At 44.6% G+C, this 144,179-nt stretch overlaps 2 protein-coding genes across 3 annotated transcripts; both read right to left on the bottom strand.

The window, feature by feature from the left end:
* Positions 1 to 27,393: 27,393 nt before the first annotated feature.
* Positions 27,394 to 28,291, bottom strand: LOC125632878 (taste receptor type 2 member 40-like). The gene is given in 3 exon segments (XM_048841794.2): positions 27,394 to 27,609; positions 27,837 to 28,054; positions 28,057 to 28,291. Coding segments are annotated over 3 exon segments (669 nt in total).
* A 42,528-nt stretch (positions 28,292 to 70,819) lies between these two features.
* Positions 70,820 to 138,987, bottom strand: LOC125632826 (scavenger receptor cysteine-rich domain-containing protein SCART1-like). 2 transcript variants are annotated; one of them, XM_048841662.2, is made up of 17 exons: positions 138,875 to 138,987; positions 110,227 to 110,532; positions 106,277 to 106,597; positions 98,601 to 98,915; positions 98,054 to 98,368; positions 94,982 to 95,299; positions 89,931 to 90,245; positions 89,137 to 89,451; positions 85,848 to 85,910; positions 85,447 to 85,761; positions 85,065 to 85,100; positions 84,560 to 84,697; positions 83,607 to 83,687; positions 80,455 to 80,538; positions 78,339 to 78,428; positions 77,093 to 77,245; positions 70,820 to 72,970 (listed from the first exon to the last, which is right to left on the bottom strand). In XM_048841662.2, exons 1-17 carry the CDS (start codon positions 138,942 to 138,944, stop codon positions 72,846 to 72,848), a joined length of 3,360 nt encoding a protein of 1,119 aa, XP_048697619.2. In that variant the 5' UTR covers positions 138,945 to 138,987; the 3' UTR covers positions 70,820 to 72,845. The 2 variants fall into 2 exon arrangements, with proteins under 2 accessions (XP_048697619.2, XP_074976198.1); XM_075120097.1 differs by lacking the exon at positions 84,560 to 84,697.
* Between the last annotated feature and the right edge of the window lie 5,192 nt (positions 138,988 to 144,179).

The raw sequence follows: 144,179 nt of genomic DNA, 5'->3' as shown, positions 1-144,179 counted from the left end.
AGTGTGGGGCCCAAAACTGGACACAGTACTCCAGATGAGGCCTCACCGATGTCGAATAGAGGGGAACGATCACGTCCCTCGATCTGCTCGCTATGCCCCTACTTATAGATCCCAAAATGCCATTGGCCTTCTTGGCAACAAGGGCACACTGCTGACTCATATCCAGCTTCTCATCCACTGTCACCCCTAGGTCCTTTTCCGCAGAACTGCTGCCTAGCCATTCGGTCCCTAGTCTGTAGCAGTGCATTGGGTTCTTCCGTCCTAAGTGCAGGACCCTGCACTTATCCTTATTGAACCTCATCAGATTTCTTTTGGCCCAATCCTCCAATTTGTCTAGGTCCTTCTGTATCCTATCCCTCCCCTCCAGCGTATCTACCACTCCTCCCAGTTTAGTATCATCCGCAAATTTGCTGAGAGTGCAATCCACACCATCCTCCAGATCATTTATGAAGATATTGAACAAAACCGGCCCCAGGACCGACCCCTGGGGCACTCCACTTGATACCGGCTGCCAACTAGACATGGAGCCATTGATCACTACCCGTTGAGCACAACAATCTAGCCAGCTTTCTACCCACCTTATAGTGCATTCATCCAGCCCATACTTCCTTAACTTGCTGACAAGAATACTGTGGGAGACCGTGTCAAAAGCTTTGCTAAAGTCAAGAAACAATACATCCACTGCTTTCCCTTCATCCACAGAACCAGTAATCTCATCGTAAAAGGCGATTAGATTAGTCAGGCATGACCTTCCCTTGGTGAATCCATGCTGGCTGTTCCTGATCACCTTCCTCTCATGCAAGTGCTTCAGGATTGATTCTTTGAGGACCTGCTCCATGATTTTTCCAGGGACTGAGGTGAGGCTGAGTGGCCTGTAGTTCCCAGGATCCTCCTTCTTCCCTTTTTTAAAGATTGGCACTACATTAGCCTTTTTCCAGTCATCCGGGACTTCCCCGGTTCACCACGAGTTTTCAAAGATAATGGCCAATGGCTCTGCAATCACAGCCGCCAATTCCTTCAGCACTCTCGGATGCAACTCGTCCGGCCCCATGGACTTGTGCACATCCAGCTTTTCTAAATAGTCCCTAACCACCTCTATCTCCACAGAGGGCTGGCCATCTCTTCCCCATTTTGTGATGCCCAGCGCAGCAGTCTGGGAGCTGACCTTGTTAGTGAAGACAGAGGCAAAAAAAGCATTGAGTACATTAGCTTTTTCCACATCCTCTGTCACTAGGTTGCCTCCCTCATTCAGTAAGGGGCCCACACGTTCCTTGGCTTTCTTCTTGTTGCCAACATACCCGAAGAAACTCTTCTTGTTACTCTTGACATCTCTCGCTAGCTGCAGCTCCAGGTGAGATTTGGCCCTCCTGATTTCATTCCTACATGCCCGAGCAATATTTTTATACTCTTCCCTGGTCATATGTCCAGCCTTACACTTCTTGTAAGCTTCTTTTTTATGTTTAAGATCCGCTAGGATTTCACCATTAAGCCAAGCTGGTCGCCTGCCATATTTACTATTCTTTCGACTCATCGGGATGGTTTGTCCCTGTAACCTCAACAGGGATTCCTTGAAATACAGCCAGCTCTCCTGGACTCCTTTCCCCTTCAAGTTAGTCCCCCAGGGGATCCTGGCCATCTGTTCCCTGAGGGAGTCGAAGTCTGCTTTCCTGAAGTCCAGGGTCCGTATCCTGCTGCTTACCTTTCTTCCCTGCGTCAGGATCCTGAACTCAACCAACTCATGGTCACTGCCTCCCAGATTCCCATCCACTTTTGCTTCCCCCACTAATTCTACCCGGTTTGTGAGCAGCAGGTCAAGAAAAGCGCCCCCCCTAGTTGGCTCCTCTAGCACTTGCGCCAGGAAATTGTCCCCTACGCTTTCCAAAAACTTCCTGGATTGTCTATGCACCGCTGTATTGCTCTCCCAGCAGATATCAGGAAAATTAAAGTCACCCATGAGAATCAGGGCATGCGATCTAGTAGCTTCCGTGAGCTGCCGGAAGAAAGCCTCATCTACCTCATCCCCCTGATCCGGTGGTCTATAGCAGACTCCCACCACTACATCACTCTTGTTGCACACACTTCTAAACTTAATCCAGAGACACTCAGGTTTTTCTACAGTTTCGTACCGGAGCTCTGAGCAGTCATACTGCTCCCTTACATACAGTGCTACTCCCCCACCTTTTCTGCCCTGACTGTCCTTCCTGAACAGTTTATATCCATCCATGACAGTACTCCAGTCATGTGAGTTATCCCACCAAGTCTCTGTTATTCCAATCACGTCATAGTTCTTTGACATCACCAGGACCTCCAGTTCTCCCTGCTTGTTTCCAAGGCTTTGTGCATTCGTATATAAGCACTTGAGATAACCTGTTGATCGCCCCTCATTCCCAGTATGAGGCAGGAGCCCTCCCCTCACAGACATTCCTGCCTGTGCTTCCTCCCGGTATCCCGCTTTCCCACTTACCTCAGGGCTTTGGTCTCCTTCCCCCGGTGAACCTAGTTTAAAGCCCTCCTCACTAGGTTAGCCAGCCTGCTGGCAAAGATGCTCTTCCCTCTCTTCGTAAGATGGAGCCCGTCTCTGCCCAGCACTCCTCCTTCATGGAACACCATCCCATGGTCAAAGAATCCAAAGCCTTCTCTCCGATACCACCTGCATAGCCATTCGTTGACTTCCACGATTCGACGGTCCCTACCCAGGCCTTTTCCTTCCACGGGGAGGATGGACGAGAACACCACTTGTGCCTCCAACTCCTTTATCCTTCTTCCCAGAGCCACGTAGTCCGCAGTGATCCGCTCAAGGTCATTCTTGGCAGTATCATTGGTGCCCACGTGGAGAAGCAGGAAGGGGTAGCGATCCGAGGGCTTGATGAGTCTCGGCAGTCTCTCTGTCACATCGCGAATCTTAGCCCCCGGCAAGCAGCAGACTTCTCGGTTTTCCCGGTCAGGGCGGCAGATAGATGACTCAGTCCCCCGGAGGAGAGAGTCCCCGACCACCACCACCCGCCTTCTCCTCTTGGGAGTGGTGGTCGTGGAACTCCCAACCTCAGGACATCGCATCTCATGCCTTCCAACCAGCGGAGTCTCCTTCTGCTTTCTCGCCCCAGATATATCATCTGGTCCACTCTCCGCAACGGTACCTGTGGAGAGAACATGAAAGCGGTTAGTTACCTGTGTCTGTGTTACTGGAACCCGGACATTCCGCTTACCTCTTCTGGAGGTCACATGTTGCCAAGCTTCTTCACTGGCCTCTTGGCTCCTCTGTGCAACCTGCTCTATATCTTTAGAACTTTGTGCCCCTAGAAGCCTATCCTGAGTTTTGTCTAGAAAATCCTCAGTTTCTCGTATGCAACGCAGGGTCGTTATCTGTTGCTCCAGACCTTCAATCTTCTCTTCCAATATGGAGACCAGCTTGCACTTTGTACAAAGTCGCTTCTGTCCTGTGGAAGAAAGACAAACATGGCACAACCAGTGCAGGTCACAATAGCTGAACCCCCCGCTTCCATATCACCTTCCTACTATGAGCTTCCTCAGAGAAGTTTGCAAGACGTAAGCCTCACTGGGCTCACTCCAGGAGAACTCCCAGGCAAACTCCTGCTGTGAGCTGCTCTGCTGTCCCCTGCTGCTCAGCTGGTTCGCGAAGCTCTGGCTATTTTTAAACAGCCAGGCTTCCCTGACGCAAACAAACAGACACCCTAATGCCCGCCCCCTGCAGGCTAGCAGCCAATCAGACACTCACTCAGGCTCTCACACTGCCCTCCCAGCAAACACACGCTCGGATAGTTCCTCAGCAAGCAAACAAACACACACTCAGAGTTTACTTCAGCACCACCCTCCCCAGTACAGCATCTATGGTGATGTCTTCAAGAAGAAGAATGCTGGCACTCTACCACCATTGAGATTGAGCTGCAACCTGGGGCTAGGATGCTGTTTGGCTGTATCTGTGTGATATTGGAACTGAGCTGGCTGCCCTGCATTCCTATCTCCAGGAGAATTTGGCCAAGGGTTTTATATATCTGTCTACCTCTGCTGCCAGGGCCCCAATTCTATTTGTTAAAAAGAAAGATGGAAACCTGCACCTATGCATGTGTCGTAAACATACAGCTAAGGGTATCATAAAATCCCTCCTTACTTGTAAAGGGTTAAGAAGCTCAGGTAACCTGGTTGGCACCTAACCAAAAGGACCAATAAGGGGAGAAGATACTTTCAAATCTGTGGGGGAAGGTTTTTGCTTTGTTCTCTTTGTTGGTTCTCTCTGGGTCAGCGAGGAATCAGGACAGGAAAAATACATCTCCCAAAGCCCTACTTGAACTAAGCATCTAGATTACAAAAATTGTAAGTAAAGCAAGGAAATGCATTATTTTATCTTTTGTTTTAGCTTGTGAATTTTCCCTGTGCTAGAGGGAGGTTTATCCCTGGTTTTTGTAACTTTTAAGTTTTGCCTAGAGGGAAATCCTCTGTGTTTTGAATCTGATTGTCCTGTAAAATTACCTTCCATCCTGATTCTACAGAGGGGCTTCTTTTACTTTTTTTCTTTATAATAAAGTTCTGTTTTAAGAATCTGATTGGGTTTTTAGTGTCCTACAAACCAAAGGGTCTGGTTTGTGCTCACCTTGTTTATTTTTCAAGCCTCCCCAGGAAAGGGGGTGTAGGCTTGGGGGGATATTTTGTGGGAATAGGAACTCCAAGTGGTCCTTTCCCTGATTCTTTGTCTAAATCACTTGGTGGTGGTCAGTCAAAGGACAAGAACGGATCTGTGCCTTGGGGAAGTTTTAACCTAAGCTGGTAGAAATAAGCTTAGGGTTTTTTTCATGCGGGTCCCCACATCTGTACCCTAGAGTTCAGAGTGGGGAGGGAACCCTGACAGCATGGATTACCAGGCCCCCAATCAGGTTACCATCAGGAATCAATACCCTCTTCCACTCATTCCAGAACTATTGTATGATCAACTCAGGTATTCATAAAAATTGACCTGCAACCTGGTTCAGGTTTTTTGAACCCACTATGAATGCCATTTGGTCTCACAAATGCAACATTCCAGAACTTCATGAAGAAGATCTTCCTTGACATCCTACACCAGTACATTATAGTCTATCTAGATGACATCCTCATCTTTTCTGAGGATCCTGAGCAACACCCCCAGCATGTCCGGTCAGTCGGCCCTGGAATGGCTCCACCAACATAGTTTGTATCAAATCTGGGAAAGTGAGCTTTGACTAGGGCTTCATGGAGTTCCTGAGTTACATCCTGTCCACCAGTGGGCTCTGAATGGACCCCAAGAAGGTGGATGTAGTATGGAGCTGTGCGCCCCCACAAAAAACATCAAGAAGCTCAACGCTTCCTAGGGTTCACTAACTTTTATAGATGCTTCATCTCCAGATTTTCATACCAAAATTCCCTATTGATAGTGCTTCTCCACAAGAACCACCTTCACCTGGTCTCCAGAGGCCTAACAAGCATTCGTCTGGCTCAAGATGACCTTTACCATTGCCCCAATCCTGGTCCATCCCAAACTGGCATGACCCTTTGTTGTCGAGACCAATGCCTCCAATGTGCCAATTGGGCCCATATTCTCTCAAAGACATGGTCCCTAGCATATCATCTCCACCATTGTGCCTACTATTCACGGTGTTGTCAGTTGACTTGCATGTTTGTGTTCTTTCCATGTGCTGTCCAGCTCTGTACTGATAGCTGGTTTAGCAGACCTTGAGAGTACTATGACATTGCACCCCATAATGCTTTATAGAAATATGCTTATGAATGTAAATATGACATAACTGGAATATATTTTATGCTACCTAAGCCATGTAACATATCTCTGCAAAGGTTATGATCTACTGAATATATTCAGCCTATTTGTATGCATGTATCATTTTTGTATTCGAAGTTATGAATATTGGCTGTGTTTTTGTTTGATTTCAAGTAGCCTTAATAAGGTATTTGGTCAGCTTCTTTAGAAAGAAATTGGCAAGTTAAGTGCCCAATCAAGAAACACTTAATGGGCAATGGATCTTGGAAGACTCCAATCCACATGAGAAGTCTACCTGAGGACATTCAAGGTAGCATGTGAAAAATGGCTGCCACCTGTAAAATTCTGAGTCATACATGGACATGTTACTTGCCCATGTGACTCCAAAACTCTATCTTGTAGCTGGGATTCTAAACAGGGGGAGGGAGGGAGACCACCCACAAGACAGAGTCTATTTAAGCCCGTGGGAGACCCCTCCATTTTGTCTTCAGCTGGCTCAAGAGGTAGCCTCTCCACCCCCAAGGTTACCTGAGAGAAACTGGAACAAAGGACAGTAACTACGGGGGGTATGAGTGATTGCTAGACCCAGACTAGAAGGAGGCTAGTCTGTAAAAGAAACTTACTGGAACAACTCTGAAGGTGAGATAACATCTGTAATCACTTTCTTACTGTATTAGGCATAGACTTGCGTGTTTTATTTTATTTTGTTTGGTAATTTACTTTGTTCTGTCTGTTACTACTTGGAACCACTTAAATCCTACTTTCTGTATTTAATAAAATCACTTTTTACTTATTAATTAACCCAGAGTATGTATTAATACTGGGGGGGGGGAACAGCTGTGCATATCTCTCTATCAGTGTTATAGAGGGTGAACAATTTATGAGTTTACCCTGTATATGCTTTATACAGGGTAAAATTGATTTATTTGGGGTTTGGACCCCATTGGGAGCTGGGCATCTGAGTGTTAGAGGCAGGAACAGTTCTTAAGCTGTTTTCAGTTAAGCCTGCAGCTGTTGGGGGATGTGGTTCAGACCTGGGTCTGGGTTTGTAACAGGCTAGCGTGTCTGGCACAAACTGGCAAGGTTCCAGAGTCCCAATCTAGCAGGGAAAATGGGTTAGAAGTAGTCTCAGCACATCAGTTGGCAGTTCCCAAGGGGTTTTTTTTGATCCAACCTGTCACAAGTACTACCTAGTGTTAAGTGCTGAAGGCCATTGCCTCAGTGACACTGTTCAGGCTACTCAGTGCTTCTGTTCTTGGATCTTCAATGTTGTTAGGAGATAGTGCAGCATGTTCGTTTGGCAGACTTTGATGTTACTTATAAAGGAAGACCAAAGGCACGGTTTGATGGCAAAGGTGCTTGGCCAAGTTTATTGTCAATGAAGCATGATACTAGCTCCCTGGATTGATGTCTACAGTTACACTAACACATGTATGCTTGTTACAATGGACTTAGGTTAGTCAGCAGTGGGACTAGACTGGACAAAGGGTTAAGGCTGAGACAAACAACTGGAACACACAACGTACACACTACCTTGCGTATTTTATGACATCTATTTGCTACCTTCCCTTTTTCCTAATATCTTGAACAAAACATCCCTATTCATTGTTTTCTCAAACCATCTTATCTTGTACTAGATTGGAATGTATTTGTAGTGGCTGGAATATATTTATGTAAATATCTAGTGCCTACTATACTAGCAACAACTTTACCAAGTTCATGTACTGGACAGTGAATTTGTAAGCATCTGCTTTAATACATGGCCTGAATTTGGTTCACAGCCTCTGGTTCAGGCCTCAGACCTTGTACCAGGCCCAGTGCTCCAGGCTGTCTGTCTGTTTCTCCACTACATCCCCCTACTTTTTGTCTTTTTATGGGGAGGATGTTTACCCATAATCCTGGAAAAGCATAATGTACGAACTGAAAATGACTCAGTGGGCTATACACTGTTTTATGGCCATTTTGCTTTATCGATCCATACATTCATGCTCCATATGTCCAATGGTCTGTACATTCCCTTATACAACCTATGTACAATTTTTTTCAATTAACTGATTTTAGTCCTCTATTGTGGGCCTGGAAATGTTAGGTTTGGGACTTTGATTGAGGGGTTTCATTTTAAAACCAGTTAAAAAAACTGAAATTGGCACTATTAAAATATATTTCACACTTTTATGTGCATGAGGAGTAAAACAGAAATTTGGAATAATTACATTACAAATCAGATCTTCATATATAAATTTACTGCACAGTACTGTCCAGCCAGGTTCTAGGTTGCTCTTACTGCTGGTTGTTACCATCTGGCAGGCTTCTCAGAGCGGGAGACAGGAGTGGCTAACTTCTTTGTTCCATTGGATTGGCCTGAATTATTGTGGCCACTGGAGTTGCAATGTTGACAATATTCCTGGTATAACAAGATGAGTGCTGTGCTCTTTATGTTTGCAATCATTTGTGATACACCAGTAGTTAATGTAGAGCCAATTGTTTTTTGTAGATGCTGTTTTTTAGAATGGATAATAACCAATTTATTAAATACTGCTGTCAGAATTCAATATTGGTAGTTTGACACTAACCAAAATTGTTTTGATTAGCTAGAATGCAGCATTAACTGACCCCAAATTATGACTGATACTAACAAAATGTAGGGAGGATGGATGCAGGGCAAAGAAAGTACAGCTTCAAAGTTATACAGAAACCTTCTCCCTTTATATACATTACACATCTTATTGCCTTTTCTGTACATCCACACACTGATCATGATTTGACTTGCTCTTTACCTCATTTCTACATTCGTTGTCCCTTGTTATCTAGTTTACTGTAAATAGTTCTGTTTTCCCTCTTATCTTAGTTGGCTCAGACATTGCCTTCTTGGCCTACTGACCTATTTAACTTATCTTACTTAACATCCACACTGCTTTCAACTTAATAATTTATTTCCTTCTCTACTCCTATCTTCCAAAAAGGAGGCCGCTCTCCATGTGTTAATTACTCATTTCAGGCCTTAGCTACATTCCCCTGCTTTTTTGTATATTAGTGTTTGGTTTTCTAAAACTTTTCTTGCTTTATATTTTTGGGGTTGTCAGGGTTCCTTCCCCACTCTGAACTCTAGGGTACAGATGTGGGGACCTGCATGAAAACCCGCTATGCTTATTTTTACCAGCTTAGGTTAAAACTTCCCCAAGATACGAACTATTTTACCTTTTGCCCTTGTACTTTATTGCTGCCACCACCAAGTGTTTAACAGATATATAACTGGGAAAGAGCCCGCTTGGAAACGTCTTTCCCCCCAAAATCCTCCCCCAAACCCTACCCTGGGGAAGGCTTGATAAAAATCCTCACCAATTTGCATAGGTGAACACAGACCCAAACCCTTGGATCTCAAGAACAATGAAAAAAACAATCAGGTTCTTAAAAGAAGAATTTTAATAGAAGAAAAAATAAAAAGAATCACCTCTGTAAAATCAGGATGGTAAATACCTTACAGGGTAATCAGATTCAAAACATAGAGAATCCCTCTAGGCAAAACTTTAGGTTACAAAAAGACACAAAAACAGGAATCTACATTCCATTCAGCACAGCTTATTTTTTAGCCATTTAAACAAAACAGAATCTAACGCATATCTAGCTAGATTACTTACTAAGTTCTAAGACTCCATTCCTGTTCTGTCCCCGGCAAAAGCAGCACACAGACAGAGAGAGCCTCTGTTTCTCTCCCCCTCCAGCTTTGAAAGTATCTTATCTCCTCATTGGTCATTTTGGTCAGGTGCCAGCGAGGTTATCCTAGCTTCTTAACCCTTTACAGGTGAAAGGGTTTTTCCTCTGGCCAGGAGGGATTTTAAAGGTGTTTACCCTTCCCTTTATATTTATGACCGTGGCTTTCACCCGCATCTCCATCCAGCCATACCCATCAACTCCACCAACCTTGATACTACTGACTGGGTGCAGCAGATCCATGAGTTCTAAGAAGAACTCAAGGCACATCTGGACAAAGCCAAGGAAGACAATGATTGGTATGCTGACCACCAGTACCAGGAAGGCCCGGCATTCACTGTTGGGCAAAAAATGTAGCTCTCAGCCCAAAACATCTTGCACCAACTGGTCAGGTTGTAAACTGGATTGCTGATACTGTGGGCCATATTTCACAAACCAGATAATCAACACAGTGACCACGAAGCTTCAGGTTTCAGAGTAGCAGCTGTGTAAGTCTGTATCTGCAAAAAGAACGGAGTACTTATGGCACCTTAGAGACTAACAAATTTATTAGAGCATAAGCTTTATGAAGCTTCAGTTACTCAGATCCCTCAAAATGCACCCATATTTCATGTATCCTTGCTAAAATCCTACATTGACAACCCCTTTGCTCATCAGGCTAAACCACCATATAGAATCATAGACTTTACAGTCAGAAGGGACCATCATGATCATCTAGTCCACCCTCCTGCACATTGCAGGCCACAGAACCTCACTCACCCACTCCTGTAATAGACCCCTACCCTAGCGGAGTTACTGAAGTCTTCAAATCATGGTTTAAAGACTTCTAGTTACAGAGAATCCACCATTTACACTAGATTAAACCTGCAAGTGACCCGAGCCCTATGTTGCAGAGGAAGGCGAAACCCCTCCAAGGTCTCTGACAATCTTACCCCAGGATAAAATTCCTTCCTGACCCCAAATATGGTGATCAGTTAGACCCTGAACATGTGGGCAAGACCCACTGGGAAGACACCTGGGAAAGAATTCTCTGTAGTAACTCAGCACCCTCCCCATCTAGTGTCCCATCACCAGCCATCGGAGATATTTGCTGCTGGCAGTCCATTGCAGGCAGTCTCAGCATACCATCCCCTCCATAAACTTATCAAACTCAGTCCTGAATCCAGTTTCCCACCCCCACACTTCTCCCCTCGAAAGGCTGTTCCAGAACTTCACTCTTCTGATGGTTAGAAACCTTTGCCTAATATCAAGCCTAACCTTGTTGATGATTAGTTTATATTCATTTTTTCTTATGTCCACATTGGCGTTTAACTTAAATAACTCCTCTCCCTCCCTGGTATTTATCCCTCTAATGTATTTATAGACAGCAATCATCTCTCCCCTTGGCCTTCTTTTGATTAGGCTAAACAAGCCAAGCTCTTTGAGTCTCCTCTCATAAGATAAGTTTTCTATTCCTTGGATCATCCTAATAGCTCTGCTCTGCACCTATTCCAGTTTGAATTCTGGGAGAGCAGAATTGTACACAGTATTCCAGATGAGGTCTCACCAGTGCCTTGTATGATGATACTAACACTTCCTTCTCTCTGCAGGAAATAGCTCACTATATGCATCATAGGACTGCATTAGCCTTTTTCGTGGCTGCATCACATTGGCAGCTCACAGTCACCTTGTGATCAACCAATACGCTCAGGTCTTTCTCCTCCTCTTTCACTTCCAACTGATACATCCCCAGCTCATAGCATATCCTCTGGTGCATATCCGAGGACATTATGGGCACAGGTCCATAAGATACTGGACTTGAGAATCAGACACAGCACCCTTGTAGGCTGGGGAGGCTATTGACCAGAAGAGCAACCTAATGTCATGGTAGCCTTCCATATAGCCAGTCCAGACAAACTCAGGCTGGCAGGGGACAGGTACTATAAGGCCTAGCAGGTCTAGAGCCCTTGGCCTGTAGAGCTACCAGGCAGCAGACAGCTCCATGCTGCCAACCAGTGGCTGCTGTAACCAGTTTGTGCTCAACTACCCACAACCCACAGTGGACACAGACCATGGGAGACCCATCTCAAGTAATCTGATAGGCAGCAGCCTTATGGCTCCTGATTGGCTCCCCACCCTATATAAATCTAAGGGGTGTTCCAGGAAGCGTCTAGGGAATAGTGTGGATCTCCTGCAGCTGCCATGATCACTCCTGCTCTTGAACTCCTGTCTCTGACCTTGGCTTGGTTTGGACTTTTCCTCCTGACTCAGACCCTAAAACCTGACTTGGACTCTGACCCTTGGTCTTGACCCTGGCCTGGAACCTAACTATGGACTCCTCTCCTACTCCCAGCCTCAGGTTTGATCCTGCTCTGACCCTTGGCCCCGACTGCCCTTGTCAGGACCCTGACAGTGATGCAGAGAGGTGCTGTGACTGCAAAAGGGCTTGCAGCAAAAGCACACTGGAGGGGTGTGATTTGTAAAGTGCTCTAATGTGTTGCACTCTAATTGCCCTACATTGACCCTGTTGGTGGCTCTAAAAAGTACGTAGATTGTGTTAACATAGAGGATTTCATCAATGCAAATAAGGTACCTGTTAGAGGGCTTATTCCTTCATCCTCCCACTTCCCTGGTCCTTCTCACTTGAACAGAGAGCAACGATACCCGAAGTCCAAAGGTGCAAACAATTCAATGTTTATTGGGGTGAACTTCCAGAAAGCTTAAATCCAAGTTCCTTTTCCCTTATTTTCGAATCCCAACTTACTTCCTGTTTGCCTCTAATTTATATAGTAATATTTTCAGCTATACCTTAACCAATCATTTTACTGAAATCTGACTAACCAATCCTAACATATTGTAACATGATTAGCTAACCAGTTATATCCCACCACCTTAATTAGTTTACACCCAGAAAAATTAATTATACAGCAGACAGAAACAATCACAGAACCAGACAGAGACCATGCAAATAAACAATAGCAAACTGGGATCTATAATGACAAAACAATACAGAAGTGAGGATTTCATGACTACATCTATAAAGACATAAGGGTTTCCCAACTACGTCTATTGATAAGTGAGTTCTTACCAAACAGAAAACTATCAAACTAAATTTCCTTTTACATCTTCTAGGCTATTCCCTTTATCTGGAGGCGATAGATCAGATCAGCTTTCTAACAGCCCCAGATTGCTTTATTTCTGTAAGCAGAGTCAGGATGAGCTCCACCCTGACATCTGGTAGTAAGGTGTGGCAAGTTGTGGAAAAGAAGTTCAGGGGCTGATCTCATTTGCATAGGCACACCCACCCCACCTAGAATGAGGCCATAGCTGCCCAAATGGTCACTTTGGCTGCTGTGGGATCCCCAGTGTCTCTGTTATTGGGGCAGGAAGAATAAATTGTTATTACCCTGATTATGGGAACTGTGCTTGGAACTGTACTGGGCCTTTTGTTAGGATGGAGGGACTCGCCATCAACTAAGTAGCACTCGCTAGGCAAGGGACATGGGTTCCAAAACTCTGTGAATTGAGAGAGGTTGGGGACACGTATTTATACTTAGTGGCATGGGCCCCTTGGTGAGGGCCTTATATGCTAATTGCACTTCCTCCTCTCTCCACTGTGGAATATCAGAGCTAATGTTGATTCCATTAGGAGTCTAGTTACAGGCTGCTGAGCTGAATTCACTTTGGGCTAATGGTGCACCAGTGCTAGGGCTCCCCTACTACAAGCTGAAATCTAAAAACTGACTAAGAGCTGAAATCACTGAGTGTTGTGTTAAGTAGTGGGGGAGCCTGAAGATATATTGTGGAGCAGTTTGTGGGACAGCTGGAACGGCTTGTGGACCGGCTGGTGGAGCAGTTCATGGGACGGCAGGAGCTGTTTGGGGGAGGCTGAGCAGAGCAGTTCATGGGACGGCAGGAGCTGCTTGTGGGACGCGGAGCCAAGCCGAGCAGAGCAGTTTGTGGACCGGCTGGTGGAGTAGTTCATGGGACGGTGGGAGCTGCTTGTGGGATGCAGAGCAGTTTGTGGACTGGCTGCTGGAGTGGTGGGGCAGTCAGCTTCACATCATGTAAGGTGCCCCTTACCTCTTCCCCTTTCCCCCCCCCATCTCCACCCAGGTTGGGAGGTAAAACTCTGCAGATAAACTTTCGAACTCTGGGGCTGCCCTGACCAGGGACAGAGACTTTTGGGCCATTGGACTTTTGGGACTTTGGGTGATTTCGGGTTGCGGGACTCAAGAACCCAAGGGAAAGGACACGCCGCAATTTGTTTGGGGTGGGTTTTTGCTCACGGGTTGCTCACAGGTTGTATTATGAATCCTGTTGGTGGTGTTTCCCCAACATAATGCCACATTGTTTCTCTCTGTTATTAAAAGGCTTTTTTGCTACACTCAGACTCCGTGCTTGCGAGAGGGAAAGTATTGACTCTTGGAGGCGCCTGCGGGGGTGGTATATATTTGTCCCAGGTCACTGGGTGGGGGCTCGAGCCGGTTTTGCATTGTGTTATTGGAATGGAACCCCTAGATACTGAACCCGGCCCTTGTTGCTGCCAACTCTGATGGGTAGAAGGGTTACATTTCAATATGACTGGTTTGAAATGTGTGAGGACGTGACCGTACGCTTTCCAGCTTATGGCTGCTCCCACTGCTTAGCCAAAAGCCTTAGCTTAAGAACAGGGCCTCATACTGTCACAGAGAAGACAGTGATTTTGATTCTTTCTTTTATACCTCTATAACTAGCTAAATGATAAACATATATCTAAATTCTTAAAGTATAGGCCTTTACAGACAGGCCTGAATATCTATTTCCTAACAATACCTTTCAGAGCATGCCAGCAGGGTCTGCACGGGTCACTTAGTGTGCACTGTCTTAGAGTGCTCTACAAAACACACCCCTCTGGTATGCCTTGCTGTGCTGTGTAGACAAGCCCTAAATTGCAATGGACACTTTTTTAATTAAAAAAAAAAGGAGTTGAAAGCTAGACTGCTCAATCCATATTTAGGCTCCTACTGATTTTCAGTTTTGGCAGGATAGGCCCTTACTTGTACCAATGAAGTTGGTTTCCTCTGTGTTTGTACAGTACCCAGTCCAAAAAGGTCCTTGGGTCCTACTGAAGTACAAAGAATAAATAATAATTCCATAACTTGCATTCATTCATCATCAAATGCTTCTGTGGCCTGTGAGATCTGGGATGTACTTTGTTCCCACAGAAGATTGTGTTTTATAGGGGTAAATCACATGTAATGGATAGGCTTAGCTTTAAGCCCTGAGTAACTAAAACATAACACGGGTACTGCTAACTTTAGTAACATTTTTGTCTCCATCGCTCCCTAACAGGTAAATCTTCAGATCCAGAGGAGAGATAATGCCAAACATTTTGTGTATTACAGGTGTATTCTGGTGTGAAATCCTGACTCCACTGAAGTCAATGGCAAAACTCCCATTGACTTCAGTGGAGCTAGGATTTCCTAATGTACAGATGTTTTTGTGTTATTGATAGAATCATAGAATCATAGAATATCAGGGTTGGAAGGGACCCCTGAAGGTCATCTAGTCCAACCCCCTGCTCGAAGCAGGACCAATTCCCAGTTAAATCATCCCAGCCAGGGCTTTGTCAAGCCTGACCTTAAAAACCTCTAAGGAAGGAGATTCTACCACCTCCCTAGGTAACGCATTCCAGTGTTTCACCACCCTCTTAGTGAAAAAGTTTTTCCTAATATCCAATCTAAACCTCCCCCACTGCAACTTGAGACCATTACTCCTCGTTCTGTCATCTGCTACCATTGAGAACAGTCTAGAGCCATCCTCTTTGGAACCCCCTTTCAGGTAGTTGAAAGCAGCTATCAAATCCCCCCTCATTCTTCTCTTCTGCAGGCTAAATAATCCCAGCTCCCTCAGCCTCTCCTCATAAGTCATGTGTTCTAGACCCCTAATCATTTTTGTTGCCCTTCGCTGGACCCTCTCCAATTTATCCACATCCTTCTTGTAGTGTGGGGCCCAAAACTGGACACAGTACTCCAGATGAGGCCTCACCAATGTCAAATAGAGGGGAACGATCACGTCCCTCGATCTGCTCGCTATGCCCCTACTTATACATCCCAAAATGCCATTGGCCTTTTTGGCAACAAGGGCACACTGCTGACTCATATCCAGCTTCTCATCCACTGTCAGCCCTAGGTCCTTTTCCGCAGAACTGCTGCCTAGCCATTCGGTCCCTAGTCTGTAGCGGTGCATTGGATTCTTCCATCCTAAGTGCAGGACCCTGCACTTATCCTTATTGAACCTCATCAGATTTCTTTTGGCCCAATCCTCCAATTTGTCTAGGTCCTTCTGTATCCTATCCCTCCCCTCCAGCGTATCTACCACTCCTCCCAGTTTAGTATCATCCGCAAATTTGCTGAGAGTGCAATCCACACCATCCTCCAGATCATTTATGAAGATATTGAACAAAACCGGCCCCAGGACCGACCCTTGGGGCACTCCACTTGACACCGGCTGCCAACTAGACATGGAGCCATTGATCACTACCCGTTGAGCCCGACAATCTAGCCAGCTTTCTACCCACCTTATAGTGCATTCATCCAGCCCATACTTCCTTAACTTGCTGACAAGAATACTGTGGGAGACCGTGTCAAAAGCTTTGCTAAAGTCAAGAAACAATACATCCACTGCTTTCCCTTCATCCACAGAACCAGTAATCTCATCATAAAAGGCGATTAGATTAGTCAGGCATGACCTTCCCTTGCTGAATCCATGCTGGCTGTTCCTGATCACTTTCCTCTCATGCAAGTGCTTCAGGATTGATTCTTTGAGGACCTGCTCCATGATTTTTCCAGGGACTGAGGTGAGGCTGAGTGGCCTGTAGTTCCCAGGATCCTCCTTCTTCCCTTTTTTAAAGATTGGCACTACATTAGCCTTTTTCCAGTCATCCGGGACTTCCCCGGTTCGCCACGAGTTTTCAAAGATAATGGCCAATGGCTCTGCAATCACAGCTGCCAATTCCTTCAGCACTCCAGGATGCAACGCATCCGGCCCCATGGACTTGTGCACGTCCAGCTTTTCTAAATAGTCCCTAACCACCTCTATCTCCACAGATAGTCTCTATTACTGCCCCAGAAGCATTACATGAAAAGGTGAAAGACCCTAAAGATAAGAGAAAGCAAGTAGAGATAAAGCAGTACAGATTACCCACTAATTTTATAATACAAGTTACAGAAGTTACTTTTTTGCCATTTTATCCTATTTGGTTAATCTTTCCTTTAATAGTTCTGTTGTTAATCTAATACAGGCAGTTGGTCTTTCCATTTCTCTGAATTATTTTATTCTAGTAAACCAGGATTTTTTTTAAGGTTTTTTCCCACCAACTAGAATGATGATTTCATTTCTTGACTGCAGGATCTCTTTATGTAACATCAGCAAATCACAGGACACTTCCCTAACACTGCAGTAGTAGGAATTTAAATAAAATATCTCTGTCTTTGTATATTTTATATGGTCACCTATTAGCAAGGTACCTGATTGTGTTTTATTTTTGCAGAAGACAAAAATCTCTGGTTTTGACCCTACTGGCAGGAACACTCTTAGGCCATCTCTGCACTACCGGAGTAAGTCAACTTAAATTATGCTTCTCCAGCTACGTGAATAAAGTAGCTGGAGTCGACGTAGCTTAGGTCGACTTATTTCAGTGTCTACACTGCACTGCGTCGAAGGGAGACACTCTCCTGTCGACTTACCTTACTCTTCTTGTTCTGGTGGAGTACCAGAGTCCACCGGAGAGTGCTTTGCAGTCGATTTAGCAGGGTTTCACTAGACCTGCTAAATCGACCCGGCCACATTGATTGCAGCAGCGTCGATCCCCGGTACGTGTAGACCTGGTCTGAGAAGGTTAATTCAGGAAAACTATACCAAAGGGGAAATAACTTCTGCATCAGTCTACTAACATCAAAACAGAAATCTTTTGATGTGGGTAATTTTTTTTTTAAATGTCAGCAGTATTTCTTGGTCCTTAGGCTGTTTTTTTTTAATTCCTGCAGAAACCCACTCCAAACTGTGTCATATACCTAATCTATCAATCATGTTTCTATGGCACCAACCATCACAGTATCTAGGCATCATATCTATTGTGTATAGAGGTTAACCCTTTCTAACATCAACACTTCCACTATGCTGATGACCCTCCTGGAAGCTGACTCAGCTGACAACTATGGATACAGGAGTTGGATACAGGATACAGCATCCATGAGACTCAGCTGATGAGATATAGGTGAAGGGCCCCTTTCTCCCACTATCAAACACATAATAGGCTTCATCGTATGCGAACCTGAGCTCTGAGGTAGTCTCTGAACTTACTGAGAGCGTGTGCTGTTTGTGGTGTTTCATTGGACAGACAAGCACCTTCTTTCTGCTAACAAGGGTAGTGACTCTGGGAAATGTGCAGGTCATAGTGGATGGCTTTGCTGCAATGGGGTTCCCTAACTGTGGTGGGCCAATAGACAGAACTCATATCCCTATCTTGGCACCGGACCACCTTGCCAAACAGTGCATAAACTGCGAGGGACACTTCTCAAAGGTGCTGCAAGCACTGTTGGATCACAAGGGATGTTTCACAGACATTAACCTGGGATGGTCAGGAAAGATGCATGATGTTTGCATCTTTAAGAACTCCGAGCTGTTCGAACAGCTGCAAGAAGGGACTTTCTTCCCACATGAGAAAATTACTGCTGGGGATGTTGAAATGCCATCTGAACCCATGGAAAAGAAGACCTTGAGGAATTCCACCATGATTTCAACAATTTCCATCCCACCATCAACCTCAGCCTGGACCAGTCCACACAAGAGATCCACTTCCTGGACACTACAGTACTAATAAGTGATGGTCACATAAACACCACCCTATACCAGAAACCTAAAGATTGCTATACTTACCTACATGCCTCCAGCTTTCATCCAGACCACACCACACGATGCATTGTCTACAGCCAAGCTCTAAGATACAACCCATTTGCTCCAACCCCTCAGACAGAGACAAACACCTACAAGATCTCTATCAAGCATTCTTACAACTACATTACCCACCTGCTGAAGTGAAGAAACAGATTGACAGAACCCAGTACCCAGAAGGCACCTACTACAGGACAGGCCCAACAAAGAAAGTAACAGAATGCCACTAGCGGTCACCTTCAGCCCTCAACTAAAACCCTCTCCAGCACATCATCAAGGATCTACAACCTATCCTAAAGGACGATCCCTCACTCTCACAGATCTTGGGAGACAGGCCAGTCCTTGCTTAAGACAGCCCCCCAATCTGAAGCAAATACTCATCAGTAAGCACACACCACACAACAAAAACACTAAACCAGTAACCTATTCTTGTAACAAAACCCACTGCCAACTCTGTCCACATATCTATCCAGGGGACACCATCATAGGACCTAATCACATCGGCCACACTATCAGAGGCTCATTCACCTGCACATCTACCAATGTGATATATGCCATCATGTGCCAGCAATGCCCCTCTGCCATGTACATTGGCGAAACCAGACAGTCCCTAAGAATAAATGGACACAAATCAGATGTCAAGAATTATAACATTCAAAAACCAGTCAGAGAACACTTCAATCTCCCTGGTCACTCGATTACAGACCTAAAAGTCACAATATTACAACAACAAAAACTTCAAAAACAGACTCCAATGAGAGACTGCTGAATTGGAATTAATTTGCGAACTGGACAACATTAAATGGGCTTGAATAAAGACTGGGAGTGGATGGGTCATTACACAAAGTAAAACTATTTCCTCATGCTTATTTCTCCCCCCTCCCCCCCGCTACTGTTACTCACACCTTCTTGTTAAGTGTTGGAAATGGGCCATCCTGATTATCACTAGAAAAGGTTTTTTTCTCCTGCTGATAATAGCCCAAATAATTGATCACTCTTGTTATAGTGTGCATGGCAACACCCATTTTTTCATGTTCTCTGTGTATATATATCTTCCTACTGTATTTTCCACTGCATGCATCCGATGAAGTGAGTTTTAGCCCATGAAAGCTTATGCTCAAATAAATTTGTTAGTCTCTAAGGTGCCACAGGTACTCCTTGTTCGAAATGCCAATAGTTATCCTTGGGGACCCAGCCTAGTCCTTGCTCCCATGGCTCATGAAGCCATACACAGGCAGCCTGGACAGTAGTAAGGAGCAGTTCAACTATAGGCTGAGCAAGTGCAGAATGGTGGTAGAATGTGCCTTTGGACGTTTAAAAGCTCGCTGGCACTGTTTGCTGAGTAGGTTAGATCTCAGCGCAACCAATATTCCCATTGTTATTGCTGCTTGCTGTGTGTTCCATAATATCTGTGAGAGTAAGGGGGAGACATTTATGGTGGGGTGGGAGGTTGAGGCAAATCGCCTGGCAGCTGATTTTGAGCAGCCAGACACCAGGGCAATTAGAAGAGCACAGCTAGGCACACTGCGCATCAGAGAAGCTTTGAAAAACAGTTTCATGACTGGCCAGGCTACGGTGTGACAGTTATGTGTGTTTCTTCTTGATGCAAAACCATCCCCTTTGTTGAATTTACTTCCCTGTAAGCCAATCCCTCTCCCCCCTTCAACCACAGCTGGCAAAGGAAATAAAGTCCCTATTGTTTTGAATCCATGCATTCTTTATTTTAAGAAAAGGGAGACCACTGACAAGGTAGCCTGGGTGGGGTGAGGGAGGAGGTAAGGACAAGGCCATTGCTTATTGTAACCACACTACAAATCAAAGCTGTTTGAATGACAGCCTTCTAATGCTTGGGCCCTCCTCTGGAGTGGAGTGGCTGGGTGCCTGGAGCCTCTCCCTCCCCCTGAGTTCTTGGGTGAGGAGGATATGTAACTTGGTGAGGAAGGCAGGCAGTTATACAATGGATGCAGTGGCGGTCTGTGCTCTTGTTGCCTTTCCTGCAGCTCCACCAGACATCTGATCATGTCCGTTTGCTCCCCCATTAGCCTCAGCATAGTCTCCTGCGTGTTCTGATCATGCTCACTGTATGCTTTCCTGGCCTCTGCCACCGAATGCCTCCATGCATTCAGCTGTGCCCTATCAGTGCAGGAGCCCTGCATGAGCTTGGAAAACATGTCATTGCAAGTGCGTTTTTTTCACCTCCTAATCTGCGATAACCTCAGGGACGGAGTTGATACTGGAAGCATAGAAACATTTGCACCTGCAGGGGGGATAAAAAGGGAGAGTAAAATTTAAGAATATATATTTCTGAGAACAAAAGGAAAACTCTTTCACAGTGAATCAAGCAATTCACAGCAGACAGCACATGTGCTTTAGGTACAAGGTCGCATTTTGCCTTTTATATTGAGCACCTGCCGGTATAGTGACACTTCACACACGGCTGGGCAACAGAATTTGGTTTCCAGGCAGCCATGGTAAGCCAAAGGGTACGCGGGGTTGGCTTCTTCTGCCTTCATAACATGTGGGAATGGTTTCAAACTGCAGTGCCCTCCTTTCCCATAGCAAGCAATGCTGGTTAGGTTTGCTGTTTAAAAGGAGGGACTGCGGTTTTGGGTTGGATGTACAGCACACCCCTCCTTGCACCGCGTGGCTATTCTCTCTCTTTTAGCCAAGCGCAAACAGCCCAGCATGAATGGGGTCCTTTTACTGTTCCCTTACAAAAATTCCCCCATTTCAACCAGGTGACCATGAATGATATCACTCTCCTGCGGCTAACACAGAAAGATATAGACCGAATGTTGCTTGAATGCAACCAAAACCCAGGACCATTCGCTGCCATGCTTTGTGCTGCAATGATTCCACACTACTTGCTACTGGCTTGGTGTGGTAAAGTGTCCTACCATGGAGGATGAAATAAGGCAGCCCTCCCCAGAAACCTTCTGCAAAGGCTTTCAGAGTACCTCCAGGAGAGCTTCATGGAGATGTCCCTGGAGGATTCCAGCTCCATCCCCAGTCACGTTAACAGACTTTTCCAGTAGCTGTACTGGCCACAAATGCATCCCAATTCTTCAGGGCAAATCAAACATTAAACACAATTGCTTTTAACCCCTGTAGTGTAGTTACAAATGTGCACTCACCAGAACTGCCTTCTCCGCCTTTGGGGCCGGGAACCCGCCTTGGGAGGGTATTGGCTCCAGGGTGATGAAAAGGTCCTGGCTGCCAGGGAGAATGGATTCTCTGCTTGCCAGCTGCACAGTCTCCTCCTCCTCTTCCTATTCCAAAATCCTCCTCCATGTTGCGTGAGACTCCCCCCTTGCAGGTGTCCAGACAGTGGTGGGGTACTGGTAGGGTCCCCCCCTAGAATGGCATGCAGCTGATCATAGAAGCGGCATGTATCAGGCTCCCAGAGCAACCGTTTGTCTCCTTTGTCTTGTAGTAGGCTTGCCTGAGCTCCTTAACTTTCATGCGGCACTGCTGTGTGTCCCTGGTGTAGCCTCTCTCCACCATGCCCTGTGCGATTTTGGCATATATATTAACATTTCTTCTTTTTGATCGGAGTTCTGCCTGCACAGATTCTTCTCCCCATATAGCAATTAGATCTAACAGGTCTCCCATTCGCTCCATGCTGGAGCTCGTTTGCGATTCTGGGACTGCACGGTCACCTGTGGTGCTAAGCTCACCACGCTGACCGAAAAGGAAATGAAATTCAAAAGTTCCTGGGGCTTTTCCTGTGTATCTGGTTAGTGCATCAGAGTTGAAAGTGCTGTCCAGAGTGGTCACATCTGAGCACTCTGGGATAGCTCCTGGAGGCCAATATCGTCGAATTGCACAATGCTGCGTCTGCACTACCCCAAATTCGACCCAAGAAGGTCAATTTTAGTGCTACTCCCCTCATCGGGGAGGAGTACAGCAGTCAATTTTAAGAGCCCTTTAGGTCGACAAAACGGATTGGTTGTGTAGCTGCATTGCTTATAAAATTGACCTAATGCGGCTAAATGCAATCTAACTTGTAGTGTAGACCAGGGCTCAGTTTAATTTACCATTCTCAGAAGGAAATACAACATGTAGATCTGCCAAAGTATAAATTCCTTGTTTGCCAATGACTGTTGACAAGGATAACTTAACCATGGGTATGGCCCCAAGACTTTTATGTTCATTATATTTTATGATATTAGAACTAAAAATAAGTAGTTATTTAAAGCTAACAAGAAAAGGAAACTCTATATATACAGATAGTAAACTGTGGTGGACTGCTAGGTCTACAATAGTTAAGTTCTAGACCAACTTTTTGCTTCCAATTTGACTCTAAGTACTCTAAAATAAGCATGGTTATTTAGATTACCTTGGAATTTGGTTCACTGTTTAGGGTTAGTGAGAAAAATCGGGAGTCATTTAACCAATAGGTGCCTGCAACACAGCCCCCTAAAAAAACCTGCATTTCATGAAGTTCAGACTATTGTGAGCACACCTTCTGAAATTCTAATGGAATAATGGGACCGGAAAGGAAGTTGAGCTGGAAATTATGGCAGGGGGCTATGTGGTGCAGAGAGTTATGGGGGAAGGTGGAAAGAGTGAGCCATGCAACAGTTTTCTGCCACATTGTACAGTTCTTATAATCCCCATATAATAAGACTGTCAAGTTCTTAGGATATGGGCCATATCTGAGATTTCTCTCACTGGCCCTGTTAGCAACTACACATTCCACACATTTCAAAGCAGGACCAATATCCCCATTCCACTATAATAAAGTCTACAGGTGTGGGATGTAGCACTTAGAAATAAAAGCTGCCACTGGCCTGCTGTGTGACTTTGTCCAAGTCACTTTGCCTCAGATTCCCCATTTATTCAAGGGGAATAATGCTGTTTTCCTCCTTGATATCTACTGATGAAAAGCAGTATTTAAGAGCTAGGTATTATTCTCATTACCTGGCCACAGGAGTATCTCAGCTGCAAACTTACATGATAACTACAACTGTGCCTCTAACTCCTACCTATAACTTTGTTCTTTCTGTTAAAAAACCTAGAACATTCACTGACAAAAACTTCATTAATACAGAGTTAAGTTTGCCAGGTAGTAGCTCATGCCCTTCCAGATCATCAAGTTCAGCTAAACTAACACTTCTGAAAAACAGGAAATATAAAGTTAGTGTCCATGCAACCTTAACTCTGCCCTTTTTGAGCAATACTCCAATATACCTGTTAGGATATAGATATTCAGGCCTGCCTGTAAAGGCCTATACTTCAAGAATTTAGGTATAGGTTTATCATTTAGCTAATAATAGAGGGAAACAAGAAAGAATCTGTGTAAGGGCCTTCTCTCACTGTGACAGTCTGAGGCCCTGTTCTTAGGCCAATGCCTTTGGCTAAGCAGCAGAGGCAGCCATACGCTGGGAAGCGAACGGTCACTTCCTCACATTCCAAACTAGTCAATATGGGGCTGTTAGGAAGGTGATCCAATCTATCACCTCCAGAGAAAGGGAAGAGCCTAGAAGATGTAAAGGAAATTTAGTTTGATAGTTTTCTGTCTGGTAAGAACTCACTTATCAATAGACACAGCTGGAAAACCCTTATGTCTTTATAGATGTAGTTGTGAAATCCTCACTTCTGTATTGTTTTGTCATTATAGTTCCCACTTTGCTATTGTTTATTTGCATGGTCTCTGTCTGGTTCTGTGATTGTTTCTGTCTGCTGTATAATTAATTTTCCTGGGTGTAAACTAATTAAGGTGGTGGGATATAATTGGTTAGCTAATCATGTTACAGTATGTTAGGATTGGTTAGGTAAATTTCAGTAGAATGATTGGTTAAGGTATAGCTAAGAATATTACTATATAAATTAGGAGCAAACAGGAAGTAAATTGGGATTCGAAAATAAGGAAAAAGGAACTTGGATTTAAGCTTGCGGGATGTTCACTCCAATAAACATCGAATTGTTTGCACCTTCGGACTTCGGGTATTGTTGCTTTCTGTTCATGTGAGAAGGACCAGGGAAGTAGGAGAGTGAAGGAATAAGCTCTCTAACAACACCCATAATACCCTTGCTCACATTCTGCCCTTTCACTGTACTGAACCTACACCTATCCTACACTCAAGCACTTAGAACACCAGAGCTGCTAATTTTTACAACCACTTCAACCTCTTTTACTATCACTTCATCCTTATGCACAATATGCTGTCTCATCTCTGACCTAATTGCTGACAATTCCCATGGTAAGAACACCACTGTGCTCTGCTAGTGACACAATTTACACAACACCGTGCAGAAATGAGATATCATTTTTTCTTTCATCACACATGGGTCTCCAAACAAATACAAAAGCCAAAAGCAAAACCAAGCTCTTTGTCTCTGAGTTCTGGCATATGATTGGTTCTGGTAGTATTGCTAGCCCATTCTGTCTCCACCCTGGACTCCAGGCAATCTGGGAAATGGAATCCTGAGCCTTTGCCAACATGGCTGCTATAGACCCTAGGCAAGTGGTATTGTGGAGTTTTAGGGGTTGCATGTCTTACACAGTGAAGCAGAAACTAGCAGAGCAGTAAGTTTGATGGCAAAAGAGAGGCTTCTCATCTCATCTGTAACCTACAGAAACCCTGGAACAGAAAAGCCTATTTCTTTAACAGAGTAAGCATTGGCCCAGACATGGATTTTTCTGCCAAATTCTTTTCAAAAACTGTCCTGCTTCCCTGCCACTCACCAACTCTGGAGCTCTTGCTCATGGTTATATAAAAGGATTGCTCCGCACATTAAAGATCAGATAATTAACACAAATATTGGAGAGAAATGGAAATCATACCTATGAGTGCAAATAATATACCCTAATGCTGTCCTGAAGGAGAAACATAACAGGAAATTTCAGATTTTTATTTCTAACCTCAGGTATTTATAGTGTTTATTCTGTAAAGGTGTAGTTGCTTGGAATTTTTTTTTATTGGGGAACAGGATGGAGAAGAAAATAAATACAAAAGAATATGGAATCCAGGTGTGATCCTAATTTTTTCTGCTACAAGGTGGATAGTATCTCTTGAGGGTTTTGCAATAGGTTTAGCACATCACTTTTTTCAGACAGCACTTGGTATGATGTAGAATCCCTGCTGATACCTGTTTCAATTTGGTATTAAATAAAATCAAGATGATGGGCACAAACTGAAGGATATGCAGCCTTTATTATGTAAGTGATATATGGCCATAGCTACAGAACTGGAAATGTAAAGAATAAAAAAAGAGAACAGAGTTTTAATGGCATTTACATGAGCTTCTGTGCTGTGGTCTCTGAAGCTGGGTGGCTGCACTGTGTTGCATATGTTTGGTGGGTCTCCATAGTTAGGTGATTAACAGAATGGATGACATGAGAAATGTCATGGAGGGAAGAAAAAAATCACATGACATGCAGAAGGATGGAGCACAGTTCATGTCAGCCACAGTGCTATTGCTTGGAAGATTCTCTCCTGAAAAGCTGTGATGAGAGCTGAGATTACCCCAATCTAATGGGACAGAGACAAGCAAGGAGACCAGCAGTGACCCCAGGAAATCCCAGAGTTGTGGAGGCCATTCAGAGGAAGAGGAGTTGGGTGAATTTGGTGATATTCATGCAGTAGAAAATACTGGCCCTTGTGGTGAACCAGAACCTGGCAGTGTTTGCCACAAGCTCTTTAACAATTAAGGCACATGACCCCATTCAAATGCCTCTGGAGAGAAAGGGAAAAGAAATATTACTGACTATTGCTAAGTAAATCTAGACATGCATAGAGAGGTCAGGATCATGTCAGAAGAAGATAATTTTCTGCTATTGGTCTTGTCAGTATAATTAACACATGTAAAGTCCATCATCCCAGCTGAATCATACTAATGACTAGAGAAATTACTTTGGACCAGAGTAAACATCTTTACATTCCCAAATACCAAAGTGTGCTGTGAATTTTGATTACACATTTCATCAGAAATGTTCCAACAAGCTCTAGTAGGAACCTAACCAAAAGTGACCTGATTTTCAGAACTTCTGAGCACCTATAGATTTTAATGACATTAATGGGAGCTGATGGTGCTCAGCAGCTCTGAAAATCAGGTCACATTTATTCCTAAATATAAATTCAGGTGAAGAACTCTATCCCACCAAGTTTGACAGCTTTGTTATGTATAAACATAAAGGACCAGTGATATATCTTTTGACAGGTGTGTTTTTGTTGTTTCTCCTCCTCAGACACCAGCCTTTGGGAGGTCCTCAGGTTCATGGTGGATTCTGTCAACATTTGTCTCCTTTTCTCTACAGAATGTCAGAATATGAACAGCTCCTCATGTCCTAAGACAACAGTTCTGCCAATCTTCATCCAGCCTAGGAGCTCTGGGACTCTTGTTCATGATTATACCCAAGATTTGTTCCACCCGGATGCTTTCACAAAAATTTAAAGAAAATGGAAATTCCTTCTCTCTGATTTTACTGACACCTGTAGGGATATACTAAAGAAGAAAGACATTCACCAGGAAGTTTGAGGTTTCATTTCACAATGTAGATGAGTATATCTGTATATAGTGATAAAAGTAGTAATTATGTAAATCCTTTTCATCCAAAGATCAAAAAGTGCTATAAAAAGAATGGTAAGTGTTATTTTCCCCATGTTAAACTTGGTGGACAGAGGAAAAGAGAGGTAATGTGATTTGCTCAATAGCAAAATAACAGCAGAGTTGAGACTGGGACTCCTGAAAACACAGTCAAATGTCAGTCCATTAGGTGCCAGAGGGTACCAGCAGTAAAAGGTACATTAAAAAAACCTATCGAGGATGAAGATGAGAAGAAATATAGAGAAATGTGGAATCCAGGTTTGAGTCCAGTTCTCCCTCTGAGACGAGTACTAGTGTCACTCTAGTGTCTTGTGACAGTGCTTAATAAGTTTGTTGACTCCAGTGCTGCTTGACATGATGCAGAATCTTCACCGATGCCTGCTTCAGTTTAGGATTAATTAGTATCAGGATAATGGAGTGCCCTGAAGGATACAAAGGAACCACAATGGAACCTACTCCAGGTGCTGTCAGTCAGACAGGTAGGAAACAGACAGAGTGTCAGCTACAAAACTGCACACATAAAGCATGAGGCAAGAGAACAGAATTTTAATGGCATTTACGTGAGCCTCTGTACTAGGGTCCTGGAAGCTGGCTGCATTATGTTGCATGTGCCTAGTGTGCCTCCACGGAGAGATGATTAACAGGATGGATGATGCCAAAAATATGATAAAAGGGAAGAAACCCTTTACAGTGACCAGAAAGGTGAAGTATAGATATGAGACCTCTAAGTTAACATCTGATACAGTGAAAAGAAAAGGAGTACTTGTGGCACCTTAGTCTCTAAGGTGCCACAAGTACTCCTTTTCTTTTTGCGAATACAGACTAACACGGCTGTTCCTCTGAAATCTGATACAGTGGTGTTTTCTGAAAGCTTCCTTGTTGAGTTACAAAGCTAAAAATCGTAATTAGCCCACATTGAAGGGATGCAGGTGAGCAAGGCGAGCAGCAGTGACCCCAGGAGCAGCTGTGGAACCATTCCAGAGATCCTCTGCTTCATTTGAAGGAAAAGGCGTTGGGTAAAACTAGCGATCTTCAAGCAGTAGAAAACACTGAGGCGGCTGACAAACCAACCAGTGGTAATGCCTGCAAACATCTGTATGATTCTGAATGTAATAAATAAATTATCCAATGTTCTGGCTCTGTACGGAAGAACGAATAAGAGTGACTCACTACAGCTGCCCCCTGCATGATATTTCTGGACATGCCCAGGCAGCTCAAGATCATGTCACATGAGGATAGTTTTCTACTTTTCATCCAATCCATGCCTTTAATGACTACAATGAATCCATTTCCCACTAGTCCTATGCTGATCTCAATAACTGCAATGATTACAGCAATGATAGGAACTCGCGTAAGCGTAAACATGTTTCTTCTCACAATCCCCACTACCTGCTCTGACTGTGGGGTTCCAGGAGGAATTTCCCAAAGGAGACAGTCTTACTGTAGCAGTGATTTATTTTTAACTGGGTATTTATATATGACAAGCACTTTGCTTCTGCTTTTAATCTAGTATCAGGAAGACAAGGAAAAAATGTCATTGATGTTTTCAGGTGTTGATCAGGTTTTCTCTGGAGTTCTTCCTAGGGATGCAAATCCCAGTAGAATTTCATTATTCAGCCTATATGCCACTTATGCGTGCATTATATTTGCATATTCACTTCCACAGTGCTGTGTACTAATTATGAGCTGCATTATACCTGTTCTGTCCAGTTTTTATATAGTGTGTTATAATCACATTTAGAAAGAGTGAGCCCTATGTAGCTAGAAAAAGCAGGGGATACAGAGGTAGGACAAATCTGTGTCTAGATATATGCAATATTGTGAGAGAAGGATAATGCTTGGGATAATCTATGAAGTTGGGGGTATCAGGGATGGAAGTGGAAGGAGTAGAGAGATGGCACGACTCCTAGTCCTTGCATCTGGGGAAAAGAAAGAAATATAGGTCCATGTAGGAGACTAAAAGAGATGGGGAAGACAGGAGAAACAGGTGGTGTTTCCAAGGGAAAAGAGATGTACAGGATGGGAAGGAAACAAACTTTGTGGAAAGCTGAAATGGAGAAACCACAAAGCAGAACCGGAATGTCGAAGTGACTTTGCAGGTGGACATGGCCATGAGATACGTAAATTGGCTGAGGGGATAAACCAGGTAAGTTGGAGAGATTGGTGATTGCCCATCATGTAATTTCATAGGGCACAAGGGATACAGGCAATCGGTCGCTGGCATTCAAATGTGTACAGGACGTATGTGAGGACTCTGGTTGAAAAATCAGACTCCAACAATGTGAATGTCCTAATTTTGCTCTTTATCCAATTTTCATCAACAAGGGAAAGGGTTAAGAAAGCTGGTGTTTGGATCTGTGGGCACAATATTGCGCAGCCAGTTCCCCATGACTTGATGGTGAGGCAGTTCTGAGGCTATGTCTACACTAGAACTTTTGTCTGTAAAACTTTTCTCAGTCATGGGTGTGAAAAAACACACCCCTGACCAACAAATGTTTCACCAGCAAAAGTATGGACAGAGCTATGTCGGCAGGAGTGGGGGGGCAAGGTTTCAAGGTTGAAGGAGATCAAAGAAAACAGAGACGGGAATGGAAGGAGTTTCTACAGGTCCGTATAAACCCTCCCCATAACTCAAATAATCAGACAGCAATATGTCCCAAAGGGCGAGGGTCAAGGTCCTACAGGTAGAGAATGTATGTCCTTTGGGTTACAAGAGAAACACCCCATGTGCTTATGGGGAGATTGCAGGGATTAGCAAAGCACAGTCATTGGGGACTGTTTTACATGTTATGTTGTTGTGATGTTGTCTGATTAAAATATAACCATGCAAATCATTATTGCTACCACTGTTATATAATTGCAACAAATCTTATACAAAATATAACTCATGGCCAGAAATGGTTAAACAGCTTGCAGGCTGAATGACCCAAAGCCCACCTTTAAAGTCATGTTAGAAAGATACGTGAATGGTAATGAGGGCCATTCATGTAAGTAGGCTAGAACTTTGAAATGCAAACCTATATTGTTAGAAGTTAGAAGTAATTCTAATTGTATCTTAAATGCTACCGGTGTAAACAGACAATTCCTGTCTGTCACTATAGCTCTCATTCAGAGATCAAAAGGGAATATTAACATTTAGATGAATCTTGGGTGAAATAATGTCATTGTCTATATGTCTCTTTGAAGTTTGTGATAGATAAATTGCCCTAGGTTCATTTGTGTAATTAATTACTGGTGGTGTTTAGAAAGCAAAAGGTTACATCAAAAGCCTATTGTTTACCCAGGACTGCATGGTCAAGTGGATGCTAGAACACTGTATAAAAAAAAAAAAAACGAGGAGTCCTTGTGGTACCTTAGAGACTAACAAATTTATTTGGGCATAAGCTTTCGTGAGCTAAAACCCACTTCATTAGATGCATGGAGTGAAAAATACAGTAGGCAGGTATATATAGTACAGCACATGAAAAGATAGGAGTTGCCTTTCCAAGTGCGGGGTCAGTGCTAACGGGGCCAATTCAATCACCCCTTCTTGTCAACTGTTGGGAATAGACCACTTCCACCTTGACTGAATTGGCCCCATTAGCAGTGACACCCCCCCCCCCAACTTGGTAAGGCAACTCCCATCTTTTCATGTGCTATAATATATATACTTGCCTACTGTATTTTTCACTCCATGCATCTGATGAAGTGGGTTTTAGCCCACGAAAGCTTATGCCCAAATAAATTTGTGCGTCTCTAAGGTGCCACAAGAACTCCTCATTGTTTTTGTTGATACAGACTAACCTGGCAACCCCTCTGAAAACTGTATAAAAAGACCCTTAGGTCCTGATTCTGTTATCTCAGATCTGCTTAAGCTTCATCGGGGGAAGTTTGGGTCACAAGATTGAGGTCCCAGTAATGTTGGTACTCCCTGAAGGTAATATTGGACATTAGAATATAATCTATGAACTATTTCTGAAAGAACTTTTTGCAAACACAAAGCTCACCATCTCTGCTATGAATCTGAACCTTAAGAATTGAACTCATGTCTGTATGTATATTGATCTTTTTAACCATACTCTCTCTTCTTTTTTTAATACATTTTAGTTTAGTTAATAAGAATTGACTGTAACCATGTATTTGGGGTAAGACATGGAATATTCATTAACCTGGGGGGTAATGTGTCTGATCCTTTGGGATTGGTAGAACCTTTTCTTTTATATGATGAAATAAGATTTTCAGAAATCTTCATCATATTTGACTTGGGTACCTGGATGGAGGCCTGAGGCTGGGTTACTTTAAGGGAACTGTGTTGTTTGAACTTCTGAGTAACCAATAAGGTATAAAGAAGCTGTTTATGGTGGCTTGGTGAATTTAAGTACCAAATTATCCACCAGCTTTGGGGTTTGTCTGCGCCATTCTTTGCAGTTCACCCTAACTGAGTGACCTCATCTGGCCTCCACTGGGACCTCGGTCACAGTTGGTATTTCATTTGTGGATTTAGAGTCAGGGGAATGCAGAAGAGGAGAGGAAACTGGGGAGACGGGAGAATTAGTTCAAGAAGCTGTCAGCCACCTAGGACTTACAGCAGGGGCTCCCGCTGTCAGCCATCTGGGGCTCACAGTGGGGGCTGTTACTGTCAAAATTGTGGTAGAAGCCTAATATTGTGGAATCTGCAATTTCCTCAGAACCGCAAATTAGGTGAGGCCTTAACTAGAACAGATTTAATGTTAATCTCTAAATCCTTAATGAAACAGACAAGATCTGCAGAAATTGGCATTACACAGTCAGATTATGCATGAGCGGAAGAAATATTTGATAGCTGGGTTGGGTCCCACAGTTCACTTTATTGGAAAATGAATTGCTTGCTTCTCCAGGACAAAGACTGTGTTGCAGCAGTTAAAAAAAGGGCATTGTTCAATGCTTCCAATTCAATGATATGGACAATATAAAAAGAGGCTGTGATAAATGAAGGGGGTGGGGGGGGAGAGAAATAGCTCCCTTTTATGGACCCAGCCAGACAGCCAGCTATAAAATCCCTGTTAGTAGCTGTTCTCTACTTGCTTTCCCTGTAAAGAGTTAAAAAGTCTCACTGCAGGCATAAGTAAAAGGAAGTGAGTGGTCACCTGGCCAAAAAAAGCCAATGGGAAGGCTAGAACTTTTTAAAATTGAAACAAGACTCCACTTTTGTCTGTCTGTGTTGCTCTCCTGGAGAGAAGGGACAGAGCAGCTATGCTGTAGGAGCTTATCATCAGAATCATCAGATCGTACCTAGAAACTACTCCTTTGAAACCCAAGATATGTAAATATATCAGGAAAGGTCTAGGAAGACGCGGTTAAGTTTCTCTCTTTTATTTCTTTATGGCTTGTGGACTCCTCTGTACTAACCCCAAATGCTTTTGATTTGCTTGTAACCTTTAAGCTGGACCTCAAGAAAGTAATTCTTGATGCTTAATCCTTGCAAGTGTTTTTTTTTTTTAATCTAGCAATAGCTTGAATTTGCAGATGTATTTTCTTTCTTTTTGTTTTTAATAAAATTTACCTTTTAAGAACAGGATTAAATTTTTGTGCCCTAAGAGGTTTGTGCACATGTTGTTTAATTAGCTGGTGGCAACAGCTGACTTCCTTTGTTTTCTTTTTCAGATCTTCCCTGGAGGGTGGGGGTGCGTGAAAGGGCTTGAGGGTACCCCACAGGAAGGAATTCCCAAGTGCACCTTCCTGGGTTCTCAAAGGGGTTTTGCACTTGGATGGTGGCAGCATCTATCCATCCAAAGTCAGAGAAAAGCTGTAACCTTGGGAGTTTAATACAAGCCTGGAAATGCTAGTATTATTTTTAGAATCCTTGCGGGCCTCTACCTTCTGCACTCAAAGTGCCAGAGCAGGGAATCAGCCTTAACAGAGGCTGCCTCTAGGAGGCAGGTAAAGCAGTATTTGGGGGTCAGTTGATAAGCAGATCCTCTCACACCCTAATGAAATATGTGCTACTTTTGCTGCTTATTTTAAAAATCTTATACCTCAGATACTCCAAGCTATGAAATTATTTGTATTTATTTGCAAACAGTTCTATCTGCGTAGTTCCCCACTGCTGGAAAATGCCTCTGGCCACATCCAGGTGAAGAGACTACTAGGGATGACTGGAGAAAGACTTGCCTAGGCAATCTGCTAGCTCATTCTGCACCCCTGGAAGATAAGAGGTCTCAGTTCCAGATGGTGCCAAAGACCCGTGCCAAGGTGGAGAGGCCCACAGAGATGTAAGCATTGTGCATTTCCCCTTTGATGATACTGAAGGGCAAGCCATCGGCGTACATGAGGCTGGCATGGTACTGAGTGCTGCAGTGATCCTCCCAGTTCTCCCATGTCCACCAGCACTGATAGCAATGATTCTTGTACTACCAGCAAATCCAGCACCAACAAGATCAGGAGGTCCCTGGCAGCCACAAATGCCTCCAAAGTGGTCCCTACCGAGATAGCGTCAGTACAGTGCAGTGCTGCAGATAAGGAATAAGCACCTTCTGGCTCCAGACTCGATGGAACCTGCCTAGATGCCGGAGCTAATGGTGCTGTTTTCTGCGGGGCTGAAGCAGAGGAGTGCTTGGGCTTAGACTGATTTTACTCTTATCCCCATGTCTAGCAGACTTCAGTATCGGGGATCTCCCCCTTTTGACAGTTTGCCTGTTATGCTTCTTCTTAGATAATGGGGATGGTGAGCTGTATCAGGACTCAGGTACGGTAGGAGGCACACTCTTTATCAATATCAAGGCCAGTTGATGCCAATTCTGACTGTTCTGGCTCAGATGGAGGTCTCAAGGCCACCTCCATGAGTTGAAACTTTAGCCTAGCTTCATTATCTTTCTCATGCTATGCTTAAAGTCCCAGCAAACTTGGCAATGCACTCCAATATGAGCTTCCCCAAGGTACTTCAAGAAATTTGACGGCAAATTACTCATGAGCATAACCATATTGCAGGAAATGCAAGGCCTGAAGTCGGGTGACCGAGATATTCCTTGGCACCTGAAGTCAACCAAAACCCTGAGATGGTTGAAACACTAACTGTTTACAATATAAGAACAACGAGGAATCCAGTGGCACCTTAAAGACTAACAGCTTTATTTGGGCATAAGCTTTCATGGGTAAAATATCCCATTTTTTCAGATGCATGGAGTGAAAATTACAGATATAAGCATAAATATACTGGCACATGAAGAGAAGGGAGTTACCTTACAAGTGGAGAACCAGTGCTGAAAAGGCCAATTCCGTCAGGGTGGATGTGGTCCACTCCCAATAATTGATGAGGAGGTGTCAATACCAAGAGAGGAAAAATTGCTTTTGTTGCAAGCCAACCACGCCCAGTCCCTATTCAAGCCCAAATTAATGGTGTTAAGTTTGCAAATGAATTGTAGTTCTGCAGTTTCTCTTTGAAGTCTCAGAGGAACAGCCGTGTTAGTCTGTATTCGCAAAAAGAAAAGGAGTACTTGTGGCACCTTAGAGACTAACCAATTTATTTGAGCATGAAGTTTTTTTGTTGAAGGATGGCTATTTTTAAATCTGTTATTGAATGTCCAGGGAGATTGAAGTGTTCTCTTACTGGCTTTTGTATGTTACCATTCCTGATGTGTGTCCATTTATTCTTTTATGTACAGACTGTCCAGTTTGGCCAATGTACATGGCAGAGGGGCATTGCTGGCACAGGTTGGCATATATCACATTAGTAGATGTGCAGGTGAATGAGCCCCTAATGATGTAGCTGATCTGGTTGGGTCCTATGATGGTGTCACTAGAGTAGACATGGGGACAGAGTAGGCAACGGGATTTGTTACAGGAATTGGTTCCTGGGTTAGTGTTTCTGTGATGTGGTGTGTTGCTGCTGTTAAGTATTTGCTTCAGGCTGGGGGTCTGCCTCCCAAGGTCTGTGAGAGTAAGGGATCGTTTTCCAGGATAGGTTGTAGATCATTGACGATGTGCTGGAGAGGTTTTAGCTGGGGGCTGTATGTGATGGCAAGTGGTGTTCTGTTATTTTCCTTATTGGGCCTGTCCTGTAGTAGGTGACTTCTGGGTACCCGTCTTATTCTGTCAATCTGTTTCCTCACTTCCGCAGGTGGGTAGTGTAGTTTTAAGAATACTTGATAAAGATCTTGTAGGTGTTTGTCTCTGTCTAAGGGATTGGAACAAATGCAGTTGTATCTTAGGGCTTTGGCTGTAGACAATGGATTGTGTGAAGTGTTGTGGATGGAAACTGGAGGCATGTAGTTAAGTATAGCGGTCAGTAGGTTTCTGGTATAGGGAGGTGTTCATGTAACCATCACTTATTTGTACTGTAGTGTCCAGGAAGTGGATCTCTTGTGAGGACAGGTCCAGCCTGAGGTTGATGGTGGGGTGCAAATTGTTGAAATCCAGGTGGAATTCTTCAAGGGCCTCCTTCCCGTGAGTCCATATGATGAAGCTGCCATCAATGTAGATCAAGTAGAGGAGGGGTGCTAGGGGACGAGAGCTGAGGAAGCGTTGTTCTAAGTCAGACATAAAAATGTTGGCATTGTCAAGGTTCCTTCCCCACTCTGAACTCTAGGGTACAGATGTGGGGACCTGAATGAAAGACCCCCTAAACTTATTCTTACCAGCTTAGTTTAAAAACTTCCCCAAGGTACAAACTTTGCCTTGTCCTTGAACCCTATGCTGCCACCACCAAGCGTGTTAAACAAAGAACAGGGAAAGAGCCCACTTGGAGACATCTTCCCCCCAAAATATCCCCCCAAGCCCTACACCCCCTTTCCTGGGGAAGGCTTGATAAAAATCCTCACCAATTTGCATAGGTGAACACAGACCCAAACCCTTGGATCTTAAGAACGATGACAAAGCAATCAGGATCTTAACAGAAGAATTTTAATTAAAGTAAAAGAATCACCTCTGTAAAATCAGGATGGTAAATACCTTACAAGGTAATCAGATTCAAAACATAGAGAATCCCTCTAGGCAAAACCTTAAGTTACAAAAAGACACAAAAACAGGAATACATTCCATTCAGCACAGCTTATTTACCAGCCATTTAAAACAAAAGGAAATCTAACGCATTTCTAGCTAGCTTACTTACTAACTTAACAAAAGTTCTGAAGATCATTCCTGACCTGGTCCCGGCAAAAGCATCACACAGACAGACCGACCCTTTGTCCCCCCACCCCCTCCCGCTCCAGCTTTGAAAGTATCTTGTCTCCTCATTGGTCATTTTGGTCAGGTGCCAGCGAGGTTATCTTAGCTTCTTAACCCATTACAGGTGAAGGGGTTTTGCCTCTGGCCAGGAGGGATTTTATAGTTCTGTATACAGAAAGCTGGTTACCCTTCCCTTTATATTTATGACAGGAATACTGTAGGGCCATGCGGGTATTCATAGCAGTGCCGCTGACTTGAAGGTATAAGTTGTCCCCAAATCTGAAATGGTTGTGGGTGAGGACAAAGTCACAAAGTTCAGCCACCAGGTGTGACATAGCCTTATCAGGGATACTGTTCCTGACAGCTTGTAGTCCATCCTCGTGTGGATTATTGGTGTAAAGAGCTTCTCCATCCATGGTGGCCAGGATGGTGTTTTCAGGAAGATCACCAATGCATTGTAGTTTCCTCAGGAAGTCGGTGGTGTCTCAAAGATAGCTGGGAGTGCTGGTAGCGTAAAGTCTGAGGAGAGAGTCCAAATAGCCCGATAATCCTGCTGTAATAGTGGTAATGCCTGAGATGATGGGGTGTCCATGATTTCCAAATTTATGGATCTTGGATAGCAGATAGAATACCTCGGGGCTTAGGGGTGAGTGTGTAGATTTGTTCCCGTGCTACAGCAGGGAGTTTCTTGAGCAGATGGTGTAGTTTCTTTTGGTACTCCTCAGTGGGATCGGAGGATAGTTGTCTGGCAGCCTCCTGATCATAATCCGACATGTTCCTGATGACTACAACATCTCCTTTGTCAGCCACTGTAATTATAATGTCAGAATTGTTTGAGGCTGTGGGTGGCATTGCATTCTGTACAGCTGAGGTAATGGGGCAAGTGATGCTGTTTGTTCCTAATTTCAGCCTGTGCACGTCTGTGGAAGCACACTATGTAGAAGTCCAGTCTCTCATTTCAATCGTTAGAAGGAGTCCACACAGAATTCCACATGTGCCAGTATATTCATGCCTGTATCTGTAATTTTTACTCCATGAATCTGAAGAAGTGGGTTTTTTTAATCCATGAAAGCTTATGCCCAAAAAAATCTGTTAGTCTTTAAGGTGCCACCGGACTCCTCGTTGTTTTTGTGGATACAGACTAACACGGCTATCCCTCCGATACTTGGTACAATATAAGAGAACACAGTCTGCTGAGAGAACTTGCAAATGCAAGAAGAGCAGTTCCAGTGATTGTCACAGGAGGTAAGAAGGAGCTGAGGGGCCTCAAGGTCAGCTGGGCACTTTATACCAACTCCAGTAGTGCATGGAAGCAAAGGGCACTTAAGCCACCCTGATTGGTACTACTGAGAGAAAATATTTCCAGTGACTGTGTGCAGGGTGTGCACACACCAAGAGTGGAAAGCACATGTGCAACCACTCAAAGAAGAAACCCCTGTTACCTTGCAATATAACGGGCTCTCTAGACTCTCAGTCTGCTCTTGATCTAGTTTTTGTTCCTGCCCCAGACTTGCCCAAGCCCTATTCCAGCCTGGTCCTGGCCCTACTCTGACTTTGCTCCAGTCCTGCTAGTGACCTACTCTAGCCCTGCCTCCACCTCCTAATCTCCCTACTGTTCCCTATACAATGTAGGGCTCGTTCTCTCCTCCCCCTCTGGGTGCAATGGGCCTCTACAGGTTAACAGGACCTTTTCCAAATGAAAGCCTTTTATCACACAGTGAATGTCCTTAAACATGTATGTGTATTTATTAGCAATTAACAATTAATTAGCAGAATACACATGCCAAGAGTCTAATGCACAACACTCCCAATGAAACAGATGCACATCTCCTGATGGCCAGTCAGGGTCATGTTGTCTGGGGCTCCAGTTTCTGCACCGTCTGATCATGCAGGGGTTAAAAAATTCTAGAAGCTTTGGTCTTGAGCTGTATCCCAGAGTTAAGTTCCAACAAGGTTGGTTTCTGAACACCATATATAGTTAAAATGAGAGTTCTTCTTATCAATACCTTGAGCAATTATTTTAGTCAAAGTGTGACAAGACACTAAATCTAAACAACCATAACCCCTAATGGGTTAAAACAATTTTTCTAGCATCAGCAAAACCTCATAATTTCTACTTATCAGCAAAAGCAACTTTTTACAAAAACTCACACAGGCACCCAGTAATAAACTTGCAGAAAGTCATGGTTATCTTGTCCATATTCCCTTCCATTCCCATGAATCTGTGATTTTACTGTATCTATCCCTGTTAGTAATGCTGCGCATGCAGCTGCTACTTCTCTATCTGTCTAAGCAAAGGCCAAATTCTCCTGACTCTACAGTTTTTGTTTCCAACTTTTGGTGGCTGAGCATATAAAATGGCTGCAGGTTATGCTAAATCAATACAAAAGATGGCTATGAGTCATGTCAAGCCAGGCCTCTCATTACACTAGAACCCTTGAACTCTCAGCACTCGGCTTTGACCTTTGGCTTGTATCTAGACTGAGATCTAGCAGTTAACCAGTTTTTAACCCATTTAATATGGTCTCTATTGATTTATACAGTGCTAATTTTTCATCAGAATGTCTTGTGGGACTCAAATTCCTTACAGAAGTCCTAATTATATTATGTCAAAACAGTTACTATTATGAACCAAACTTATAGTCTCATCAAAAATGATATCAAGTTTATTTGACAAGACTTATTTTCCATAACACTGTTGATTGACATTATTTATGCTACCATCCTTTAATTTTAGGAAATGCATTCTATATCAGCCTTTCCATGATTTTGCCTGTGATGAATGTCAGACTAACCAAACTATAGTTTCCCATGTCATCCAATTTACTCTTTTTAAATACTGACAAAACATCTGGGGTTTTTTCTAGTTCTTTCGAAATCCCCAGTGTTACAAGATTCACCAAAAGAAATCAAATTTTAATATTCTTGGATGCAAGTTATCCAGTCTTGCCGATTTAAAAATGTTTATCTTTAATAGCTGTGATTTAATATCCTTCCTAGTTAGTGAGGGAATAGAAGTATTTCCGTATCACATGAAATAAAGATGGAATATAATAAACCTTAATTAAGTAAACTGCTCCACTGACTACCTGTATATCACCTTGTAATAGGGTCAACACCCACCTCTCACAAGCACCCCCTCTGGTTGGGTGTGTCTGCAGTCTTTAAACTTGTCCACCCCTGGCATGGCACCATATCTACAGGGCTTCCTCCCTGGAGACACAATCTTCCTACATCCCTCCCCAGGCTCAGCCCCTACTCAGTCCCACAGCCAGCCAGGAGCTCCTTCATTGTTTCCCCAGTCCTTGCTAGCAAACTCTCTTTGGCTCAGTCCTAGCAGCCAGCCAGGAGCCTTTAGCTCCCCCCAGTCCCTGCCCCCTCTTAGCTGTCCATTGTGTGCAGTTCCCTCAGCCAGGAAGGCAGTCCTTTCTTCCTCAACTCCATGCAGCAACTAACTGCTGCGTTGTTGTGCAGCCCCTTTTATATAGCCCTCCTGGCCACTGATTGGCCGTTCCAGCAGCCCCTTTGATTGGTTACTTCCTTGCAACCTCTCTAAGCTGCTTGGAAAACCTCTCCACTGCTCCTTTCCCGGGATGGGTGTGGAAGAAACCAGAGGGCTTTTGGACCTAGTCCACCTCATCAGACACCTGTCTTATGGTTCTTTGTATATTGATTGCTTAACTAAAGAAAAGGACTCAAGTATTAGATTTTATTTTATAGACTTTAATTAGCTATCCTTAACAAAGGTAATCAATAGTACAGGATATAAAATGGAAAAATAGCATTGGATTATGATTGGACTAACCTAAACTGGAAAAATATTGGTCAACAAAGTAACCATCCAAGTCTTAAGAATCATGAAACACAACCATAACAGAAAATAATACTCCTATTCAACAATTATCCTGGGAAGCTGACTTTGTAATTTTCACTGAGTGCCGCAGAACAGGATCTCATGTGTGCCAATCAGTTATAAATTCCAATGTTTCAGAAAAAAGATTCAGGAAATGTTTTTTTTTTTTTGACAAATAGATGCCTTACTAGGCATATTAATAAAGAACTCTGAATAATAATTCATTTAAACTACAATACAGAACCATATTTCCCACACCCCTCAGAAGCAGTGCAAAGGATTGGGGGAGTCAGGGGTAACGGAGGGAAGTAAATTGCTTGGAAGGAGCCTGGGTGTGAACTTGGAGGGATGTTGGGTATGGGTGGGAAAAGTATGGAACAGGTTTTTTTTTGGCAGGTGAGGGTGGGGAGGGATTGTTATAGAGCTTCCTCCATGCAGCCCCTGGTTGACCCCAGCCTCTCCCATTCAGTCAGTCACATCTGCCCCTTCCCCTGTGTCTCTGTGCCTTCACCCAGCCACTCCCCTGTCCCTACGTAACTCTGCACCCCTCCCCCATCACCATGTGTCTCTGTGCCCTCACTCAGCCACTCCCCCGTTCCTATGTAGCTCTGCCCCACCTCCCCCTGTCCCTATGTGTCTCTGCATCTCCCTCCCCTCCGTGGCCCTGTGCCTCCACTCCTATTCAGCCCTGCCCCAGCCTGTCCTCCCCCACTCGCCCTTATGAGCCCCTGCCCGACCCCTCCCAGCACCCCACAGGCTCTGTGTCCTGACCTGGCCTGACTGGCGCAGCTAAGGCAGTTCTCTCCCCCCTTGCTGACAGGGAGCTGCAACTTTGCTCTATCGCCACGGTGCCCTCTGGTGGGTCAAAGGCAGAACTGCAGCAACATTTTGGCAGAAGCTTTTTTCTGAGCAATAAATTAGAAGTCTGCAGGGCTCATTAAATATGCACACGCGCAGCGGCACAGAATGTCTAGCAGAAAGCTGTATTAACTTGTAGTGTATTTCCCTTTTACACATAATTTTGTTTCATCAAAATATACAGTGTAGTTGCAGCCATGCTGGTCCCGGTATATTAGAGAGAGACAAAGTGGGTGAGGTAATATCTGTGATTGGACCAACTTCTGTTGGTGAAAAAGAGAAACGTTTGAGCCACATAGAACTTGTCTTTCCCAGATCTGAAGAGCAGCTCTGTGTGGCTTGAAAACCTATCTCTTTCACTAAAAGAAGTTGGTCCAATCAAAGATATTATCTCAACCACCTTGTCTGTCATCAAAATAGTTTATTCAGCCTAGTACCCTATATTTACCCCCTAACTACTGTATTTGTAAAACATCATGTAGTATCTTAATATTTAGCACTTATCTTGCAGGTCATTCAAAGTAGATTAGAACATGAGAACAAGGGAAGTTACTTTTCAGCTACACCAACAGTGTGGTGAACAGGCTTCCTGACTTCCTGTGCTGAGTTGCAATACATAGTCTTGTGAAAAGCTAAAGAAACTGCCACTGGACTTCGAGTGTCTGCTCTCTCAGGCCTTTGTCTCTTCTCTTCTGAAAAGTCTTGACACCTGGAAAAATCTTAATTAATTTATAAGATATGAATACATCATCCTATTTCTTCCCAAATACAGAACAGAAATATTTATTGAAGATTTTTGCCTTTTTTGTATCATAAATGATAATTTTGCTGTCCTTATCTAATATTGGACCCAGACAAAAGTTAGGATTTAATTTGTTCCTGATAATTTTTAAAAAATTCCTTCTTTATTATCCATAACCCTATTTGCCATAGTTTTTTTTTTATTGACACCTTTAATTTCCCTTATCAACTGTCTACATTTCCTAGCTGTCAATTTGTATTCATTGCTATCAGCTACTCTATTTTTCATTAGTTACATATACTTATATGATCTTCCCTTGATTAAAAGGAGAAAGGAAAATCTCTGTGTGTGTGTGTGTGTGTATTGCTATTTTCATTTCACCTCTTAATCAAGGGAACATCAAATGAGTTACCCCAAAGAGTCACAGAATTCAAGACTAGACCATTGTGATAATCTAGTCTGACCTCCGGTATAACACAGGCCATAGAACGTCCCCAAAATAATTCCTAGAACAGATCTTTTAGAAAAACATCCAATCCTGATTTTTAAAATTGTCAGTGATGGAGAATCCACAACAACCCTTGGTAAATTGTTCCAATGGTTAACTACCCTCACTGGTAAAAGTGTATGCTTTATTTCCAGTCTGAATTAGTCTAGCTTCAATTTCCAGCCATTGGATCTTTGGATCACATTGTACCTTTCTCTGCTACACGGAAGAGACCATTATTAAACATTTATTCCCCATGTAGATACTTACAGACTGTAATTAATTCATCCCTCATTTTTCTGTTTGTTAAGCTAAATAGATGAGCTCTTTGAGTCTGTCATTAGAAGGCATTTTTAATACCTTAATCATTCTTTATGGCTCTTCTCTGAAACTTCTCAATAGCCTTCTTGAACTGTGGGCAACAGAACTGGACATATTTCAGCAGCAGCCATACCAGTGCCAATATGAAGGTAAAATAACCTCTCCTACTAGAGATTCCCTATTTCTGCATCCCAAGATTGCATTAGCTTTTTTGGCCACAGCATTACATTGAGAACTCATGTTCAGCTGATTATCTACACTTACCTCCAAATGTTTTTTCAGAATCACTGCTTCCCAGGATAGAGTCCCCTATCCTGTAAGACCAGCCTATATTCTTTGTCTCTAATTATTAACACTTAATGCTCTGTGTTTATGAACATAAGAACAGCCATTCTGGGTCAGACCAAAGGTCCATCTAGCCCAGTATCCTGTATTCCTCTTCCAACCGTGGTCAATGCCAGGTGCCCCAGAGGGAATGAACAGAATAGGTACAGATTGATCCCCTGTCACTCATTCCCAGCTTCTGGCAAACAGAGGCTAGGGACACCATCCCTCCCCATCCTGGCTAATTGCCATTGATAGACCTTACCTTCATGAACTTATCTAGTTCTTTTTTGAACCCTGGTATAGTCTTGGCCTCTGGCAAGGAGTTCCACAGGTTGACTGTGCATTGTGTGAAAAAATACTTCCTTTTGTTTGTTTTAAACCTGCTGCCTATTAATTTCATTTGGTGACCCCTAGTTCTTGTGTTATAAGAATGAGTAAATAAGACTTCCTTCTTTACTTTCTCCACACCTGCCATGATTTTATATATCTCTATCATATCCCCCCTTAGTCATCTCTTTTCCAAACTGAAAAGTCCCACTCTTATTAATCTCTCCTCATACGGAAGCCATTCCATACCCCTAATAATTTTTGTTGCACTTTTTTGAGCCCTTTCCAATTCCAATATATCTTTTTTGAGATGGGGCGTCCACATCTGCACACAGAATCCAAGATGCGGGCATGGCATGGATTTATATAGAGGCAATATGACATTTCTGTCTTATTATCTATCCCTTTCTTAATGATTCCGAACATTCTGTTTGCTTTTTTGACTGCCGCTGTACATTGAGTGGATGTTTTCAGAGAACTATCCACAATGACTCCAAGATCTCTTTTATGAGTGGTAACAGCTAATTTAGACCCCATCATTTGATATGTATAGTTGGGATTACGTTTTGACAATGTGCAACAATTCTACAACAATGAATTTCATCTGCCATTTTGTTGCCCAGTCACCCAGTTTTGTACAAAAATCTTGCTCAGGTTACAATTTAGTTGCAGGATAAAGTAGTGTCTTCACCTACTTAGATGATTTCTTTTTTTCCCATAAACATGGGTGGAACATCTGGAAGAAGTGGAAAGGATTCTAAAGCTTTTCAAGGAGTCAGGGTTTAAACTTGCAGGAAACAAATGAAAGCTTGTGGTGAGTTGCCTCACCTTCCTGGGACATGTGGCCAGTGATGATGGGTTGACTTTGATTGAAACAGAAACTGAACATTACAAAAGACTGAAAGATTCCCTACAAACCTGAAAGAGGTACAGCAGTTTGTAGGCCTTTCAGGATTCTATGGTAGATTTGTACAAAATTTTGCTGAGTTGGCAGCATCCTTATACCAGCTAACTAAGAGCAACTTTGTCTGGATGAAGGAATACAAAAAAGCATTTGAATCACTGATGGATGGACTTTAAACCGTGTTGTGCTTGCATTTACAGATCCATCTAGTCCATTTGTGGCAACCTGTGGTGCCTCAAAACTGTTGTCAGATTTTCATTTGAACAAATTGATGATCTTGGTAGATGCAGACCAGTGGCTTTTGGAGGTTGCAAATTAAATGCAGGAAACCAAATATTCAGCTACAGAACTGGAGTGTCTGCCTATTGTGGAAGCCCTCAATGTCAGGCAAGTGGGAACTGGGTGGTCTAGCTTCCTTGTTAGAGTGAGTATTAGGCCTAGTGGTCGAAGTTGACATCAGGAACCAAAGGTCGGAAATCAGGGTCTACGATCAGATCTGGAGGCAGTAGTTAGAAGCCAGAGCTGATAATCAATCTGGAGGCAGGAACCAGAGACCAGAGCTGAGGGTCAGAGCTAGAATCACCTGGAGCAAGCAGAATAACAGGCAAGAAGGGGTCCCAGGTAGGGGCAGAACAGAGGCAAGGCAAGGGATAGCAGGAATAAGGCAACACAGAAGTAGTCACAGTGGTGGGCATGAGCACTGAACAACCAGTGAGCTGCTGCTGGTCTGCTTCCAGCCAATCAGGTGGTGTAGCCAATCAGGCAGCCTTCTGCAGGCCAGCTGTGCTCATTAGTTTTCCAGGAGTCTAGCTCTGCTATAGGCCCTGATTCTGGACATTTCCCCTTGAAGGGCCAAAATCCATTTGCTGTGGATGTAAGATCTTAACTGCAGTTTCTGCTAAGAACTTTTCATATAGGCCCGGAGTCCACAGCTTGGCCTGGGTTATGGGGGCTGGCTAACAGAGAACAATATGTGGCTAAGAGAAAGCTGGGGTAAACAGATAACTTTGTGTGTTTCAAGTCAGTGAGCTTAATCAGCATAACCTCGAATGTTTTGGGCATCCTTATAGAGAGTTATAGACACATGAAGTGCTGAGAAACGCCTTATGGTTACTCCCTAATGCAGGGAGGAGATAGTGATACAATACCCCTCAGATCCCAGAGAGAGTTCAGGGAGAGGCCTAATATGATTAACATGAGTTATGATACCCTCCCCTCACAGATGTATGCTAATCCTAGCCCACAGAAATGCAAGGGTAAACTTACAAACAATTGTTATTGTTAAGAACTAATTACTGCTCTTTTGCTTTAAATCTCCAGGAGTGTACCTGTTGGTCAACTGGGAGAGCTGCTACCTCATTCCCCGGGACCCCAAAATTAGGATTTAAACTATATACTTTAATAGACATAGTTTGGGGGTAATTACCTGTGTGTCAGCAATATGTTAATTTGGACCATGGGCGGAGCCATTATGTAATCATTGTCTTATTGTGCTTATCTTGTCTTGCTGCTAGAACCTCTCCAGGGGCTTGGGAAAACCAATCCCCATTGCTTCTCTCCATCCAAAGAGCACTCTATATAATCTATTGTAATAAATTGTTCTGCAGTGTCTCTGAACCTAATAAGCAAAGTGACACTCTGCCAGTGCTGTGCATAATAAACTCCTGTGCTTGACTCTACATGGTGTGGATTACTGTTCCTTCACCCCTCCTCCAAGGATGCTGTTCAGCAGTCTCAGGGCCTGATTTCTTTGGGTAAGCTGTGCAAGAGATCAAGGTTATGGACATGTTCTGGAGATTCCCATGAACAGTCATCTGGGCCATTCCCGTCCCAGTCATTGGATAGTGTAGTTTTCCCCAGAACCTGTGAGAGACTAGAATCTGTCAAACCATATATTCTTCATGGCACTGAAGGGTTATAGGCAGGGGAGGCGGAATAGTATGAAGTCGGAGGGAATTCTTGACTAATGGTTTTAGAAGAGAGATGGTTTTAGAAGAGCATCTTTGCAAACAAGCTGGCTAACCCAGTGAGGAGGGCTTTAAACTAGGCTCACTGGGGGAAAGACACCAAAGCCCTGAGGTAAGTGGGGAAGTGGGATACTGTAAGGAAGCACAAGCAGGAGAGCGCAAGAGGGGAGGACTCCTACCTCATACTGAGAAAGGAGGATGATCAGTAAGTTATCTTAAGTGCCTATACACAAATGCAAGAAGCCTGAGAAACAAGCAGGGAGAACTGGAAGTCCTGGCACAGTCAAGAAATTATGATGTGATTGGAATAACAGAGACTTGGTGGGATAACTCACATGACTGGAGTACTGTCATGAATGGATATTAACTGTTCAGGAAGGACAAGCAGGGCAGAAAAGGTGGGGGAGTTGCACCGTATGTAAGAGAGCAGAGCTCCAGTATGAAACTGCAGAAAAACCTGAGTCTCTGGATTAAGTTTAGAAGTGTGAGCAACAAGGTGATATCATGGTGGGAGTCTGCTATAGACCACCGGACCAGGGGGATGAGGTGGATGAGGCTTTCTTTAGGCAATGAAAAGAAGTTACTAGATCACAGGCCCTGGTTCTCATGGGGGACTTCAATCACCCTGATATCTGCTGGGAGAGCAATACAGCAGTGCACAGACAATCCAGGATGTTTTTGGAAAGTGTAAGGGACAATTTCCTCCTTCAACTAGGAGCAGAGCTCTTCTTGACCTGCTGCTCACAAACAGGGAAGAATTAGTAGGGGAAGCAAAAGTGGGTGGGAACCTGAGAGGCCGTGACCATGAGATGGTTGAGTTCACGATCCTGACACAATGAAGAAAGGAGAGCAGCAGAATACGGACCCTGGACTTCAGAAAGGCAGACTTTGACTCCCTCAGGGAACTGATGGGCAGGATCCACTAAGAGAATAACATGAGGGGGAAAGGAGTCCAGGGGAGCTGGCTGTATTTTAAAGAATCCTTATTGAGCCCTTGCAGGGACAAACCATCCTGACGTGTAGAAAGAATAGTAAACATGGCAGGCGACCAGTTTGGTTTAACAGTGAAATCCTTGCTGATCTTAAACACAGAAACAAAGCTTACAAGAAGTGGAAGACTGGACAAACGACCAGGGAGGAGTACAAAAATATTGCTCAGGCATGCAGGAGTGAAATCAGGAAGGCCAAATCACACTTGGAGTTGCAGCTAGCAAGGGGAACTAGAAGGGTTTCTTCAGATGTTAGCAACAAGAAGAAAGTCAAGGAAAGTGTGGGCCCCTTACTGAATGAGGGAGGCAACCTAGTGACAGAGGATGTGGAAAAAGCTAATGTACTCAAGGCTTTTTTTGCCTCTGTCTTCACGAACAAATCAGCTCCCAGACTACTGCACTGGGCAGCACAGAATGGGGAGGTGGTGACCAGCCCTCTGCGGCGAAAGAAGTGGTTCGGGACTATTTAGAAAAGCTGGATGAGCACAAGTCCATGGGGCTGTATGCACTGCATCCGAGGGTGCTAAAGGAGTTGGTGGATGTGATTGCAGAGCCATTGGTCATTATCTTTGAAAACTCATGGCAATCGGGGGAGGTCTCGGACGACTGGAAAAAGGCTAATGTAGTGCCCATCTTGAAAAAAGGGAAGAAGGAGGATCCGGGGAACTACAGGCTAGTAAGCCTCATCTCAGTCCCTGGAAAAATCATGGAGCAGGTCCTCAAGGAATCAATTGTGAAGCACTTAGAGGAGAGGAAGGTGATCGGGAACAGTCATTATGGATTCATCAAGGGCAAGTCATGCCTGACTAACCTAATTGCCTTCTATGCCGAGATAATTGGCTCTGTGGATGAGGGGAAAGCAGTGGATGTGTTATTCCTTAACTTTAGCAAAGCTTTTGATACTGTCTCCCACAGTATTCTTGCCAACAAGTTAAAGAAGTATGGGCTGGATGAATGGACTATAAGGTGGATAGAAAGCTGGCTAGATTGTCAGGCTCAACAGGTAGCGATCAATGGCTCTATGTCTAGTTGGCAGCCGGTATCAAGTGGAGTGCCCCAAGGGTTGGTCCTGGGGCCGGTTTTGTTCAATATCTTCATTAATGATCTGGAGGATGGTATGAATTGCACTCTCAGCAAGTTTGCAGATGACACTAAACTGGGAGGAGTGGTAGATACACTTGAGGGTAGGGATAGGATACAGAGGGATTTAGACAAATTAGAGGATTGGGCCAAAATAAATCTGATGAAGTTCAACAAGGACAGGTGCATAGTCCTGCACTTAGGATGGAAGAATCCCATGCACTGTGTGACAAAGCTCTGTCGTTGCCTCCGTGGGTCCCGCATTTCCTGGCGGATTTTGCTAGCCTCAGAGGCTCACTGTGACCCTCCACGTAACACTTCTCTCTCTAGAGACAAGAGTCACAGTCTACTGAGCCATTTTCATCATAAACCAGTGAGGAAGGTGAGGAGAAGTTACCCTTCCTATCCACAGTCTCTGTTGTCTCCCAGTCTCAGTGATTAATCAGGGGGCAAAGGGGTGGGGGGGAGCCCGGGCCCACCCTCTACTCCGGGCTCAAGCCCAGGGACCCTGATAGTATCAGCTATGGTAGCTGACCTTTTAGAAACATGACATGTACAATTCCCTGGGCTACTTCCCCCACAGCAGCCCTCACTTCCTCAGGCTCCACTTCACCCTTACCTCAGGGCCTCCTTCCTTGTGCCTGATATGGTGTGTACTACTCAGTCTCTCCAACAGTGCAACTTCCTCCCACAGCTCCTGACATGCACACCCACCGACTAACTGGGAGGCTTTTAACTAGTTTCAGCCAGCCCCTGATTGGCTTCAGGTGTCCCAATCAACCTAGCATTCTCCCTGCCTTCTGAAAAGTTCTTAATTGGCCCGAGGTGTCTTAATTGACCTGGAGCAGCTGCCATTTCACTTATCCTGGTACCAGGGATTTGTTTGGCCTGGAGCTAATATATCTATCTCCCACTACTTTTCTATAGCCATCTGGCCTTGCCCCGTCACATATCCCCCCCCGCCCCCCCTCCCCGCTCAACACCATAGAGTTGGGCAACTTGGGACACCAGGCACTATGCTCGTGACAGACCATCAGCGTTGCCATGGTGGCATCAAGCCCTGTGCCGTATGCGGAACTGGAATGGTTGGAGGGATAAGAACCACCTGGTGACTCTCGCATTCTTTTCGTTACTCCACTGCATCCACTGGAGGGGTGCATGGTCCTTCACAAGATTAAATCGCCGGCCTAAGAGGTAATAACGCAGTATCTCCATAGCCCATTTGACAGCAAGGCATTCTCTCTCGACTACTGCGTATTTCTGTTCTCTTGGGAGAAGCTTCCTGCTTAGGTAGAGGATTGGGTGTGCCTCTTCTCCCACCATTTGCGACAGAACTGTCCCCAACCCCACCTCGGAAGCATCTGTTTGTAAAATAAATTCCCTGTTAAAGTCCGGGGCTATGAGTACGGGGTCATTACAGAGGGCCGTCTGAAGGTCTGTGAATGCCCCCTCTGCTGCGTCGGTCCACTTTACCATGTCTGGACCTTGGGCCTTCACCAGGTCCGTTAGGGGACTTGCCCTAGTGGCGAAGTGGGGAATAAAACGTCGGTAGTAGCCTACCACACCTAGGAACTCACAGACCTGCTTCTTTCAGATCGGCTGGGGCCAGTTTTGAATTGCCTCTAGCTTATTCGTTTGGGGCTTCACTATGCCCCTTCCCACAATATATCCCAGGTACCTAGCCTCTGCTAGCCCTATGGTGCATTTAGCGGGATTAGCAGTGAGGCCAGTACTGCCTCAACTTTCTCCAGGTGGGTTCCCCAGTCTGGCGTATGGATGATGACATCGTCTAGGTATGCAGCTGCATAACTAGTATGAGGGCGCAGCAGCTTATCCATGAGGCGCTGGAATGTGGCTGGGGACCCATGTAGCCCAAAAGGGAGGACGGTGTACTGGAATAGCCCGTCCGGGGTGGAGAATGCTGTCTTTTCTTTAGCTTCTTAGGTCAGAGGAATCTGCCAGTACCCTTTTGTCAGATCCAGTGTAGTCAAGAATCAGGCACTACCCAGTCGGTCAACCAGTTCGTCGATGCGTGGTACGGGGTATGCATCAAACTGGGATATTTCATTCAGTCAGCGAAAGTCATTACAGAATCTCATGGTACCGTCAGGTTTAGGCACTAGAACAATGGGACGGGACCACTGACTGTAAGATTCTTCAATAACCCCTCATTCTAACATTTTCTTTACTTCGGCCTTGATTTCTTCTCTTTTGGCTTCTGGGATTCGGTAGGGTCTCAATGTTACCTTGGCTCCAGGGATCGTGTGGATATGGTGATAGGTCTCAGTCATCCGCCCTGGTTTTGTAGAGAACACATCTCGGTTGCGATTAATCATGTCGGCTGCCTTGATCTTTTGGATCGGCGTCAAGTCAGATGATATCCTCACTTGCTCGTGTAAGTTATCCTCCTGGGGAAGGGTCTCCTGCATGACTAAGCATGCCTCTCGATCGTACCAAGGTTTTAGAAGATTGATGTAGTAAATTTGCTCTGATTTCCAGCGGCATGGCTGCCGCACCTTATAGTTCACCTCTCCCACGGCTTCGATTACTTTGTAGGGTCCCTGCCACTGGGCCAACAGTTTACTTTCTGCTGTGGGCACCAGTACCATCACCCGATCCCCTGGTTGGAACCGTCAAAGCTTCACTTGGTGGTTATAATGGGTTTGTTGGGTCTCCTGTGCTCTCTCCAAGTGTTCCCGTACAATGGGCATAACTCGGACTATCTGATCTCTCATCTGCAGTACATGCTCAACTATGTTCCTTCTGGGATTTGGCTCCTCTTCCCAGGCTTCTCTGGCTATATCCAATATGCCCTGAGGGTGGCGCCCATATAGTAGTTCGAATGGAGAGAAACCCGTGGAGGCTTGCGGAACCTCCCGGATGGCGAACATGAGGTAAGGCAATAGGGTATCCCAATCTTTCCCATCCCGGCTCATCACTTTCCTGATCATGGCCTTGAGGGTCCTATTGAACCTTTCCACAAGGCCATATGTCTGCGGGTGGTATACAAAGGTCCGTAGGGCTTGTACATGGAGCAATGAACAGAGATCTTTCATCAACTTGGACACGAAAGGTGTCCCTTGATCAGTCAATATCTCCTTGGGTAGCCCAACCCGGGCAAAGATCTGTACTAGTTCCTTAGCTATTGTCTTGGAAGCTATGTTGCGGAGGGGAACAGCTTCCGGGTACTGGGTTGCATAGTCCAGTACAACAAGCACATGTTGGTGGCCCCAAGCTGTCTTCTTTAGGGGCTGTACCAGATCCATGGCTATCCGTTCGAAAGGAACCTCTATTATTGAAAGAGGTATCAAAGGAGCCCGCAAGTGTGGGCGAGGGTTATGTAACTGACACTCCGGACAAGAGGTGCAGTATCGCCGGACATCTTCATGTACTCCTGGCCAGAAGAACCTCTGCAGGATCCATGCCTGGGTTTTCTCTGTCCCTAGGTGTCCTTCAAACAGGTGACTGTGGGCGAGACTCAATACGGCTTTTTGATGTTTTCGTGGCACCAGAAGTTGTTGTATCTCTTGCTCCTGCACTTGTACCGCGTGGTACAGGAGATCTTTCTTCACTATAAAGTAAGGTCCGGGACCCTGGACCTTCCCATCCACGGATATCCCATCGATCTCGGCCACCTCTTTCCTGGCGTTATCATATCTGGGGTCCTCCGCCTGGTCCAGCCCAAAAGTCTCTCTTCCAGGACTAACCTGCCCAAGCTCCCAGGGGCCGGCTTCTGCTTCTTCCAACAGCTCGCCGCCATCATGGCTGGGGGCAGCCTCTGGCTCACCTTCTGTGGTGGAAGTTTCTCTGTTGGCCGCTCGCGTCCATCTGCCTACTAGGGAGGTCTTCTGGCCCTGGGTCAGGATCCGGGTTCCCAAGGCCTCCGCGGCCCTGCTCTCTTTTTTTGTCTACAGCAGGAAACCAATCAATTATTGATGAGCCAGGCAACCCAAGATTGTGCCCTCTTGAGAGAGGTGGTGGACCAGCTGAAGATCCTCACCACCCAGGCCCGGGGGTCCGACGGGACGCCAACCCTTAGGGCCACTGGTTATCTGCCAAAGATGACATCAGGAGATGACGTAGAGGCATATCTCCTCTCATTCGAAAGGACTGCTCAGCTTGAGGCGTGGCCCCAGGAGCAGTGGGCCATCATTCTCGCCCCTTTCTTGTCTGGAGAGGCCCAGAAGGCCTACTTTGACTTGCCTGCCACATATGCCACTGACTATACCCGTCTGAAGGCAGAGATCCTAGCACGATCGGGGTAACAGTAGCGGTAAGGGCCCAGAGGTTCCATGAGTGGAAATACCAGGAGAACAAACCCCCGAGGTCCCAGCTATTCGACCTCATACACCTCATGCGGAAGTGGTTACAGCCCGAGGTGTGCAGGCCGGAGGAGATTTTGGAGACCCTGGTCATAGACCATTACATGTGGGGACTGCCGCCAAATCTCCGCAAACGGGTAGGCCAGAACGATCCATCCACGTATGACGAGATGATCACGCTGGTAGAAAGATGGATGACAGCCAGGGAACTGACCCGACTACCCAAGGAAGGCCCCTTTTGAAGCAAGCACCTTACCCCAACCCTGGAAGGTTGGGCAACCAAACCCCCAGGGAGTCCTAGGTGGAAGAAGGGGGGGGGGGGCGAAAACCAGAGGGGACCCCAGAAGGAAGGGATTTGCCTGAGTGGGGGGAACCCCGGAACTAAACCCCCTAAGCCCCATGATAGGGGAGTGATTAAAAGCAATTATAGATGTTATGCATGTGGGGAGTGGGGACACATAGCAGCACAGTGTCCCAGCACCGAGGAGCCTATCCAATGTAACTTGGGGGATTGGGAGTTCCCATACTCCCTTATCCACCTTGCAGGGGTCGCATTAGCCCCGCATAATTACACCAGGACAGTGAGGATAAATGGAGCAGAGACTACAGCGCTTGAAAGATGAAAGATTTGTTGGGAAAATGGGTGAAGGGTAAAGAGGTGGCAAGTTTTGAAGGAATGCTTGATCTTGTTGCTCAAGAGCATTTCTAGATCATATGTAAGGCTGATGTAAAGCAGTGTCTATGGGACACAAATGTAAAGTCTGTGGATAAGATGGTTCTATTAGCTGATGCCTTCAAACAGACTCTAGCATCTATTGAGGGCAGGCCACAGAAGAGGGGTTTAAAACTGGTGGGAAGGGAGGATCCCATTTTGCCCCTGGGAAGGGAGAAGGGGGTTGGGAGCCTAAATATCCTCTTACACAAAAAACATTCCTCTAACCCTCATCCCGAATCTCCTGTAAAAGCAGAAGAGCCCAAAAGGTGCTATCAGTGTAAATTCCACTGATCACCTGAGGAATAAATGCCCTGTGCTAGGAGGAAGCAGGTAACCAATAGCTCATGTTAGTTCTGCTGTCCTCAACACAGAAACCCCCCAAGCAATTGAAACCTATCATATTGGTTCTGTGAGGTTAGCCTCTGCAGAACCAGATATGGAGCATGTTAAGGCTCTCCAAATTAATGGCAGGGAGTACTTGGGGCAGTATACTTGTTCAGGGGCTTAATCTCCAGATCACAACCTGAGGGGTATACCTGGGACTATATTTTTAAATGCCTCAAGCATTATCTCTGGATCTGCGTGTTTGATTCCACCTGCATTGTTTCATAGCTTCCCATCTGTGCATAAATCAAGGTCACTGCACAAATGTCCCCACTGATTGCCAGGGGCAGGGACTAACTTTGCATTTATTTACTTTGTTTAAGGTTTCTAAAATGCACCAGTTGCCTGGTCTTGGGGGCACACACAGGAATTAGGAAAATAGAAATTGTTTATTAACAAATAATAATGCACTGAGACTCTTGTCGCAGCAGACAGACCTTCACAGGCCCCACTAGCAGCATCTCAGGTAAACGGGTGAGTAAACAGGGGGCCTAATTCTGTCCTGTGGGTCAGCAAATCAGGATTTAATCCCACCAGTGTGAGGAATGAGCACCGGAGCCTTGGTCTGTTCCCTGGGCGCACCCTGCCCCCAGACATCCAAATCCAGGAAAAGTGAGTGGAAGGATCTCAGATGTCATGAAGGGAGAGAGGTGGGTCCAAACTACAGGGGGGATTATAGAGCAACACCTTGAATTGCACCATGCAATGAATGAGAAGCCAATTCAGACATCAGAGAACTGGTGTGCTATGGTCCCATGACCTACAGCTCTAGTGAGAGAGAAGATAAACGTGGTTCTGCAGTGTGCCCATGCACAGCACAAGAAGGTAATGCAGTGAGAAGATTACAGAGCCATGGAGAACTGTGCTGGGTCCACTTCACAGACTAATCATTCCAGTGATGTAGCTAAACTCAAATGGATAAAGGCACTTCTTGTCACAGATGCTACCTGGGGATTTAGGAGTAGACTTGGGGACTGTAGAAGAGTGTCTCACTGGCTGGTGTGCCCCCACATGGCTGAGCATGAGGTAGCAGGCTCTTCTTCTCTGGCTTCCCCTTCTCCTGGCTCGTGGCCTGCTTTTTCTCATGACTCTGACCAAGTCACGTTCAGTCCCACCCCTTCCGGGGTAGCAGCGAGTCCCACAAAAATGGTCCATTGATTTCATGCCAGGTCTTTGGCCCCTGACTCTGGGCCCAGGGTTCCTTACACCCCTTGTCTCCAGGCTTTCATTAGTAATTACCCTTTGTATTAGGGGTTTCATGCCACCTTACTTGGTGGCCACTAGGGATCCCTGGCCCTTCCTCTACTCTTGGTTCCAGTCAAGGGACTCTGTAGCAAACAGCAGAGGTCTGTTTCCTCAGACTCCTTGATGCCTCCCTGGACTGCTTCTGACCTTGGCCTGTCTCTCAGACCTTTTCTACAGCTTCTGTGACAGGGGCCCTGTCTGGACTCTGCAGCAGTCTTCTTTCCATCTCTATAACAACAATGCCTCCCAGGGTGCCTTCCTTGTGGTCTCCCAATGTCTCTCCTGGCCTTTTACCAGGGTTCCCTTCTCAGAAGAGGATCCCATGGTCTGGTCTGGTATGCTTCCTGCTTTCCTACAGCCCTGAAGCCCTTTCTTCGGATACCTGGGACTGGTAAGTATCCGAGTGTGTGTTTGTTTGCTTGCTGAGGAAGTATCCGAGCGTGTGTTTGCTGGGAGGGCAGTGTGAGAGCCTGAGTGAGTGTCTGATTGGCTGCTAGCCTGCAGGGGGCGGGCATTAGGGTGTCTGTTTGTTTGCGTCAGGGAAGCCTGGCTGTTTAAAAATAGCCAGAGCTTCACGAACCAGCTGAGCAGCAGGGGACAGCAGAGCAGCTCACAGCAGGAGTTTGCCTGGGAGTTCGCCTGGAGTGAGCCCAGTGAGGCTTACGTCTTGCAAACTGCTCTGAGGAAGCTCATAGTAGGAAGGTGATATGGAAGGGGGGGGGTTCAGCTGTTGTGACCTGCACTGGATGTGCCATGTTTGTCTTTCTTCCACAGGACAGAAGCGACTTTGTCTGTACAAAGTGCAAGCTGGTCTCCATATTGGAAGAGAAGATTGAAGGTCTGGAGCAACAGATAACGACCCTGCGTTGCATATGAGAAACTGAGGATTTTCTGGACAAAACTCAGGATAGGCTTCTAGGGGCACAAAGCTCTAAAGATATAGAGCAGGTTGCACAGAGGAGCCAAGAGGCCAGTGAAGAAGCTTGGCAACATGTGACCTCCAGAAGAGGTAAGCGGAATGTCCGGGTTCCAGTAACACAGACACAGGTAACTAACCGCTTTCATGTTCTCTCCACAGGTACCGTTGCGGAGAGTGGACCAGATGATATGTCTGGGGCGAGAAAGCAGAAGGAGACTCCGCTGGTTGGAAGGCATGAGATGCGATGTCCTGAGGTTGGGGGTTCCACGACCACCACTCCCAAGAGGAGAAGGCGGGTGGTGGTGGTCGGGGACTCTCTCCTCCGGGGGACTGAGTCATCTATCTGCCGCCCTGACCGGGAAAACCGAGAAGTCTGCTGCTTGCCGGGGGCTAAGATTCGCGATGTGATGGAGAGACTGCCGAGACTCATCAAGCCCTCGGATCGCTACCCCTTCCTGCTTCTCCACGTGGGCACCAATGATACTGCCAAGAATGACCTTGAGCAGATCACTGCGGACTACGTGGCTCTGGGAAGAAGGATAAAGGAGTTGGAGGCGCAAGTGGTGTTCTCGTCCATCCTCCCCGTGGAAGGAAAAGGCCTGGGTAGGGACCGTCGAATCGTGGAAGTCAACGAATGGCTACGCAGGTGGTGTCGGAGAGAAGGCTTTGGATTCTTTGACCATGGGATGGTGTTCCATGAAGGAGGAGTGCTGGGCAGAGACGGGCTCCATCTTACGAAGAGAGGGAAGAGCATCTTTGCCAGCAGGCTGGCTAACCTAGTGAGGAGGGCTTTAAACTAGGTTCACCGGGGGAAGGAGACCAAAGCCCTGAGGTAAGTGGGAAAGCGGGATACCGGGAAGAAGCACAGGCAGGAATGTCTGTGAGGGGAGGGCTCCTGCCTCATACTGGGAATGAGGGGCGATCAACAGGTTATCTCAAGTGCTTATATACAAATGCACAAAGCCTTGGTAACAAGCAGGGAGAACTGGAGGTCCTGGTGATGTCAAAGAACTATGACGTGATTGGAATAACAGAGACTTGGTGGGATAACTCACATGACTGGAGTACTGTCATGGATGGTTATAAACTGTTCAGGAAGGACAGGCAGGGCAGAAAAGGTGGGGGAGTAGCACTGTATGTAAGGGAGCAGTATGACTGCTCAGAGCTCCGGTACGAAACTGTAGAAAAACCTGAGTGTCTCTGGATTAAGTTTAGAAGTGTGTGCAACAAGAGTGATGTAGTGGTGGGAGTCTGCTATAGACCACCGGACCAGGGGGATGAGGTAGATGAGGCTTTCTTCCGGCAGCTCACGGAAGCTACTAGATCGCATGCCCTGATTCTCATGGGTGACTTTAATTTTCCTGATATCTGCTGGGAGAGCAATACAGCGGTGCATAGACAATCCAGGAAGTTTTTGGAAAGCGTAGGGGACAATTTCCTGGCGCAAGTGCTAGAGGAGCCAACTAGGGGGGGCGCTTTTCTTGACCTGCTGCTCACAAACCGGGTAGAATTAGCGGGGGAAGCAAAAGTGGATGGGAATCTGGGAGGCAGTGACCATGAGTTGGTTGAGTTCAGGATCCTGACGCAGGGAAGAAAGGTAAGCAGCAGGATACGGACCCTGAACTTCAGGAAAGCAGACTTCGACTCCCTCAGGGAACGGATGGCCAGGATCCCCTGGGGGACTAACTTGAAGGGGAAAGGAGTCCAGGAGAGCTGGCTGTATTTCAAGGAATCCCTGTTGAGGTTACAGAGACAAACCATCCCGATGAGTCGAAAGAATAGTAAATATGGCAGGCAACCAGCTTGGCTTAATGGTGAAATCCTAGCGGATCTTAAACATAAAAAAGAAGCTTACAAGAAGTGGAAGGTTGGACATATGACCAGGGAAGAGTATAAAAATAATGCTCGGGCATGTAGGAATGATATCAGGAGGGCCAAATCGCACCTGGAGCTGCAGCTAGCAAGAGATGTCAAGAGTAACAAGAAGGGTTTCTTCAGGTATGTTGGCAACAAGAAGAAAGCCAAGGAAAGTGTGGGCCCCTTACTGAATGAGGGAGGCAACCTAGTGACAGAGGATGTGGAAAAAGCTAATGTACTCAATGCTTTTTTTGCCTCTGTCTTCACTAACAAGGTCAGCTCCCAGACTGCTGCGCTGGGCATCACAAAATGGGGAAGAGATGGCCAGCCCTCTGTGGAGATAGAGGTGGTTAGGGACTATTTAGAAAAGCTGGACGTGCACAAGTCCATGGGGCCGGACGAGTTGCATCCGAGAGTGCTGAAGGAATTGGCGGCTGTGATTGCAGAGCCATTGGCCATTATCTTTGAAAACTCGTGGCGAACCGGGGAAGTCCCGGATGACTGGAAAAAGGCTAATGTAGTGCCAATCTTTTAAAAAGGGAAGAAGGAGGATCCAGGGAACTACAGGCCAGTCAGCCTCACCTCAGTCCCTGGAAAAATCATGGAGCAGGTCCTCAAAGAATCAATCCTGAAGCACTTGCATGAGAGGAAAGTGATCAGGAACAGCCAGCATGGATTCACCAAGGGAAGGTCATGCCTGACTAATCTAATCGCCTTTTATGATGAGATTACTGGTTCTGTGGATGAAGGGAAAGCAGTGGATGTATTGTTTCTTGACTTTAGCAAAGCTTTTGACACGGTCTCCCACAGTATTCTTGTCAGCAAGTTAAGGAAGTATGGGCTGGATGAATGCACTATAAGGTGGGTAGAAAGCTGGCTAGATTGTCGGGCTCAACGGGTAGTGATCAATGGCTCCATGTCTAGTTGGCAGCCGGTATCAAGTGGAGTGCCCCAAGGGTCGGTCCTGGGGCTGGTTTTGTTCAATATCTTCATAAATGATCTGGAGGATGGTGTGGATTGCACTCTCAGCAAATTTGCGGATGATACTAAACTGGGAGGAGTGGTAGATACGCTGGAGGGGAGGGATAGGATACAGAAGGACCTAGACAAATTGGAGGATTGGGCCAAAAGAAATCTGATGAGGTTCAATAAGGATAAGTGCAGGGTCCTGCACTTAGGATGGAAGAATCCAATGCACCGCTACAGACTAGGGACCGAATGGCTAGGCAGCAGTTCTGCGGAAAAGGACCTAGGGGTGACAGTGGATGAGAAGCTGGATATGAGTCAGCAGTGTGCCCTTGTTGCCAAGAAGGCCAATGGCATTTTGGGATGTATAAGTAGGGGCATAGCGAGCAGATCGAGGGACGTGATCGTTCCCCTCTATTCGACATTGGTGAGGCCTCATCTGGAGTACTGTGTCCAGTTTTGGGCCCCACACTACAAGAAGGATGTGGATAAATTGGAGAGAGTCCAGCGAAGGGCAACAAAAATGATTAGGGGTCTGGAACACATGACTTATGAGGAGAGGCTGCGGGAGCTGGGATTGTTTAGCCTGCAGAAGAGAAGAATGAGGGGGATTTGATAGCTGCTTTCAACTACCTGAAAGGGGGTTCCAAAGAGGATGGCTCTAGACTGTTCTCAATGGTAGCAGATGACAGAACGAGGAGTAATGGTCTCAAGTTGCAGTGGGGGAGCTTTAGATTGGATATTAGGAAAAACTTTTTCACAAAGAGGGTGGTGAAACACTGGAATGCGTTACCTAGGGAGGTGGTAGAATCTCCTTCCTTAGAGGTTTTTAAGGTCAGGCTTGACAAAGCCCTGGCTGGGATGATTTAACTGGGAATTGGTCCTGCTTCGAGCAGGGGGTTGGACTAGATGACCTTCAGGGGTCCCTTCCAACCCTGATATTCTATGATTCTATGATTCTTTATATTAACCACCCAGCTCCTCCCCAGCTGGGACTCATCCTTAATTGGGCCTCACCCACCCCACAGGTGCAATCAGGCACTAATTTCTCTCTGGCTTCAGTTAGTTCTTTCATTACCAGTGTGGGGTACACCCCACATCACAGGGATGTAGTAGTCACACATGTTGCAAACCTCACTGGCAGATTGGGGAGAACTCCTTCAAAAAGGGAGATAACAGCACCACCCCCTTCCTTCAAATACTTCCCTCATCTACCAGTATCTTCAGCCAGCTTGTTCTCACTATGGCCACCTAACGGCTAGAGCAGGGTGACTGCACCATTCATGTGAGATGGAAAAGACACATCCTGATAGTGCCACTGCCCAAAACATCTCTTGCATCTCAAGAGAATGCAGGCAGAAGTCCAGCAACAGAGTGGGGGCTACTCAGTTGATTGTACCTAATGCAGCATGTATCTACCCTATGGCTCAGGTGGTGTATGTGTGCATTCGGTGCAAGGAGTTCCGGGCCCTCAGAGACCATGTACGGGCTTTAGAGACCAGAGTGGCGGAACTGGAGGAGCTGAGGGAGACAGAGAGGTACATCGATGAGACTTTCCGGGACACAGTAGAACTGTCCCACCCCCAGTCTGACAGCCTCTGTGCTGTTGAGGAGGATGAAAGTCCCAGGGAAGGAGAGCATCTAACTGGAGCAGAGGGAAACAATCTCATAGTTGAGACCCTCCTTCCAGATGATGTTGTGGTATCCTCTCGCACTGAGGATACCTCTCCGGGGGAGGGAACTCCAGCTATTAGAAAGAGACAGGTATTAGTAATGGATGATTCGATCATTAGAAACATAGATAGCTGGTGTGATGGGTTGGATCACAGAAACCCCCTTGAAGCTGCCAACTGATGTGCCAAGACTACTTCTGCCCCTGCTTTCCTGCCATGGCAGCTTGGGACTTCAGTGCCCTGCCTGATTTGAGCCAGACCCACTAGCCTGTTGCAAACCCAGACCCAGGTCTGAACCATGTCCCCTAACAGCTGTAGGCTTAATTGAAAGCAGCTTAAGAAGTGTCCCTGTCTTTAGCACTCAGATGCTGAACTCCCAATGGGGTCCAAACTCCAAATAAATCTGTTTTACTCTGTATAAAGCTTATACAGGGTAAACTCATAAATTGTTCACCCTCTATAACAATGATAGAGAGATATGCACAGTGCCCCCCTCAGGTATTAATACATACTCTAGGTTAATTAATAAGTAAAAAGTGATTTTATTAAATACAGAAAGAATTTAAGTGGTTATAAGTAGTAACAGACAGAACAAAGTGAATTGCCAAGCAAAACAAAATAAAACATGCAAGCCTATGCCTAACACAGTAAGAAAACTGAATACAGATAAAACTGCACCTTCAGAGGTGTTTCAGTAAGCTTCCTTTTACAGACTAGTCTCATAGTCCAGCAATCGCTCACACCCCCTGTAGTTACTGTCCTTTGTTCCAGTTTCTCTCAGTAACCTTGGGGGTGGAGAGGCTATCTCTTGAGCCAGCTGAAGACAAAATGGAGGGGTCTCCCACGGGCTTAAATAGACTTTCTCTTGTGGGTGGAGACCCCCTCCTCTCTCCTATGCAAAGTCCAGCTCCATGATGGAGTTTTGGAGTCATATGGGCCAGTCACATGTCCATGCATGACTCAGTTTTTACAGGCAGCAGCCATTACCCACATGCTATCTTGAATGTCTCCAGGAAGACTTCTTATGTGGATTGGAGCCTTCCAAGATCCATTGTTCATTAATTGTTTCTTGATTGGGCACTTAATTTGCACATTCCTTTCTCAAGAAGCTGACCAAATGCTTTACTAAGGCTACTTAAAAGTCAAGCAAGTACACAGCCAACAGTCAATACTTCAAGTACAAAAATGATACATGCATACAAATAGGATGAATAGATTCAGTAGATCATAACCTTTACAGAGATATGTTATATGGCATATGTAGCATAAAACATATTTCAGTTATGTCATATATACATTCATAAGCATATTTCCATAACACCTTAGGGGGTGCACTATCACAGTTGGGTTTGCAATGACCAGGAGAACTGCATGGTGACTTGTCTGCCTGGTGAATCTTGCCCATATGCTCAGGGTTCAGCTGATCGCCATATTTGGGGTCGGGAAGGAATTTTCCTCCAGGGCAGATTGGAAGAGGCCCTGGAGGTTTTTTGCCTTCCTCTGTAGCATGGGGCATAGGTCACTTGCTGGAGGATTCTCTGCTCCTTGAAGTCTTTAAACCACAATTTGAGGACTTCAATAGCTCAGACATAGGTGAGAGGTTTATTGCAGAAGTGGGTGGGTGAGATTCTGTGGCCTGCGTTGTGCAGGAGGTCAGACTAGATGATCATAATGGTCCCTTCTGACCTTAGTATCTATGAATCTATGGTACAAAGGTTGCGGATCTCTCAAGGAATCTAGATGTGTAGTGCTGGGGAGGAGTCGGCGGTCGTGGTACATGTCATACCAATGACATAGGGAAGGATAGGCAAGAGGTCCTGGAGGCCAAATTTAGGCTGCTAGGTAAGCGATTGAAGTCCAGGACCTCCATGGTAGCATTCTCTGAGATGCTCCCAGTTCCACGCACAGGGCCAGTTAGATAGGCAGAACTGCAGACTCTCAATGCATGGATGAGATGATGGTGCAGGGAGGAGGGGTTTAGATTCATTAGGAACTAGGGAAATTTTTGGGAAAGGGGGAGCCTATACAGGAAGGATGGGCTCCACCTAAACCAAAATGGAACCAGATTGTTGGCACTTAACATTAAAAAGGTCATAAAGCAGTTTTTAAATTAAGGGCTGGGGGAAAGTCGACAGGTACGGAGGAGCACATGGTTTGGCCATCCCTTGGGGAGGATCTATTAATAGAAACTCTCTATGTCCAAGTGAGGATGAGAGGATGGAAAATGATAAAATACAGGCAGGGTCTGATCAGAAACAATCAAATAAAAAAGAGTCCCATTCAATCACATCATGTAATGGCAGACAGCTAAAAGGAGATAAGTTTTTAAAGTGCTTATATACCAATGCTAGAAGTCTAAATAATAAAATGGTTGAACTAGAGTCCCTCATATTAAATGAGGATATTGATATAATAGGCATCACAGAAACTTGGTGGAATGAGGATAATCAATGGGATACAGTAATACCAGGGTACGAAATATATCGGAAGGACAGAACAGGTGGTGCTGGTGGGGGAGTGGCATTATAGGTGAAAGAAAGCATAGAATCAAATGAAGTAACAATCATAAATGAATCAAACTGTACCATAGAATCTCTATGGTTAGAAATCCCATGCTCTAATAATAAGAATATAGCGGTAAGGATATATTACCAACCACCTGACCAGGATGGTGATAGTTACTGTGAAATGCTCAGGGAGATTAGAGAGGCTATTAAAATAAAAAACTCAATAATAATAATGTGGGATTTCAATTATCCCATATTGACTGGGTACATGTCACCTCAGGATGGGATGCAGAGATAAAGTTTCTTGACACTTTAAATGACTGCTTCTTGGAGCAGCTGGTCCTAGAACCCACCAGAGGAGAGGCAATTCTTGATCTAGTCCTAAGTGCAGCACAGGATCTGGTCCAAGAGTTAAATATAGCTGGACCGCTTTGTAATAGTGACCATAATAGAATTAAATGTAATATCCCTGTGGCAGGAAAAACACCACAGCGGCCCAACACTATAGCATTTAATTTCAGAAAGGGGAACTACAGAAAAATGAGGAGGTTAGTTAAACAGAAATTAAAAGGCACAGCGCCAAAAGTGAAATCTCTGCAAGCTGCATGGAAATTTTTTAAAGACACCATAATAGAGGCTCAACTTAAATGTATACCCCAAATTAAAAAACATAGTAAGGGAACCAAAAAAGAACCACCATGACTAAACAACAAAGTAAAAGAAGCAGTGAGAGGCAAAAAGGCATCCTTTAAAAAGTGGAAGTTAAATCCTAGTGAGGAAATTAGAAAGGAGCATAAACACTGGCAAATGAAGTGTAAAAATACAATTAAGAAGGCCAAAAAAGAATATGAAGAACAGTTAGCCAAAGACTCAAAAAGTAATAGCAATTTTTTTTAAGTACATCAGAAGCAGAAAGCCTGCTAAACATCCAGTGGGGCCACTGGACGATTGAGGTGCTAAAGGAACACTCAAGGACGATAAGGCCATTGCGGAGACACTAAATGAATTCTTTGCATCGGTCTTCCTGGCTGAGGATGTGAGGGAGACTCCCAAACCTGAGCCATTCTTTTTAGGTGACAGATCTGAGGAAGTGTCCCAGATTGATTTATCGTTACAGGAGGTTTTGGAACAAATTCATAAATTAAACAGCAATAAATCACCAGGACCAGATGGTATTCACCCAAGAGTTCTGAAGGAACTCAAATGTGAAATTGCAGAACTACTAACTGTAGTCTGTAACCTATCATTTAAATCAGTTTCTGTACCAGATGACTGGAGGATAGCTAATGTGAAGCCAATTTTTTAAAAGGGCTCCAGAGGTGATCCCAGCAATTACAGGCCTGTAAGCCTGACTTCAGTACCTGGCAAACTGGTTGAAACTATAATAAAGAACAATATTGTCAGACATATAGATGAACATAATTTGTTGAGGAAGAGTCAACATGATTTTAGTAAAGGGAAATCATGCCTCACCAATCTACTAGAATTCTTTGAGGGGGTCAACAAGCATGTGGACCAAGGGGATTCAGTGGATGTAGTGTACTTAGATTTTCAGAAAGCTTTTGACAAGGTCCCTCACCAAAGGCTCTTACGCAAAGTAAGCTGCCGTGGGATAAGAGGGAAGGTGCTGTCATGGATTGTTAATTGGTTAAAAGATAGGAAACAAAGGGTAGGTATAAATGGTCAGTTTTCAGAATGGAGAGAGGTAAATAGTGGTGTCCCCCAGGGTCTGTTTTGTTCTGGGACCAGTCCTATTCATAAATGATCTGGAAAAAGGGGTAAAAAGTGAGGTGGCAAAATTTGCAGATGATACAAAATTATTAAAGATAGTTAAGACCCAGGCAGACTGCATAGAGCTACAAAAGGATCTCTCAAAACTGGGTGACTGGACAACAAGAATTTAATGTTGATAAATGCAAAGTAATGCACATTGGAAATGCACATTGGAAAGCATAATCCCAATTATACATAAAAAATGATGGGGTCTAAATTAGGTGTTACCACTCAAGTAAGATTTTGGAGCCATTGAGGATAGTTCTCTGGAAACATCCACTCAATGTGCAGCGGCAGTCAAAAAAGCCAATGGAATTCTGGGAATAATTAAGAAAGGGATAGATAATAAGACAGAAAATATCATGTTGCCTCTTTATAAATCCATAGTACGCCCACATCTTGAATATGGTATGCAGATGTGGTCACCGCATCTCAAAAAAGATATATTGGAATTGGAAAAGGTTCAGAAAAGGTCAACAAAAATTATTACGGGTATGGAATGGCTTCCGTATGAGGAGAGATTAATAAGACTATGACTTTTCAGCTTGGAAAAGAGACGACTAAGGGGAGATATGATTGAGGTCTATAAAATCATGACTGGTGTAGAGAAAGTAAATAAGGAAGTGTTGTTTACTACTTCTCATAACACAAGGATGAGGGGTCACCAAATGAAATTAATAGGCAGCAGGTTTAAAACAAATAAAAGGAAGTATTTCTTCACACAGTGAACCTGTGGGACTCCTTGCCAGAGGATGTTGTGAAGGCCAAGACCATAACAGGATATAAAAAAGAACTAGATAAATTCATGGAGGATAGGTCCATCAATGGCTATTAGCCAGGATGGGCAGGAATGGTGTCCCTAGCCACTGTTTGCCAGAAGCTGGGAATGAGCAACAAGGGATGGATCACTTGATGATTACCTGTTCTGTTCATTCCCTCTGGAGCACCCGGCACTGGCCACTGTCGGAAGACAGGATACTGGACTAGATGGACCTTTGGTCTGACCCAGTAGGGCCATTCTTATGTTCTGACTCTCTCCCACACCAGCCTAACATAGACTCTGGACAGAAGAAGTTACACAACAGAGCCTTGCAGAAGGGCACACAAGAGTTCTTGCAGGGAAGATGAGCAGTTAGCCAATACCAGAGCTGGGAGAAAACCTTGGAGGGAGGGGTTTCTTATGAAAAAAACCCTTTTTCTTTTGTTTACATTCAAATTTTTGCCAGAAAATGTCAATGAAATTGCAAACATTAAAAAAATTCCCCTCACCCTACCTACCATAACTCTCTGGGATCCCTCTGGAAGGAAAGAATGAAGCCATTCAAGGAAGTTCCCTCCACCCCATCATGGCAACAGGGCCACAAAACCTTAGCATCAAGGGTCTCAAAGGCTGATGGCAAATCTCAGAGATTCAGCACAGCTAGGAGAATATCAGGAAATGAAATCAGAGCAGTTTCCATGCTATGCACAGTATTTAACTTCACTGAGACAACCTCAGGAGACCTCAGAGATCTCCCCAAATTCTTCCCCACAACCTTTTCAGTAAAGTTTCCTAGAACATGGAAAGTAAAAGCAGGGCCAGAGTTTGCAAGTATGACAGACTGAAGACATGGGTTCTTGAGTATGGCCCTACCAATGGCTCTTTTGAAACAGGATGGTTTTTTGCTCTTCCATTGGAAGGCATTAATAGTTTCAGTCAGCAGTGAACACAGTGTCCCCTCCATTGCATGAAAGGCATTGGTGTAACATGGAAGTTACAGGCTAGAGCTCCCAAGAACTTGACAGTACTGCAGTCAGCCATTTTGTGTGTTCAGCCACTGATAGCTGAAAACCAAACATCACATAGCTTGGAATAATCTTAGGCCTTTGTGAGACAATGTAAGATAGCTGCATATTTGCAGTTTGTTAATCAGAATGAAAAAATGAATAAAACATTATAAAAAAAGAATGAGTGAATAGCGAACTCAGTTTTAGGTGCCCCTGACATATTGTTGTTATGGCTAGAAATACTAATAATAAGTAGTTTATTGAAATTAAAGGAACTGGTTAACCCAGTAAAGGTTATTATTCTGACCCACTTAAAATCACTATAGGTTATATGTTTTATTAAAATTAGCTTTATAAAAATTCAGTAAAAACCTCAAAGCAGTCCCAAACCACTTTTCTAAAAAAAGAAAAAGTTTTCTAAACTCCCTATCAGTTGAAAAAAGCCCCTAAAAGTCCAGCTAATAATTACTCAAAAACATCTCAAACTGTAACTATATCTAAAATATTGTAAACCTATTGCTTATGTCTGTGTGCTTAAATCTAATAGTTTTAAATAAAAGCATGCTTGCTTATATCAGTCATTTATCAAACAGAAATTGCTGTGTTCCCATTAATTTATTCCTAGCACCACCTAAAATAAAACAGTTAAGTTAGCACTGTTTGGGGTTCTAAAAGCCCTGGGTAACACTGTGCTAAATGCAAGTAATACACCATAGCAAGTGAGCTGTTCCAGGGTATATGCTGAAGGACCGGCTGGATTTTTTGTGACACTACAGGATCAAAGTAAAAGCTGGTCAGTAAGAGTCATGTCAGCCATTCTCCTGCAGCACATGACCCCCATAGCTGCCTTTTTGAAATGCCTCAGCAATGATGTGGGCCTCAGTGGGGCGGTACAGTAAGGTGTGTGATGAATGCTAGTTACATCCTAGGCAAGATGGAGGCCCCCGTCACCAGTGCTGGGCTTCTGCAGACCAAAGTCCAGTGTGGGTGCAATGAATGTGTTGTATCAATTAGTTCTTGGTGTCCTCACTGTTCTGTAGGGGAATCATGGGATTGCACAACCACTGCTCATCCCAGCCCCTGGCTCTGTCAACCTATGAAGAGATTAGGAGGAGTTTGTCCACAAAAAAACCTCAGTCATGTTTTCTCTTTCTGCCCTCTCAACTCCCAGCAGGTTCTGTGCCAGTGCTCCAGATGTTCCTGTGGGAACGTGCTTCTAGTTATATGGCTAAGGTACTAACCGTTCTGTGCCTTAGCTCTCCCTGTGCACCGGGGATAATGACACCTGACTCACAGAGATGATGTGAGGATAAATTGATGAATGATGCTCAGATACTACAATGAGGGGGACCATAAGAGTACCTAGAGAGACAGACCATTCAGTTGACAGATATTGTAAAACTCAGCCAGGATGCTTATTTGTCTCAGTATGTTTCTGCTTCCAGTACAGCCTCTTTCTGTTACACTCAGAATGGACATGACCATATTTTTGAAAAGCTCAGTAGGGCTATGTTAATCTCCTCAGAAGTTCTGCTGCTTGTTTTCACTTTCATTAGTGATACTAGGACAATTGTCTGAATATCTTAGGCTGTGTGTGTGTATGTGTGTGTGTATTTCACAGGAAGTATCAATTTCAGCAAAATTTTGGACAGGAAATTACTTAAATGTATTATTTCAACTTATATATTGTATTATAACACCACACAATATCCCCACACACACACTCCCACGACAACACCCAACATATACACATTCCACCAACGTCCCACCCTATCACACACAAAACCAACATGTGCTCAACACCCTCCACACATATCACACTCAATTCACACCCCTCACACATCACCCAAGCCACACACAACACATAGACAACATACACTACACCACCGTCACACACTTCATCAAACACCCCACACCCAACACTCATCTAGCACCCACACACCCACTGTCAGACACACACACACAACACATACACACCATCACACACACATGTTACTTTAGCACCCTCCTGGCCAAGATGGAGTTTGCTGCGCAGGCAGCTCTGGCCAAGAAAAAGCATGTGCAGGAACACAGCAGGGAAATTGCCTTCCATCCCAGGGGCATCTGTTCCACACCCCCTGGAGTGAACACACAGGCACACTGGAATAATACAGTGAATATAGGAAAGGGAAATATTTATTCACAGAAGGATGAATGGAGAAAAACAACAGTGGAGAAAATAGGGGGAGTAGTAAGACAGGGTTACATTCAGCTAGGGTTGCCAACTTTCTAATTGTACAAAACCGAACGCCTTAGCCCTGGCCCTTCCTCGAGGACACGCCCCTGCCACACCCCTTTGCCGAGGCCCTGCCCTCCACTCACTACATTCCCCCTCCCTTGGTGGCTCACCCTCCATCACCCTCACTCACTTTCACTGGGCTGAGGCAGGGGGTTGGGGTGCGGTAGGGGGTGAGGGCTCTAACTGGACATATGGGCTCAGGGGTGGGGCCAGAAATGAGGGGTTTGGGGTTCAGGAGGAGGTTCCAGGATGGGGGTGGGGCAGAGGGGTTCAGGGTGTGGGAGGGGGCTCTGGGCTGGGGAAGGGGGTGAGGGGTCCAGCTGGGGGTGCAGGCTCTTGGGTGTGGCAGTTGATGACAGGTTTGGGATGCAGGAGGGGGCTCCAGGTTTGGGGGGGCTCAGGGCTGGGGCAGGGGGTTGGGGAAGGGGGTTGGGCCATGGGCTTACCTCCAGTGGCTCACGGTCAGTGGTGCAGCGGAGGGGGCTAAGGCAGGCTGCCTGCCTGTCCTGGCACCGTGCTGCACCCGGGCTGGAAGTGGCCAGCAGGTGTGGCACCTAGGCGGAGGTATGCAGGTGGCTCTGCGTGCCGCTGTCTCCCACAGGTACCACCCCCGCCCCTAGCTACCATTGGCCGCGGTTCCCGGCCAATTGGAGTGCGGAGCTGGTGCTCGGGGCAGGAGCAGCGCTCAGAGCCCCGTGGCCCCCCACCTAGGAGCCAAACCTGCTGATGGCCGCTTCCGAGGTACAGCGCAGAGCCAGGATAGGTAGAGACTAGCCTGCCTTAGCTCTGCAGCACCGGCAACCAGACTTTTAACTGCCCGGTTGGTGGTGCTGACCAGAGCTACCAGGGTCCCTTTTTGACCGAATGTTCTGGTCGAAAACTGGACACCTGGTCACCCTACATCCAACGCAAGGCCCCACAGGCCCAGCGGTACCACAACATGACAGGACAGACACTTAGCACTGCATCTACACTCAAAGTTCAGGAGTACTGGACAGAGTTCCAGTCTGGCAGTGAGTCTTGGGTGCTCCTGGTCATCTTTGGTGCCAGTGAACTTTCCCCAACAAAGCCCTCTGGTGCCCCCTTCTGCCGCTCTCTGCAATGCCACACAGAGCGATAACTTCTCCACTTAGCTAAATACAGTCTCTCTCCTTATTCCCAATGCAACGTCACAAGCCTCAGTACTCACAGCCCTGTATCGCTCTGGGCAACAGTGATAGTGGGTCCAGCTCTGGTTTGTCCTTCTCAGGTGATTGCTCCCTGGCAGGATGCTCCTCCTGGCTCCTGTTCTGGGGTTTCCCCAGTCAGTCACTCTGTCCCTCCCAGGCTGCAGGCAGGTTCTCGGCTGCTTCACTATGTGATGGCCTGCTCACTGTAGCCCTCTTGTCTTGAGCTACGGACACACCCATCCTGGTTTTAATAGGGCCACACACAAGGTTTTAAAGGGACCACGCTCTCTAAACCCCAAGGCTATTACACATACAACACAACCATATCACACATACAGAGGCATTTTAACCTTCTCTTAGATATTCCCATAGAATATCATCTTTAATTCAAGGTCTCAGTTCATATATTTAACCAAGAGCTTCAGAGGTTTTTAGGCCCCGTTGAAATCAATGAAAGTTAGGAGCCTAAATACATCTGAAAATCTGGGCTTTAATGATTTGGGCCAGGGACACCTCAGGGATTCCCTCATATTCCATGACTGCATTCATCACCTTTGTCCCTCAGGCACAATGGAGCTGTCTCAGGCCAGGGGAAAGCTCATATGTGCAACAGACAGTTTTTGTAGGTGGGGTGCATCGGCGGGCTGATCAAAGACTTTAGAACAAACTCCCACAGGATCTACAAAAATCACCTGAACCTCTTTCTGTTCCACTTGCCAGGGGGCTACTTCAATCTGCCTTCACTAACAGAAGCTTGTAGCACATCATAAAACAAAACCACCAATAACTGCCTGTAACCCTCCATAAAAATCTGTATGTGCTTTTTCTCTTAGGGGAGGAGGGAGAATGAACCACACATGATGACAGAAAATAATGTCACTTTACTAAGGCCCTTTTCTGACATTTTGGGGTTTCACCCAGACCAGTAAGGGGTTGCGTCACCGCCTGTCCTGTAACCCTGGGTGTCTCTGTCCTGTGCAGCTTTGGCTCAGGGCCCTGACATAAGCAGCCTGATCACACCCTGGCTTCCACCACCCTGTTTACTCCTTGAAGGGTGACACCAACCTCACCCTTTCAGTCCACAGACTCCTGAAAATCATCTCCCCTGCAGTGCCCAGTCCCTCTCACTGTACCCTCACATAAGTTATTGCATTCCCTGCCTCCAGAGAGACAGAGTACACACAGCAGCCCGATAGTTTGGCTGAAAACCCACACTTCAGCTTAATGCATAACTCTGAGATGTTACTGTAATCAAACAAAAAAAAATGTTTATTAATGAGGGCATAGGCTGGAGTGATTACAAGTAACAGATAGGAAAGTTTACAAATAAAACAAACAAAACATACTTTCAAGTGACATTTAATTCTAGCAAGTTACAATCGTTGCCTGATCAGTTTCCTAACTCACATCGAATCATCAGCATCCCTGGTCCCCCACACCACAGGACTCAACTGTCATAGGCTTGAAGGTGCTGTGACCTGTTGTCTGGGATGGATGACAAAACAACTTTTTGCCTCTGTTTATATCTTCTCAAAGTCCACTGACCCTGTTTCAAGAGGTAGGGAGGCTTTCTGGGAGTGTAGCCTCCATCCCGCATCAAGATGGTTAATTGGTCAATTCCCCCCATGATGGCTTTGTTTACCTTGCTTATAAATGTCCTTTTCATTGTCTTAGGTCACACCTTGCTTAATTTACACTGGAGACTCAGTCAAGCTGCAAAAACACATTCCTTTCTTTGAGAAAGGCAGCGCTTAGGCATGGTCTGCCAAATACATTTTAGAAATATATTTCCAGCACACATCTTTATTTCTTCACACCCATATATACATCATGCCATTATATTAATGAGCAGCATGTTAGCAGTTTGCATAGAACATCTTACACAACACCTTTTAGATACAGATTATGAGTGAATTGGAGCAATGAGAGTGTCAGGCCCGATAAGAGTTCTGGTATAGTGTGCCCTCTGCCCATTGGCTCCCTGGGTCACAGGAGGGAGGCAGAATGAACACACATGATGAAAGACAATAATGTCACTTAATTAAGGGCCTTCTTTTTAGATTTTTATTTTGTTTGAAATTTCCAAGGAATGTCTCAGTGTTTATTTCAAAAATTAAAAAATGGTGGAAAATCAGTACAAAAAATTAACTTGACAGTTAGCTGGGGAAATATCAGGGAAATATGACTCTCTTCTCCTAAGATTTTTTTTGTGCATTTGTTTTTTAAACTTTCAAGCCCCCCTAAACCCCCAATATGTTCTGAAATGTAAACAGTTACAGTTTTTTGTTTTTAACCCATTTTATCATAAAAAGTAGTTCACTACCTTTATTTTGCTTTGACTGCTGATGACTATCTGCACTATCTGTACAGCTGGTAATATGTATGTGGTGGGTGTGGGATTGACACAACACTCAAGTTGTTCCAGTGCTTTTGACCTGGCTTCCCACTCTGGAAGGAGAGATGGTGGCTTGGTAGCCTGGGTCACCCAGGTTACCAAGCTGCCATTTCTCCTGGAGCAGCGAGATGGAGTTCCAGCACATCTAAAAGTTGGGTAAAAATTGTTAAAAACGGAATAATGATTTTTGTAAAACTCAGCAAATGTTCATTAAAAATCAGTATAAACCAAAGATGAAGGTCCTTACTCTTAATGCACCACTGAAAGATTCTCCAGTGCTAGAGTAATAGGCATGGTATATGAATTTGTATAGAGGAGAAGAGAAGAGGATGGGAAGGGGGTATCTTTTTAACTGCTATCTAATTGTGTGTGTGCATTAAGGTTCCTATAAATAATGTCCATTTATCCTCCTGGATTTTAAAGGAAAGTCTGGAGTTTGGATGGCGGTTAGGGCCATCTCTGGAGTTAGGATTATTCTGTTCCTGGGTTTTTAACCATTACCACACGACTGATGGAACGTTCATTCTCCATCCAACACCCTATTGAACAACCTGCAATACCGAGAGGTGACATTTTGCAATTATTATTTTTTGGTGGTTCAGACTCCATCTCACTCCCTTATGATTCCTTGTGCACCTTGGGAGAGAAGCATCATTCCTGGAATCAACTTTTTAAAAGGATTCAATATGAAAAAGCAGAAATTCACAATGAAGAAATATTAGGAATAAAAAAGCAGGACAAGATCCAGGCAATCTGATCAATGAGAAATTACAGGGAAAAATCACAGACCCCGTCTCAGTCACACTTATATTTCTTGCAACTACATAAAACCCCAATATAAAAGGTGACTGAACTAGATCCGTGGCAGGGACTATCTCTGATGCCCCCATGCCCAGTTAGCATTTAGAAGAGAAAGAGTCTAATCATACAGCATTTACATCCTCACAGGATATTTGATTGGAACTCAATCATTCTTATATTGATGTCTTAGGGACGACAGCTTCAACATCATCATAACCCGGGTCTCCAGGAGGCGGGAATGGGCCATCTCTCTCAGTCCCTGAGGCCCCTTCACTTCTTAGGGAGTGCAGATTCCAATCTGAAAATATCAAAGGATGCACATTACAGCCAATATATCTATTCTACACCCATGGGCACTCACCTAACATGGGTGAGCAGCCTATAGTATGGGCTGTGAATTATCCCCTCTGTTCCTCTGATTGGGATCCTGACAGGTTTAATTCATTATGTCATTCTGTTCCACAAAGAAAACATCTGGGAGTAGATTCTCTCCATGCTGAGATCTGCCGGGTGCAGAAGTGTGGGGATGTCAGTGACTTGATGACACCTTCCTGATGATTCAGTAGGGACTGCTCTAACTCCTGATAGCTGGCATAGTCCCTAAGGGGACATGTGCCAGGTGAGACCTGGGGAGGGAGGAGCAGGGCAGGGTCCCTACCCCAGGGGACATGCAAAGGCAAGTAACACAAAAGGGGAGGATGTCATAGAGTTCATCCTGCCCACACAATACATGTTTACATGTTATTCCCATCAAGTACAATGAAATGCACATTTCATCCCAACACACTTTCCTCTGAGGAACAAAGTGGAAGCTCAGCCCCCAGCCTCAGACTGTGAGGTGCTCTGGTACAATGCTAATGGAGCCATTTGCATATTGAAGAGCATGGTTTCAAACCTGAAGCCAGGCCACTAACTAACCCCATCTCAGGGCCCTCCTCTTCCCGTTACCATCCAGGGCACTGCCACCTTGTTTGGAGAAAAGACACTCAGGTCCTGATCCTGCAAATAGACTCATGTAACTTTGCTGATCTGGACAGTCCTACTGAAGTTGGCACTAGGATGGGGCTTGCAGAGGCTATATCCACCCCAAAATTTGTCTTAGCATCCCCATAGCCACCCAGTAGCAGCTGCCACTCTCCAGTCAACTAGCTCTGAAGGCAGAGTGGAGAGAGTGGCAGCTTCTGGCTGGGTGCCCAGCTCCAGCAGCAGCAGAGAAGTAAGCCCAGGTGGGCTGCCGGGGTGCCCAACAGCAGCCCCCAGCCTATGTCCCTGCCTGCCGAGATGAGCCACCCAGGGCAGGTGGACAGTCTGGAGCTCCCCACAGTGGCTTAGACTGACCTGCTCTGGCCCAGGCTCCTGGGCCCCGCCTCCCAAGGGCTCTGTTAGCCGGGAGCCAGGTCTCCCTGCCTGGACAGCTTTTAACGGCTGCAATCAGCCAGTGCCTGGCACTGGCTGGCTCTGGCTTCCAGCCTGCAACCTGGCCCGGGGGCAGGGCAACAGAGAGGGGTGGGACCTCATGGTGAGGAGGAGCACAGACCCCCACCCCACCCCCCGCGCGCAGCGTTTTCTGTCTGGCCCACCTCAGTCCCCCCACCAGGAAGAGGCTGGTGCCACCCTTGAGTCAGTGAGAATATTCATATGATGAGAGTGACAAGTGGGCTCCAGTGTTTGCAGGATTAGGGCCTTATCTAGGAATCATCATGTATTTCAGTCCATTTAAAAGTGTTTAGCAGAAGTCAGAGTCGGATACAGCTGAGAAGATTAGTTTAACAATAGCTGTATTTTAGTGAAGTGACAGTGACCTCTAGTGGTCAATAGAGGCTGTCCCAGGTTATTTGCTCCCAATACATAGGCCCAGCAACGTTTTCTGCAATTTTTATCTCAAATGTGTCCACGCACAGAGACAAGGAGAGAAGACTCCTCACAGCCATCGTTTTGGCCAGCGTCACTTCCTTGCTGCATAACCCACATTCCCACCTGGAGATTGTTCCTGTGGGTCACGGGGAAACATGGACATTTCCAGCACTGCCATCTCCAAGTGTTTGGAAATCAGGAGTAAGACCTCACATATCATGAGATTGGCTTAAAAATCTTGAGATTAAAAAAACATTTTGGTTTCCTTTTGGTTTCTGTTTGTCTTCTGGTTCCTAAGCCTTTAGGTTAAACTTGGTTCATGATTTGTGTTAGGATATAGATATTCAGGCCTGTCTGCAAAGGCCTGTACTTTAAGAATTTAGGTGTATTCTTATCACTTGGCTAGTTCTAGAGGTATAAAAGAAAGAATCAAAATCACTGTCTGTCGGTGTAAGGTCCTTCTCTTACTGTGACAGTCTGAGGCCCTGTGCTTAGGCTAAGGCCTTTGGCTAAGCAGCAGAGGCAGCCATAAGCTAGGAAGCGAACAGTCACATCCTCACATTCCAAACTAGTCACATTGAAATAAGGTGCTATGGGGCTGTTAGGAATACAATCCTGTCCTGATAGTGCCTATCACCTCCAGAAAAAGAGAAGTGCCTAGAAAATGTAAAAGGAAACTTAGTTTGATAGCATCCTGTCTGGCAAGAACTCACTTATCAATAGCTGGGATGTGAAATCCTCACTTCTGTATTGTCTTGTCATTATAGTTCCCACTTTGCTATTGTTTGTCTGTATAATCTCTGTCTGGTTCTGTGATTGTTCCTGTCTGCTGTATAATTAATTTTGCTGGGTGTAAACTAATTAAGGTGGTGGGATATAATTGGTTACATAATCATGTTAAAAGAAAAGGAGTACTTGTGGCACCTTAGAGACTAACCAATTTATTTGAGCATGAGCTTTCGTGAGCTACAGCTCACTTCATCGGATGATGAAGTGAGCTGTAGCTCACGAAAGCTCATGCTCAAATAAATTGGTTAGTCTCTAAGGTGCCACAAGTCCTGCTTTTCTTTTTGCGAATACAGACTAACACGGCTGTTACTCTGAAAATAATCATGTTACAATATGTTAGGATTGGTTAGTTAAATTTCAGGAAAATGATTGGTTAAGGTATAGCAAAGCAGAACTCAAGTTTTACTATATAGCCTGCAGTCAATCAGAAAGTGAGTGGGTGGGTGTGTGGGGAAAATGGGAACAGGGAATGTGGGTAAGGAAATTGGAGTCATGTTTTGCTAAAGGGGGAGATGGGAACAGGGAATCTGGGTAAGGAAATTGGAATCATGTTTTGCTAAAGGGGGTGATGGGAACAGGGAATGTGGGTAAGGAAATTGGAATCATGTTTTGCTAAAGGGGGAGATGGGAACAGGGAATGGGGGTAAGGAAATTGGAATCATGTTTGGCTAAGGGCAGGAATGGGAACAAGGACACAGGTGTAAGGCTCTGTGGTGTCAGAGCTGGGAAGGAGGACACTAAGGAAGGAAACTGGAATCATGCTTGCTGGAAGTTCACCCCAATAAACATCGAATTGTTTGCACCTTTGGACTTCGGGTATTGTTGCTCTCTGTCATGCGAGAAGGACCAGGGAAGGAAGCGGGTGAAGGAATAAGCCCCCTAACAATTTGAGACTTCTTTCTGCAACCATGAGGGCTAGAAAACTTCCTTTTCTAAACTGAAAGCTGAGATTATCATGTAACCATCTAAGTCTAGGAGCTGCATCTTTTACCAAATATCAGGCAAGTCTACACTAGAAATTTAAGCTGGCCTATCTTAGGTCACTTACGCCACCGCAGTAATTACTGCGATGGTTTATGTACAGGCTGTCCTCCTTCTGCCCATCGTGTGGGTCCTCACCAGGAGCTCTTCCACAAACTTAAGATGGGCAGTGTGGGGGGCTGAGGAGCCTGGTTGCCCCATATCTCTTGGCTTCCCTCTGTTGGGAGCCAGATCCCCACTCCCTGCTTCCAGAAGTGTGGCTGGCCCCCTGGGCTCCTGGCGGGGAGCTCTGTGCCTGTTGTCCAGGTGGCTCCTGGGAGCCCAGGCAGCAGCCCAGCTGGGAGTGGGGAGCCAGGCAGGTGCAGTGCGGCTGGGAGAAGGGAGCAGGGGAACTTGTCAGGCACCACCCAGCTCGGAGTAGGGAACAGGGCGAGTGTAGCCTGGCTGGGAGCAGGGAGCTCCCAACCCAGGTTTTTTTTGTCAATTTTGTCTAGCATGGAGCCATGAAATTGACAGGAATGACAGCCATCAGCTGATGTACTTGAGGCAGTGTCTACACAGACATTGCATCACCCTAACTGCACTTACATAAGCCCCATACCTCTCATGGAGGTGGAGTTATTATGTTGGTGTAGTAGAGCACTTACATCAGCAGGAACAAGGCTGTAGTGTGTAGTGTCATAATTAGGTCAACGTAAGCTGCCTTACATTGACCTAACTCTGTAGTGTATACCAAGCCATAATGAGACTAGCAATCAAACTGCAAGAATTGCAACAGGGCTTTTCCCCCACTCACCTCTCCGTGAATCCCTGTTCCTGTCACTCTCTCCAGGGGCCCAAGTAACTTCTGGGGCACACTGCCCTGAACCAGAATCATCTTCAGGGTCAGAAACTTCTCTGATATCGTCATAACTATCCCCTGGGACATCTCCAGGCAAGGCAGGGCCCTCTGAAACAGAGAATTAATGGTAATGAGAAAAGACCTTCCACTGAATAGAGAAATAAATTATACACGAGGTAGGAAGAGCCCCGAGGTACTGACACTCCCACAATGATAAGAGATCATAAGTACCCTTCTCCCCTCGCAACCTCAGTGTCAGAGGAATTTTATACAGGTCACATTTATCTGACACATTTTAAGGACTTGATGTGTCTGTAAATTGCTGGATGGAACCTAAAGCAGAAACCCAGGTGGGGATGTGGGAGATCTGGAAAGAGGTGGGTGGGGGTAGGGTCTATATCAGAGGAAGATTTCTGCACTGTAATTTGTTATTATACTAATTATATATCAATTAGTAATTAGTAACAGATAAATGACACTTTAATTTGATCTGTTTATCACCCACTTCCTAAATTTTCAATTATGATTAAAATCTTGTTTTGTTCCATTTCCCTGAACTAGTCTGGCCCATAAACCACCCTCGATCTGCAGCCTCTGGAAGCTGTGCCACCAGTTCAGGACAAGATATGGGTCTGTGTTTGAAATCTGTACATCCCTTCACATATCACAGTGCATGTGAAACTCACATCTAGATCAGTGGACCCAGCAAAGGCAGGAATGGTGGAGAGGGACCGTTACTGCAGATCAGAGGGCTGTGCCCAGAGAGATTGTCCCCTAATATTGTGAGTAATGTTAGTGCACGTGAAAGTGAGGGCCAGGGATCAGTGACTGGAATCGGGCAGTGTGGGCAGGGGGAGAACAACCTTCTTCTAGAGTCACACTGGTTGGCTAATGTGCCTCTATTCTGACCTGCGGCACCACATGCTTTGCTACTTCTTGGTCCTCTCAGTGCATCTCTGGACTAAACCGTTGCACACAGCCATGCTTTATGGGAGAAGAGTTTGTCAAACAGCTGCTTGCAGAAGGCTTGATCCTGTGAAGTGCTGAGCACTCTGAGCTCCCACTGATCGCAGCGGGACTGAACATGCTCAGCACCTTACAAGAGCAAACCCATAAAGCACAATTTTTGTGTCTACAAAGACAATATTATTAACTTTTTCCTGGGATAATGCTGCTCCCAGAAGGCAGATTCACTCCTCACCTTGGTCGTCTGGAGTCTGGGGGTCATCATTCAATGCAGGCTCCTCCACGTTATCGTAATCCAACTGAGACCCCCCAGGGGAAGCGCCCTCTGGAAAAGCAAACACAACACTCAGCTCCCTCTGAACACACCCAGTTCCTGAGCAGGTTTCTAGTTCCCCATTAAGTGCCTGTTGCATTGGAGTCCAGGCTGTTTATTATGGTGTTTGTAGGAGAAGCCACAGGGTGATCAAGGAGAAAAGGGAAAGTCATGGACATTCTGCAAACTAGGAGTGGTGTCACTGTGACAGGTTCCCCCTGGGGTGCCACCTGGAACTGGGGTACCACTGAGCCCTCTGACTCACCCGCCTGGGGTCCCTCTCACACTGTGTTGCTGTGACAAGCTGCAGACCCACTCCCAGACCTATACTTCCACCAGCATTCACACCCAGCTGCAGTTACATGCAGGCTCTCTGACGAGCCACTGTATGAACCAACAATAGAGAGGCTACAGCCAAAACAACTGCCAGCTTCCCAGTCCAGGACCCCAGAGCTGTACCATCCTGCCCTGGTCAAAACCCCGGCCAGTATGAATTTATTATCCAGTTTGCCTCCCCCTCAATGTGCACAGGAAATGCAACAGCCTTTGCTCCTTGAGCTTACATTTCCAAGCATTTCATTCCAACTCACTCATTTAGATAAAGAAAAAACAAGTTTACTAACTACAAAAGATAGATTTTAAGTGATTATACGTGATAACAAACAGATCAAATCAAATTACCTAGCAAATAAACAAAAATGCATACTAGAAGGATAGGATTTGACTTAATTTCTCATCCTGACTGATGATACAAGCAGGCTTGCAGGTTCTCAAGGTAAAAGCTGCATTTGCTTTACAGCTAGGAATCCCAAGGTTTTCATACACAGGCTAGAAATCCCTTTAGCCTGGGTTCAGCACTTCCCCCAGTTCAGTCTTTTGTTCCTTTAGGAGTCTTCTTGTGTCAGGAGTGAAGAACCACGGATGATGTCACTTCTTGCCTTATATAGATTTAGCATATGGCAGGACCATATGTTTTAATCTTGGTTCCCAGGCTAGTTTGTGGAAAAATACAGACATCCCAAAATGGAGTTCAGAGTCATGTGGCTTGGTCACATGCCCTTGCATACCTTGCTGAGTCATAGCAGCCATTACTTACAGGCTGTCTGGAGCGTTCTCAGGAAGTGTAAGCTATTCCACAGCCCATTGTCTTTGTTGATGAGCCATTGGCACTGTCTGCCTTCTTCATTATAGTACCTGAAAGGCTGGCTGTAGGTGTGTTCCAGAGTAAGCCCAATACAGATCCATAGTCAATATTTATAACTTCAGATACAAAAATGATACATGCATACAAATAGGATAATCATATTCAGCAAATCATAACTTTTCCAATGACACCTTACATGACCTGTCTTGTACAAAATGTTTCATAATTATGCCATAATCATATTATAATATCACTATGAAGAATATGGGGTGCAGTGTCACAGCAACCTTTACTTTCTCATAAATAGTTTGGGGCCCATCCCCACTGAATCCAATAGCAATGTTGTCAAGCCCTTCCATGGGATCTGGATCTGTGTTGGTGCTAAGCTAACACTGGACACACTGTCTGGAGGACAGTAGCTGCTGCACCAGAACTGACCTTTGTGAATCCAACTGGACTATATAAACTTAGTGTAAAATCTCTAAGATTATATGGGCTAGATTGTGATTCAGGCTTGTGTTCATGCCATGGAAGCAGGTGGGTAAGACCATGGGCACAGATTAGGGTTTTGTTTAATGCTCGGTGCCAGATGTGAAATTCAGATTCTTCCATTGCAAGCAAATATTTCTGGGCCCCATTCCTTGCAGCTCCTCCTGTGGGGGAGGGTACCATGAACTGCACACAGGAAGAGCCAGGATTTGATCACATATTTCCATCACAGGGTTCATCAGAAATCTTTGAAAGTCTGGTTAAATCTGATCCCATCAGAAGGGATACAATCAGTCCCGGGCCATGAAATCGAGTGAGGGGAAATGACAGCCTTAACAGAAAATGCTGTGGAAATTAAATTCTCCACCCAGATTTGAGTCTTTGTATGCCACTTTACCCCATTACCTTGTTCTGATCCAGAATCGTTTTCCTCCTTACTGTCCCCGGTGTAATACTGCAGCTTCGTCACTGAATCCTCTGCATAGGAGACTGGAGAGACAACAATGAGATGTTATCAAAGTGAGAGCAGCTAAACTGACCGCTGGCTGATGCACTCGGGTCCTAGAGCAGGATTTACAGCATCTGTATATTCCAGGCATACCCAAACCAAGGCTCTTCTACAGCTGAAGTGCAACCCGTGAAGAAACTACAGTCTAACACAAGTTGTGGTTAAAATTAATATTAACACCAATTTTTTAAAAAAGCTATACAAATCAGTGAAAGAATTTCAAAATTGGTTTTCTCTCCTACTGAGTGAACCCGATAGTGTGAGAGTGAGATTCACAGAAAGAGAAGCTCTCACTCATATGTGCATTATGTCCGGAAATTGCATCATTCTGTATTCAAAAGTTGTGCTGCGTTGACTTCGGGTGTTTGTGATCTCCCTGCATTCTGCAGAATACAGGCTGTGTTTACTGTTCATATGTCACATTTGAATAGTTTTAGATTTAAGTTTTAACCCTATGTTAATTTCGTGGATAACAATGACATCTTCAGATTGTAAGAAACACAAGTATGAAGAAGAAAACGAAAGTTTTAAGTCAGATTGGGAGGAAGATTTTGATTCACTATTAAAGGTGGCAAACACCTGGGCCTTATCTGCAATGCATCGCTCGCTCATTACAAAGCAAGCAACTTGAAAAGTCATTATGAAACGAATCACAATAAATTTTCATCTAAATACCTTTCTGAATCAGAACTAAGGAAAAACAAGCTAGCCACATTAAAAATACACCTAAATAGTCAGCAGACACTACTTTCAGCTTTCAGTAAAGAAACTGACACAACGACCAAAGCTAGTTTTGTTATTTCATGAAATAGTGCACATGCTCGCTTGTGTGAATCCCCATATAGTGCAAATGATTGGTTAGTGTTTTTACATAGCTATGTTTTAAGTAAAATAATTGGTTAAGGTATAGATAAGAGAAATCCTTATTTTAATTACATAATGAGGGTCAAAAGACAAGCTTGTTGGAACTTAATTCTAGGATACAGCTCAAGACCAAAGCTGCTAGGACTTTTTAACCCTGCAGGACAAGACTGTGCAGAAGCCAGAGCACAAACAACACGACCCTGACTGGCCATCAGGAGACGTCCGTCTGTTTTATTGGGAGTGGTGAGCATAAGATGCTTGGTGTGTGTATTTTGTTGATTTGTTGCTAATTGTTAATAAATACTTGTACATGTTTAAGGATATTTACTGTGTCCTGAATCCATCCAGAATGGGTGTTAGCCCTGAGCCAACAGAGGGGTAGAGTCTTGAGCCCACAGAAGGATAAAGTTGGGTCCCTTATGCCCTGACTACCCATGAGGATGGGGGGAGCCCTATATTATGCCCTGAGTACCCATGAGGGAGGGTAGGGGCGGAGTCATAAATTGTACAGGTAACACCACTTCTTAAAGAAAAATACTCCCTCTCCCTGTCCTGAATATAGGGGGAAGGGTAGCAATCTTTATTATGAAGTATCATAAAATCTCTCCTTGGCAGCTGTACTGGATTGCCTTACCTGTAAAGGGTTAAGCAGTTCAAATAACCTAGCTGGCACCTGACCAGAAGGACCAATAAGAAAAGAAGATACTTTCAAATCCGATGAAGTGAGCTGTAGCTCATGAAAGCTTATGCTCAAATAAATTTGTTAGTCTCTAAGGTGCCACAAGTACTCCTTTTCTTTTTGAGGATACAGACTAACACGGCTGCTACTCTGAAACCTGTCAAATCTAGGGGGGAAGGATTTGTTTGTTGTTCTGTATGTTGTTCCCTCTCCGGATGGAGGGAGAAGCCAAGCAGGTACAATATCTTCTGAAACATATACCTGGAATAATCCATCTAAAACCACAGAAACTGTAAGTAGTGCAAGGAAATGTGTTAGGTTATTTCTTGTTTTGGCTTGTGAATTTCCCTATGCTACAGAGGTAGTTTCATTCCTGTTTTTGTAACTGTGAAGCTGACCTCAGAAGGGAATCCTCTGTGTTTTCAATCTTTTTATTACCCTATAAAGCTACCTTCCATCCTGATTTTGCAGGTGTAATTCTTTTACTTTTTTCTTTATAATAAAAGTTCTTCTTTTAAGAACCTGATTGATTTCAGGGTCCTAAAGACAAAGGGTCTGGTTGAGCTCACTTTGCTAAGGCAACTGGTTGGTATTTTAGTCTCAAGCCTCCCCAGGAAAGGGAGTGAAGGGGATTGGGGGATATATGGCGAGGGGATAGGGATTCCAAGTGCCCTTCCCTGAATTTTTGTGTAAATCACTTGGTGGTGGCAGCAATATACCGTCTAAGGACAAGGAAAGAAATTTGTGCCTTGGAGAAGTTTTAACCTAAACTGGTAGAATATAATCTTAGGGGGTCTTTCTTGCAGGTCCCCACATCTTTACCCCAGAGTTCAGAGTGGAGAGGGGGGACCCTGACACCCCCACCTTGTTGACACCCCCATCTTGCTCCAGCAGTTTTCAAATGATGCTGTAGCCTGGCCCCAGAGACAGTCACTTTCCTGACCCACAATTAGTTACACTCCAAGGCTATGGGATGGGCAGATGGGACTGGCTGCCCTGAGAATAGGGTCTAGCAGAGTCTGCTGGGGAGGAGGCTCACCTAACCAGCTGCAGATTACTGTTTTGTGGGGCCCTGGGCCAGAGCAAGTGGGAGCCCCTCCCCACCCTTTCTATCAGTAGTCCCCTGCCTCTGCCCCGGCACTCCTGCCGAGAAGCAGGGTCAGGTTGTGGGGGCTTCCCCCCTCCCTGGCAAGAGTGCCACGCAGGCATATGGAGTGGGGTAAACTCTGTACCTGATCCCTTTCCCCGGCAGGAGAGGCAGGCAAAGCAGATTGTGGTGTGGGAGCACTGATTTTTCCAGGGCCCCGCAATTGTCCGGGGACCCTGGGCACAGGCCCCGTTGGCCCAGTGGCTAATCTGTCACTGCACCTACATGAGTTCAATAACTGGTCTCTTCACAGGCCCAACGCCCACAGCAGTCCAGGGTTCACAGAGCTGGTGGCTAAGGATATCTAGCTGTGGGTCATGGTCTCAAGATGGAAAGTTCAGTAGGAATGAGACACACACCTGAGTGACCCAATATCTGCTTCTCTCCCATCAGGTTATAATCAATCTCCTCATACACGGGATCTGAGGGTCTTGTGGCACCTGTAAAAAAAGGACAGTGTTTACATAGGGTCATAGAAACTATAGATAGGAAACCCTATTAGATCATCCAGTCCTGTGCCCTGGGGCCAGTCCAGGACTGATCCCTACAGCACATTCCTAATGCTCTGTCCAGTCTACATTTGAAAGGCGACGGAGACCATGTTCCTTTCCACAACAATCCTTTGAAGATGGTTCCCACGGGCTAGTTCACTGTCACAAGTCTCTCCTCATATTTAGCCTAAAATTTTCCCATTGTACATTAATCTCATTAAATCTTTGTTATTCTTCCTGGTATCACCTGAAATAATTTCTCTCCCAAACTGGTGTTTACAGCTATGAGCAAAATAGCACTTACATATATATACTTAGTACTTCTACACATGCTGCCTAGGGACTGTGTGGGCATTAACTAGCAAATGTCTTTGCACTTTTTAAAAAATGAAAAGTGCCAAATATTGGAATTGTCTTTGATTTTTTGGCCATTATCACCCAAGCTCTTTTCCAGCATTTCTTCTTCCTCAAACCCTCCCTCCTACTGAGTCTCTCTGTTCACTGTCCTCCCTCACATGCATTTTCTTGTACTTTCCCAAATGTGATCTCTATTTTTTGTCAATATTTACAGTCTTTCTAATCCCCTATTTATTATTTCTCTGTCACCACTGCTCTCAAATGCCCCCAGCTTAGTGTCATCTGAAAGAGTTATTGCTCTCCTGGTCATTTCTACAGCCAGATCATCAATGACAATATTAAATAAGACAGGACTTAGCATAGACCTGAGGTCCCCTCATAGTTCTGCCAATGCCCCTCTCCACACCTGCAGCTCCCCCGCTATTTCAGAGGCATTTCACACAGTGACACTAATCAGGACCCACCTCTGTGCTGTGCCCTGGCCCTTCGCACCTGCGCCCCCAGGATGACTAAGACCAGGCAGAGCAGGGCCCCCAGGATAATGCAGATGACCACGGGCACCGTGACTCTCCCACTGTCGGTCGGAGGATGGCGCGGGGGAGCTGGGTGGAAATGAACATACAACAGGGAGAGATTATCCTGTGGGAGTCCGGGGGGCCCAGAGGAGCTCACCAGTGTATTACTGAACCACCTAGGAAGCAGGGTAATGGCCTGGGACCCAGTCTGTACACCATGGGGGCAGCTCACAGGCTGCTGTTTAAATCATGGGCCCTGCACTGGGGGCTAGAACCAATAGACAGGAATTGTCCTGCTCAGCACAGCCTGCAGCTCCCACCCGAGTGTCATTCACCCTTAGATTTCACACTCTGTGTAAAGAAGCTCATTTTCTTAGGGTGGAGGTTCCAGCTCATTCCCCTGCGAGCCTGGCAGTAGGTAAATTTAACCCTTGCTTGGAAGAGAATGTGTTACCTGTTGTAGCCGGTGAAGCTGTTGTCTCTGTCACGCCTGCAAGGGGAAAAGGAAGGAGAGTTGGAGTGTGGAGTGAGGGGGTGATGACATGCTGTTATGTGATTGTTCCTCTGAGTCCCCATGTGCTCTGCACATCACCTACATTTCACCCATAATATATTCCTCACAGCAGCACAGGCTTAGCGGCTTAGCCTGTGCCGGATAAAGGAAGCAACGTGGTCTGATGCCCTAGCACTTTAGAATAAAAAAAAGTCCCAACACATCCTGTCTTTTAAGGAAAAAGGAGGCCTGGTCTGTGGGCAGGAATGGGGACCCAGCTGCTGTGACACCTGCTCCCCCTTAAAAATTATATAATAAAGCAGAAACATCTCCTGTCACTCACCTGAGCAATTCACTGCAGCATCTTCCTTATGACCACAGTTACTCTCACCCCAGGGCTTGGCAGGACAGTCCCAGAGAGATGACTCTGTCCCTCTGCAGTTCAACGTCTCCACCCAGATGGGACCAGTCCCCTCACCGAATGCAGCCTCGCCCGGAGCAGATACAGCAGATCCACAGCCCAGTTGTTTACACACAACGTTAGCATCCGCCATGTCCCAGGAGTCATCACAGACTGTTCCCCAGGAGCCACGGTACCAAACCTCCACTCTCCCCGAGCATCTGTCCTCTCCTCCCACGACACGTAACTTCTCCTGGTCTGGAAATACAGAAACCTCACATGTTACTGGGACAGCTGGGAATGTCCTTAGGGACTGAGGAGGAGACACAGAGAGGCAGAGATACCTGTGCAGTCTGTAGAGTTCGGGCATTCAGCAAATGGATTCTGAGATGGTTTCCCTTTCCCACCTATGGAGATAAAACATTGAGGTGACTGGACTGGGCAGCATGTGTGCTGCAGGATACAGTAGGGTTTACTGGTATTTCAAACCCCAATACCAGCACTTTATAAACTGGCCAAAAGCTAAAATCTGGTAATTGGGATAATTAGCTCTTCTGGTGTTTCTCTGGATTTTGAAATCTTTGATCAGTTCCCAGCTGGCATGCACGTGTCTTTATGTAACTGGCAGGACAGTATATCTAAGGGTTTGTCTACACTTGAAATGCTACAATGGCACAGCTGCACCACTTCAGAGTACACACGACCTATGCCGGAGGGAGGGGTTCTCAGTGTAGGTAATATGCATCCCTGACCTAGTGCTGTTTACATGGCATTTAGGTTGGTTTAATGACATCGCTCAGGGGCATGGATTTCCCCCGGCGCAAATTAGCAGGGTCGACTTAATTTTCTAGTGTAGACCAGCCTGGAATCTACTCCATCTCCCCACTCAGACAACATCCCTGAATCCCCTGCACAGTGACTGGAATGTAAACAGACACATGAATTGAAACGCACCTTCATCACTGCAGGAACCAATAGAAGAGGAATATTAATACTCAGAACGAGCTATGTAGGAGTTGCAGGTCTGTACCTTCCCACACTGAGAGGCAGTATATTGACACTGGTTATGGCACTAGAATAGGACTTAAAAGACCTGTGTTTTATCTTTGTCTCTGCCTTCAATCTGTTGTGTGATCTTGGCCAAGTTAATTCATCTCCATGTCCCTCTGCATCTCCTCTCACCTGCCTTGTCTGTCTCAGCTGTAAACTCCATATGGCAGTGCCTCTCTCAGTCGGTGTTTTTACAGTGCCTGGTGCATTGAGGCCTTGGGGACTTTAGGTGTTACAGTAATATAAATAATGCTTCAGACACGGATCTATCAATGGACTTCACAGCCCAGACCTCAGATTGTTATTCCCAGGAAGATTTTTAACCATAAAGGCACACTACTGATGTTCTTTAGTCTACTCCTGGGGGAATTCTGCACCAAAATGTTAAAAATTCTGTGCACAATATTTTAAAATTCTGCAAATTTTATTTGTCAGAATAACACTATATAATCATGCCAGTTTCAATTATTTTGGTAATTTATTTCAAAATACCTGTCAGCAAGTATGTCTGTAACAATACAGACACAGACAAAAATTCCCCAGGAGTAGAGAGTTAAAGAAACCCCTATGACAACCCAGTTCCTGTTTCTCTGCCCCCTCGCCTCCCTCAGAGACCCGAACCCCCTCCCACCCAGAGCCCAGATGCGGGGGCCCCCTGGCCCAGATTCCCACACCTTCCCGCCCCCGGAGCCCAGCTGCGGCGCCCCCCCCTTTGCCAAGATACCTGCTCCCTCTCTCGCAGAGCTCAGTCATGCCCCCCCCAGCCCAGACACCTGCCCCCTACCCCTCAGAGCCCAGGGATCAAGAGGAAGAAACAGTCTCATGCTGGGTCCAGCTTGTGTGGAGTTTCCTGAATGCCACCATCTCCTTCCCTCAGGGTGTGCTGGGAACTGCAGCTGTTGGGAACTCTCTAGCTTCCTCCCCCTCCTCCCAGCAGTGTCTTCTATGTGCGAGCTGGGCTCTGCTGGGTCCAGCGGCCCCTAGTGGTGGCCAGCAGCACTGCAGCCCATTTCTGTGGGGGGAAAGGCAATTCTGTACACATAACATTAATTTCTGCAAAATTCTGCATTGCGCAGTGGTGCAGAATTTCCCCAGGAGTATTTAGTGGATAACTCTTACTGGGTCTCACTATGGGACTGATCCAATACCCATGGAAATCAACAGGTAAAAAAGGTGGTCTTGAGGTTAAGGCATTGGCATAGAACACAAGTGGTTTGCAGCCAGTTCCTGGTTATACTACAGACTCCTTGAGACAGTTTTTTTATCTGTTCTCTATCTATAAAATGGGGATAATAATGCTTTCTGGAAAGCAGTGTTCTTGTTTGGCTGACACTTGAGTTTGCCACAGTAGACAGCAGGATTCTGATCCCAGTTTTTGCAGCTCTGAAGTGGAGTATGAAACACTGCTTACTAACAATGGCAGTGAAGGGCTTTATTTGTTAATAGTGTTTATGTAAGGAGAAGATTTCTGAGAGCAGAAAGCTTTTTAATCTAGTACACAAAAGCCTAACACGATCCAGTGGCTGCAAGGTGAAGCTAAATAAATTCAAACTGGCAATAAAGAACAGTTTATTTAACAGTCACCGTAATTAACCATTGAAACATTTTACCAAGGTGGCTTCTCCATCACTTGAAGTATTTAATTCAAGATGGGAGGATTTTCTAAAAGACATGCTGTAGCTAAACCAGAATGTATAGGCTAGATCAGTGGGGTTTGTGAACCCCTGGGGGTTTGCAGAACATTACAGGGGCTTTGCCAGAAAAATTTCACTAATGGCGGTCAGAGGACCCTGGGCATTGGAGGCAGCAGGTGGGACAGCCGGAGCCCCAGGGAGAGCGGGGCCGGGCAGTTGGGGCTCGCAGCCTGAGCCCTGCCCCCATCAGCAGGAGAGCCAGCCCCCTGAACCCCAGTGCTCTGAGCGGGGCTGGCAGCCGGAGCCCCAGGGAGAGCAGGGCCGGGCAGTTGGGGCTGGCAGCCTGAGACCTGGCAGTCAGCGGGACCTGCAGCTCGAGCTCAGTGGAGCTCAGTTGACTGGGGTGGTCAACGGGGTGCAGCAGCAGGAGCCCCACGCAGTGCAGAGTGTGGAGGAAATTTCAACTTAAATCCCTAGAAATATTCATTTTTAGGAGGGGGTTCACGAGATTTCACAATTTAGTGAAAGGGGTTCGCGGGCTGTTAAAGTTTGGGAACCACTGGGCTATGCAGGAATTACTGGTTAATATTCTATGGCCTGCCATATTAGATTATTTTAACAGGCTCTTCAGACCTTAAAATCTATGATTTGATTACTTCGATTTGATTACTTCACTGGGTGTTGGATTAGGTCATAACTGATCATGCTGTATAATGTGTATTTTTTAATAATTGATTTCCATGTTTGTTATTAACAGACTACATTCCTATCTCTATAACTTCAGAAACTGAAAATAAGTTTGTGCCATTGCTGAGTATGTTAAAAGAATATAACTATGAATTTCATAAAATATAGTGAAAATAAAAAATACCACAATTATATCAAAACCTGTCAGCGAGTTAGACTTGTGGTTTGAGTGTTTATATAGTATAAATAGTTTACTATTTACCTGCACAAAAGATGTGGGTTTCTTGTCCTCTGGTACTACATGACTGCTGATTCCATGGGTCTGACGGGCATTGCCACAGGGAGCTGTGCTGCTTATTGCACCGAATGCCATCCACCCAGGTGGGGCCAGAGCCTATTCCATATGTAAAGTCTCTTAAAAGAATCCCACTGTCTCCGCAGTTCAAATGTTTGCATATAAGTGCCCTGGTGACGGCATCCATGGGACTGTTGCAAACACTGCCCCATGTCCCATTGTAGAAAACCTCCAGCCGCCCAGCACAGGCACTGCCGCTCACCAGTCTCAGATCCATGAGCCCTAGAAGGAAATGCAGAAGTTGGCTGTGACATTTTCTGATTCTGAAACACACTGTGGTTTGAAGGCTGAATCCCTGAGATCGCTAACAAACCTGCACATTCTTCTACAGAAGCAAGATTCATTTCTCAAGTCAGAAAGACTTTTCTGGAGACCAGCGACAGACATATTAACAATGGAATTGGTATTTAAAAGACACCATTCACCAATAGTTACACACAATGGTACCCAAGATTCAGAATTTAATCCATGTTCTAAAGCTAAGGTAATAATACAATATTTCCAGTACCCCTTGATATTAACTGTTGTCAATGTAGACTTTTTAATGGTGACCATTGCAGGTGGATAGGTCAGGAAGAAAGACAGATAGAGAAATGGAAAGGGAGATAAACTTTCTGTTATTCTCATCTCTCTCCCCAAACACCCATATACTTCATTAAATCCCTAGTAACCAAACTCACGAGATCATTCACAGAACAGACCTGAGCAGAGAACTCCTGCATCCTCTTTGTGTCTGCAGTTGTGCTGGCCCCAGCCCTGGGAAGGACACTCCCAGAGATCAGATTCGTTCCCAGAGCAGTTCACATCGTCCAGCCAGATCTGCCCGGATCCTTGCCCATAATGAGCAGAGACAGTTGCATTGATGGCGCGTCCACATCCCAGTTGTTTGCAAACAACATTGGAGTCTGGTAGGTCCCAGGAATCATCACAGACTGTTCCCCAAGTACCATTGTAATAAATCTCCACTCTCCCGGCACAGCGACCTGGCCCATTCACCAGCCGGATCCGCCTGCTCCCTACAAGGATGAATCCCAGTGGGTAATATGTAATATAATGATAACTGGACAGCTTCCATGCAAACCAATGATGCTGCTCCAATGGCTGAAATATTGAAATGCTTTTAAAAGTCTGTCTTTAACATGAAACATAAAGAGAAGAAGTCTGCAGAGTTAGAAAGTGATTAAGGCATGGTAAAGAGATCTTAAAAGTGCATAAGGGAATAAGGCTTAATCCTGAATGCTTGACTTACCTAGGAGAAAGAACTAGCTGAGAGTTTGTGGATTTGCAGAATCAGTCGTGCCTTCAAAACTCAAATCTTTTCAAACATGTATTTGAAAATAAGTTTAGAGGGCATTCAAGGATAATAATTTAGCTCACAAGTTTGCTTAAGTACTAATAATTATGTTTGTAAGTGCTGAAGAATTGGGAGGTACTAGAAGCTTAGAGGAAAGCAAATACGGCACCAATTTATTTTAACAATTATGTAAGTGATCCTGATTACTACTGTCCTGTAATTCATATTCCTATCCTGAATCCAATGTAACCATAAGCCATTAGCAGCTAAAATTTACAAACAGGTCATGCTAAGTACCTTATACTGCTTTTTAATAGCTATCACATCAATGGATGATAAAATGGATGATAAAAATACAATATATGTAATAACTGCATTTTAGTAAAGCATTTGATAAAGTTTCTCACAAAATCAAGCTTTCAGCATTCAGCATTCTGACTTAGATATGATTTTGGCTAGGATGTGATCAGCTACAGGGAGGAACACAAAATATAATGATAAAATGGCAATATGTTATATATAGCAAAAGTCTCAGATTATACAAAACTGGGAGAGACTATGAACACTGAAAAGTGTGAAATCATAAGCAAAAATATAAAGCCCCATTATATACCATTAACTTCTAAATATAAATCCACACTAAAGTCAAAAGAGAATTGTGCTTACATCCTGATGACACTATATGGCAGGGGTGGCCAAACTGTGGCTCACAAGCCACATGTGGCTCTTTTACCATTAAGTTATGGCTCGCAAGCTCCCTCTATCCCCCCTTCTCTGCCTACCACACCCGGGGTGGTGCGGGGCTGGGGGGTGCTCGGGACCTCTGCCTTGGAGTCTGGTGGTGGGGTAGGAGCTTCTGTCCAGCAGGGAGGAGGGTCTCAGGACTTCAGTCCTATGGGGTGCACCTGCCGAGGCTTGGGGCTTCAGCAGGAATGGGACTGAAGCCCCGAGCCCTGGCTCCTGGCAGGTGTGCTCCGGCTCTTGAACTTCTGAAGACCATCGTATGTGGCTCGGCGGGCCAGTAAGTTTGGCCAGCCCTGCAATGTGGCCGTTGGGTAAGGAAATCAAAATGAGATTCAGTTCAGGAAAATGGAAGTGAATATGTCTGGTAAAAAAGAATATGAAACACATATAATCATTGGGATCAGCTGAGAAGGAGCAAAAGTTAAAGAGACCTAGTGGCAAGAAAGGTAAATAGAACAGATCTGAGACTGCAATCATGGGCAACAAGTATCAAAGATGGGGGAAGCTGTGCCTCCCCAAACAGCCTAGCCCATGATCTGCCCCCAGGCCAGGCCCTCTCCTGTGGTACACAGTGCCAGCGCTGTTGGGCCCAGGCTGGCTGGGGCTGGCTGGCCTGCCTCCTGCAGAGACTCCGAGTGGCTGGGGCTGGGGCCGTGCTACCCAGCGCACTGGGGCTGGGGGCGCTGCAGCCACACAGCCTGACACTCTGGGGCTGGGGCCTCACCCCCCGGCCCCTTGTGCTAGGGCTGGGGGCCACGGTGGGGTGCTTTGGGCTCCTGGGGGGGTGAGGGAGGGGAAGAAGAAGAGTAGGGGCAAGGCCTTAGGCACAAGGGGAGGGAGAAAGGGGGGCACAAGGGGAGGGGCGGGGCCTTGGGCACAAGGGGAGAGGCTGGGGGCTAGCCTCCCCCAAAGGCAGGGTCACTGGCCACCCATTCGTGCAATGTGATAAAACTACAAGAAACTAAGCTCTCTACTCTAGACTGGATGCATAGAGGCATCATATCGGAGAGCTGGGAGAGGAGAGAGGTTTCCAGTATGGTTCTCAGAAGAACTATTTGAATTTGTCAGACAGAAACATTTTCCATCCGAAAATGATGATTTGACAAAATTGCAACAATTGTGTTGATTTTTTCAAAGTTTTAGATCAAAGTATCAAAACATATTGTTTCAATAATGCTGAAATGTTTAATTTCTGCTTTATCATTTCTACTTTTATGTTATATTATGTCATATTACAATTATAATAAACATAAAAGTCAAGGCAATGGGGTCAAAACAAAATGTTGTTTCAATTTTTCTGAAACAAAATTTTGGAATTTTTGCTTGTGTGAAATTTCAAATTTTAATTTTAATTTGGAGGGAAAAATCAAAATTTTCCCAGTTTCCTGTGGAATGGGAATTCTGGTTTCTGACCCACTCGAGTTCTGAGGAGCACCCCTACCTGATCCTGCTCCCTTGACACCATGAGGGGAAAATATGAAACAATCTAATGTGTCTTTAGAAATCTGTTTAATCTATTTTGGGAGAGCAAATACCATTTACATTAACCATAAATGTAAGTTATTGTGTGGTGTCATTACAGGGCAGAGTTAAGGTTGTCTATTTCCAGGGATCTACTACCACTCAGGACAGGGCTCTCATCACTGGGCTATAAGACATCCTGATGTGGGTCTCTCTCCCATTGACATTGTTCCACTTTAATTAAATAAATCTAATTGGGCAGAGAAAGAATCATTCTATTGCCTAGAGTGCTCATCCTAGAGGCAGGAGATCTCTGTTCAAATCCCTCCTACTTATCAGGGAAAGAGGGGACTTTCCTCATCCTAGGTGAGTGTGTTAACCACTGGGATAAAAGCGGCACTCCTTCTTTCTATTTCCTTCCTCCCCCCCCCCCACTCCTTTTTGCTGTTCTACATGGAGTTAGATGTCCTCTGACATGTCTACCACATCGGACTCTGCACACGAGTTAGGCACAGAAATGCCTCTCTTCCCCCAGTTCCTGGAGCATGCTCTGAGACTGGTGCCTCCCTGCAGCTCAGACTTACATCCACACTGGAATAAAAGACTTGTGACATGGCTGCAGCTGACCTGGGGCTCAGGCTGCAGGGCTAAAAATTCCTGTGTAGACCTTTGGGCTTGGCTTGGGGCCCAGGCTCTGGTATCCTCGCAGCACCTGATCTGGGCCAGTTGCAGGTGTTTAATTGCTGGGTAGACATACACTTAGGTGCCTGTCTCCATGAGAGGGGCAGAGTTTAGGACACACCCCTCTCACTAGCATCTCCCATTGACTAATTTACAAGGCTTCCTGACTAGTGAGCTGGCTTTTGTGAGTCCCATTCTAAGGCTCCTATCTCTTCCCACTCATTGTATAGGGCGCCTAACTCAGGTGTTGTAGATCACGTCATTCCTGTGATTTTCTAAGCTCTTAAAAGATAAGTTTTGCAATGCCTACTTCCTTTGTAGGTCCAGGCTTTAGTGATCTTTCTTTGAGCTCTCACATCTCTATTGTTTGCAACAGGTCTTGGCTATTCAGCAGAGGGAATCTCCTGTGGCTACAGCACTGCCTTTTCTTTGTCCCATGAAACTCTGTTCAGATTTGGCTAAGATCTACAGTGTTCAAAATTGCCATTTCCCTTCTCTCATTTGAGTTCTTCAGGAAAATGTTAGCAGCCCGTCAAAATCACTGACCCTTCACTAACACTATCATCAAAGCAACAGCAGAGCATTCACTGTACTGTGACCAGCTCGGAGTTACCAGAGCAGCTGTAGAGGGGGAAGAGAGCAGGACTGGGTTCCTGCCCACTCCTCTGTAAATCCCAAAACCCAGCACTTGGCCTCAGTGGCCCATTTACCACCATACCCCACACTCTGGGGGCAGAACATGGGGCTAGAACCCCAAGAACCTGGCCATGGAGTAAAAGAGACACAGAGTGGATTTCCACCAGCCATCCTGCTCTCACAGCACATGGTCCAACAGAAAATCCCGCAATCTGGGGTAATACATGGAGTGGGAGTTCCCCCAATTTTGAAGGTGAGGGAGAGAGAGCCAGACCAGACTGGATTTCCCCACAACCATCATGCAGACCCAGCAACCCATTCCCTTCTTGGATAACAGCCTTCTCCTGCTGCTAGCTGACATTGTTAGTTCTGCAGGTTAAATAGTAGCAGCAATCTGGGCTCTCGTGCCAAAGGTATGAAGTAGGGGTCAGACCCCACTGAGGAGTCACAGGGGGAGGTGAGTGGTAGGGGTGCACATAATAGAATTTGGTTTTACCTCTCTCTTTTTTATAGGAAATTTCACATAAAACTACATTAAAAGAACGTTATTTGGGTTGCAGATTCAAGCTGTCAAAAGTTAGGAAATAGATTTACATTTGCTAGTGCAACCTTACCATGGGCTCTTTGTGCTCGTGCATTATGATACCGACTTGGGAGTATTTGATCACAGACTATTTTTTTCACAGGCCCCACTCCGTGCACAGGCTGGATTGTGCGGAATTGCTGAATTGCTGCTGGCGCTTAATCGCTAATGTAGTTATGCTGTTGTTTCTGCATATAACACACATACTTTTACTGGAGACGGTCCATAATGTGAATCTCAAATCCATATCTGTTTGAGATCTCAGCACAAGGTGGATGGAGGCAGGCCCTGGGGTGGGTCATGTTCCTATTGGACAAGGACAGGCTGTTTGTAAAATGTTTACAGTAAATCACCTGAGCAAACAACACCGGCATCCTCAGTAATTCTTGCCTGGGCTGTCTCAAATGCGGAGATGTTGCAGAGAGTCAGGCGAGTCTCATTTCCTGCACACTGGACACTTCTCAGCCCCACAGGGCCTGTTCCTCGCCCAGACTTAGGGGGGTTAAAAGCTTTCTCAGTAACTCCGCACTGGAGCTCCCTGCACACCACGCTGGCATCGTTCATGTCCCACTGATCATCCAGCACTCTGCCCCACACACCATGGAGGGAAATCTCGACTCTCCCATCGCACCGGCTCTCTCCATTCAACAGTCTGAGCGATTCCGAATGACCTGGACCCAGGAGAGATGGGAAATAGACTGTGCACATTAGGAACAATACAAACTCTATAGTAGCTCAGTGAATAAAATGACCCATATTCAAGTCATTGCATTGATACAGGCATCTGCATGTGTCACAAGGAGATAGTGATCGTGTGTGGCAGTGGTGTGTGTGACACAGAGATCCCTTGGCAAAGGCTCCCCAGTCCTTTGAAATTCTGTCCTCAGACCTGACAAACTCACTACACCGAACACGCATCTTGTAGGGAATTTATCCATAAGGGGTAACAGGTAGGTGTCTACAGAAAGCTCATAACTTATCACGACTCAGAACCATTATGAGATGTATGTGCAGGTAACATTTAAGTAATCATGGAAGTATATTGAATGGAGACTTTAAAGTTAGTCACCAGGGATAACAGGTCTCAGTGATGGCCCATTCAAGCAGGAGGGAGCTGTCACCCCTCCCTGGTTAGCCAGTGAGGTAATTTGAGGCTCAATTGCTCCATTCCCAGACTATCAATGGAAACCCTCAGAGACAACTGCAAACAATCAAAACCAAAACAGAGGTAAAAAAGGTAAAAAAGGAACAATACAACAGCAGGGAATCACCCTGCCTATGAATATAGACAAAAGACTGGTTCAGTATAACACAGAGTGGGAGAGGCATTCTGGATCCTGTCACTGAGGAGACATTTTTTGGAGCAGGGGTGTATTTGTGCAAGTTTGGATCCTGATTCCTGTGAAGCCAGACAGCACTGCAACAGACTTAACTTTTCCGGGAAACCTATTTTTTAGATAGGAAAGGTAACTGTTGATAAGCGTAAGCCTTAGGTCATGTTTTATGGTTTTGTCTTATATTGTAACCGTTTGTTTTCACCACTCTCTCTTGTTTCTAGTGAACTTTCCTTCTTAAATAAATTTTCTCCTGTTTTATTATAAGAGCTTACAAGTGCTGTGTATTATACAGGAGTTTACATTAAAACTAGTAAACTAGGGCACACTGCACTTTTGGAGAATCTGTGTCTTCTGTGAATAGCCAGTGTCAGGGGCTGGATATCACAGAGGAGTGATTCAAGGGGACTTGGAGTCTAGGATGCACCTCGTGTTAACCTGCAAGGCAAAGACATGGCTGACATAGCCCGGAGGAGAGTGTTTGAGTGACTAACAGGCTGATGATGTTAACGATCTAACACCCACCCACCATGGGCAAGGCTACCTCTTACCAGAGGCAAGAGACCACTAGGTGCCCTGGGTCCCTCAAGAACAATCACAGTTTAATCAGAGTGTTCCCGCAGTGCACAACACTACAGCTATTCTCTTCTGGAGACTATGGGGAGAAAAGTACAACTTAGAACAGCCCTGAATCTGCTCTTAGTTACACCAGGGTCTGGGCAAGGCCCTACACGGCACCAGAATAAAGAACGTAAATGTGGCTTAAAGCTGCCTTCCCTGCCAACCAAGTGCAGAAACGGAGTGACTGAGAATCAGGTCTATGGTCTCAATAAGAGTTAAATACCTTGAAGACAGAGAATGGCACCTGAGTAGGCAAATGGGTTTTGTGACTGATCTAAGGGAGTTTGGCCAAGGGACATTAATGGCTTGTGGTATTAAGGAAACAATCCACGGTGCTCTGGAGAACAGTGACCAGTGAGTCTTTGTGCCAACATCTCTAGAAAGAACAGAAAAGAGAGAGAGAGAGAGAGAGAGCGAGAACCCTGTTTACAATGGGGAAACTCTAGTACGTGGTCCCACATAGTTTGTTTTGTTTGTTTGTCTTGATTTTAACACAAAGAAATTAACTAATAGATCCAAATATGGTGCGGTGGCAGTCACTGCATACTTATGGTTGGGACTGAGTTTCTTTTATAATTTTGGCCACCCTCCTAACTTATCCTAATAAAGGAGTATTGGCCTCTATGTTGCCCATTGAAATCTGTGGTAAAGGACCATTTTCACTGTCTAAAAAGTAAACCAGTTGAGGGTGCACCTTAAAGTACAAAAGGGTTCACCAGTCTAAAAATCATTTAATGCTTCATTGCTTTGTTTCTTGACAGAACAAGAAGCAATGGTCTCAAGTTGCAGTGGGGGAGGTCAAGGTTGGATATTAGGAAACACTATTTCACTAGGAGGGTGGTGAAGCATTGGAATTGGTTACCTAGGGAGGTGGTGGAAACTCAATCCTTAGAGGTTTTTAAGGCCCGGCTTGACAAAGCCCTGGCTGGGATGATTTACTTGCTTTTGGTCCTGCTTTGAGCAGGGGCTTGGACTAGATGATTCACTCTGCATCATGAAGAAGAGCAGAGTTGAGGCTGGGGGGCTGAACTGAGGGGTGGCAACTCAGAGGGAACAGAACTGATGGATGCCTGGGTAGGGACAGAACTATTTGCTGGGCAGGGGACAGGCAGATGTGGGGGTGAGCGCTCCTGCAGTCGGGGCCAAAATCATCTTACCCAATACAGTGGGGCAGCCACCAGGGGCACTCTCGGTACCAGTCTGATGAATTCTAGCTCTGTCCTAGCAGCTCCTTTCTGTTGGAGTCAAATGCTCCTATTCTTCTTGTTCAGTCTTAGCATCTTCCATGATAAAATGGTCTGGGAGGCAACATTGCTGAAATGTGGAGTACAGGGATTTCTCCAGGTAGTAACTATTATTTTACCTCATGATCCTTGATTCTAGATCATTCTTCCTCTCCCTGTGCTCTGGAGGGCAGTGTCAGACACTGAGGGGCAGGTGTCATTAATCCAGCATTTCTGCTGCACTTACCTGAGCAAATTACATTGGCATCATTGTCATGCGGGCACGGAGATGCCCCCAGGGCAGTCACAGGGCAATGGCCCAAATGGGGTTCAGTCCCTTTACAATGAAATGTGTCTCTCCAGACAAAGCCTGTTCCTTTCCCAAAATACCCTCCTCCTGGAGCTGATACAGCGAACCCACAGTCGAGCTGATGACAGAGAACGTTGGCATCTGATAGATCCCAGTGTGAGTCACAGACAGTTCCCCAGGCACCAAGAACCTGGATCTCCACCCTCCCTGAGCACGCTGTGCTGCCGTTCACCAGCTGGAACGCTGTGTGCCCTGGGGAGAAGGGAGAAGGGGTTTAGAGAGGGAGCCTTGGAGCAATTTCATATCAAATTGATAAGTACGGGAAGTCAGGGGTGACTGATCCCTTTCTTATTGTTAGGGTTTTACAGGAAGCTGATGGCACCCTCTTATCCCAGCTCCCTACAGAGTGAGATTGTTTTATTGCTGCACCCTAATCTAGAATACACAACACTGGGATTTTAAAGACATCATGCTGAATTCTTACTTGAGCATATGGCGCTGGCATCATTTGCATGTGAGCATGTCTGATTCACATGTGATATCCTGGGACAGTATGCAAGGTGTGACTCATTCCCCACGCACTGCAGCTCTTCAGTCCAGATCAGCCCCTGTCCTTCTCCAAAGTGAGCTCCTCCCGGGGTAGATAAAGCTCTTCCACACTCTAATTCATTACAGATAACACTGGCAGCTTTGAGATCAAAGTGTGCATCACAGAGTGTAGCCCATGTTTCACCATGTCTTATTTCCACACGTCCTGAGCAGGGATTATCTCCTCCCACCAGCCGAGGCTGTGAGTAGCCTAGAGAGTCAAACAATCCATCAATGAATGTTACACTTACACTCCATACTCGCCACTACACCTTTCAGTAAATAGACGTTTTTCAAACTTTTTCATAACAATGTTTAGAAATCATGGATTATACCTATGAGTACATTAAAAAATACAGTACTTGTAATTAAATATCTGTTCTTGAAATATGGACCTTTGTGTCACTATTTAGAAACGAACACTACTGTCAGTGTTTTTTAACTAATTGTGAAGGATGTGAGAGAGGCCTGTATTATTTTATGAAGTTTTGCTTGTTTTCTTGCTGTGTTGTCTGCTACAGGATTACTAAAAGTACTCCAAGAAGAGGTGTGTTCTTAATTCAGTTTAGCTAACTTGGGTTAAATAGCAGTGAGGACACACCAGTTCAGCTTTTAACTCAGGGCAGGCCTATACTACAAACGCTGCATCAGCAACTGCACCAGTGCAGCTGTAGTGCTTTGATGAAGACACTCTAAGCCGAAGGGAGAGAGCTCTCCTGTCAGCTTAGTTACGCCAGCTCCACAAGAGCTGGTAGCTATATCAGCAGGAGAAGCTCTCCCACCAACATAGCACTGTCTACACGGACGGTTAAGGTTGGTATAACTAGGTCTCTCAGGGGTGTGGATTTTTCACACCTATGAGCAGTGTAGTTATACCCATAGTGTAGACCTGGCCTGAGATTAGCAGTTCAAATCAAGCCCAGGGCAGCCTGAGGTTGAATTTGAGCTGCTAACCTGAGTTAAAAGGCAAGTTGCCATGTTTTCACTGATATTTTAATTAGAGTTAACTAATGGGGGTTAGCTAACCCACGTTAAGAATACACTTTTTTGCAGTCTATGCATTCCCTGAGGGTTAAATCAGACCTGGATGGTTTGTTTCCACAAGAAACAAGACAATATTTTAGATAACTCATTCACTGATATTCAGAAGAAAATACAGGTGACAATACCTTTGAAATTTTAACACTGTCCATGCTGCGATCAGCTGCTTGGCTAGTGAAGTCAGGGGAGATCCAGGTGGGAAACTGGAATAAAATGCTTTGAAATGGATAAAAAGAATGTCCCTGAAGAGCAGGCAGAGGAAGTGGTTAAGTTATTGCTCAAGGGGAGCAAACTGATACAGAGACGAGCCCTGGAAGATGGGTCTTAACTTTTAAGCAGCTGGACCTGCCTAAGTTTTAAGGAAGATGCTAAGCTTTAGGTAAGATAGAAGCATATTTGTTGTGTAAAAACTTGTTCTGCCTTATTCCTGCTGCTGCGATTAAATAATACTGATACCGAGGCAGTGGCAGTGCGTAACCAGCTGGCTCTGTCCCTGATGTAAGGGCACTCTGCATTGGAGATATTCCCTGGGGGAGGTTGCACTTGTCCTGTGGCCCCATGCTCCAGGTTAGCTCTGCCATTAACCTGCTGTCTGACCTCAGACTAGTCATTTCACCTTTCTGGACCTCCGCTTTTTCCTGTAGTCTTTGTCTGTCTTTTCCATTCAGACTGTGAAGCAGAGACCGATTATTTACTTTGCATTTGTACAGTGCCTTACCGAAAACAAAGGCAAATTTGTATTAAAACCAAAAGAAATTTTGCCAGAGTAAAGACTGAGAAGAAAAAATGTGTAAGGACCTCAGGATTTGGCAATATGAATGGGTCTGAGCCTAACATCCGGGGAGGCAAACTTTAATTGCAAGAATAGGCATGATTTTAGGAGTCAGAGAAGAACACTCCTCTCCCCAAGTGCGAATTGAGGGTGCAAATGTATTTATTTATTATTACTTATTCTTATTATTAATTATTATTATTTATTATTATTATGTTACGGTAGCATGTACAGTGTGCTAGATGCTTTCCAGACATTCTAGAAGGGAAGGTTCCTGCTACAGGGAGTACGTGGTCCAAGGACAGAGAGACAGGTACAGAAAGTTTAGTTTTATACAAAGAAAGTTTTATACAAATTAAATAGATTTACTGGAGACAGCATGGCATGTGAGATAATTAGTGTTGCCCACTCTCCCCACGGTACTGGGTAAGATGATTTTGGCCCCGGCTACAGGAGCTCTCACCCCCACATCTGCCTGTCCCCTGTCCAGCAAATAGGTCTGTCCCTACCTAGCCACCCATCAGTTCTGTTCCCTCCCAGGTGCCAGCCCTCAGTTCAGCCCCCCAGCCTCAACTCTGCCCCTCCAGGGAGCTCCGCCCCCTCCCAAGCCAGTGCTGCGGGAGGGGCAGTGGCATATTAATGCCTAGGCCGGGAAGGCCTAGGCCTAGGGTGGCAAATTTGCAGGGGCGGCAAATTTATAATAGCAGCCAGAGGCTGCTTCCCCCAGTGCCGATTTATACCCTCTGCCCCCAGCCCCACCCCAACTCCACCCCTTCCCCGTCCCCTCCCTGCCCCTATTGGTCCCCTTCCCCAAATCCCCACCCCAGCCTCGCCTCCTTTCCTTCGCGAACCTGTTTCATGCACAAGCACTGGCAGGGAGCGGGGAGAAGCAGGACCTGGCAGCGCCCTTAGGGGAGGAGGCAGAGGTGGAGCGGAGGTGAGCTGGGGTGGGGGCGGCAATTATTTCTGGGCCTAGGGGCGGCAAAATCATTAATCGACCACTGGGGAGAGGGGAAGCCTGTTGCTCACAGGAAGGGAGGGAAACGGGGGGGAAGAGCCACCCTGAGCTGATGGCTCTTTGCTCCCCCACCCTCCAATGAAAATGGCTTCAGGTTGCTGAAGGGAAAGGGGGAGGAAGAGAGCTCTGCCGGAAACAGTTATGACTGGGGTTGTTTTACCCCAGGAGGCGGGCAAGTAAGGCAGCCAGCCAATCAGAGGACTCAGGATGGAGCTTCTTGCCCCATTGTAGGACTGGGCCCCAGACCAGCCACAGTTGTGTCACTTGTGGAAAAAACTGCAAGAGTGGGCAACTCTGGGCTATAAGAGGGACTAAATGTGAAGAGGGCAGGGCCCTTGTAGATGAGATCCCAGAGGCCACAGTGTGCGCAGAGGGACATGTAGTGAAAGGCACAGAGATTTTAGAAATAGAACAAGGGGGGTTTTCTGCTTTGCCTTCGGGTTTCTGAGCCTTTAGGGGTCACTTGTTCAAACTTTTCAACCCACCCACAAAGGCTAGAAACTTCCTTTTGAAAGTATGACACAAAACAAAATGGCAAGAGTTGGTACCACTGCAGCTGTGAGGAGAGAATGATATTTTTGGTCTCACCTCTCGCCTACAGCTCTAGCAGGCGCAGAGGTCGTGTTTTAGAATCCGAGCCTGTCCTACCAGAGCTGCTGGAGCCTGAATCCCCTCTTCCATCCATCTCACCTGTTTGCCTTTCTGGGATCCGCACTAGCTCATCCTTTGCCCATGTCTGGCTTTAGAGCATGAGCTGTACAAAGGGTCCAGCCAGGCCAGGAGAGCACTGAGCTGCCAGCCTCCTGCTCACCTAGCTGCACCACTGGCAGCTTCTCCTTCCTTAGATTTTATTTATTTTTCCTCATGTGTTCCACAGAGTCCTGCAGGCTTTTATTTGTGTGTAACCCCAACCTACGGTTGCCAGCCCTTGGAGTTCAGGATTCAGCCTCTAGAGGGCCTTATCCTAAAGGACTACAGCTATAATGGCTACTAGAGCCTCCTGACCCCATTTCCAGCCTGCTTGGAGTTAGGGGTGGGGACAGAAGGAACTAAAAACCTTGTCCAAGGGCAACAGGGAGGCTTCTGCATGGGGGATCTAGATGAGCAGTCCACTGAGCCTATGACAAGCCAGAGCTGCACAGCTCTCAGCGACAAGATAGACTGATTTTACACAGTGAGTTTTAGTTTGGAAGCTGGAAGAGAGACAGCACCACTCAGAGATTCATGCTCTTAGAATCTAGCTGCATGGACCAGGCAGCACCAGCATTTGGAGAGAGAGATCCTATCTGGGACTCGCTACCGATAGCCAACTGAGACCTTAGGAGGATTTCAGACCAGGGAATAGCAAGCCTGGTTGGATCCAGGACATGATCCTGCCCCATTCGGGGATGGAGAAATACTAAGGGGACTTTTGTGTAAACTGGCCAATGCTGCAGCGGTGCAGACCCTATACCAGGATACACAAACTCAGCCATACTGTCTGCCTTGGTAGGGGGCCAGGCAGACAGCTGGGGTTTGGAAGAATTTATGAGTGTTAAATTCTGGAGAATAGGCTTACTTATTACAAGAGATGACCAGCAATTTTGCCACTCAAGTTACTGGTTTTATGGTAAGTATGAATGAGGGTGGGTGAGTATGTATGTTGTACTGAGAGTTTTGTACTGATTTGTGCAGGTGGTGAATGAGGAGTGTGGGCTAAGGTGAGGAGCTGTGTGTGTTTGATGTTATTGTGTGTTCTGTGAGTGGTTGTGTTGATTTGTGTGTGGGTTGTGTTGTGCTGGGAAAGCTATGTTGATTTGTTTGGGTGTGTCAGTTGCCTTGGGGAGTTTGTGGTGAGTTGTATGGGTGGCAAATCAAACTTTGAAGAACAGTGGCATTTGGGCCAAGGACCCCATGATCTGTGCTGTCCCTCTTGTACCACTGACTCATTACAACCAATTAAATTGTTGCATGAAAATTAGCTGTAGAGTAGGGGTGGTGAATGGTTGAGTTAACTCTAATATCACAGTGGTTTAGGACTCTTGGCATGGCATAGATGGGTACGTTACCGTTATATTATATATAGATTAGTTAACCTTAACCTTTTCCTTCCCTTGAGCCTAGTTTCCTGTTCACAGTAAAGTTACCACCACTGCTATGCTGTTATTTTTTATGTGTCCTTCCTTTGCTGGGGTTTGTTCTATTTACTTGATTGTCTCCTGTGAACAAGCAAATAAAAAAATAAAATAAAACAAGCACCTATCAGCGGGAACAAAATAGCTGTAATCAAAACCAGCATGAAATAACTCCCTAAAAAACTTAATAAAAAGACAAAATAATAAAATAATTAAAAAAAAAGAAATTAAAGAAACAAGCACTCATCAAACATCAATTGATTAGAGCATAATCATTCAAAAATCATTGGTCCCAATGAGAAAAATCATTATATAAACAGGGTGCCTTGCCATGAAACTTTGGATTTGTCCTGCCAAGACTTCCCCAGAGCATCGTGTCGCAACTGACAGAACCGAGCTCCTACCTACCGGGCCACTAGATTGCGCCGGACTCTGGACTGGTAACTATAACATTGACTGGCGGGACAGTGTGTGTGCGTGTGATTGAATGCATATGCTAATTGTTGTATCTTCAATAAATGTGGCATATTGCCTTTTCCCCTGAAAAAGATCTCGTGTGCTTCTTATAAGCATAACAATAGTAAGTGCCAGGGAGAGAAAAGGCCATACCCCAGGAGAGAGGGCACCTGTGTTAGTACATCAGGTGCCAATGCCTTTGTCTGTCACACTGTGTACTCAAAGAATATCATAGAATATCAGGGTTGGAAGGGACCTCTGGAGGCCATCTAGTCCAACCCCCTGCTCAAAGCAGGACCAATCCCCAACTAAATCATCCCAGCCAGGGCTTTGTCAAGCCTGACCTTAAAAATTTCTAAGGAAGGAGATTCCACCACCTCCCTAGGTAACACAATATGTCTATGTCTAGTGGAAGGTGTATGTGCACAGGAGACCCTTCCCATACTAGATGCAATTATGCAATTTTACTCAGCCCTTGCACAACCACAACAGGAATTTGGTGAATTCTGATCACTCCATTTTATGATAGATACTCATAAATCAGAGAATGCTATAAGGAGTGAGACTATGCAGACACACTGTGGACTGGGGGGCAAGGAAACTGTGGCCAAATGCACCCCTGTAATCACAACCTGCACACTATTGTAATAATCTTTGTATAAAATATGCCTTCTGAGGTATCATTTGGAAACTAATAACTCACTGGGCAATAATATCATGGGGAAATGTGTGTAGCATCATTATGTGTGAAGTTATGAAATTCCCCTGTATGATGTTAAAGGGACATGTTCAAATTCTTGTGGTCTGATTAGGCAGAACTGGTCAAGTAGGTCTTAAACAAAGGGATGTGCAGTTACCTCAGTTTACATATACTCTGTAAACAGAGTCCTCAGACAGCAGGGGAGAAAATAAAGGAGACAAAGAAAATCTGCATCTCAGAACATACAGGTTTCAGAGTAACAGCCGTGTTAGTCTGTCTTTGCAAAAAGAAAAGGAGTACTTGTGGCACCTTAGAGACTAACCAATTTATTTGAGCATGAGTGAGCTGTAGCTCACGAAAGCTCATGCTCAAATAAATTGGTTAGTCTCTAAGGTGCCACAAGTACTCCTTTTCTTTTTTCAGAACATACAGGTGAAATAAACAACATGAAGCATCTTTCCTTACTAGATTCCATGTCTCCTTCTGCTCAGCTGGACAGAATTTTATGAGGGGGACTGAACTATATAAGTAAAGGGCAAACACCCAGGGGTATCTCTCTTCCTGTCCATCTCCAGTCTGACAGAGTGATTTCCAGTTTGGTAGCATTTTACATTCATGCACAACATACCCAAAAGTGAAGAATCAGGCTCTGAATTTCACTCTGGTGGTTGGGAATAATTTTCTAAAAGCCTGAGTGATCATGCAGTTGAATAAACACTGTGGGAGATAACAGATCTACCATTAGATGTGTGACATGAGGTTAGACAAGACTCTAATGGGAAATGCCTTGCATGATCATAGAATATCAGGGTTGGAAGGACCTCAGGAGGTCATCTAGTCCAACCCCCTGCTCAAAGCAGGACCAATCTCCCATAGTTGCCCCAGATCCCTAAATGGCCCCCTCAAGGACTGAACTCACAACCCTGGGTTTAGCAGGCCAATGCTCAAACCACTGAGCTATTCCTCCCCCCCAAATGATGCTGTAATTGGATCTGGCTACTCTTTGCCACTAAAAGTTCCTATTGTCTGATACTTTCTAAGCTCTCAAATGGCTGCATAGAGAAAAGTATGGGTCTATTTCCTTTGAAAACATTATTACTCAACAGGATTTTATGGGCTTTCCAGGTAGGCACACCAATGCCATGGCGATAGGCGCAGTTTAAATATGTACATAGAATAGCTTATTAAATACCAATACTTTCCCTAGTTTGGATATACAAAATAAATTTGAAACCCATGAAAGGAAAATGGAAAATGTGGTATTGAGACAACTGCAGTGAGGTTAATAAAGGAGACTCTAAAGATATCTGGGTTGGGAATTACATAGGGATTTGCTCACTATAATGGGAGAGTAATAATTTCAGGATTTGATCATATTTACCCACTTCTACATTAGTTTGTGGGAATGGAACAAACTCTGGATTCAATCCCTTTTCTCACATGGCAAGTAGAAGGATGGCTGATTTCTTACCTGAGCAGGTCACTCCAGCATGGAAAGGATGAGAGCATGTTGAATTTACATTCTGTGTTAAAAATCTGCAGTCCCAGATTGTTGACTCACTCCCATGACAAACATCTCCTACTACCAAGTATGGTGTGGAATCTTCTCCAAAGTGGGCAGCACCATGGACACTAACTGCAGAACCACATCCCAAGTGTTTGCAAGCTACTGCAGCATGTTTCATAGGTGAGACAGTAGAACACAGAATGGCGCTCAGTTCACCAATCTTAATCATCGCTCTCCCAGCACATGGGTTGCTTCCGTTGACCAACTTTAGATCAGTAGTTCCACCTTCAAGTAGAATCAGGACAGAGTTATTGGAGAGAGCACTGAGCCACATCCCCATTATTATTACTAATGGAGCTAGTCAAATAGTATTTGAAAAATATAATACGGTAACTCCTCGCTTAACATGGTAGTTATGTTTCTGAAAAATGCTACTTTAAGCGAAATGATGAGTGCAGTGGAGGGCAACGAAAATGATTTGGGGGCTTGGGGACATGAATTATGAGGAGAGGCTGAGGGAGCTGGGGTTATTTTGTCTGCAGAAGAGAAGAGTGAAGGGGATTTGATAGCAGCCTTCAACTACCTGAAGGGGGGTTCCAAAGAGGATGGAGCTCGGCTGTTCTCAGTGGTGGCAGATGACAGAACAAGAAGCAATGGTTTCAGTGGAGGAGGTCTAGGTTGGATATTAGGAAACCCCATTTCACTAGGAGGGTAGTGAAGCACTGGAATGGGTTACCTAGGGAGGTGGTGGAATCTCCATCCTCAGAGGTTTTTAAGGTCCAGCTTGACAAAGCCTTGGCTGGGATGATTTAGTTGGTGTCGGTCCTGCTTTGAGCAGGGGATTGGACTTGATGACCTCCTGAGGTCTCTTCCAACCCTAATATTCTATGATTCTATGATTTGCAGCAAATATTGTACAAAGGTTGTTGTGTGAGGTGTCTATGAAAAGGTTATGATTTGCTGGTTATGATTATGCTATCTGTATGTGTGTATCATTTTTGTAATCGAAGTTTATTAATATTGGCTATGTACTTGTATCTCAATGTGTAGCATTAGTGAAACATTTGGTCAGTTTCTTGAGAAAGGAATTTGCAGATTAAGTGCCCAATCAAAAAACACTTAAGTGACAATGGACCTCAGGAGACTCCAATCCACATGAAAAGTCTTCCTGGGATGTTCAAGGTAGCATGTGAGCAATGGCTGATCTCCCTGTAAAAGAACTGAGTCATGCATGGACATGTGACTTGCCCATGTGGCTACAAACTCCATGTTGTTGCTGTGATTTTGCACAAGAGAAAAAAGGGGTTTCCGCCCACAAGAGAAAGAATATAAAAGGCCCTGGAAATCCCTCCATTTTGTCTTCAATCCTGCTTCTTACTTCTGGAGGAACCTTGCAACAAACTGAAGCTCTGAACAAAGTACAGACGCTCCCCGACTTACACAATCGTTCTGTTCCGTGTAACTCAAATTTTGCGTAAGTCGGAAACGTATACCTGATCATTAAGCAAAAAAAAAAAACCCCTCCTATTTCTAGTTTATGGAACTTTTTCTGTAAGTGCGGATTTGCGTAAGTCGGGTCTTGCGTAAATCAGGGAGCGGTTTGTACTGCCCATCCCAGCTGTGGATGTACTCCAGAGACTTGACTTGAAACTGCAGTTTATTCCATCACTGCTACAAGCCTGAACCAAGAACTTTGCCATTACTGTATGTAATTGATTCCATTTAACCAATATTAACTCTTATTAATATTTATTTCTTTTATGAATAAACCTTTAGATTTTAGATTCGAAAGGATTGGCAACAGCGTGATTTGTGGGTAAGATCTGACTTGTATATTGACCAGGGTCTGGGGCTTGGTCCTTTGGGATTAAGAAAACCTTTTTTCTTTTACTGGGGTATTGGTTTTCATAACCATTTGTCCGCATAACAAGTGGCACTGGTGGTAATACTGGGAAACTGGAGTGTCTGAGGGAATAGCTTCTATAACTTAAGGTCAGCCAGTGGGGTGAGACCAAAGTCTTCGCTGTTTGGCTGATTTGGTGTGCCTTAGTAATAAAAGAAACCCAGCCTTGGGCTGTATTTGCCCTGCTCTAAGCAATTTGTCCTGAATCGATACTCTCAGTTATGTCCCGCCAGAGGCAGCATTGTTACAGCTTGATCCCTGTCCCCCCATTGACTCAAACCCTCCCAAGTGGTTCATAGTTAATTCTGTGTCCTTCTTTTAGAATGGCACGCCCCGCACACAGCCAATCAAGTTTGCACAGAGTAGCAGGGAAGGGGAAAGGGAGAAAGGGGGAAGGGGCTCTACCCAGTTCCACACCCTTTTTCGTTTCTTACAGGAAGTAGATAAGGGAATAGATTCAAAAGTTTTATGACTACTGGAACTGAAGATACCTCAAGGGAGGAGAATTCACCAGGATAGAATTACTTAGGCCTGGTCTACACTTAAAATTTAGATCAATATAGCTACATCTCTCAGGATGTGAAAAATTCACACCCCTGTTCACCATAGCTATGCCAACCTAAACCCTGTTGTAGATGTGGCTAAATTGATGTAAGAATGAAAGTTAGATTAAGTAAATCGATGGAAAAGTCTCCATCACTGTGGGAAGCATCTACACCGGGGTGCTCCAACAGCACACCTGCAGCACCATAGCTGTGCTGGTGTAGTGCTTGTAGTGTAGATACACCCTTTGACTGTAAGCTCTTTGAGGCAGGGACCATCTCTTTTTCTGTCTCGGTACAGATGAAGCACGGTAGGGTCCTGGTGCATGACTGGGGCTCCTAGGCACTATGGTAATACTACCGATAAGAAAGAAATACATTTTCAAAGAGGAAGAGGAGATGATGATGACAAAACTAGCACAGGGCCACGGGTCTTGTCTGTGCTTTCCACCAGCTACATGAGCATTCTGTTGAAGCTAAGTCCTTCTGAATAATGGAGGAATATCTGCAGGACAGTAACAAAGCACTATCTACAGCTGATCAAATACTAAAAAATGAAGTTGGTGAATTATTTGCATATTGATTCAATCATATCTCAGCTCCTTAGCATCGCCACCTTCAGGAATATTCAGAAATCTAACCAGACACTCTGGTGACCTTCCCCAGACCTGGTGAAGACCTCTGTGAAGCACAAAAGCTTGTATCTTCCATCAACAGAAGTTGGTCCAATAAAAGATGTTAGGATGCTGGAGCAGGGAGGTGGGTGGAGTATGTGATCCATTGTGGAGGTAAAAGAATTATTAGTTATTAGAGAATTGAGGTAAATTTGTGAATTTGACTCCCAACCTAACTCTATCTGTCTATTCTAGCCTAGTGTAGGCTTTTCTATAGAACGTATAATTGCAGCAGCTATATACTACCTCTCCTACTCTACACAGCAAGGTCACCAAGGCCCAGGATAGATTGTCTGGAGACTATTGGCCATATTAGTTCATACACATGAATTCAAAGTTGAACACACATATTTGAGCAAATCTTCCAATGTCTTTCTAGGTGACACAAGGTAGGTGGGGTGGAGTTTAATCCCTTACTGCTCCAGTCAGTCCTGTACCTTCCAGCACCCATACTCCCTTCTTGTTTTTGCATTTGTTATCCCACATACTCAGTTGTGTTTTGGGCCTTGAGGTCCCTCCCCTCAAGCAAGGGGTCCAACATTTAGTTTTGGGTGTGCCTAGGCTCACCTTTTTCCAGAATCCAAATAAACCTGTCATTTCCAGGAAGAAATTATTGTGGGCTGGAAATATACAAGTGGCAGGATGTCTGGTTTCTTACCTACACAGGTTACTTCCAGCATAGTTTCAGGATTTGATCATATTTACCCACTTCTACATTAGTTTGCAGGAATGAAACAAGCTCTGGATACAATCCCTTTTCTCTAATGCCAAGTAGCAGGATGGGTAATTTCTTACCAAAGCAGGTCACTCCAGTATAGAAAGGATGAGAGCATGTTGACTCTGTATTCAGATTTTCCAGCCTGCAGTCCCAGATTGTTGATTGATAACATACATCTCCTACCATCAAGTATGGTCTGGAATCTTCTCCAAAATGGGCAGCATTATGGACACCAAATGCCTCTCCACATCTCAAATGTTGGCAGATTTCTGCAGCACGGGAAGCAGTAAAACACAGCTTCATCCACTGACCATTACGTTCAATCTCCACTCTCCCAACACATGGGTTGCTTCCATTGAACAGCCTGAGATCAGCAGCTCCACCTTCAAACACAATCAGGACACAATTACCAGAGAGAGCACTGAGCCACGTCCCCATCATTATTATGAATGGAGCTGGTCAAATAGTATTCAACAAATATAATATTTGGCAAATAGCAGTGGTTTATGCTTTGTGAATCTTTCACAAACAAGTCCCAATGTTTTTTCTAAAATATTCTGTAATCTCTGTTTCAAAATATTTCATTGGCACTATATGGAGATGGTAAAATTGTTAATAATGATACAAAAAAGGCAGGAGTGTTCAATAAATAATTTTGTTGTATATTGAAAAAAGCAAGATATTTTAGTCATATCACATGAGGATGATGAAATACCTTCTAGTCCATTTGTAACTAAAGAGGATGTTAAACTATTTACTGGGGATAAACATTTTAAAATCAGCAGGGCCAGATAACTTGCACCCAAGAGCAGGCTGAGAAGATTTCTAGCCTGCTGATGTTCATTTTTAAGAAATCTTGGAATACTGGGGAAATTCCCACAACGCTGATGAGATTACTAGAATGGTTGCCCGACTGGGATTCCAGGGCGGCCACAGTGAGATTGCTTAATCAGGGAAAACTGCAAAGAATGGGACAGACAATTCCAAAAATTGGTGGTTATTTCTAATAATTAGATTCACCAAGCCAGCAACAAAACAGCTTCTACAATACCTACTGGTTACCCAGAAACCATAAATACTGTTCGCTTAAAGCAACCCAGACTTGGGCTCCCACCCAGACAGCCAAGTCAAATATGATGAGGGGATTACTGAAAATCTTGTTTATCATATAAAAAGTTGTACCAATCCCAACGAATCAGACACATTACCCTCCAGGTCAATGAATATTTCAGATCTTATCCAAATACATGCTTACAGCCAATTCTTATTAACTAAACTAAAATTTATTTTTAAAAAAAGAGAGAGTATTGGTTAAAAGATCATTATATATACAGATATGAATAAAGTTCTTAGGTCAGTTTCATAGTAGAGATGGTGAGCTTTAGAGTTGAAAGGAATTAGTTTAGTTGAAACAGAATTAGTTTAGTTGAAACAGAATTAGTTTAAAGAAAAGGAGTACTTCTGGCACCTTAGAGACTAACAAATTTATTTGAGCATAAACTTTCGTGAGCTACAGCTCACTTCATCGGATGCATGCAGTGGAAAACACAAGTGCCACAAGTACTCCTTTTCTTTTTGCGGATACAGACTAACACGGCTGCTACTCTGAAACCTGTCAGAATTAGTTTAATATGTTATAGGCCAAGGTCCAATATCAGGGTGATCCAAGACTGGAGACCTCAGTCTTGTGACTCAAACTTCCCCTGAAGAAGCTTAAGGATATCTAAGATAACAGTATCAGGGCCCTGGAGTTCTTTTTATAGTTCTCTGGCAGCCTCTTAACAGCATGCAGTCCTCCGGCGAACAATAGGCAATCATCGTGGCTTTGAAGTAAGACCTCTATTTCCTAAGCACCACCAGTAATTAGCTGCATGAATTAGAATAAGGCAACTGCCCATCTCCCCCCAGTTACAGGTAGCTGTCATAAATATAAAGGGAAGGGTAAACCCCTTTAAAATCCCTCCTGGCCAGAGGAAAAATCCTCTCACCTGTAAAGGGTTAAGAAGCTAAAGGTAACCTTGCTGGCACCTGACCAAAATGACCAATGAGGAGACAAGATACTTTCAAAAGCTGGGAGGAGGGAGAAAAACAAAGGGTCTGTGTCTGTCTGTGTGATGCTTTTGCCAGGGACAGAACAGGAATGGAGTCTTAGAACTTAATAAGTAATCTAGCTAGAGATGCATTAGATTATGATTTCTTTAAATGGCTGAGAAAATAGCTGTGCTGAATAGAATGAATATTCCTGTCTGTGTGCCTTTTTTGTAACTTAAGGTTTTGCCTAGAGGGATTCTCTATGTTTTGAATCTAATTACCCTGTAAGGTATTTACCATCCTGATTTTACAGAGGTGATTCTTTTTTACTTCTATTAAAAGTCTTCTTGTAAGGAAACTGAATGTTTTTTCATTGTTCTAAGATCCAAGGGTTTGGGTCTGTGGTCACCTATGCAAATTGGTGAGGATTTTTACCAAACCTTCCCCAGGAAGTGGGGTGCAAAGGTTGGGAGGATTTTGGGGGGAAAGACATTTCCAAACTATGTTTTCTCAGGAACCCAGATAAAGTTTGGTGGTGGCAGTGGAAGTCCAAGGGCAAAGGGTAAAATAGTTTGTACCTTGGGGAAGTTTTAACCTAAGCTGGTAAAAGTAAGCTTAGGACGTTTTCATGCAGGTTCCCACATCTGTACCCTAGAGTTCAGAGTGGGGAAGGAACCTTGACAGTAGCTTACTACAAACTTCAAAGAGAAATAAAGACAATGATATTGTTACATTCACGGTTCATCTAAATGTTAACATTTCCTTTTGATCTCTGAATTAACAGAACATAGTGACAGACAGGAACCATTTGGTTACATTGTTAACCTCTAACAAGATACAGGTAAACATTTTCTAATTCTCTATCAATACAAGTCTACATTTCAAAGCTCAAGTTTATCTAATATGGAATGGCCCTAATTACCATTTACATACTTTTTAATATGTCTCTAAAGGTTGAATTTGGGTTCTGTAGCCTGCTTTTGGACTCAGTGTCACAGGTGGATACAAGTAACTGTAAATGTAAGATACTTAGACTTTTGTAAGGTGTTTGATTTAGTACTGTACATCATTCTGATTAAAAATAAGCACTATACAATACAGTAACTCCTCGCTTAAAGTTGTAGTTATGTTCCTGAAAAATGCTACTTTAAGCAAAACAATGTTAAGCGAATCCAATTTCCCCATAAGAATTCATGTAAATGGGGGCGGGTTAGGGTCCAGGGAAATTTTTTTTGCCAGACAAAAGACATTATATACATATACAGTATAAGTTTTAAATAATTTTAAACAAACTATTTAATATTGTACTCATCAATGATGATTGTGAAGCTTGGTTGAGGCGGGGCGTAGTGGGGTCGGGGCACGGGGGTTTGGCGTGGGGTCTGACACTTCTGCCAGGGAGTGGGGTCGGCGGCTTGCCCACTCCCCAGCTGGAATGCCAGGTGGGCAGAACGGGGCAAGCCCCCACACCCCGACCCTGCTCCCCACTGGGTGGAGTGGGGTGAGTCAAACAACCTTAAATGAGTGTGACTTTAAACGAATATGTTCTTTAATAGATCAGCAACCTAATAATGAAACAATGTTAACCAGGACGACTTTAAGTGAGGAGTTACTGTAATAATAAAGCACATTAAATGGATTATGATCTCCAAAAGTGGCTGTTAATGAGGAATCATGATTGAATGGTGTGTTTGTAGTGGGCTTCTGCACTCATACTGTGCTGAACAGCAATGATCTGGAAGTAGCTATATAAGTCATTGCTGATAATATTTAGAGATGACACAATGATTGGCAGAGTGGTAAATAATGGGTAGTAAGTAGGAGTAGGGAATTGATTTTACCTTTGTATATGGCAGTTCTTGTGTTCACATATTTTAAAGGACATTGAAAAACTGGAGAGGGTACAGAGAAGAGCCACTATAATGATTTGAGGGCTGGAGAAAATGCCTTATAATGAGACACTTAAAGAGATCCATCTGGTTTAGCTTGTCAGAAAGAAGTTTGAGAGGTGACTTGATTAGTCTTGTCACAGGGATGCCTCTATACTGGGCTGCAATACTTTGGCCTCATTTTGGTTGTTGGGTTTAGTGTGTGGGTGCTGGCAGCCTGTGATATACAGGAGGTCAGATTAGATCAGGGGTTCCCAAACTTGGTTCGTGGCTTGTTCAGGCTAAGCCCCTGGTGGACCGTGAGACCCTTTGTTTATCTGAGTGTCCACAGGTACGACCATTTGCATCTGCCAGTGGCCGCGGTTCGCCATTCCCGGCCAATGGGAGCTGCGGGAAAAGGCGCGAACCAAGCCACCGCTTCACGCAGCTCCCATTGACCGGGAATGGTGAACCACGGCCACTGGGAGCTGTGAGCAGCCGTACCTGTGGACGCTCAGGTAAACAAAGCGTCTTACGGCCTGCCAGGGGCTTACTTGGAACAAGCCGCGAACTAAGTTTGGGAACCCCTGGACTAGATGAACAGGTGGTTTCTTCTGGTTCTAAACTCTATAACTCAGATGGTGGGTTTGGCTTTCATACGACAAAAGTCACAGGTGCTTTCTCCGAGGGAAAATTTGTTATCACTTATTTGCCCTACCCTGGGCTAGGAAAGAATATGCAGAAAAATATTCCAAACACAAAACCCGAAGTCAAAATTCAGGTTTCCCAAGACCACATGTTTCAGTTTGCATCCTCTGAGATGTAGCCCCTGAATCTGAAGCTTAACTGATCCAGCATTCAGATTCTGGAGGCCAACAACTTCCAGCATTTGAATTGCCCCCATGCAGACTCAGGAGAGCTGTTTTTATCTGGCCCTTCTCTTATCCTGATAGGCCTCAGACTCTGCTTTCCTCAGCAAGCCCCACCTAATCATTCAGGATTAAACCAGTGTAATTAGCCCCTGTCTTTTCTGGCCAATTGTTAAGGCAACCCAACTGATTCCCACATGTCATCACTCCCTAGTGCTCATTTGATTTCCAAAAGAAAGTGAGAAAGGAATTTGAACAGAAAAATGTTGCAGTCGAGCAAAGGGAAGAAAGAAAAAAAAGGCAACGTGATCTTTCGTACTCTATTTGTATCACATTCACTAATTTAACCATCCTACATGCAATGTGAGTTTTATAGACTAATGAAACCTCCCCTAATAATGCATACACCCTGTAAAGCGCCAGACCACTTTGTCACATACCTCTCCCTTCCTAGGGGGAATTACTGTTTCTATTTGCATCTCTCCATAGACTTTATGTTTTATCTCAAACTGATATAATTGTAGGGCTAAATACCATCTAGTAATGCACGTTCTTATCCCTCATTGTGTTTAACTCAATTAGTGGAAGGTGGTTAGTTAATGATGTACTGGTAGATCCAAATGAATAGTATTTTATCATTTACATGCCAGAACTTATTGATAGATGGCTCAAATCCACATGTTGTTCAGCTGTTACTCTTCTGCCCCTTTGGATAATCTTCTGCACTCATGTACCTTTCTTTCATAGAACCATAGAATATCAGGGTTGGAAGGGACCTCAGGAGGTCATCTAGTCCAACCCCCTGCTCAAAGCAACTAAATCATCCCAGACAGACCTTTGTCAAGCCTGACCTTAAAAACCTCTAAGGGTGGAGATTCTACCACCTCCCATTCCAGTGCTTCAGCACCCTCCTAGTGAAATAATGTTTCCTAATATCCAACCTAGACCTCCCCCACTGCAACTTGAGACCAATGCTTCTTGTTCTGCCACCACTGAGAACAGCCTAGCTCCATCCTCTGTGGAATCCTGTCACGTTATTGACTTGAACTGGAACCATATAGAACATGGTTGCAACCAAGGTCCTGTAGTAGCACCAAATCTTGTATAAAGGGGGTCTAATAAGGTGTCTAAGACAAGATTATGGTTTGCTGGTTATGATTATGCTATCTGTTTGCATGTATCATTTTTGTATTTAAAGATATAAGTATTGGCTATATACTGTCTGTATTTCAAACTTATGCTATGCTTCTGGGTGACACCCCAGACAAGTTGGTGTCAGCTCTGCCTAGCCTGCTTGATGGCCCATTAAGGACCATCAGCTATACAATTGACCCACTGAGAGAAGGCAGACACGCCTTGCGACTCAGCAAGGTATGAAGGGACCTGCCTATGGAGAGAACTCTGAGGTTTTTCCATACCATGTGATGGACAGCTTGTCTCTGGAACAAAGAAAGAAAGATCACATGGCAAGAGAATATAAAAAGCTGCTGCAGCTCCTCCATCTTGACTTCAATCCTGCTTCATACCTCTGGAGGAACTTTGCTATGCTGAAGCATTGAACAAAGGACTGAATGACCCATCCCAGCTGTGGATGTTCTCCAGAGACTTGATTTGAATCTGCAGTTTATTCCATCACTGCTGCAAGCCTGAACCAAGAACTTTGCCATTACTGTATGTAATTGATTCCATTTAACCAATTCTAGCTCTCATCTATATCTTTTTCCTTTTATGAATAAACCTTTAGATTTTAGATTCTAAAGGATTGGCGACAGCGTGATTTGTGGGTAAGATTGGATTTGTATATTGATCTGGGTCTGGGGCTTGGTCCTTTGGGATCAAGACACCTTTTTTCTTTTACTGGGGTACTGGTTATCATAACCATTTGTCCCCATAACAAGTGGCACTGCTGGGGATACTGGGAAACTGAAGTGTCTAAGGGAATTGCTTGTGTGACTTGTGGTTAGCCAGTGGGGTAAAACCAAAGTCCTCTCTGTCTGGCTGGTTTGGTTTGCCTTGGTGTGCATAGAAACCCCAGCCTTGGGCTGTAACAGCCCTGCTTTAAGCAATTTATCCTGAATTTGTCCTGCCAATTTATCCCGCCAGAACCAGCATCATTACAAACCCCCCTTCAGGTAGTTGAAGGCTGCTATCAAATCCCCCTCTCCCCCTGCACGCTTCTCTTCTGCAGACTAATAAGCCCAATTCCCTCAGCCTCTCCCAGTAAGTCATGTGCCCCAGCTCCCTAATCATTTTCATTGCCCTCCGCTGGATTCTCTCCAATTTGTCCACATCCCTTCTGTAGTGGGATGTGGACAGATTGGAGAGACTCCAGTGGAGGGCAACGAAAATGACTTTCTGGTATATGCCTCCTCTGATACATTATTACCTAATTCTGGGGGTACGGTCAATGCTAAATTCCTTGTTTTCCTTTCAATCCAGGGTCTTAGTATATTTATATGAAAGTTTTTTCTCTTTTCTTCAGATAATTCGATTTCACAATATGTCACTCCTACCTGTCTTGATACTATAAACAGACCATGCCATTTAGCTAGCAGCTTATCTTTCGTAGTGGTGGGTAACAATAACAGAACTTTACTTCCCACCCTAAGCTGCTATTCCTGAACTAGTTTATTATATCATCTTGTTTGTGCCTGCTCTTCTAGATTTTCCTTAGCTATGTGGGAGACCTCTGCAAGTTGTCCTTCAGGTTTATAATGTAATCAATAATATTGTAAAAGTCAGTAGTTCATCCCTGCAAACTTTCTTTGATCATGTCTATGGCTCACTAAGCTGTCAGCCATACAACTCGAATGGAGAGAATTACATTGAAGCCTGTGTGGCTTTTTAATAAGCAAATGAAAGATAAAGTCCCTGTCTGGGTATGGACTGTGCATAGATTTTTAATGTTCATTTCAGGGATTGATTCATCCTTTCCACTAGCCCATCCACCAGTGGATTAGGGATCATTTGGATAAGGGCTAGTTCAGATGGCTTTAATGCCTAAGAGATAGTAAAAGGGATGCTTGGAAATTAGTTCCCTGATCCATCAGGAACATTCTATGGATGTCCACCTTACTAAAGAGTATCATCACTTCCTCTACAATTCTCATGGCAGTAGCACTGTAAAGGGACTGCCTCTGGATATTGAGTCATACAGTCACAAATAATTAAAATGTATTGATTCATTTGCAAAAAGAAAAGGAGTACTTGTGGCACCTTAGAGACTAGCCAATTTATTTGAGCATAAGCTTTCGTGAGCTACAGCTCACTTCATTGTTACAGAGCTACAGCAAACCTGATTCATTTGGTAACTCTGTTCTAATGGAGTCATTGCAATCCTTTCAAATTGTGTACCTACAATAAGAATTGAAATCAGCTGTCTGTTTTTTATTGTTTCTGGTCCACTATCTGACATTCTGGGCAGGATTAACACCATTCAGCTCCTTCTTAATAAATATTCATCCAGAAAAATCTTTGCAGAATTTTGGCCAATATCTTGTCCCTCCCTGTAAGGCCTGCTAAAGGAACTTGATGAGCTACCTTTCACTGCCAGCCAAAAATGCTGGGGACTACCAGCTGTTTCACCCATTTTCTGGTCTTAGGATCTCACATATCCTATATAAAATACTATTCAGTACAGTAGAGGACCTTAGTTTGACCAAGATCCTCCTCACACAGCCTTTTATAGAAAGTCTGATGATACTGTCTTCTTTTTATATTTAGCAATATCCATAGTTTCTTTCACATTGTCTGTATGGATGCCAGTGGCCCTTAGCCATTTAACATGTGTACACTGTAACGTAAGCCCAGGGTTAGCGGAATTGGAGTCAGCAAACCTCGGGTATGAGAACCCAGGTCTTGAGCATCTACATTGATTACTGACCCCTGGCTGAGAATATTTAAACCTGGGGCCCAACCTGTGGCTCCAGCATCTGTATTGCAGCACACAGTCCTGAATCAAACTAACAATATCCCAGATTTCCTAGCGCCCTTCTGAAATGTGGCCGTTCTAGCCCTTTATGTGTGATGCATGTGACATTCTGCACCCCAAAGCACCATATATTTACCATGGTGATGTAATTATGATACATTTTGTACAAAGTATGCCTTGTGAGGTATCATTCTAAAAGTCTTGATCTGCTAAACATTAATATCTCAGTGGATTGTACGTGCTATCATCATATGTGAAGTTATGAAATCTTGCTATGTGTGAATTACTAAAGTGTGATGTGTGACTGGAAACACCCAAAACCAGCCTTTCAGGTACAACAATAGAGCAGTCAGACAGTGTTAATTGCTGTCATCAACACCCATCAAGGGAAGAATCCACTAGCTCAGGAACTCTGTATAAGGAAGCCTCCTCGGAAGGAGCACAGAGACCATGGAGAATGTTTTGCCAATGGGGGTGGACCCCCACGTCACATACACAGACTTTCCAGCAATCTGGAAGAAACTATAAAAGATGGGTAGTGACATAGAATCATAGAATATAAGGGTTGGAAGGGACCCCAGAAGGTCATCTAGTCCAACCCCCTGCTCGAAGCAGGACCAATTCCCAGTTAAATCATCCCAGCCAGGGCTTTGTCAAGCCTGACCTTAAAAACCTCTAAGGAAGGAGATTCTACCACCTCCCTAGGTAACGCATTCCAGTGTTTCACCACCCTCTTAGTGAAAAAGTTTTTCCTAATATCCAATCTAAACCTCCCCCACTGCAGCTTGAGACCATTACTCCTCGTTCTGTCATCTGCTACCATTGAGAACAGTCTAGAGCCAGACTGCTCTAGAGCAAGACATCATCACTTGTCTTCATTTCTCCACAACTCAACACCTGGAAGAACCTCTGGAAGAAAAAGGACTTTGAATAGGGGAAGGGAACCCAGACTGCAAAGCAGATGCAGCCTGTGCCTCAAGAATCTGTAATCCTGCAGATTCAAATCCTATCTAATTTGTATAAATTTTAGATTGGATTTTGTTTGATTTTCTAGGTAACTTGCTTTGATCTGTTTGTCATCACTTATAATCACTTAAAATCTATCTTTCTGTAGTTAATAAACCTGTTTTATGTTTTATCTTAACCAGTGTGTTTTTGAGGGAAGTGTTAGGGAATCTTAGCTCTGTTAACAAAGGCTTGTGCATATCTTCCACACATTGAGGGGGGGGGGGGAATGGACTAATTAATGAGCTTGCACCATACAGATCCCTGTGCAATGCAAGACAGTATAATTCTGGACTTATACTCCAGTAGGGGTGCAAAGCTGGGGAGCTGTGAAATTGGTTAGTGCCTCCATTGTTAGTCATGAGTGGCTTAAGTAAAGCACTCAGGTGACTCAGTTGGGTGTGTGGTGCCACCTGCTGTCATGTTGGGTGATAACAGGGCCTGGAGGGGCTGGCTGTGGGTCACCAGCAGAGCAATGTGGGAGGCCAACCCAGCTGAATGATTTGGGGGCACAGTGGTTCCAACAGCTTCCAGGCTTCACTCCGGGTGTACACCCCGTCACAATGCACTGTGAGATAACTTGATTGTCCATTCCTGTGCATCACAGGTAGTTTGAGCAGCCCACCAACACATCCTGCTGAGCCAGTACTCCCAGCCAGGAAGTGCAGCTACTGCAGCTGGAGCTGGATGCACCCAGGCAACAGAAATTAGGGATGCCCTGTGCTCTCATACCATGGATTTGCATGGGCCAATGGAAGAGGGAGAACAGTAGCTTTATGAATGTGCTTGTGCAATGCTTCCTGTACATTAGGTAAGGGAGGGGGGAGGATTGATTCCCATGAATTGTACCTTATGAATGAGATGACCACTTAGGAAACTAGAATTGTGGGTGGGGGGAGGTGAACTGTGAATGTAGATGTCTGTACTAAGAAATAAATAGTGTTTCTATACAACTTCACAGTTGTCCCTTATGTGTTTATTTTTATTATTTGAAATACACATTATATGATGTGATGCAGTCTGGTAGTATGATTTCTTTATCAAATAAAAATCTTTGTTTTTGAACATTTATTAGAAAAGCACAGTATTAAACTATTGCCGGGTGGGCCAGCTGCCATTAGCACACCAAACCAGGAACAGCAAAACCAAACCAGGGACAAGGTGCATGAACAAGGGCAAAAAGTGAAACAATTTCCAAGACAGAAAGCTCCTTACTGTGGCGAGTCCCCTGGTCCCTGTTTTCTTCTCCGTTCCTTACATGTTTCCTGCACACCGGGTGCTTGGGCAGTGGGGAGAAGGCATCCACAGGGAGGGGCTCAGTTTGGGGGACTGCATGGGGAACATTTGGCCTGTACATCTATTGTTAGGGCCCGACTGCATGGCTCACCCAGACATGGAATTGTCCAAACTATTCCTGATCTGCAGCACATTGTACTGAGCAGGGGACTCACACCATGGGGTGGACTCATCAGGAGCCTACACGCTGGCAGCCATTAGCAAAAACAGCCACTCAAAGAGTTCTTTCTGCTATCTTCCTCCCTCAGATGCCATTCCTCTTCCAGGAACTGCAAAGCTAGTGTCTGCTCCCACACTGAAATCTTGTCCTCAAGCTGTGCAGCCAGCCTGAGCCTTTCCACTTGCCTCTCATCTTGCCTTTGCAATTGCTGCAAGTCCCTCTCTCTTTGGTACTGGACCTGCTTGTTGGCCCTAACCAGAACGTCAACGATAAGTTCATCATGGACACACTTCCTCTTGGACCGGTCTGCAGCACTATGGTGACCCAGGCTTCTATTGGAGTGTGGATGAACTGTCGAGGCAGATGGGCATGGAAGTAGAGAAGGCACAGGTGTTCATTGCTGAAATGTCACACCACATGAGCAGAGAAAAATTCCTTTGGAATTTCAAGGACATAAAATGTTACTTTATAGCAATGTACTTCAGTATATTGTTAGAGACACTTCAGACCAAAGAAGCTCCTTGGACCTGTGATTGAACAGGTTAATTACATGCACAGAATATGGCAAGTGAAAAATCACAACCACTTTTTTCTAAAAATTGAAGACCAGTTTGGGCTTTGGGGGAAGGTGGTTGCTGTGGCTTTCTACATAAGACTCTGTCATTTCAGGCATTCCACATTTTGGAGGGCATGACATTTCTTGTGTTTCCAGAGTGGAAAAAAGAGGTTTTATTCCAAGCTGCTGGTGGGAAGACAGCAGTGTGTGACACTGAAGTAATCAAATGTATGGTGAGTGAACAGTACATCTAGGAGAGGTGTCGGCAGGTCAGCTACCCCTGTGGCCTGAAAAATATGTCCTTTCCCAAACTGTGACTTACCTATCTGAAGTTCCTGTTATGGGAAAAGTTTGTAACTATCAGCACCTGGGATTGGGTCAACATTCATTAGGCAATCAACAGGATCTGCATTGGCATCCACACGGTTGGTGCCATCCCATGGCTTTCGATACAACCTGTTATGACTACATGCAAACACACAGAACCCCACCAGCATCCCCGTTCATCCCCCTGCCTCCTCTGGCACAATTCTGGACTGCATTCAAACCCCCAGATGTACTTCAGACAAATGGATCACACAGACTACGCTTAACTGAAATGGACTACTGTTGTAAATGGACTACATTTCAACGCCTCCCACGGTTCGCTGTTTGCAGATGGCTCATTACAATGTTGGGTTGGTACAAAGTGGGAAGACAATATAAGGATCTTATTTTTAACAGGCTGGCACGTCTTAGCAAATATGTATGCTTTTCCAGTAAAACTTCACATTAGGAGGCTTGTTTCACTGTTTGCACTTCCCAGTCTCCATTTTGAATTCCACATAGTAGGAGGGATGGGGGGATACTGAAGGATTGCTGAGTATTTGCATGCAGTCATAACAAGTTGCATTGGAAGCTGTGGGAAGGCACCAACCATGTTGATGCTAACGCAGCATCCTGATGACTTGTAATAACTTTTGCATTAGTTCATTAATCAGAAATCCCTCTCATAGCTATATTAATAAACACAAAAATGGAACCAGAAACTTATCCTGCTCTGGGGCGACTTCTGCCTCTTTAGTTTCTTCTGCTGGTTCTGTGGTGGACCAGTCCTCCAGGGGGCATTGAAAAAGCTCCTGAAAGTATAGCCCCAGGATATGCTGCAGCTGCTCCTGCAGCAAAGCCACCTTGGGGACCTGTTTCAACACCAGAGTCAATTTGGTGGCTTCATCCAGCACCAGCTGCTGGCTCCGGTGCTGGACTGTGGGGCCAGCAGTTCACCATCCCAGATATCCAGGTCATTGTGCACAGCTGTTGGCTCTGTACTAGGCACAGTGCCCAGCACCTGGCCAAAGTCATCCTAAAATGGGCATGATGGGCAAGTTCCCAGAGGTGTGGTTCTGATTTCTGGCTTTGCAGTAGTCAGTCTTGAGCTACTTTAATATGCTCCCTGCACTAGTCACCGGTCAGTAAATTTCCAATGCTGTCAACTTCTTTGCTATTTGCTGGTATGCCTAGTCATTCCTGGTACTCTTACTAAAATCAAATGTTTTGCTCACCTCACACCAGAGATTCACCAGAATTAGGCTGTGCTCCTGAAACCATGAAGTAGCGTGCTTGGCAAAGGATTTCTTCTGGTTGGTGGCTGCTGCAAATGCAGGAGAAGGTTTATTGTGTTTCCAGCTCAGTGGTCAGAATAAAATGGAAGGGTTAAAAGCCAAGATGTACTTGAACAAGGGGGGTTACTTTCATTTCCTGGGAGTTGATTGGCAGCTCGTGGGATAGAGAGGACAAAGGACAACGGCACATGAGATTGTGAAACAGCTTTGGTGGATCTGGCATGGGTGTGTCCACACGACAAAATGATAAGGCTTGAATTCTGGGTCCTGGCTGGACTTGGGCTTGGACTCTCCACCTGTGTGGGGTCCTAGAATCCTGGGTATGAGACTGAGTTCAAAACATTTGTGTGTAGACAGACGGGGGTTTGGGCTTGAGCCTGTGCTGAAGCACGGGCTTACACTGCAGTGCAGACATACCCATAGTGCTCTTCCTCTTTCCTCTGGCAAAGTGGATCTTCCTCCCTTCCCCCATCAAAAATATCTGAGGAAAATGGAAACAGATCCTATTTCTCTTCTTCCTTGGAAACTTTTCCCAATCATACCTGACTTCAAGTGGTAACAGTCATAATACTGGGCTCTTTTAATGAAATTACCAAGAGGTTAACAAAATTAGGAATATTTTTCCAGGGGCTCCATTTGGATCGGGGGGCAGTTCCCCCTCTCCCCCATATGCTTCATACCAACTCAAGCTAGGGTGCTCTCCTTGTCCGTGGGGAGGCTGTTCATGGTCTAGTCTGGGACAGGGAGGTGGGGAGCAGAGGCACATTGAGAAGGTTACAGAAGGCTGGTCCCTACCACTGGCAGCAACACTGAAATGAGAACCCAGTACACCAGCTGGCAGGGAGATGTGGTGCAGGGGAAGGGAGAGTGGAAGGAGAAGAATGAGCTGCCACTGCCACTGGTTGCCCAAGCCAGGCTGAAATGGCAACATCCTCCCTACAAACCTGGGGGTGGGGAACGCAGGGTTGGATGACAGATAAAGAGACGGTGTAGCAGGACTGGATGAGGGACAGAGAGGGAGAGGAGCAGGGCTGGATGGGGGGGCAGAGAGGAGAGGAGCAGGGCTGGTTGGGGGAAGAGAGGGAGAGAAGCAGAGCTAGATGGGGGACAGAGAGGGAGAGGAGCAGGACTGGGTGGGGGACAGAGGGAGAATAGCTGGGCTGGGTGGGGGACAGAGAGGGAGAGGAACAGAGCTGGATGGGGACAGAGAGGGAGAGGAGCAGGGCTGGATGGGGGGTAGAGAGGGAGAAGAGCTGGGCTGAGTGGGGGACAGAGAGGGAGAGGAGCAGGACTGGATGGAGGACAGAGAGGGAGAGGAGCTGGGCTGAGTGGGGGACAGAGAGGGAAAAACCCTAAAATCCCTTCCCCGAACACATGGTCTCAACTGCAGGATTTGGTCTCAGCACAGCGTGCCTACACTGGTGGACTATGAATAGCCTTTGATGTGTAGGAGATAACAGGGACAAGCACCCAGCCCTAGCTGTAAATTCATTCTTTCCAGGCCAGAAACTTGGCTTTTAACATAAATGCGGATATTACCTTTTTCGTTTCTGGGTTATCCCAAGTACCCAGCCCTAGCTGTAAATTCATTCTTTCCAGGCCAGAAACTTGGCTTTTAACATAAATGCGGATATTACCTTTTTCGTTTCTGGGTTATCCCAAGTACCCAGCCCTAGCTGTAAATTCATTCTTTCCAGGCCAGAAACTTGGCTTTTAACATAAATGCGGATATTACCTTTTTCGTTTCTGGGTTATCCCAAGTTAGGCGGGGTGGGTTTGGCCGGTCCCCATAGCCTGGGGCTTCACAAGGCTCAAAGGCCAGCTCTGCTAGCCAGACGGTGTTTACTTGAGTTCATAGAATCATAGAATCATAGAATATCAGGGTTGGAAGGGACCCCAGAAGGTCATCTAGTCCAACCCCCTGCTCGAAGGAGGACCAATTCCCAGTTAAATCATGGGAGTTAGGTTCCTATTATGAATCCCACACTGCATGTGTTCTTTTTCTAAGTGCCTGCTTCTCCCATTCCCCCTCGTGTGGGACTCAGGCCACTGCACTGGGTACATGTGTTAGGGGAAGGGATAGCTCAGTGGTTTGAGCACTGGCCTGCTAAACCCAGGGTTGTGAGTTCAATCCTTGAGGGGGCCATTTAGGGATCTGGGGCAAAAATTGGGGATTGGTCCTGCTTGGAGCAGGGGGTTGGACTAGATGACCTCCTGAGGTCCCTTCCAACCCTGATATTCTATGATCTGTTTTTTCCAGTAATTTCAACCCTACTTCTGCTCCCTTTAGCATCAACACACTGTTATGCTTATAAGAAGCATATGGGATATTTTTTAGGGGAAAAGGCAATAAGCTGCATTTATTGAAGATATAACAATTAGCATATGTATTTAATTATACTATATACATACATACATTGTTTTGCTAGTTGATAATATAGTTATTAAAGTTTAGAGTTTGGATTAATTTAGTGTCTAGCTAAGTTGATTATGGGTAGGGAGGAGCTGGGTTTTGTTGTTTGTGATATGATGCTTTGGGGAAGTTTTGGTAGGACGAACCCAAAGTTTTATGGCAAGGTATTTTGTTTATATAGTGATTTTTTTATTGGGATTAATGAGTTTTGCATTGTTATGTTGTAATTAATTGATGTTTGATGAGTGTTTGCTTTTTAAAGTTTTTTAGGGAGTTATTTTAAGCTGGATTTGATTATAGCTATTTTGTTTTTATTGATAAGTGTTTGATTTATTTTTAGAGTTGTTATTTTGCTTTTTTATATATATTTTAATAGAGGTGTGTCATAAATATAAAGGGAAGGGTAAACCCCTTTGAAATCCCTCCTGGCCAGGGGAAAGCTCCTCTCACCTGTAAAGGGTTAAGAAGCTAAAGGTAACCTCGCTGGCACCTGACCAAAATGACCAATGAGGAGACAAGATACTTTCAAAAGCTGGGAGGAGGGAGAGGAACAAAGGGTCTGGGTCTGTCTGTGTGCTGCTCTTGCCAGGGACAGAACAGGAATGGAGTCTTAGAACTTTTAGTAAGTAATCTAGCTAGGTATGCGTTAGATTATGATTTCTTTAAATGGCTGAGAAAAGAATTGTGCTGAATAGAATAACTATTTCTGTCTGTGCATCTTTTTTGTAACTTAAGGTTTGGCCTAGAGGGGTTCTCTATGTTTTTGAATCTAATTACCCTGTAAGATATCTACCATCCTGATTTTACAGGGGGGATTTCTTTATTTCTATTTACTTCTATTTTTTATTAAAAGTCTTCTTGTAAAAACTGAATGCTTTTTCATTGTTCTCAGATCCAAGGGTTTGGGTCTGTGGTCACCTATGCAAATTGGTGAGGCTTTTTATCCAACATTTCCCAGAAAAGGGGGGGGTGCAAGTGTTGGGAGGATTGTTCATTGTTCTTAAGATCCAAGGGTCTGGGTCTGTAGTCACCTAGGCAAATTGGTGAGGCTTTTTACCAAACCTTGTCCAGGAAGTGGGGTGCAAGGTTTTGGGAAGTATTTTGGGGGGAAAGACGCGTCCAAACAGCTCTTCCCCAGTAACCAGTATTAGTTTGGTGGTGGTAGCGGCCGTTCCAAGGATAACGGGTGTAATATTTTGTACCTTGGGGAAGTTTTGACCTAAGCTGGTAAAGATAAGCTTAGGAGGTTTTTCATGCAGGTCCCCACATCTGTACCCTAGAGTTCAGAGTGGGGGAGGAACCTTGACAAGGTGTGATGTAGCTTTTTGGTGCTTTTGCATTTGTTTTTTTAGCATATTTGGTTTAGCAATGGCTTTTATATTTATATTTTGATATATATATATATATATTTATTTATACATAAAATAGAATTAATTTATAAATAACATTTTGAACAGGAACATTAAGTTGCAATGCAAAAGAAAACAATTATGGCATTTTTTTTACTTATTTTAAAATGTTAAATCTACAACAAAGTACTGACCTTAAAGGTCTGTGACTGCCTTGGAATTAGTTTAGACACAAAGAAATTCTGACAGGTTTCAGAGTAACAGCCGTGTTAGTCTGTATTCGCAAAAAGAAAAGGAGTACTTGTGGCACCTTAGAGACTAACCAATTTATTTGAGCATGAGCTTTTGTGAGCTACAGCTCACTTCATCGGATGCATACCGTGGAAACTGCAGAAGACATTATATACACACAGAGACCATGAAACAATACCTCCTCCCACCCCACTGTCCTGCTGGTAATAGCTTACCAGAAGAGTTCCCAGAAGTCACCTACTACAGGACAGGTCTAATAAAGAAAATAACAGAACACCACTAGCCGTCACCTTCAGCCCCCAACTAAAACCCCTCCAACGCATTATTAAGGATCTACAACCTATCTTGAAGGATGACCCAACACTCTCACAAATCTTGGGAGACAGGCCATTCCTTGCCTACAGACAGCCCCGCAACCTGAAGCAAATACTCACCAACAACCACATACCACACAACAGAACCACTAACCCAGGAACCTATCCTTGCAACAAAGCCCGTTGCCAACTGTGCCCACATATCTATTCAGGGGACACCATCACAAGGCCTAATAACATCAGCCACACTATCAGAGACTCGTTCACCTGCACATCCACCAATGTGATATATGCCATCATGTGCCAGCAATGCCCCTCTGCCATTTACATTGGTCAAACTGGACAGTCTCTACGTAAAAGAATAAATGGACACAAATCAGATGTCAAGAATTATAACATTCATAAACCAGTCGGAGAACACTTCAATCTCTCTGGTCACGCAATCACAGACATGAAGGTTGCTATCTTACAACAAAAAAACTTCAAATCCAGACTCCAGCGAGAAACTGCTGAATTGGAATTCATTTGCAAATTGGATACTATTAATTTAGGCTTAAATAGAGACTGGGAGTGGCTAAGTCATTATGCAAGGTAGCCTATTTCCCCTTGTTTTTTCCTACCCCCCCCCCCCCGACGTTCTGGTTAAACTTGGATTTAAACTTGGATAGTGGTCAGTTTGGATGAGCTATTGCCAGCAGGAGAGTGAGTTTGTGTGTGTGTGTGTGTTTTCCCGGGGGGTGGGGGTGGGGGTTGGGGGATGAGAGAGCCTGGATTTGTGCAGGAAATGGCCCACCTTGATTACCATGCACATTGTAGGGAGAGTGGTCACTTTGGATAAGCTATTACCAGCAGGAGAGTGAGTTTGTGTGTGTGATTTTTGGAGGGGGGTGAGAGAACCTGGATTTGTGCAGGAAATGGCCCACCTTGATTATCATACACATTGTGAAGAGAGTGGTCACTTTGGATGGGCTATTACCAGCAGGAGAGTGAGTTTGTTTGTGGGGGGGCGGAGGGTGAGAAAACCTGGATTTGTGCTGGAAATGGCCCAACTTGATGATCACTTTAGATAAGCTATTACCAGCAGGACAGTGGGGTGGGAGGAGGTATTGTTTCATGGTCTCTGTGTGTATATAATGTCTTCTGCAGTTTCCACGGTATGCATCCGATGAAGTGAGCTGTAGCTCACGAAAGCTCATGCTCAAATAAATTGGTTAGTCTCTAAGGTGCCACAAGTACTCCTTTTCTTTTTAAAGAAATTCTGGCTGATGTATATCTACCAATGACTGTTAGGCCATTCCTTTCTGCTATTCAAAAAGGGTGGCTGGCAGGATATGGTCAAATCATACTTCAATACATTTAATACATGCTACATTATTATATTATTATTCTTTATTTTTTATTTTAAATTATACAAAATACAAACAATAAAATCTACTACTACATATCCCCCTTTTGACCCCTCAAGAACAATTCTTGAGCGGGTCATATTTTATTCAATTGTTTTATATATATATATATATATATATATACTGAGAGACAATTTGGGCTTGTGGTTGTAATTTAATAAACATTTTTTTTGTTGAAGAGCATATATAACACATTTTTAGCAAGCAAACACAGGACAATATTAATACAACTAGTAATGGGTGAAACATAATAGACAATATGCTTTTAGAGGTTGTGGACCAGCTTGTAAAAACGTAGGGTTTTTTTAGATTTAGCAGTTTTAAGCATGTTTGTATTCGCATGTAATATTTGAATGACACGCTTCTTTATATTTTTTTGTGTTTGTTGTAAAAACTGAGTCACCTTTGTTTTTTACAACAAGTGATTAGTTAGATTGTGCCAATTTAGGCCAAGGGTAACAGAGAAATTAACCGGGGTGGTGGTTATAGTGCTTTGTGCTTTTTTATTTTTGGTAAATAGTACATGTGATTGCTAGTATATAATACACGGGCATTATATTTACATTTATTTACTGGTGGTTGGCTAGTATTTGCATTTCTTTTAAATATTGTTTTTTATGATGTAACATACACATTGTTTGTTGTACAAAACACGTGTTACATTTTTTAGTTTGTTTTATACATGTTTTAAATTATGTGTTTTTGCTGCATGGTTTTGTGGTGATAGGTAGGGACAAGCACACTCATTTCTGAGGGCTTCATTTTGTATACCCTTGGGTGTTTAATAATGTATTTATTTTTTAGCTTATTGACCCATAACCCGGGGTAGCTAAAAGGATTTTATGGTCAATTTGGGGAGCGGGCTTATTTTTTATATTTTTGTTTTTATAGATTGTTGGTGAGCAATTTTAATAATAATTTTATTTTATAACAAATTAGGCTTAACTGTGCTGGAAACATATTGCATGTATTTATATTTGTAGGTGTTAAATAAGGACCTCTTCCATTGTTTTAAAAGATGCGTTAATACCCTAACGTTTTTAGATATTATTTAAAACATTTTATGTTTTAGTGATGCTAAATTCAGAATTTGCATTTTGGTACATTTTATGGCTAAGGCAGTTTTATTTTTTTATTTTATTTGTTGTTTATATAGCAGCTAGGAGGTCCTGTTTAGCCACCGCCACATATTTTATGTTATTTTAGGGTTTTTCGATGTATTTGTACTAAATTGACAGTATTATTTGCTTGCTTGTGAATGAGACTATTTTGCAGTTGTGACAAGAAGCTTAATTTCTTTTTAATTACTTTTAGGTTTATAGTATTTATAATTTTTTATTTAAATGTAACTTTTTAAAATATGGTGTTTATTACATTTTGTTTTGTTTGGCTATTGGAGTGTTGATGTATTTTTATTTAGACTGTTATAATAGGAAGGGAGTAGGGGGAACATTTGGGTTTTAATTTATACACGTTGAACTGAGTTTAATTTATACCAATTTTTCTTTTTACTAATAGTAGATTTTACAAGACTTTTACTGGATTACTTTGAGTTACAAACAATTTTTTTTTTTATTTTAATTGGGATACTTTTTTGAATGCATAGCTTTTGGTTTAGGTTTTGGTGCATGTGTTTGGGGACCATAGTTTTAATTTATTACAGGGTGTTGGACCGTATCCCAAAATAGCCGTTAATATTGTTTTTGTTTTAACAGGCTTATTTTATTGGTATGATAATTGTGGGTAGCTGGAACTTTAGGTGGTATTTTTATAGGGACCCTTTATTTTAACCCCTATTTTTCAGTGGTTTGGTATGTTTGTGGTGTTTATAAGGTGAACCTTAAGTTTTACTCTTTTTTTTAGGCATACATTTTGGTATTTTTTAAAGGATTTTAAGAGTTGGCTAGTACTTTTATTATACCATTTTTTTAGGATTACTGGATTACGGGTAGGAATTTATGATTGGTTGGTGGGGAGTGAATTATGTTTTAAATATTGGCTTATAAAGAGGGCTGCATTTTTTTTTATGATTGCTTTAATTAATTGGGCACTAAAAGTTTTTAGAAGCAGGTAAAGCCACATCTTACACTGGAGTTTTATTTTTTGTGGATTAAAATTGTGGTGGTTAAGCAGCGCTTTGTGCTTAGGTTTTGGGAATTTTTTTTTCAAAGAATTTAAACATTATTATTTATGTAAACAATTTAATTTGTGAAACATGTACCCATTTCAGTTTTTTATTTTTTTTAATGCGGCATACCAATGGGCTAAGGCAGTTTACTATGGAGTAAGGGCCTATTTATTTTTATTTTAGTGAGTGACCCCTTTTTTTTATTTTAAGGTACATGATCTGCTTTCTTTGTTTTTTATAAGGCTGCCTTTGTGGGCCTTTGCTTTGAATTTTGTTGTTTATGTGTTTGATGGCTTGATTAACACTATTTTGGAGAGTGGTTTTATTTTTTTGTAGCTATTTGAGCTATTTAAAATAATTATGTTAGGTTATATTAGAGCTTTTTAAAAAAAATTTGTACCAGATAACTCGGATTAATTATTAGGCATATTGGATGTCCAAACAGAATTTGGAAGGGTTGAATTTTTGTGTTTAGTTTATTACTGCTGCAGATGGCAGCCAAAATGAGAAGCAGTTTATTTGACCAGTCTTTTTGTGTGTGATTTACTATTTTTTGGAGCGCTTTATTAATAGTGCGGTTCATGCGCTTTACTTTGCCTAAGGACTGAGGCCAGTATGGTATATGGAGCTTTTGTTTAATTCCCAAGGCTTGTATTATTGTTGTAAGGATTTTTTTTTACAAAGGCTCCCCCATTGTTAGAATCTATTATTTTGGGGGTGCTATATTTATATGCTACTTTATTAAAAAACTTTTTGGCCATTACCCTGGTGCTATTATTTTTAGTAGGAAATGCTTTTACCCATCCTGAAAAGGAATTAATTATTACCAATAAATACTGGAATTTTTTTTTTACTTTTTGGCAATTTATTAATAAAATTAATTTGAACCCTGTGCTATGGCCCAAGCCTTTGACGGTGCATTATGGGTTGCTAGTGCTGAGGACGAGCCTTGTCCTAAGTGCACCACACACAATTTCGGACCGACGTTTTAACTTTTTTTTTTATACACTTTCATTTTGCTATTTGCTCAAGCCTTTTAAAAGGTTTTTTTTTTTTACTTTTTTATGCATAAACTGATGTGGGCTACATTAAGTAACTTATGTTTTTTTATTTTTTTTGGAACTTGGATAGGGCTGTCTGTAGTGCCATTTGTTGGCTTTGATGTGTTAGCACAGACTTTTTTTGGTTACAGCTGCTATGTTATGCTGTTGGGCTATTGTATATACTCGATTATTCCAGGTGGCTTTTATACCCATTTTTTTACTGTGTGCCTTTACATGTTGCACCATTAACTCTTTAGGGGGGTTTGTTACCCCCTGGTAAATGTATTTTTTTTTTGTATATGCAGCTTTTTTTATTTGCTGCTTTTTACCTGTTTTTATACCAATCATGTATTTAAAACTGTATTTCCTTCACACAAAAATTACTGTTAGCATAAATATAAACGGGCTGTGGGGAATTTTTATATTGCTTTAAAACCTGATAAATTGCCTGGAGCTTGGCATGCTGAGCCAATTCATGGTCTAAATGTTTTTGAATGATTTTTTTTTAAGTTAATGGCAGCGTATTTTACACATTTTTTTTTTTACTACCATTGCACTTTTATTAGGAAACCAAATGTGCTTTTTTTGGCCCATAGTATTTCATTCTTTTAGTGGGGGTGCCTTTGGTAAGGCAATTTTTTGCTCCAGAGTGACCTCTGGACATTTATGTTGGGGTTTTTTTTTTAATTAGGGCATGTATTAGCATGTCCGGCTTGGACACTGTTTTTGTAGTCACCCCTTTGTTAACTAAAGTACACGTCCATTGAGCCATTTGGGTGTTTGAGACTTTACCTCCTATTAATTTCCCTGATAAAATGTACTTGAGAGGAGTGTGGGTGCTTTGGATAGTAATAGGGACTGTTCCTGTAAGAGGCTTAAAAGATTGTACTGCCCAGACGGCTGCTAGACACTTATGTTCACAGGGATTAAAATTTATTTTTGCTTTTTGTAATTTTTTGGATTTATATGCTATTGGCCCTAGTTTTTTATTATTATTATTATTATTATTTTGCAATAGTGTGGCAGCCAAGGCCATGTTATTAGCTACCAAATGAATAACAAAAGGCTGTGATTCATTAGGGAAACACAGGGCTGGAGCTCTGAGAGCCCTTTGTTTTAGCAGGGTTAAAGCGGAGTTTTGCTTTATTTAATTTTTATTTTGTTTTGTTTTTTAGCAGTTTTTATAATGGATGAGTTATTTTAGCATATTTTTAAATGTGTGGTTTAAGAAAATTGAATTCTTTTAGTAGTACTTTTAAAGAGTGGACGCTGGTAGAGGCTGGAATTTTTACCAGTGCCCTTACCTTCCTTTGATTTTTGAAAATTAGTGCCAAAACTTTTTCCGTTAGTGTTTGAGTTTGTTCTTTAGTTTCCCCAAATATTAAAATGTCATTTACATATGAAAACACAAAAGGCCTTTCTTGTGGACTCAACTGGTCTAGCATATTCACAACATGCCGATGGGCAATAGCCAGGCTGTTGTGATATTCCTGGGATAAATGACAAAAGGTCCATTGCTGCCTTTTTATTGTAAAGGCAAACCAATCTTGTGAGTCCGGATGTAGGGGCATGACAAAGAAACAGTTGGCCAAATTAATAACTGAGAAATATTTAGATGTGGCTTTCACTTTTTGTATTATCTGTGTTATATTAGCCACAATAGGAGCCATAGGGATGGTGCCCTTATTGATTCTTTTATAATTAATTGTTAAATGCCAGGATTGGCCGTTTGCTTTTAGCACTGGCCACACAGGGGAGTTAAAGGGTGAATTTGTTTTTTGAATGACCCCCCGTTGTTTTAATTTTTGGATGGTTTGCACCAATTGGGCCTTTGCCTCTCTCGGGTAGAAGTATTGTTTTTTAGGGAGGCACAAATTCCCCAACAATTTTACAGAAGCATTAATTTTACCATACTCTGTTTTTTTGGGTTTTTTTTTTTTTTAGTTTATACTGAGTGGAATTTCAAGTGCCACTTTTCAGCTTGTTGAGCTGTAAGTGCAGCTACTGGTCTTTCCCTCCCCTTTTGTTAATATGATATTTTGCCCGATTTTTTTTTAATGGCGAGGGGGAACTTCTAACTTTTAAAGAGTACCTTTAGGCATATTGATTACCACGTTGGTTTTGAACAACCAGTCGGATCCCAGAATAATTTCATTAACAATATCGGGAGTTTGGATCAAATCCCCTCATGTCTCAAACCCTTGCACCGAAAAGGAGACTTGGGTCCATTCCCACCCGAGACTAAGTTTTCCTTGAAAGGATTTTAAAGCTACCTGTTTTAAATTTTTTTTTTTTTTTTTTTTTTTTTTTTGCTTTTGGGGTTGTTTTGATTAAGGATACAGTGGCTTCTGTATCTATTAAAGCTAGTGTAGGGGTATATTTACCCTGCTGAACATACACACATGGTCGTCCCCTGGGATCCCAGGAGACCTTGTCTATGACCTCCACATTTGTGCCTCTATTGGTGGTGGGGATTCCCCGTTCAGCGGCCCCTCTATTCTTGCCCCAAAAAAGGGAATGGGTCTGGGAAGCATTGCATTGAGGAAGAAGTGGGAGGTCCACTAGGAGTTAGACTAGCCACTTCTTTTGGTGGGGTTTGCAACCTCATGGTTTCCCTGACTAGTTCTAATGTAGGGGCTCCGTTCCACTGTTCTTGGTTTGCCCCATGCTCCATCAGTGTTCGCCAGGCTATCTGGCGAACTTTATTTTCCGTGTGCCCACCTCCCTCCTTTGATTGCTGGGAGGAGGTTGTCTGATATTGCTGGAGGTCTGGGTATAACCGATCTCCTTGTCACCCCTGGTTTCCCCGTCCACGGGAATGGCCTCTAGTATATTAAGTTGCAATGCAAAAGAAAACAATCATGGTATTCTTTTACTTATTTTAAAATGTTAAACCTACAAAAAAGTGATGACCTCAAAGGTCTGTTACTGCCTTGAAATCAGTCCAGACACAAAGAAATTCTGGCTGATGCATCTCTGCCAATAGCTGTTAGGCCATTCCTTTCTGTGATTAAAAAAAAATAGCTAACAAAATATAATCAAATCATACTACAATACATTTAATACATGCTACATTGTTATCTTTTTTATCATATTCTTTATTTTTTATTTTAAATTATACAAAATACAAACAATAAATTCTACTACTACACCTGAACTGGCATCATCCTCCATGGGGCATTGGCAGTGCAAGCTCCTGGGGCTGGGACCATCCATTTACTTCTCTAAGACACTGTTCACCAATACTTTGTGCTGTGCTGGTAATTTTGTTGTAGTGAAACTATATTAATTGTTATTAAAATATAGAAAATATATAAAATAATCACAACAAATGTTTATGATATGGACTGAGTTTTACATTTTGTACTTCAAAAATAAATCCAAGAGCTTCCAGGGGGCTGTGACCCTGGCCCTACCTGCTGAAAGCTCCCCTTCCTCCTCCCAAAAGATCTGTGGTACCAATTTTTTCCTAATACTAATGAGGAGTTGTTTCCATCATACCCCCATCATAAGAATCTCTTGTCCATTTGGATCTTAACTTCCACCACATGACATATCTTGGTGTCTCCATGGACACACATAATGGATGTTGAACTTATGGGTTGTTATGTTTCAACGAATGTCCTTGAAACGGAGTTTGGTAACTTCCCTGAATCCACCAAGGTCTTTACCACCTTCCCCTCCTGTGCTACTAGTTTATAAGTGAAGATCCCCACACTTGACAAGGAAAAGTTGCCAGCTTCCCTCCCCCCGCCCCCCCCCCCCGTGCATCTCTACAATGGGAAACAATGGTTGCAAACAACATTGGTGATCCAAGAGTTTAGGGTTAACCAGATAGCAAGTGTGAAAAATCTGGATGAGGTGGGGGGTAATAGGTGCCTATGTAAGAGAAAGCCCTGAATATTGGGACTGTCCCTATAAAATCGGGGCATCTTTTCACCCTACAAGAGATAGTCCCATGGTCATATGAGGTTGTCTCCCCAGAGAGACACAAACTGAAAAGGAATAGGCAACACCTTCTCGAAATCCCAGAAGGGAGGGAGATAAGTGGCACTGTGTCTGCCATTTTGCCCAAGAGGGACCCAGACAGGCAACAACCGCAGCCCTTAGACATGGCACAACCACAACTAATAGACTTACCATTGCCTGGCAACAGTGGCACTGCTGATATATCAGGGGAGACCCGCAGGTGGAAGCGACAGATCTGGGCAACTCCGAGATTAATTGAACACTGATAGTTTTATGCAGTGCTGATCTGCTAGAGTTCAGACAGTGGCTCGGAGTTATCACTGGATACCACACTGTGCTCTTTATATGCACAGCACTTAATCACAGTGGACAACTTGATGTGCTTAAAGTTACATCTGTGTTAAAGAGCTTTGTTGGAAGGGAGTTTACATTAATTCCCATAGTCTGATGGGTTGATTTTTAAGCTGTCCGTGTTGTGTTACATCCCTTCATGCATAGGCCCTGGTGCATTCATAGGCGCTGACTACGTGGGTGCTCCAGGGCTGGAGCACCCACAGGAAAAAATTAGTGGGTGCTCCACACCCACTGGCAGCCAAGCTCCCCCCTCCTCGCCTCCTTCTTCCCCCGCCCACCTCGAGCGCACCTCATCCCCGTTCCTTCCCCTCCCCGCCAGCGCTTCCTGCCCTCTGCCGCCTAACAACTGTTTGGCGGCGCTTAGGACTTTTGAGTGGGGGAGGGCACGGGGATGTGGCATGCTCAGGGGAGGAGGCAGAGAAGAGGCAGGGCAGTGGGAAGGGGGTAGAATGGGGTGGGAAGGGGGCAGGGCTGGGGTTGGAAAAGGCGGGGTGGGGCGGGGACTTTGGGGAAGGAGTGGAATGGGGGTGGGGAGAGGGTGGTGCAGGGGCAGGAAGAGGCGGGGTAGGGGCCGGAGGGGGAGGTCAAGCACCCATCGGGCAGAGGGAAGTCAGTGCCTATGGGCGCATTTGTGACCTCTCCCCCCTTGAATCCCATATTTATTTAAGGCCAGACTGTGCAACACTGGTGAGCCCTTGCTCACAGGAGTCATCCCACTGACTACACAGCCCCACTGGGACTGCTCCAGTCACAATGGGCTCAGTAGTGTCAGGAAGAGACATTAGCAACAATTTTCAAAAAAGAATTTTTTTGTCCTAATGAAAATGGCCATGAAATTATTTTAGGTTTGTTGAAGTTTTTTATTTTCATAAATTTTCTGAAGGTTTTGTGGATGGAAATTTAGGTCTATTGCTTGAGGTCCAGCAAGTAATCACTTTCCGTTTTTCTGTTTCCATTTTTCCTTAGCTGTCCTCAGCTATTATTTTATTCAAACTCATACACACACTCATGGTTTGTTGGATTATGAACTTTTAACTAGATACACATGTGATGACGATATTCCTGTTCCACAGAGACAAATTAAAGCCAAGAAAACCAGAGTTATGACCAGACTCGATGAATGCTCTGACCATGTATTAATACACAGTTCATGAATGGAATCCATGGCCACCTTCTCGTTCTGTAGGGTACGAGTTATGCCCATTGAAGCTACTAGGAGTCATTCCACTCTGCAGGGAGAATAGGGACCCATGGTATCACATGAAGCATCACCCATAGCATGTCAGTCTGGTTACCCAGGAATCCCAGTGGAACTCTTTGCTGTTTCTCTTTTGTAAAATTTCACTTTTATCATGAGATCAAACTCCAGCTAATTCTGTTTAATTTCTTGGGAAGTTCACATACAAACCCCACATTAGCTGCTCCAGAAAATTCCTTGCTCTAGAATTCCCAGCTCCTACCCTCCCAGGCACAGAGACATTGCAGAGTTATCTGTGATCTGTACATACCAGGTGTGATACCACGGTTTGTCTCTAGCAATGCATTTGAGGTTTCTAAAATCTGATTCTCATCTTCAACTTCACTGGTTTATACTTCAGCTCCAGAATAGCAGTGTATCACACTGCAGGAACTCACAGACATATGCTGCTACTGGACAGTTCAATGGCCCAACACATGGATCATTCAAACCCTACTGAAATTGGTCCAACACATTTAACGCACACAGCACAGTAGCACCATTTTAAATTGTATGGACTGTACACATGGAATTATTCACATGTTCCATGCAGAGGCACAGAGCTGGACCAGGGGGATAAGGCTAGAGTTCACAATACAGAGACCCTCCCCCCTCTTTTTTCTTCTTCCTTTGGCTTGTTTGTTTATCAGGAATTTTTAAGCATTGAAGCCATTAGTGTCACTAAAACCAACTTTGGGCTCACAGTGCTACAAGAATGGGATAATTTATAAAGTACTCACAGTCAAATAATCTTTGATTATTGCACATGTATAACCTCTCTCTCTAAGAATCATGCACGGGAGATAATTGGAGACACAAGTTTACTTTAATTCTTGCCCTTGTTTCATTGACTTCTGGAATAAAACCCTGTTTCTAGTGGAACTGAAACTAACTTCCTAGTTCCAGTCTGTCCATCTCAGTAAGTGAAATAGCAGGCACTTACCCATGGTGACCTGAAGAGACAGGAGAAGCACACAAAGCAGCTGAGTGCCGAGATGTCCCTTCATTGCCATCCTCCTGACAGTGCCCTGGCTGCACCTACACACCCTGCCAGGGCTCCTCTGTGTCTGACAAGTGACAACAAAGCAGTTGCAGGGAAATATATAGATTCAGACACTAGCATCAGCTGCCAGAAGGAACCAATAGAAACAACATTCACCTTTTTAGCCATTATCAGAGGGTTTATCTAAAACTTTATGTACCCAAAACATCCAATACAATTCTAAAACTCCAGCTGTTACCATATATGAGTGACGAGTCCGCTTCTGATGTCATGTTCGCTTCAGTCTCGGATCATCATGTAACCACCCTCCTTAGCACAGAGCAGATCAGCGTGAAAAATGATTCTGCCTTATTAGGCAAATAAATGCAGAGACTCAAATGCTGCTCATTGTATAAATCTATTAGAAAATTTGAAAGGAAAAACACCTTTAAAATTCAACCCCACAGAGCTGTGCGGGTCCAATTGCAGCCATGCCACTAGAGCTGGAATGTTACCATTGGGATCAGCAGTATCAGAAACGCAGAGAACAAGCCCTGCTCCTGTTGTGGAACCCAGACTGGTCAGGGCTTCCTGAGTGGAGCAGGACCACAGATACATTGGTAGTAAGAGTGTGTCATACAGCTTCCTTCTTCAGATGTGACCATCAGTGGCTGCAGTCTTGCAGGCTTGTGCTGAGTACACACTGATTGGGTTAAGAATAGAGCTGGTCTGGGATTTCCCAGTGAAGCAGGGGGCTTTTTGGTCAGAAAATGCTGATTCGTCAGCAACAAAGTGTTTTACGGAAACATATCTGTTTTGATAAATTTCTGACCAAACACAAGCAGTTTCCAATGGTACACTGTCTGGTTTGCTACCAGCTTGTCAGACGGGCTACTTCCAGAGTCTGTGGCTCCAGGGCAGCCCCACCATGAGGAAGTCAGGAACCCCAGGATCCAAGGCTCAAGGGGACCCTGTCATGCAGACTGCCCTGGGGCCAGAGACCCCAGGCCTTCCAGGTTCCCCTTAGCCCCAGCTAAACTGGGAGTCTGGGAGCTTTGGCTCAAGCCAGGGCTTTCGGGTCTTCCAGACTGCTATGGGGGGTCCAGCCATCTAGAAGACCTAGAAACCATGGATGAGCCAGAAGCCTCAGACCCTGGGCTCCCAGGCTCAACTTCCATTAGACATTTCCAAATCAGCTTCTTTTTTCAGATTTTTCCTTTCATGGGAAATTTCAACTTTTTGTTCAGAAACAGAACGATTTTTTTTCAGAATGGAAATTCTGACTTTTGACCATGTTGGTTATTAGTGATCACCCCTGGTGTTGTAGTGTAGTTTGCAACACTCTCCAGGACTCTCAGTGAAGGCCAGTATTTAGGGCTCCCCTGTGTGGTAACTATAGGCAGCACAAGCTGCATTCGTCTGTCTAGCAGCTAAAGACAATGCCAGGGTCCTGTCTGATTGCATCAGTCTTGAATAGAGCTTCTGTTGTGTAGTCAGTGTGCTGAATCCCACCTCTCCTGTACCGTGAACAGCTCTACACTGGCTATAAGGACACAAGGCCCCCCGGTGGAGACATCAGCAAATTAACCAAGAAAACAACTGCCTCCATCCCATAGAAAAGCGGCTGGAGGAAGGTCCATTCACATGTAAAATTCAACCTGAAGAAGCTGTGTGTAGATGTCCACATGTGACTCACTGGCTGGCACACCCCCTTGTGGCTGGGCTTGGCATAGCAGGCACTCTACATCTGGTGCACACCACTGCAGCTGAAGCCCTGCCATGATCTGCTCAGCCCTCCAGCCCCATCAATGAGGAAGCCCTCAGAGCTCCTCTAGTGATGGGGTGCATTTTCTCACCAGCAACTACACACCACACCATTGTAACTCTAACTCAGGAACCAATCCATGCAACAAACCTCAATGCCAACTCTACCCACATATCTACACCAGCAGCACTGGTGAACGGGGCAACCTGGCAGTCTCTGGTGCCTGAATTCTCTGATCTTCCCCACAGCAGGTCCAGCCTGTGCAGCATCAGGGCAAGCTACCCCCTCCTTCACCACCACCCCTTACACCAGCCCTGAACCCCCTCCCACACCCAAACTCTCTCCCGGAGGCTGCACCCCACACCCCTCCTGCACCGCAACCCCCTGCCCCAGCCCTGAGCCCCCTCCTGCACCCAAACCACTCATCCCTGGCCCCACCCCAGAGCCCACACCCCCAGCCAGAGCCCTCACTCCCTCCTTCATCCCAACCTCCTGCCCCACCCCGGTGAAAGTGAGTGAGGGTGGGGAAGAGTGAGCAAAGGAGGGAGGGGGGATGGACTGATTGGGGGGGGCCTTGGAGAAGGGGTGGGGCAGGAGGTGGGGCAAGGGAGTCTGGCCTCAGCCCCACCCCTTCCTCCCGAGGCCTCGCGCCTTCTGGTTGAACCGCGCCCTCACCTTGCTCAGGACCCCGGCCACTCTGCATACCGGTAAGTCCCTTAAATTACTTTCACCCCTGCTTTTGGAACAACTAGTCTGGTGCCCTTGAACAGATTCCTATCTAGTAAAGAAAGTTCTCCTTCAAATGGATAGTATGGACTGGGTATATAGTGCCCAGGCCACCCTGTGCATGTAGTGTGGATGATTCTTTGCAAAGTCTCATCCTCACCTGTGGCTTTGGCAATTTCAATCCACATTCTGTCTGTGACTGGGAATATTTTCTTATGAGGTACACATGCACATCATGTCCAATTCCTCTTTAAATTCCTGCCTAAGGACTACATTCCTCAGGGCGTGTATAATGGGTCTATTGGGCTCAGTCAACTATATCTTATATTCTGCTGACAACTTTTCAATCCCCTTAAAGACTTCTTAGAGCTGGTCCTCAGTGTGTGTGATCCCCTGCCCCTCTAAAGAGTACACTGACTTTATAAGACCCAGGGTCTGACACATTTTCAACACTAGCATTGGCACCCTTTTCCCTTACACAATTACAAACATTATTCTTTCTACATTGCCTTTTACCTTTACTTCAAGCTCACATACACTGCAGTGGGGAGGCTGCACTCCATGAGGAAAAGGGCTAGAACAGGCCAGAGAGGCTGCACAGACCAGCAGCCAATCAGCAAAGGCCTGTGGAGAGCCAATCAGGGCAAAGGGAGAGGCAGCCAATCAGGGCCAGGCTGGGTCCTATATAAAGGCTGCCTAGCAGCAGAGATGGGAGTCTCTCCCTGACTAGCAAGGGAGGAGGATGACTGGCTCCTGAGGCAAGGAGGTAGTACCTTGGACAGAGTAGTGCTGGGCAGGCTTGGGGGAGCAGAGGAGAGCTCTGGCCCAGTTACCTGCCAGGCTGTGGCCCCTGCTAGAAAGGGTTGAGAAGGTGCATGGGGCCAAAGGGGAAGTGGCCTAGGGAAGTTAGTTGGACAAGAGGGGAGAGAAGAAGGACAGAGAGATACTGCTGCTAGAGGGTCCCTGGGTCGGGACCAAGAGTAACAGGTGGACCTGAGTTCCCCCATTGCACTGCACCTGGCCACAGAAGAGTGTGGCCGAGACAGACTGCAACTTGCCCCTGCAGTGAGGGGCTAGGCTTTGGGGTTGTGGTTGGCCACTGAGGCAGGTGCAAACTGAAGGACTGCTGTTAACTGCCCCCCACCCTGAAGGCGGTGAGACTGGAGTATTGGGCACTGCTGGAGGGCAGTGTCCTGAAGAGGATGCTGCAGAGCGGGGTGCAACATGGGTCCCAAACCAGCAGAGCAGATAGCAGGTGAGACACCATGCCCAGAGGGTGCTCTGCAGTGGACAAGAGCTAATTCCCAGAGCAACCCACAGGAGGTGCCAGCAGTGGTGAGTCGTGACCCTGTTACAACACCAACAGGGGGAATCAGCTCCACACTGTAAGATCTGAGCTTTACCTGTTTTTATTCAATGGACTATGCTTTTTTCTTTAAGTCCTGCTATCCCATGCCCATCAACAAGGTTGCACACTGGCCAGTGAGTCACTTTGTTTAAGGTTTCTAAAATGCACCAGTTGCCTGGTCTTGGGGGCACATACAGGAATTAGGAAAATAGAAATTGTTTATTAACAAATAATAATGTACTGAGACTCTTGTTGCAGCAGACAGACCTTCACAGGCCCCACTAGCAGCATCTCAGGTAAACATATGAATAAACAAGGGGCCTGATTCTGTCCTGTCTCAGTGCATTATTATTTGTTAAATAACTTATATTCTCCTAATTCCTGGGTCTACCCCTAAGACCAGTGTTACCAGATGTGGCCGTTACTTTGGGGTATGCTCATTTATTAGTGTTACTCTTCTGGGGCGGGGTGGTTTTGTAATTCTATTAATGTACCGCTTATGTCACTTGTGTGTTCATATGGAGCTCTACTCCTTCCTTCTGCAAGTCCCCTCCCAATGGAGCTATCCTGCAGGACCTAGGTTCCCCAGGACTGGGTTCCTCCAGCCTTAGGACTAGATGAACACATGTGTACACACACACTAGCCGAGCAAGTCTGAGTGGACCGGGTCATTCAGCACTCTCAAGCTGATCCCCTTACATGTCCCTATCCCACTTTCACATCACAATTGTACTGGTAGTAACCCGCTTGATGAACAAACCCCACAGGATTTTTGGGCACTACAGGGATCTTTAGCTTAGGTAAAAAGCGCTGCTGCAGAGTAAATGGGGGAAGCTAAAACACAAAAGAATAAAGTGCAGAGAGAGAGGCAACCAGCTTAACCATAAGTTATTTATTGAATAATAGTGATAACTACACAAGGAGAGCCTAAACCAACATAACGTATATATTAAAGGTTAATAACTGAAGTAGAAAGGAAAACGGAGAGAGAAGGGGGAAAAAAGGGTCTCACCACTCAGGACCCTGAGCTACCACCATCACCTGGGAACCCTGACCAGTTCAAGCCTCCTGGAGACAGGCAGAGCCCCCAGCACCATCAGGCAGGAGATGGAGTCCCAGTGCAAGTGATGCATAGTTTGGATCTAAGCATCAGGACACTGACTGGAGGGTGAGCAGGGATTTTTGTAGAGAAAATACAATGGTTCAAGGGAGAACACTAGATTTGTTTATAGGTAAACTGATGACTCAAGGGTTTTCTTTAGGTTAGACAATAGGAGCTGATCACTCTTGGCTATGGGTGGTGGTTTCTTCCAGGGAGCTCACAATGTAACTAGGCTGCTTCAGTATTTTGGATACCAATCGAGGATTTATCACTAGAATTGGTCTGATAATTGCTAAGCTGGGTGTGTGCAGGCGTAGGTTCATTA

The sequence above is a fragment of the Caretta caretta genome, chromosome 1 (genome assembly GCF_965140235.1).
Source record: "Caretta caretta isolate rCarCar2 chromosome 1, rCarCar1.hap1, whole genome shotgun sequence".
In the NCBI taxonomy this organism is placed as follows: Eukaryota; Metazoa; Chordata; order Testudines; family Cheloniidae; genus Caretta; species Caretta caretta.
Note: the sequence above shows the minus strand (reverse complement) of the source record. Positions and strands in the feature narration are given on the sequence as shown.

Coding starts and splice junctions, on each gene's coding strand:
- LOC125632826 (XM_048841662.2), bottom strand. CDS start 138,944: ATGGCAATGAAGGGACATCTCGGCACTCAGCTGCTTTGTGTGCTTCTC. Junction 98,916..106,276: donor TGCTGGAGTGACCTGCTCAG/GTAAGAAATCAG, acceptor TTGACTCTCTAG/GCTACTCACAGCCTCGGCTG. Junction 98,369..98,600: donor TGCCAGCGCCATATGCTCAA/GTAAGAATTCAG, acceptor CCTTCTCCCCAG/GGCACACAGCGTTCCAGCTG.